General features: G+C 50.5%; 4 protein-coding genes across 19 annotated transcripts in view; 1 reads left to right on the top strand and 3 right to left on the bottom strand.

Moving 5' to 3' along the window:
• Nucleotides 1–420, bottom strand: part of ZNF407 (zinc finger protein 407) — a 427,984-nt gene extending 427,564 nt beyond the window's left edge. For 11 of the 14 annotated variants that reach the window (XM_047696583.1, XM_047696574.1, XM_047696573.1 and 8 more), the window contains exon 1: nucleotides 203–416. The gene's annotated coding sequence lies outside the window, so the exon portion shown is untranslated. Of the gene's footprint in view, nucleotides 1–202 lie in introns of all 14 variants that reach the window. The other 3 variants (XM_047696575.1, XM_047696576.1, XM_047696585.1) reach the window with 3 other exon arrangements.
• A 7,113-nt stretch (nucleotides 421–7,533) lies between these two features.
• CNDP1 (carnosine dipeptidase 1) lies at nucleotides 7,534–32,007 on the bottom strand. Its single transcript, XM_047697702.1, has 12 exons — nucleotides 31,791–32,007; nucleotides 28,244–28,369; nucleotides 25,224–25,373; nucleotides 24,215–24,377; nucleotides 23,435–23,523; nucleotides 21,012–21,212; nucleotides 20,010–20,094; nucleotides 14,691–14,851; nucleotides 13,318–13,482; nucleotides 11,874–12,015; nucleotides 8,946–9,093; nucleotides 7,534–8,753 (listed from the first exon to the last, which is right to left on the bottom strand). Exons 2-12 carry the CDS (start codon nucleotides 28,325–28,327, stop codon nucleotides 8,687–8,689), a joined length of 1,455 nt encoding a protein of 484 aa, XP_047553658.1. The 5' UTR covers nucleotides 28,328–28,369; nucleotides 31,791–32,007; the 3' UTR covers nucleotides 7,534–8,686.
• Nucleotides 32,008–43,316: 11,309 nt separating this feature from the next.
• Nucleotides 43,317–61,974, bottom strand: CNDP2 (carnosine dipeptidase 2). Of its 3 annotated transcripts, none has more exons than XM_047697515.1 (12): nucleotides 61,917–61,974; nucleotides 59,079–59,169; nucleotides 57,847–57,990; nucleotides 54,307–54,469; nucleotides 52,067–52,155; nucleotides 50,272–50,472; nucleotides 49,281–49,365; nucleotides 48,225–48,385; nucleotides 46,156–46,320; nucleotides 45,147–45,288; nucleotides 44,817–44,964; nucleotides 43,317–43,841 (listed from the first exon to the last, which is right to left on the bottom strand). In XM_047697515.1, exons 2-12 carry the CDS (start codon nucleotides 59,136–59,138, stop codon nucleotides 43,778–43,780), a joined length of 1,422 nt encoding a protein of 473 aa, XP_047553471.1. In that variant the 5' UTR covers nucleotides 59,139–59,169; nucleotides 61,917–61,974; the 3' UTR covers nucleotides 43,317–43,777. The 3 variants fall into 3 exon arrangements, with proteins under 3 accessions (XP_047553471.1, XP_047553472.1, XP_047553473.1); XM_047697516.1 differs by lacking the exon at nucleotides 61,917–61,974 and adding an exon at nucleotides 61,871–61,911; XM_047697517.1 differs by lacking the exon at nucleotides 61,917–61,974 and adding an exon at nucleotides 60,171–60,297.
• DIPK1C (divergent protein kinase domain 1C) lies at nucleotides 61,012–113,429 on the top strand. Its single transcript, XM_047698080.1, has 6 exons — nucleotides 61,012–61,032; nucleotides 61,702–62,417; nucleotides 95,298–95,685; nucleotides 104,820–105,503; nucleotides 109,740–109,904; nucleotides 112,609–113,429. Exons 1-6 carry the CDS (start codon nucleotides 61,012–61,014, stop codon nucleotides 112,825–112,827), a joined length of 2,193 nt encoding a protein of 730 aa, XP_047554036.1. The 3' UTR covers nucleotides 112,828–113,429.
• The last annotated feature ends 28,136 nt before the right edge of the window (nucleotides 113,430–141,565 follow it).

The following is a 141,565-nucleotide window of genomic DNA, read 5'->3' on the forward strand; positions in this document are numbered from 1 at the left end:
CTGGGCGGCGTCGGGAGAGACCGGCGAGCGGGGAGGGGCGGAGGCGGGGGGAGGGGGGAGGAGGAAGAGCGAAGGGCCCTGGCGGGGCTCCCGGCGCCCAGCCGCCCGGGCCCGGGCCCTCAAGCCACCGCCCCCAGGCCCTGCGCTGACGCTGGACGGTCCCCGCCTCCAAACCCCCCGCCCCGGCTAGAGAATAACTTACCTGTTTGCCGACGGAATCGCTCCTGCTCGCCTCTCTGACTGACTCCTCCGGCTCACCGTCTTCCCTCTGGGAGGAAGGGGAGGGACTTCCTGTCTCTCCTCGGAGCGACTTCCGGCGGCTCCCAGGTCGACTCCGTGGTGGACCGAGCGCCGGACACCATGACTAAAAAATAGGATCCCGGAACTGGTTTAGCGAAACCCACATCGGGTTCCGTGTCTTGCCCCGAGTGGCCGGCAGACCCGGGTGCTGCCTTGGTTTCAGTCCATCAGCTCTTGCAGGAAGTCACTCCGAGTTAAAAGCGGAAGTCCACCCCCTCCCCGGCAGAGGAAAGCGGAAGGCTGGGAGAGTCAATCTAAACAAGGGGAGATACGCGTCAGGCTTGCGGGCCCGGCGCGTCTGTCCTGGAGGCCCCCTGGGATTTTCAGAGGGTCCAGAGCGGGAAGCCCCCGGCCGGTCCTGCCTCCTCCCTACCCCAGCCGTCCCCACTCCGCCCCTTCGCTCGCTCGCCATAACAAGCCCCGAGGGCGGCGACGGGGAGACGGACGCAGCCCGGCTGGTGCGGGAGGGCCGGGGCCTGCGCGGGCCAACCGCCGGTCGTCCTCCGCTTTGGCCCGGTTCGAGGGCCTCCCGGCGCCTCCGCGGCCCTCCTCTCAAGGGGCGAGGGTTTTGGGCTGGGCTGGGCTGGGCGCGTGCGCAGCTCCAGCTTCGGAGGAAAATTCGGGTGACTCCAGGGAGGGATCCTCGAAGTCGCAGGCCCTGGGAAGCCACGAGCGGAGTTCCGACACTAACGGGGAGGCCAAGACCCCGAATGTGGTGGTTCGCCAGTTTGGCAAGAAAAGCTGAAAAGTGCTTGGTGCTTAAGACGTTCCCGCGCGGGCCGCGTTTAGAAACCTTAAGGGCACAGTATAAAGATGGTTCGAAAGCCAGCAGGACGCGGGGCAGTAGTCCCCGCCTCCTGCCGCCCCTGTGCGGGAACGGGCGCAGACCTCCGGGCTAGAACCTTAGCCTTGGAAACTCACAGTCTGGCAAGGGAGACCGCAGCTTGCGAAGTGCAGTGGCAGAGACGTTGTATAAAGCAATGGGCAGGGATCCACCTTGGGGTCAGAGTGCGAAGATGCCGGTTTGCAGTTTGCCACCTGTGAAATGATTTGTATTTAGCTAATTTTAAGCAAATGGGATTTTAAAATTATGGCCTTATGATTATGGTGATAGGCTTTCTAAACCAGATCATCTTTCAAGGTCAAGTCCAGCTCAGTTCTGTTTTTAAAATGCAAATATTGGGTTAATGATAACAAGTTTAATATTTTTAGAGGGGCGCCTGGATGGCTTGGTCGGTTAAGCATGCCTTGGGCTCAGATCATGGCCAACATTTACTGGGTGAAAACATTACTGGTAATAGATAACTAATAAACTAGATTCTTTCAACAAAGAGTCACTTGAAAATTACCTAGAATTTACTTGAAAATGTAGTACTTACCATCTTGTATTGTCTGTTTTGACAGTGTTAGTCTTGGATGACATGGTGATACCTCTCTGAACGCCAGCAGTAGCTAGTGCAGTTCTCCATATGGATTAGGCATCCTTGGTCTTTGGGTGATCGATCTACCTTTCTTACTTTGGGGGTTTAGTTAACATGTCCTCTTTCTTTCTTGAACACTGAAATAAAATTCAAGTTTATTTTTCATTTTTATCATCCATTATTTTGCTGAAACAGGTCTTTACATCATAATGTGACTTTAAGGAAGTCAGTTGGACCTCATTTTACTCGTGTAAATTTGTGATGGTGTCTGTTTTCCCTAATTTAAAAAAATGCAAGAATAATAGATTTCATTTCCTTCATACAAGGTGATCATTCACACTCAACTAGAATTTGGATAACATTTCATTTCTGACCCCTCTTTTTGCTTTGTAATGTTTTATTTTTACATTTAAAAGTACAAAATCTTCCGGTGTTTCCTTCAACCAAATTCTATAATTATGTGCTTCATTTTTTATGCATATTTTTCCAGAGCCATTTGAAAATAGATTGCAAGCATGATGGCCTTTTACCCCTACACATGTCAGTGTACATTTCCTAAGAACATGGATAGGCGCTGAGATAGCAATACAGTTATCAAAATCAAGAAATTAATGCTAATATGATGCTCTTATTTAATAAGCAGATCTTACTCATATTTTTGCACCCATTTTTTTATCTTGTTACCTGTATTATGTAATTTGGATTTCCAAAAGAGGTTACAAATGAAGCACAAAAGAAGTCACAGCAGGAGACCTTAATCTCTTTATATTAATAATTTCTTTAAGTGTTATTGATTAAAAAAGAGATTTCCAGAATGGATAAAAAAAGAATATCTTGGACCCATGTGCTGCTCACAGAGATGTTAAAAATTATCTCTTTCCATGTGTACTGGCTTCCATGTGCTTCTGGTGGAGCAGAGATCATTCACTTCTTTCCTCCCTTGCGTGTTTCCCTATGTATGATGTCATTTTTCTCTTTATTTTTGACATTCAGTGATTTCGTTATGATGAGCCTCACCATAATTTTCTTCATACTTAACCTGCTTGGTGGTTTTGTGAGCTTTTAACATCTGTAAGTTTACATATTTCACCAAGTTTGGGAAACTGGGGGTTATTATTTCTCCAAATACTTCTCTTCCCCATTCTTGTTCTCCTGAACTCCAATCAAATATATATACATCTCTTGCTACTATATACGACTCACTGAGGTTTTGGCTTTTTTCTTTTGTTTTCATTCTTTTTTTTTTCTCTCAGACTTTCAGATTGAATAATTTCTGTTGATCTATTTTCTATGTTCCCTGATTCCTGTATAAACTTGCAGTCTTAAAACATTTTTTTCATACTACCCTGACAAGTGCAGCTGTTGCCCCTGATGTGACAGAGTGCCTATTCCCAGTATAAACAGAGCAACACATGTGTCCCCTGATTCTTCTATGTTCCCTCCAGTTATCTGGTAAAAGCAGCTAGGGATTTTTTTTAATTTCACAGATTGCATCTATTAGGTCTAAAATTTATATACAGTTACGTCTTTCTGTTTCTCGGATGAGATTTCCTATTTGTTTATTTTTGTTTTATTTTTATTTTTTAAAGATTTTATTTATTTGACAGAGACAGATACAGGGAGAAAGAGAACACAAGCAGGGGGAAGGAGAGAGGGAGAAGCAGGCTTCCCGCTGAGCAGGGAGCCCAATGTGGGGCTCCATCCCTGGCTTCATGACCTGGGTAGAAGGCAGACACTTAACAACTGTGCCACCCAACGCTCCTACTTTTGGAAGGCATATTTTCTTTTTATGTACTTGAGCAAAGCTGTAATAGCTGCTTTGATATTTTGCCTGCGAATTCCAACATATAAATCATTTGGGGATTAATCATCATTAATTTTCTCTTTTTTCCTGATTGGGAGTTATGTTTTCCTCTTTTTTAACTGTCTAGTAATTTTGAGATGTATTACGGACGTTTAAGTAAATGTAGATATTATCAATTCAGTTATGTCCCTCTGAAGAGGTTGTTTGTGGTTGATAAGGATTTAATAGGCAGTTACTTTGGCTGTCCTCATACTCCACACTGTACCTCGATTGTTAACGATGGCAGCTGAAACCTTCAGTTCCCTCAGCCTTAGCTGGGATGCTTGCGTCTGCTTCACACATGCATAGTTCAGAGGTCATCTGGCAATTTAGGCAAAGTGTACAGAATTTGGTGTTCTCTCTTTGTGACTCCTCTTTCCAGAACCTCCCTCCCCTCACTTCGCACTAGGGTAGTAAACCTGAGCTCTGCCTTCTGGTTCTTTAAGTGGAGGTTTTGTTTTGTTTTGTTTTTAAAGATTTTATTTGAGAGAGAGAGAGAAAGAGAATAAGTGAGAGAGAGGCCACACACAGGGGGAGTGGCAGAGGGAAAGGGAGAAGCAGGCTCCGTGCTGAGCAGGGAGCCCAATGTGGGGCTCAGTTCCAGGACCCTGGGATCAAGATCTGAGCCAAAGGCAGATGTTTAACCAACGGAGCCACCCGGCACCCCTAAGTGGGGTTTTAAATAAAGTTTAGTTGGCCTCTTATTTGATTATGACTACTTAAAGTTTTTTTTATTTGTTTATTTGACAGACAGAGATCTCAAGCAGGCAGAGAGGCAGGCAGAGAGAGAGGGGGAAGCGGGCTCCCCGCTGAGCGGGGAGCCCGATGAGGGGCTCGATCCCAGGACCCTGGGATCATGACCTGAGCCGAAGGCAGAGGCTTTAACCCACTGAGCCACCCAGGCGCCCCTGATTATGACTATTTAAAATTTGAAAGAAAACATTGGTCATTTTTGGTGACTAATCCTTTTTGATGACTAATTTAACAGTGTCGTTTAAAGTTCTAATTTCCTTTAAATTAACATGTTCTGCCATTACATTCAAATGCCTACCTACAATAACAGTCAGAATGTGCTACGAACACTTAGCCACCCACACTAGAATTTTAAATCTACATTCTTTTTGAATGCTGTTTTGGTGAATTTCAATGTGGGAGGTGAGATGATTTCAAACTTCACATTTTCTTTCATAGTCAAAGGCATAATTTTTCTGACATCTTTTTTCATTCTGAATAAGAAATTATACTAGCATAATGTTTTAAGTAAAATTTTTCCATGTAACAAAAATGTTTTTCTGTTCAATCTATCTAAACTAAAAAAGCCCAGAAGCATTTATTTACTTAACGTAACTGTTAAGAAATTACAGTCATTATACCCACCAGCTGTTCTCTTCCACATCATGCTGGAACAGAACGAGTAGATCACTTTGCTTCAGAAAATCTCCTTTATTTCTCTTTGAACTTCATCAATTGTTTGAGCCTTTGGACAGCTGAGCAAAATATAGAATATACCCAGCCTAGCTTCTGCCTCCCAGAGCTTGCTTCCTAAAGAGGAAAGTTCTTTTCAATGTAGTAAAGAGGAAGATTATCTTTCTTAAGTGTCATGAGCTCTACAGAACAGAATGTGGATGTTAGAGTTGGCCAGGGAAGAACAGAAATAACGTACAAGGACTAGGACTTGGTTTAAGTTCGCTGCTTGCACGAAAGGCATTGGTATTAAAGGCAGGTGACATAACTGCATTAGATTTGACATTAAGTACATTATCACAGAAATAAATACTTCATCTTATATAATCAAGAACTCAAATCCTTATTCTTTAGCTATTACATGATCAATTAATATTAAAACAAATTGAAAAATAACATTAAAAAACAAAAGCTGGATGATGTTGAATACATTTTAAACCAGATACTTAAAATAGCATTTAGTATTTAAAAGTCATTTGGCCCTATCATAAAATGGTATTTGAGGACTTGTTTTTTAAGTGGAAGTAGCTATCAGTAGAAGTGAGAAGCCAAACTGAATAGCATTATCTTCTTTTGTGAGCTTCCTTCTTTTTCCACTTCTAAAAAATTTGTTGAGTGCATATCGTGGGCTAGGCACTGTGTTTAGTAGTCTTTCAACCCAGCGGGTTTGTCGGACCCATGGGAACAGCACATCAGCATGGCCCAGTCTTGTGGTTGCTCAAGAGAAATCTTTTGTGCAAATCAGTCTGCTGATTTTGAAATGCTGGCATCCAATTCATAACTACTTAGGACATTGTGAAGGCCACATGAAACATGGTGGATGGCGCCTTGAGCTCACGGGCTGCTCTCCTGTGGCCCCTGAAATAAGGCAGAACCCTTACGAAGACACGAGTGCTGCCCAGCAGGACACACACAAGCCATTCTCAATCAACGGCACTTCTACGTGATTTCTGTTTTCTTTTTTAAGATTTTATTTATTTATATGAGAGGGGAGAAGTAGACTCCCTGCGGAGCTGGGAGCCGGATGCGGGACTCGATCCCGGGAGTCCGGCATCATGACCTGAGCCGAAGGCAGTTGCTTACCTGAGCCACCCAGGCGCCCTACGTGACTTGTTTTAATGTGCTTTTCCCCAGCACTGGCTGCTCCCAAGACAGTTTCAGCTAGAAAGAACCAGAGGAAGAGCATAGAGACACAAGTGCATGCAGGGGGACAGCAGGCCTACCAGAGGATACTCAGAAAATGTGGCTGCAGACTCAAAAGGAAGATTTCAGCAAGCAATACTGAGCATCTGCTGGGACAGGCGTGCTTGGGGCCATACGCGTGTGGGAAAGGGCCGCCATTTATGTGGAGATTGGCAGGGGCTTTCACAGTAACCCTGCAGAAGTTGGGCAGGATTTGGCTTTCAGGCCATAGGAAGTGACAGTGCAAATGGAAGTGGTGGCTTCTGAAATGGAGTCAGCTGATTTTGATATTAAACTGGATTTGAAAGAGAAGTGTCAAAGAATAGTCAAGATTCCAGTGGTCCATGTACCAAATCAGGGACACTGCAGGTGAAACAGGTATGGGAGGATGGATAAAAGACTGGTTTCCATTCTAGGTGAATCAGGTTGCAGATAGGAAGTGTACAGGAGGACCAGGGGTCCAGTCCTTAGTAAAGGGGGCTGGGTGGGGTGGGCCGGGAGTCGCAGGCATCTGAGCTGAGAAAGGGATGTGCAGTGAGCATGGGGAGGAAGAAGAGGCCAACACCAAGTCCTCTGTGTGTCCTTGGCCCACTGTCGTCCTCCAGCTGCAAGTGCAGATAATGTCACCAGCGAGGCTCTCGCACTGTGCACACACACACACACGTTTCCGGGCCGACACACTGAGTGCAGTTACATTGCTCAGGAACTGCTTACAATATATTTTACAAACAGCTTTTGTTAACTCACTAATATGAACACCCTTTTAAGAATATAATCTGGCATCATAAACCTCTTGCAATTAGTTCTTGGGAACTTTGCCAAATACATCAGGCAGGTCCCACAAAATCCCAAATGTCACATGATGCGACCTACTCTGGTGAGCATGAACCAAGCTTAATAACAGAATATCCAATACCCGTCAATACTCAACAAACAGGAATCGATCTTCCCGTGCAGCAGAGGAAAAGTAGATCATTGACGGATACCCCCATAAGACTCATATCTCATTTGAGTCACATTTCTTTTTTAAGATTTTACTTATTTATTAGAGAGAGGATGAGAGCGGGGTGAGAAGCAGAGGGAGAAGCAGGCTTCCCACTGAGCAGGAAGCCCGATGCGGGGCTTGATCCTAGAACTCCAGGATCATGACCTGAGCTGATGGCAACTGCTTAACTGACTGAGCGACCTGGGCTCCCCTTGAGTCCCATTTCTGAGACAAGACTCAGGGTAAACTGAATCGCAGGCCCTATACTGCAGCCCTTTTGGATGTGGTGTTGCAAATGTTAAAGCTGACATTCCAAGAATCCACAAAGAGATTAAATATGTTAGGCTTTGATTTTATTTGTAATCATAAGAGAAACATTTTTAATAAACTCTTAAGTTCTCCATTAATGTGATTTAAATAATGAATTTATAAAGATTGAATTGATTTGTTTACATACACTCAACTGTAGAAAAATTACATTCTGTTTGTTTGTTTGTTTACACCATCAAATGCAATCAAGCCGAACAAGATGGTTAACTGAAATGATTACTGAATGCAGCATTAGCTGATGGCTTCAAATTTAGAACCTGTGACTGATGTCAGGGCTGATTAGATTTGTTCTCTATCTAAAACTGATGCTATTAAAAGCTTTAAGCAATTTAGATGTAGTCACTGAGTAAAATTCCAACAGGGTGAGAGAAATTCTATCAGAATTGATTCTGCTGTGGTGACTTTATATGTGCACAGATGTTGGCGGGGGGTTCAGTGATGGGGTAGAAAAAAAGAAAAGGGTGCAGGAGGGGTGGTCGGTTGGCATCAATCCAAGAAAGGTAAAGAGCCTTGGAATAGAAAAAGTACTCATTTTCACACAGGGAATCCCAAATGGCGTAAGGATATGAGTATTGCTCGTTTCTGTTTCAGAACTTCCAAGAAGCAGGCAAAATAAATGAAGGGAAAGCAAGAGGTTAATATGGCATCATGCTGTAGTTATTCCTCTACAAACGAACCCACAGGGAAATCATGGTAGCCAGTGGTGGGACCAAGAGTTTTACTAATAAAAGGAACGTGTGGTAAGAGCAAGGGTAATGTACACACTATGCGGAATGATTATGAGCACCTTGGAAGCTAAAAGCCCACCGCGGGGATCAGACCCATCAAACTGCCAGGGAGGGTCTAATGAGAGAATTGTCCTTGTGCTCCAGGGAAAGAGTGAGTCCAATCCCGGGGCTCCTGCAGCCGGACTTGGGAAGATGTTGCAGGTAGTGGTGACTTTGGAAAGGTGTCCCGTGTGGACACTATGCCATTTTCAATGGCTGTGCCTTTCAAATATTTTAGGACTGGTCCAAATGTCCTAAGACATTTTAAATGGGAAGGAAACATTATTTCCTGGACCTGAAGTTCTCTGGATATTTAGATTCTATTCCTCGCCAGGTGTGTGGAAGAGCGTATCTGTCAGTAGGTCAGATCTAAGCCGGAAGCTTCCCTTCATTATCAATGCAGCTTAGCCAGCTCTAGGAAAAAGGCAGCAAATAATTTGGATCCCTCTATGTAGTTCCACCTAGCAAAGAAGAAATAAAGAGAAACGCTGTTACTTCCATTCAGATGATGGGGGAAGGTAGTCTACAATGTAAATAGGAAGATTTGGTGATGTGAATTCAATCTAAAGTACGGAGCACATGGGGAGGTGACGATGTGGAGACCCAGGGTTTGTGCAGTGAAGGACAGGCCCCCCCCACAGGAATCCACTGACCTGTTGATCTTCTCGTTCTGAGCGTGCTCCCCATCATCAACAGCGCCCAGCGGGAGCATCATCACACTCTTTTGGATGGTGTCCTGGAATATTCTGGCAATTGGTATGGTTGACCCGTCCCGGATCATGTCTGGCTCTGTTCCAAACACTGAAGCACAGGGACAGAAGGCATTTGAATGAAATAATGACAAGACTACCCTAGTCATCTTCTCAACTGTAGTGTTTGTTTTATCTTTCCCCTTTTTCTTGTTTAACCATTAAATTTGGTGCCTGGGGTAAGTAAGCTTCTTGATACCACGCAGTTTCTCTTCTAAAATAGTCAATAGAGTCAAGAAGAAAGCCATGGATGCATTCTTTACAATTACCTACTTCAAAAAAAATTTTTTTAGTAAAATTTTTATTTTAAACTGTAGATTTTACAGGAAAGTTGCAAAAATAACACAGAGAGAGTTCCCATATGTTCCTTACTTTACTTTCTGTGATGTTAACCTCTTACGTAACAATCGTACAATTCTAGAGAACAGGAAATTAACATTGGAATAATATTATTAACTTGATTCAGACCTTATTTAATTTCACCAATCCTTCCCTTTATCCATTCCAGGATCCAATCCAGAATCCCACATTGCATCTTGTCACTGCTTCTTACTCTCCTCTGGTCTATGACAGGTTTTAATCTCTCCTTGTCTTCCATGACCTTGACCCGCTTGAAGAGTACTGATCAATTGTTTTGTAGTGTCCCTTCATTTGGGTTTGTTTGATATTTTCTCATGATTGGAAGAGGTCTGGCATTTCTGGCAAGAGCATTAGAATACAATGTGCCTACTTTTATGGTTGCTTCATGAATTAAATATTTGGAAAGTGGGACTTCTTTGGTTTTATAACCAGTAGACAAATAAACAGCTTTATTCAACTATCACCTGAGTGTTGCGGTGTTTGTGCTCCACTGTCAAGGTAGCCCATGAAACAGTGTTAATGGACACCTGAGGGGCTAAGGAGCAATGATTTCAAACTGTCCAGGCCAGAAGATGAGTTGTTAGTGACAGGAGTGGAGAAACAAAATGAAGTCACACAAGGTAACATGCCATGATGCCATGTCTTCTGTATCCACAGAGTAAAGTATGAGTGTGAGTAAAGACGATGTACTTTGTTAGGAGAACTGGTTTTGCACACAATAAACCAAAAGGTACCTTTCCTGCAAGAGTATTTCTGGTCTTCACTGTTGACCTTGACATTTCAATTACACCTCCCTCTTCAGCTGGGATTACCTTCACCTTCCTAATATCTTTTCTTCCTCTTTTCTTAACTCCCAAACTTTACTGGTAAAATACTGCTACAGCTGGGAGCAGTAGGAATGATTATGTAGAAAAGTGGGTCTCTAAGTCTTAGGCCTGTCCTCTAATTTTTAATGTCTCTGTCCTTTGTACAGATAACCCTGATAAAGTGTTAGTGCTCCCAGGTGGTCTGGACCTCCAATTCCAGCTCTGCTCTGTTAGGGATGTGCCTAAGGCCTCAGCTGCCATATAGTGCCAGTAGTCCCTAGAAACACGTGTCAGGGTTTCCCCACCCGGCCTTTTGGGGACACCCTGAAAGTCCCACTGCCTTTCAGAGGGTCCACTATGTTGCAGGCGTTGGCAGTGTCACCTTCCTGCTGCAGAAGCCAAAGAGCCTGGATATTCCTTCGCCCTGCCCAGGCAGCCAGGACCCAGATGTGTGTCCTGTGCTCACCAAGCACGTGATTCTGCCCAGGACGTGGAAGCATATGCAGTCAAAACAGACCCCATCTGAGAAATTCCAAATAAGGCTCTGCTCCCTTCCCTACTTCCAGGGAAGCAGAGCAACCCTGAAAAGACCACTGGTTCTAGAGTCAGATAGGTCTGAATTGAGTCCCTGTGCTTGGTAATTTTATAAAACGAGCATCCACAGGAAGCCTCTCTGTGGAAATCCCAGGTGGCCTGCTGTGGGGCTGTTCATATCAGAACTGGGCCCCATGGAGAGTGCATTAAAGACCCAAACCCTGTGAAGCTGGGTCTGTGGTTAGCCCCTTCCAGGGTAACCCTGATTCTTGGGGAATGGTCTGCCTTCATACAGTGGGTCTCACTTCCTGTTCCCGACCTCCTGGTGGCCCGCTGCCATAAGATCCCAACCTCTCTGTGACCAAGAAGAACAAATCCCCACAGGGCAGCCCAATGTCAGCTTTGTTATCCCATTAAATTTGAGCTCCTTTTCTTTTTTTTAAATAAGAGTTTTGTTTTGTTTTTGTTTTTATTTGGTTTCTTTCTGATTTGGTTTGGTTTTAGAGAGGGAGAGTCGGCGTGCACGTGCGTAAGTGCCAGAGGTGTGTGGCAGAGGCAGAAGAGGGAGAGAATCTTAAGCGACTCTGCAGTGAACCCAGCCCAGAGCCCGACGTGGGGCTTGATCCCACAACCCTGAGATCACGACCTGAGCTGAAACTGAGAGTCAGATGCTCAACTGACTGAACCACCCAGGCGCGCCTAGCTCCTTCATTTTTAACCCCAGATTTCCTATTCTTCCATGCAAACGCAGCTATGCCTTTTAAAGGACATTTTTATATGTTGGCCATCATTTCCATAAGTATCAGACTCTCACAAGTCTGTCATTTTGTCCCAAATTCAGGCTTCCAGATGTGAACCCAGCTTTACCACTTCCAGCTGGGTGCCCTTCATTCAGCAAATTCCTAAATCTCTTCCAGGCTTACTTAGTAAACTGGAGAAGGCTGTGGGGAGGGGTCGGGGGGACAGTGCGTAGGAAGAACCCTGGGCGGAGTTGCTGACACTCAGTACGGAGCCTGTCTGAAAAGGAGAGGCGAACGGAAATTCTGAATGAGCCTGCTTTGTCCATAGCCCCACCAGGCACCGCACCCTGGTCCCACTGAAAACTGGCAACTCGAGGTACCGCACGTCTAACCTGTTTTGATGGCTCTTTTTGCTGCAAGATACTGATTATCTTTAATATTTGCGATCCACGGCTGCAGTCCTAGCGTCATAGAAACAGCCATCTGGTTGGAACTGTTTCTTTTGGAGAATATATTTTCAAGATGCTGTTTTACCTGAAAAGGAACATTTTCAGTTGTAAGAGAAAATTTCAAGTTATTCTCCCGTGCAGTGAATAAACAGCGGTCTTTGATCAAGAAACTGAAATCCTAGCCCAACAAATTTGAGCATCGTGATTTTACTCTCATTCTCACGGAGGGCTGAGTAAGCGAGCAGGGCCCCAGGACTGAAAGCTTTAGCAGTGAGAGAAACTAGTCTCCCTCTCTTTCTATATCCAATCCCCTTCTATCCTCTAATTCCCAGCCCTGCGCCCTCCCCATCCTGACCACAGTGACAGATTGCTAATGTTTGGCGATTATGAAACACAATACAACTTCTCCATTTGAACATCCTTCTTCTCAGACTTGTCAGTACCTTAATGACAATTTTGGGAATATTAGGCATTTGTTAATTCTTGAAAAGGGGGGGGGGGGTGATTCCAAACCAAGCGATAAAGAAGCCTTTTGTCAGCCTCCTTCTCTGTCCCCTGGGCTCCATTCCAGTGGCCACTATGGAAAGCCTCCCAAGAAAAACTCCACACTCTGAAATATCCCTGCCATTCATCCCTTCGACAAACATTTGTTGAATGCCCGTCATGTTGCTAGGAGCGGTACTAGGTGCCGGGAACACAGCTGTGAGCAAAACCAGGGTGGCAGGGGGGTCCCTGGCAAAATCCATACATTGTAAGAAAGAGAAAGAACACATCCAAAACAGGAGGGAGGAAGGGCAGGAAACAGGGACGGACACAGGGAAGGAGGTTGTTTTAGGATGTAATTAATGCTAAGAAGACAATAAAAGAGGTCACAGGGATATAGAGATTTGGGATGATGTATTAGCGAAGCTCATTTATTCAGAGTGTACTTTCTGTTGAACTTGAGGTAAACTGGTGATAGTTTGATAATTTAGACAGAAAACTCCTTCCAGATAACATTTTCATTAAAACGGCTGCCTTCAGACTGTTGATTCCAGACACCAAGGGCAAACCAGCTACAGGTCTGAGCGCCTGCAGCCCCATCAGGCCACAGGCAGTGGGCTTCCCCATCTGCGTGTAAGCCAATCTTGCCTTGATGTCAACTGTTCAATGCAGAAATACTTCCCATCGCTCCAACCCCAAACGATTATTTATCTGACTACTGTAATTGCATATAATTACAGAGATTTTTACCAAACGAAAATTCTGTTGGCTTCTTGACATTTTTTCCAGTCCTTTTTCTATCGGGGAAAAAATGGAACTTCAGCGCTAACAGCTGAACAGCTCACTGCGCTGGGAGGCGACACTCAGGAGTGGGGCTGCGGGGAGAAACACGCACATCTGTTACCTGTTTTTCTACCACAGACGTATCCATGTGAGGGACCAGACGGATTGAAAATTTCCCTATAACTTGACCAGGGATGACTGTTTTAGCTCCAGGCTCATCAAACGCACCCTCAATCCCATGGATTGAAAGAGATGGGTACCTCCAGAGGTGCATTAGAATCTCCTCCTGAGGGAAAACAAGATTATTTTACTATATAAGAGAAGGATCCGTTAAAACTCTGTTGACTTGTACCACCTGTATCACCATCTCCGTACATCTCTGACACCGCTCATGACAAGTTAATTATCACCTTCCGTAGACATGCCTGGACTGTAGCACAAGTCCTTCCCCTCCGGCCCTGAGTCCCTCTGCCGCCCCCGCCTGACCGAGCTGCTCCACGGACGGACGCAGGCCCCTCACCGCCTCAGCTCTGAAGTTAATAGATGGCAAAGGGGCTTTCAGAATTCGGGACTTGATTAGAAACTTCTATCCCCAATCACCATGATGATCAGTTGCATAAGAAAGGCATTTTCTTTTCCAGAAGGCTTCAAAGAATTCTGCATATGTTTGAGCTACTTTTCTTGCCTGCTATGGCCAAGGCTGGTCCCAGGGAAGAGATCTATCACTTCTGTTGGGCATGATCCCCCCTCCTGGCGCGCCCCAGAACGAGCATTAGCCACCACACACCGTAGCAGGCACAGGATTTCAAAAGAAGAAGGGGAAAGAAAACATACAAATTTCCCAGAAATGAATGCTCTGGGCTCTGGTTTTTTTACTGCCCCAAGGCAGCCATGTAGCGACATACAGATGAGCCCCAAAGGCTCTTAATTCTGTCTGCTGAAATGAACACTGAGGGGGCTTGGAGCTAGAAAAATCTCAGAGCGTTCTCATTTTTTTTTTTTTTAATTTGTCAGAGAGAGCGAGCACAGGCAGACAGAGAGGCAGCAGAGGCAGAGGGAGAAGCAGGCTCCCCGCTGAGCAGGGAGCCCGATGTGGGACTCGATCCCAGGACGCTGGGATCATGACCTAAGCCGAAGGCAGCCGCTTAACCCACTGAGCCACCCAGGCGTCCCAGAGTGTTCTTATCTTTAAGCAGGTAGGAAGCATGGGCAGCCGAAGTCTGGCATGGGATCAAATCCAAGAAACTGACTTGGAAAATCACTTGGAACTGAGTGATGGCCGCCTGAGGCCAGGGCCAGTCGGACCCCAGAGTAAGTTCTGGCTGCTCTAAACTGAGGGAGGTAAGTGGCCATGAAAGTGAAATTCTGCCTCCAAATGACCACCCACACTCAGTTCTGAGATGCGCAGATTTGCAGCCCACGGTAAATGTGGAATGGGAAAAACAGGCTTTATTACTGGCATGCCTTCAGACTAGCCACCAGTTGTGACCATACCTTGGTGTCAAACAGAAATCTCTTAACCCGGCTGCTTCTCCGGTATTCTTCTAGGTCCAGATGGATGGCTTTGTACATTTTCCTCTCCTCTTCAGTAAGAGGTGCCACCTGGTCATAGATTCCGGGGATCAGAATGTGACCAGATGAGTCTACAAGACTGCCTGCAAGGTACACAAGGGAAACAAAGCCAGGAAGAAGTTACGGGGGCACTGATGTTCTGGGCCCTGGGCAGGGCCATGGGTGACTCTCCTGCAGTGGGTCTTGTGACGGGCCCTGGTCCCCTGGCAGAGCCACTGGCACCATCCCCACCTCCGAGGGGGTGGCTGGAGGAAGGAGCTGGTCTCCAGGCAGACTCAGGTTGAGTCAGACTCATTCCAATGTCCACCTCGTCAATGGCGAGATGGAAACACATGGTAATAGGCTGGGACTTACCTGCCTTACAGAAGTTCTCATTGATACCTCCTGTGTTATAAATAAGGTTCCTTTCGAAATTTCAGTTGATCCTGAGTTAAAAAGTACTGTATGTTCATTATAAAAAATCTTCAATGCGTATGTATGTGTCTACACAAACATTCCTGAGGAACTGACAATCCTCTTTGCTTCTTGGCTTCTCTCCCCCTGCACACACCATCATATAATAAACACTCATCTTTAATCAAAGCACAATACCCTTGAGGTCTAGCCTACGAGGCCTGCCTCAACCACAAACACCTCCAGAGTGAACAAGCAGACGCACTCGTCTGTTATTTACAAAAGAGCTTGGGGATTAATAGGGATGGGGGAGGGGATCATCAGTGACTACCCACAGAAGAAGTCGAAGTGGAAGTTCAGTAAACACTGCTCACGACCTCGAGAACATGCTTACCAAAGCAGCAAGCAGACTATCAGAAATGGTGACAAATATATCCTGGGCATCTAAATTCACCCTCAGGCCCCCTGGGGCCTTTCATTCAAGTAAAGACACTTCAGAAAAAAATGCGCTCCACATTCTTAATGTGACTATAACTTGACAATGTCAAACTACTCTGAAGCACTGTATTTTCAAATCTTCCTGTCAAGGCCGACAATTACAAAGCAGAGGCTGGAAGGCTCCGGTGGGATTCCCCTCGCGACTGGAGGCCTGCTATGTTCAAGGCACGGGATGAACGCCAGGGCCAAGAGGATGTGTGAAGACCCTACTTTCATCAGCAACAGCGTCACAACTCACCACATAGGCTAAATGACAAATGTGACCCTCCCTAAACCCAATGGCAGGTGATTTGGCTCTCTGTGTAGACACAACAGAATCCAGGGTAAACACCCTACCAGAATCCACAGTGATGGCCATAGTGTAGGACATATTGGGTGTCCCAGCACTTTGAGATGATCCTAGAAGGCAAATCCCAAGCTTGGAGATGTCAAGGCAGCAAAATAAGAAGGGAAGGCTTTGCTGTTTGGTTTTCAACCATGTCCTCCTTAGTGCCCGTCCCAGTCCCCCACACACTTCACCCAAAATTCTACAGCCACGCTTGGGGTACAGTCTGCAGCCGGCTGCACATGAAGCAGCCTCCCGACAGCACTGACTTACGGAATTCCCCGCATTTAGCCCAACAAAGCATATAACATAGTAAAAAATGGTACCAGCCCATTAGTAAAATTCAAGTCAAACAAACGTTGGGTGCCAGTGATTGGGACTGCCTGTCATTGACTTGCAGGCCACCCTCTGTACCCACACCAAAGTCAAAATCAGACATAAAAGCACCATCAATAATACAATCACTAAGTCTTCCTTTAGTGCATGTCCCTAAACTTCTGCTGACATTATCATAGGCAAGGACAGAGCTGCAAAGAGTAAGAAACAGACCTTGCTCTTAATCTGCCTGGAAAGAAACAGGGTGAAGAGACCCTGTGGGTCCACAAGCAGTTGCAAAGGGGCACAAACTGCAGGTGCGCAGAGCAGGCCGGGAGCCCACAAGGGGGAAAACACAAGACACACGGGGAAAGCCAAGGCGGCATCACCGTTGGGCCCCGGAGATGGTGTGGGACGCACCCGACAGCGCCTGGGTGGTGAGAAGCAAGGAGTGCTGGAAACGGCAAGGTTGGGAACACTTAAGACCCACGATGCTCTAGCAGCCAGGATGCTTGGCTTCTGTATCCTGACACTGAACTCTGACGTTCTTCTTATTTTTCCAGCTGGTCTTGCCAGATATTGTCATGGGCAGCATGGAAGGGGGTCAAACTAGGACAGGGTTTGAGCAGCATGGCCTTTCTACATGCTCAGTGCACTTCTCCAGCACACCTGGCCCGGCTCAGTCCTGGGTATGGTTTTGAATCACAGATCCTCAGGATGCAGGGGAGCCTTCCCAGCTATGGTCTTCTCAGCAGACACAGATTCCGAGAGCCAAGGAGTAGCATGTCCTCCTCTCCCTGCCCCTCCCACCCCCAGCAGAGTTTCGTTTAGGCGCCACTCAGCTCAGCACAAGGTGTCCTCCAGGCACTGCCACCGCAGGGCCAGGCAGTGGGAAAATGCCACACATGGCTGTCCCTGCTTCTGCGATCCACGATCCACGTCTCGCCCCAGTTCTACAGCACTGGCTGCATTCCCATGAAAACAGGATGTTGCTGAGAGAGTTCATCTCCCCACCCCACCCCCTTTCCTCCTTGAAATCATGATCCTCTGAATTTGAAGTAATTTCTGCAGCCACTAGGGCCTCCTCGGCCAGGAGCCCAGCCGGGAAATGCATGGGAGGCAGAGAGGGTTGTGCCTTTGAAAACTGCACCCGGAAAGCAAATGTAATCCTTGATTCCCAGGAGTCCTCTTGGATTTTAACATGTTAATACTATGGGGTAGTTGGCGCTTGTAAGAGGGCCCTGCCCCCACTCCCCAGATGTGACCTTCCCTGCGACTTTTAGGAGAGTGCAAGGAATGGGATTATCCACCACAGGAAAGTGTTGGAGCTGAGGGCTCTGTGCAAACTGGGCATCTGCACCCCTGCCATTCCCCGCCCCCCAAACACAACGCAGTCTAAGTCTCTTTGAAGATGGGGGTGGGCCAGTTTCCCTGTGTCCCCCAGTGGGGACTCCTGTGACTTTCACACAGCTAGCACTCAATAAAGCTTTATCATCTATTAGAAATCACAGTTATCAGGGTCATAGAGCTGAGGAACTCAGAAGACAGAGAGATTAGGAACTTGCACAAGGTCACACAGCAGCAGGGGGTTTCCTCACTAATGTGCAGGGCACCTGTCTGCTACGGGGGGAGGACCTGATGGAACCAGCTCTCCTGGGTCATCATCCCTAACCAGCAGTGACCCCACAGGAAAGCATGGGAGCCAAGACGCTATTGGGGTCAGCAAGCAAAAGTGCTTGTCATCAGTATGAAGTTCAATCCTAAGTCCTCCGGTCTTTGTACAATACATATGAAAGCCATACAGATGATCCAATCCAGAATCACTTCATTATGGACTGATTATTTGATTTGTCTCCAAAAATCAAAGCAAGTGAAACCATATGCTTTTCATTCTGTTCATGTTCCTCATCTGATTTTTCCTTGCAGAGCCATATACATTTGTAGGACTGAATGGAATTCTATGCCTGGGTGAAATCATATAGTCTAAGAGAATGTCATGCAATGATCATGATTGGGAGAGACTGAAATGCACTGTAAAGATCTGATGATGTCGGGGCACCTGGGTGGCTCAGTGGTTTAAGCCTCTGCCTTCGGCTCAGGTCATGATCTCAAGGTCCTGGGATCGAGCCCCACATCGAGCCCCACATCAGGCTCTCTGCCCAGCGGGAAGCCTGCTTCCCCCCCTCTCTCTGCCTGCCTCCCTGCCTACTTGTGATCTCTCTCTGTCAAATAAATAAATAAAATCTTTAAAAAAGAAATCCGATGAGTCATTCCTAGGGAAGAAAAAATTAGTTCTGGGAAAACAGAAAATTAATTCTTTCACCCCTCACTACCGAATATTGAGTTGCATGCTATCTGAATTCTTCTGGAAACATTTTAAACACTTTAAAGCAAAATGGATTATTGTTCCCAGCATGGGAAATATTGTCAAGATTTACATTTTAGGAAAACTAGATGGCCATAAAGAATAGATAGATGACAGGCAAATAGAGAAAAAGGACAGGTGGATGGTAGAGAGTTGACACCGGAGCCAAACAACACATGAGAGGTAGACATAAAGATTTCATTATTTTCTTCGGGGAATGAAGGGGCAAGAAGCTCAACAATCATAGAGAAGGTCCTGAAGGCCACCCAGCAGGTGGCCCAGGTGGGCTGCTGGTGCCCAGTCTGAGTCTGCCAAGGCCAAGGGGATGCAAGTGAGTGGGGCAGAGGGAAAGCTGTGTCAAATAAAGAAAAGAGACTTGTGCTGATCAATCCCCATAGAGGACATGATTTTGGCAGTTTGCCCAAAAGGGGCATGCTGTAATATTTGCATAAAGGTACCCCACAGGCCAAGGAGACATATCCAAGTATTGTGGAGTCTGAAGAACACCAAATTGTGAACATAAAAGGGCCACGTCCTTGCCAGGATTGCAGAAAGGGGCTCCTCTGAGTGAGGCTCCTGAGGATGAAGCTTCCTTCACCACCGGGATCCAGCCCACATGCAAGCAAGGGTGACAAGATGAATCAAGGCAGTCAGAGAGGGCACACTTGCCCTCTAGCAGAGCACACACGTACACACAGCTTCCGCCCATGAGCTCCAGGAGCTCTACGGGAGGGCAGGAGCAGGCAGCAATGAGCAAACGGATGGGGGTCTCTGGGCCACTGGAGGCCACAGAACTGGAAGCAAGGAACCAGGTGGTGCTGCTGTCTTTGGCATCATCTCTGGATGCTTCTCCAGAGGCCCTTGCAGCTACTGCCCCCGGGTGTGGCCAGATGTGTCACAATACCCAGTAAAAGAAAGGGGGGTGAGCTGAGGAAGAGCTTCCATCCATGAACAACAGTGATGTGGACTTAATAAGCCCAAGGAACATTTAGCCGAAGTGGGGGAAGCTAAGAAAATGGTTTTTCTTCTACTCCACCCTTGCTCAGAACTGGTTTGGAGGCCAAGGAAGGAGAGAGGCACTGAGTCAAACAGAACCATATTCTAGTAGATTCCTTGATGCTTATCCTTGATGAAATGAAGGGGCGCCTGGGTGGCTCAGTCAGTTGAGCGTCCGACTTGTCATTTCAGCTAAGGTCATGATCTCAGGGTCATGAGATTGAGACCTGTGTTGGGCTCCACACTTGGTGGGGGTCTGCTTCTCCCTCCCCCTCTGCCTCCACCCCACCCTCTCTCTCAAATAAATACATAAATCTTTAAAAAAAAATGAAATGAGATAAGACATTACCAAGAAGAGCAACCAAATCAGCCATTGGTTCGTTGAGGACACCCCCAAAAGTTCCTGAATGAAAATCTTGATCTCTGCACTTCACCTGGAAGACAGGTAAAAGAGAAGACAGGTGCTCACCTCTGTGGTTGCTCTGGGGATAGCTTTCATGTGGCGGAGAACACCCCCACACGATATCCCTCAGGACTCAGGTGGCTACCTCCCAGTCACATGACTTAGAGCATCTACCCCTCCCTTGTCTTCATTTCTCATTCTTTCCTGAATCCCCAAAACGGATTTCGGTCCTCAGTTGTTCGTCTCACACAGCTCTGTCTGGGGCCAGCAGCCCCTTCTCCGAGTGGCTGAAGTCTATGTATTCTGCCCATCTATCTCTCCCCCCTCCTTCCAGAAACCATCTTCTCTTTATTCTTTTCTTGCAGTTCTATTAATGTCTCCACTAGTGACTTTCTCCCTGCCTCCCATTCTGGAGCTCGGTCCGTGGCTCATAAAAAATGAATGGTTTACCATGGAAAGACTTTCTGGTTCTAAATTGCTGTCAGTATGAATAGAAAAGCTAAAGGGAGCTGAACTGGACATCATACTTGGGGATCACAACCACCCAGGACCCACTTTACAGGTAAAGAAACTGAGGTGGTGAGGTCAAGGTGTCCACACGAGGTTGTGCACCAAGGGAGCCAGATTCCCATGCAGCCCAGCCATGCCGGTGCCCCTCCTCCTCCCCTGACCACACATGCACATGGGGGTCCTGCAAGGACCTGCTCACGACAGACCCTGTTCAGGCAGTCAGAGTCACAAACCCTTGAATCCTCTCCCTCCAGAAAAATGCACACAGCATGGCCACTCCGGTTGGGAGGCTTCCTGAATCCCCCAGTCCCCAGACTGCTGGGACCCCCAGTCCCCAGACTGCCATGCCTCCAGCTCAGAACTCTGCTCTCCCAAGAGCTTTCTCTCTTCCCCCCAAGATCCCAGGACAGAATCCTCCCTCCACACCACTGCAGATACCTCCACCCTGAAGTAGCTGTTCCCGCGTGTGCCGTAAGTGAGGGCTGGCTTCCTCTGGCTGAGCCACAGGTTATCTGAAATGACGATGTAGTCGACACTGGAAAAGAACTGGTCCTTCTCCTCTCTGACCAGTTCCTCTAGGCCCACAGAGCCTGCTTCTTCCATCCCTTCAATGACGAATTTGATATTCACAGGGAGATCCTGAATCAAATAAACAACAGAATAAACCATTCAGGCAAAAAAATCGCAAGACTTGACCATTCATCTTTTCAGATCCAGAATTCGTTTGCGTGTGACATAAACTCATGAATTATTACATACATTCAGTGTACGGGTTGTTCACACTCCCATCAGCTCCGTTCACAACAAAGGAGTTGTAACCAAGACAGTGAAGGGGAATATAATGGAAGACCAATGTATATGGCCTCCAGCATGACCCCGATGGGTTCAGCACGAACCCTAAAGGATGATTTGGGGAAGGAATTCCTGCAGGAGAAGCAACACCCTCGCTGTGGAGCTCTGCTAGGCCCCCACAGAGACACGCTTTCTTCCTTCTACCCAAAAGGAACCTTTCAAGAAAGGTTACTAGATTACAAAGCTCTTTTCCATCCTCATAATTCTGAGCATGATAAATGAGAACTCTTTCCTTTGAAAGATTTTCTAATGTTTAAGCCTCAGGATAATTTTTATTTCAAGTATCTGTTATTTTTCAGTTCTGAGTTCAATCTGCCTTTTAACTTATTCAAAGGCTTTGATCTTGCAGCAAAATGGAACTTGGGTTTTTCTCTAGTTAATATTAGGGCACAGAATAGCTCCTTTAAAATTTTTACAATGTGCCTTTCCCCCATTTGGTTTTGATCTTTTTGTATCTTTATAATTTATAACTTCATATCTTTGAGAGCCACATGAAGAAGAGAGGTCAAAGTCTTTTCCTGGAGCATAAAACACACACAGGAGAACTCTAGAAGTAATTCTATACAGATAAATGATGGCACAAACATACTAATTAGTGAGTGGGATTGACTCACCAAAGATTAACAAAGACAGGATGAGTGGAGGATTATGTATTAGAAAGTAAGTGACCTTCGGTCATTCAGTTGGTTAAGGGCATTTTGGGATAATGATTTGTTCAAATGTATCCCTTGTGTAGATTTATTTCTATGTGTCTTAAGAAGTTAAACTAAAGTTCTGAAATATTAATATTTGAAAGCTCTTTATTAACATTTAACTAAAAAACAATTGCTGAGAAGTAGTTGGATAGCTTAAGAATTTTTTGGCAAAACATGATTAATAATATACAAGCCAGAAACCACAATGTGTTTTCTGAGAGAGGGACAGGCCAGCTGCCAGGCCTGGGTTTTGGTGTCTGCTCTGTCACTAACACACAAGGGCCCCGGGACAAGCCATCTCACCTCTTGGCCACTCAAATCCTTACCTATGCAATGTGGGTATTAATAGTTGTCTGACTTTAGTAAAACAATCCAGTGATGAGAGGGGCCTTCAAGTGTTCAGTAAGCAACACAGAAAGAGAGGATGGGAGGGTGGAGGTATGGCGGGGCATGAGAAAAGAAGAAACCCACCCTCATAAAGGACCTCACACTCACAGGCACTAGGATTCCTCTGTGTGTGATCTCATTCACTCCACTCCAGATTCCTGAAGCAGAAATAACTATTCCTACTTCACAGATTAGGTCAGTGAGGCTCAGAGAGATCAGCTGATTCATCCAAGGGCAGTGAACATTTCTTATGTTTTGTTTGTGATTATCTAAGTTTCAGAGGTGACAGTTAAAAGTAAAGTAGATTTTGGCCTTTATAGAGGAAGTTTCTTAGAAATATTGCTTTCTCCCTTGGGAGAAAGGGAGGGAGGGAAGGAGGAGGGGACGGCAGAAGGAGGGAAGGAGGAAGGAAGGAGAAAGGAAGGAAGGAACGGAGGAGGCAGGAAGTTGTCATCATCTTCGTGGTTGTCATCATCGTCATCGCCATCACCTTGTCATTATCATCATCATCATTGTCATTGTTGTCAATCTCATCATCCTAGTCATCATTGTTATCATTGTCCTCATCATCCCTGTCATCGTAATCATCATCATCATCACCACTGTTGTGATTCTACTCATTGTCATTGTCACCATGGTCATCATTGTCCTCATTGTTGTTATCATCACTGTCATTACTATCCCCTTCATTGTCATCATCGATATCATCCTCATCGTTCTAGTCATCATTGTCACTGTCTTCATTGTAGTCATCCTCGTCATCGTCATCACCTTCATTATCATCATTGTCATCATCATCATCCGTCACCTTTATTGTCACCATCATCATCACATTCACTAGCAACATCATCATCATCATCATCAACATCATTGTCCTCAATGTCACCATTGTCGACACCATCCCTTCCCAAACACCTGGTCACCTACTTCCTCCAGGGATCTGAAGGTGCTCACAGCATTAATCCACGCTAAGACAGGCCCTTTGTTGTCTGTTGCTCCTCGTCCATAAAGTTTTCCTTTAAAAATGAGGGACGAGTATTTAGAAAAGCATAGACACCTCTGCCAAGTTGAGTGAGTGAAAAACAAGGGTAGTTTCATGGGTAATCATTTCAACAGTGCTTTCCATTTTCCCAGGCACAGATCTTTCTCCGAGGGCACAAAGTCTGATTTCTGATGTACAAACAGTATGGTCATTAGCTCATCAGATGATATAAACTAATTTGAAATATACAGGTCCCTTTGGCCTCAGTAGGAATTAGCTATGTCATCCAAGTTCACTGAAAAGGACCTGAGGATTTGTTGCAGAATGTCATGTAACATAGTCTCTCATTTCAAGATTTTATAATTAGTAGAAGAATGAAAAAAGGGTATGTGTGTATCTCCATTAACCTTTCTTCTTCTTTTCTTTAAAGAACATAATTACACTTAGTATTTTAAAAAGGAAAATGTGTGACCTAGACAACTTTTTCCTCCCAAGAACTCCCATGTTGGGAGTCAATTTGCCCAGGGGCACACGTCATGGGTACATAACTCATAGTTTCTTTCACAAATGAGAAAAAAGCCAGCCTCATTGGACAGCTAGCAGACTATGAGACTGGTAGCATTTTGTCCATTCTTAACAAGAACAGGGAAGGCCTGGAGCTGGGGACAGGAACCACATCTATGATTCCTAAGCCACAAAGAACCCAGTACCGATGTGTCACTGACCATCCACTTCCGTCAGCGTGTAAGGGTCTGTGAGCCACCCGTCTTCCTTTCTAGCAGGCTGCACGTCCAAGTGGCCATAGAAGCACACAGTGGGTTTCTTTGGATCATTCCCCAGTTCGGCCAGGATGATGGGAGGTATCGGGAGAGTCTGACCATTAGGCAGCTGGAAACACACACACACACACACACACACACACACACACACACACACACGCACACACGCACACACAAACAAACAAAAAAAAAAAACAGATCACATTTAAAAAAAAATGTTTAGTTCACCCAGAAAATCCAGACGTGACATTAGGAGTCCTGTTTTTACCCCTGGGTTTTTTGTAGAGCCCACAGAGTTTCTCTACTCCTCACTTCATCTGCCTCTAAAATGGGTACCATGGGGCGCTTAGTTAAAACATACAAGATAATTAAAAGGTAAGTGCTTCCTTGGATGCACAGGGGCAAACAGTAAACTTAATCAAATAAGCTCTCCAATATGAACTCAGACTCAAATGGCTTAAATTAGGTGGACGTGGTCCCTGAAAACACACACCATTTGGAGACACACCGTGCTGAGGCAGGCAGCACTGGCGCCTAGATTAAGGATCGCCATTTGCCCCTGGCACATAGTCATAAGCAGTGACTCTGATGAAAGACTGCAGCCTTTGAGAAAGGTGCACCTGAAAGTCAGGGAAAGGACAGTTTGGGAGAAATGCGGCCACATGTGAAGGATATGAGGAATACAGGGAGGGGGTCCTTCCCAAAATAAGCTGGCCTTTGCTCACCCAGTCCACTCGCTCTCCCCCGCCCCCAGTCCTGACACGATGAGAAATCAGTAATACCAACTCATCTGGGACCAGATGTCATTTTTTATCCTTATTGGGGTTGGAGATTATGGGAGCATTTTTGAGGAGGATCAGATCAGAGTGAGTCGCAGTCTTCCAACACCCAAGGGAAGGCCTGGCCAATGCCCACGGGAGTGGCAGCTCGTAGAGAGGAGGGAGCCACCCAGCACCTGCTGATCACCCAAGTCCACGGAGTCCACGCTGGCCCCCAGGCGCCGGAGCTCGTCTGCCGCCAGTGCCATCATCCTGAAGAGCTCTTGCCTGAGGCGGGGCAGGGGCTGCACGGAGTCGCTCTCCACGGCCACCCACTCCTTAAGTGTCTGTAAGGGAAGGTGACAAGGTGATTCGTCTAAGGCGGGGTCAACCACATCAACTACGTCCACTCTAGGTGATGTGACTCAAGGGCTGGAGGCACCAAATCCCCAGTGCTCGCCACCTGCACCCAAGACGGAGCTGGCCAAGGCGATATTCAAGGGTGACCGCAGACGGGCAGAGATGTCTGCTGCATGAAGAATGGGGCAGGACTGGCCAGGGAGAAGGCTGCCTTCCTGGGCACTGGGCCTGTGCCTCCTGGGATCCACCATGTCTGGTTTCTCGGGAACCAGGAGCAGCTGGCTGGCACCCCTCCTCCGGGACCCTGGGCCTCCCACAAATGCCCCCGGAGGCCTCTGGAATGTGCAGCTCACTCTGATTAATCACACAGTAGCCTCGGCTGGGCCACAGAACACCGACCACGCCTTGCATGTTGGGTTTGTGGTCGTCCTCCTCCCCACACCTCCAGAATCCGGTGGGCGGTGTATCCCATGGCCATGCAGGCAGACAGCCTTGGCTCTTGGCCCGAGTTCCACCCGTTTGAGTTGAATGACTTGCGTATGTTCCTCAAGTTCGTAGCCTCGGCTCGCTCTTCACATGAAGGCAGTGCTCTCTACCAGCAGGCTACTGCGGGTGTGATGCTGTCACACACTAAGAAATACCTCTTGGTCTTTATCCTGGGCTCTTGACCAGAGCACCTACAATCTTTGTAACTTCCTGTGCCATAAAGGTGCTGGGAGCATCTTTTGTTCAGAGACTGGCTCTCTGTCTGGAGTTCCTAACACAGAGCTCCTAACTCCCTTGCGATTTCCTGGGAGACGGGAGCCTATTTTGTTCTAGTGGGCTCCTGGATGGGGGCTGGTCACTGGAAAGACCAAGCCATGATTAGAAACTTGGTGCTTCCCACCCCCTTCCCCGGGGAGGGAAGAGGGCTAGAGACGGGTTAATGATCATTCATGCCCACGTGATGAAGCCTCCATAAGCATCCCGGGAAGTCTGGGGTTCAGAGACCTTCCAGCCTGGGAGGGCGGCGAACCCCAACCCCAGCAGGACAGAAGATGCCTCCAGCCCCTGCCCTATGTGCCTCCTCATCTAGCCACTCATATCTACCCTTTATCGTGTCCTTTATTACGTAACAAAGGGCACACGTAATTAAGTGTCTTCCTGAGTTCTAGAACTGTTCTAGTAAGTGATGGGACCAGAGCAGGGTTCATCGGAGCCCCGATTTGCAGCTGCTTGGAACATGTAAGTCACTGGGGCCTCCCTACCCACGTGTGACTGGCACCCACTACTAGTGGGGGGGGGCAAGAGGGTGACGCTCACACCAGGCAAGCGGTGTCAGAAGGGAGTCGGACTGTGCGATGCCCCTTTGGTGTCCAGAAAACTAGCCAGTTGCCTGATGTGTGGAAAACGCACACGTCTGTCCACAGAGGTGAGGGGAGCCATCAAAGAAAACAAGCCTTCCTTTCCGTGAGGATTAGAAAAGATGACGCACATAAGACTCAGTTCAGTGCCTGGTCCCTAGCAGGCACTCCGTAAACATCAACTAATATTGAATCATCGGTAACAATCAAGCATTTCCCATTACTGGGGCTCGAGTTGCTTATACTGGGCTTGCCACCATTTTTATTAAAAACCAAGCGTACTTCGGGGGACTGATCTTGGATTCCCCAACTTATTCCAGTTAGATCTCTGTCCTGGTTGTAGCACTTTCATTTGTATTACGAAGGAATTAACCAAACCTAAGGAATGTTGTGTTTCACACCTTAACCTGGAATTTGTAGAGCAGATGCTGGCACATAGTCCATAAAGGTAATGGATGGGACCACGTGAGGGCGCTGCGGAAAGGAGAGTTTTGGCTCAAAGACCCAAATGACCATATCTCCACTGCATGCTGTCCCTCTCCCCCTGTCTGAGTCCCCACTCAGGCTTCAAAAACCCAGTGGGCACCATGTCAAGTCAATATGCCAATGAGCACGCGGAAGGGTGTCGTGAAGGTCAGGTCCAGGACCAGTGGCCCCTCAGCACTGTGACAGCAGGACACGAACTCTTGACTGTTGCTCACATCGGCAGGGAGCTCCAGTGCGCATGTACTGACCACAAATGGCAGGCCACACATGGCATGGGGGTTCAGGGGACAAGGTCCCGTGACCTGTCACAGAGGCCCCAGGCTGTGGTGCACTCACCCATGTGCCAGTGGACAAGTAGGTCAGCGGAGGAGAAGGGGACTTGCAGGCTGATGGTGGCTATGCCCCTTCCCTGCCCCCACCTTTCTGCTGCCCAGCCTCCCTCCCCCCTCGCCACCCCCTCCATCTCTTCTCCTCCGAGATGTATGCCCACACCATGGGCAGTTTGCCATGGCATGAGTTCGGAACGGAGCAGAGGATTATAAGGGAGGAGATAAAGTGCACGTTGCACAAGGACTACAAAAGAGCTTTGACATTGAACTCGGCAGAACTCTGGACCTGAAGCTTGCTATAGCCAGGTCGTAGTACTCTGGGCTGGTGTCAGCGGGGGGGGGGGGTGGAGTGAGGGATGAGTCTCAGGCAGGCTTTGCAGGAGGAGGGGACCTCAACAAGGGCCCCTCTAAAGCAGGGAGAAGGCGCTCTGATGAGCTCAGCGGGCATCATCGCTACACAGACAGCCCAGATCAACACGCTAGGAATGCCGTCTCTAGAAGGAAAGGCCGAGGAGGAATCTCTTCCCTAAATGTAACAGTATTTATTAGTTTAACTCAGTGAGGAGTCATAGGCATTTTACATGGAATTAAGTTTTCAGGAAAAAAAAAAAAAAGCCCCCCAAACACACCTCCCAGCAAATAAGCATTCACCCAGCTACCGAAAGGGTATGTCCCATAAGTACCTGATGTGTATCGTACCTCTACAAACTCATTCTGATGGAGATCAATGTACTGGAAGGCCTTCTCCAACAGCCCTGCGGGCAGTGAGGATGGAGAGAACATGCTTCTCTCTAGCAGCAGCAGGGAGGCAAGGAGAGAGGACGCCTGGAGTGGGCCATAGGAGAGGGACAGCAAAAATAAATACCAAATTTTGGACTTTCAATCTTCCAAATCATTCAAGGATGCTTATGTTATCCAATACAGCTGCTTCCAGTCATTGACTAAGGTAATAAAGGTGGTAGAACAAGAAATGCATTTATTGCTTTATCTTCCCCGAAACGCTTCATTTTCAACGTTTAAGCATTCAGGAAGACAGAAACCAAGAAAACAAACTTGTCTTTCAATGCCGCACTTAGGAATTTCCTGTCCTGCAATCCTTCCCATGGGCTCTCATCCTGAGAAGGTAAGCCAGCGCACTCCACCCCTGGTGACCAGGGCAATATTTGCGAGAGAGAAGAGTGGGAAGCACTTTTCTGTGCGATCAACCAGTTTATTGGAAAAAATACATATATTTTGTAAGGACTCTCTAAAATCTGGTGCGGTCTTGTGGGTTTCTCCTATCTGCTCCTGAAGGTACAGGACCTGCCAAAGAAACTCATGAGCCATGCTGTGACACAGAACACGGGAGGCCTGGGGACCACGTAGCCCCTGCAGTCACACTCTCCCTGGGAGGCCCAGCCCTATCTCTCCTCTTCCCTCTCTGCTTCCATCCCTGAAGGGCCCTCCCTTCCCTGCTGGAGCAGACCTCACCCCCTCCTCCCTCCCCTGCGCTGCTCCCCAGCCATCCCCCCATCCCCACAGTGGGCTCTGGGCTGGGCTCCTAGCAAAAAAACCAGGTCCAGAGGAGAGGAGGCCGACCAGGTTCAGAGCTAAACTAGTGCTCGTCTTCCCACCCAGCTCTTCCTTCTGGATTTTTGTACTTCTTACAATAGAACTATTTTAGATGTAGGCTGCTCCCTCCCTCCCTCGGCCTCCGGTTCCAGGCTCTGGCAGGACCGACCAAGCGAGGACTGCGACTCAGCAGTAAGATCCAAAGTGACCCAGTTTAAAAGTGGGCAAAGGATTTGAAGAGAGGTTTCTCCAAAGAAAATGCACCTGTGGCTTATAAGCACATGAAAAGGTGTTCAACCTCATTAGCCACCAGGGAGATGAAAATCACTTCATACCCTGAGAACAGGTAAAAGTCGGGATGCCGGACGGACGACAGGTGGGGATGTGAGGAGAAGGCCCCTTCCTGGCCAGGCCCGGGGATGGTGGCCCAGTCTTCGCCTTCCTCGTGGCAGCCGAGGGGTAGAGCTGATCCAAAGGACCGTCCACGGACGAGCGGATACACAAAGATGTGGCCATGGCCACACACAAGGGGATGTCACTCAGCCACGGAAACAGACGGATGGCTGACCCACGCCACGGCAGCCACGAGCCTTTAGCACACAGTGGGAAGGGACAGACACCGACACGAGATACTACAGAGGCTCCCGGCCCGTGTCTGTGAAATGTCCAGAGCAGTCAGATCCCGAGACAGGGGACCTTGCTGCGGAGGGCTGGGAGGATTGGGGGAAATGGGGAGCGAGCGCTGATGGGCAGGGGGTTCCTTCTGGGTGGCTGGAATGTTCTGGAATTGTGACGGCTGCACAGCCGGATAGACTCACAGCTGCCGGAGTTCGCACCTGGGTGATGTGTAGGGCCTGGGAATTAGGCTGCGATACAGTCGTTATAAAAACAGCAATCATCAGTAGAAGCACTCATTCAATAATGAGTCAGGGAAATGTTCATAAAGGACGCAAAGGAGTGGGTAAAAATAAGGTAAAAGGGGACGGCTGGGCCGCTCAGTCAGTTAAGCGTCTGCCTTCAGCTCAGGTCCTGTTCCCAGGATCCTGGGATCGAGCCCTGGAGGTGTTGCGCTCCCTACCGGGCAGGTAGTCTGCTTCTCCCTGCTCCTGCTCTCTGTCACTCTCTCAAACACATAAAATCTTAAAGAAAAAAAAAAAAAGGTGGCGGGGGGAGGGAGCCATGCTCATTCACAAACGGATTAAGAACTTGGTCCAGGGGCACCTGGGTGGCTCAGCGGGTTAAGCCGCTGCCTTCAGCTCAGGTCATGATCTCAGGGTTCTGGGATCGAGTCCCGCATCGGCCTCTCTGCTCAGCGGGGAGCCTGCTTCCTCCTCTCTCTCTCTCTCTCCCTGCCTCTCTGCCTACTTGTGTCTCTGCCTGTCAAATAAATAAATAAAATTAAAAAAAAAAAAAAAGAACTTGGTCCAGTAGATGGTGCCAGTGGGCCGCTGAAGAGCTCCCCTTGCCTTCTATTCTGAGAGGAAGCAGCCAAGCTTGGTGGCAGCAGAGCCAAAAAGCCAAAGGTTTCAAACAAATCCGGAGGAAATGAGCCCTCAGACGCACAGTGGCAGGGAGATGGAGCTGTGGGCACCCAGGAAAAGCCCTCTGAAATGGAGTAGGCTGATTTTTTTGCAGCTGCACCTAAATCAATATTTGAACTCTTATTATTCCTTCGTTCAATTTCCATTAAAAATTATTCGATGCTCCTCTCTGATAAAAAATAAAAAGGGGAATTTGAGGAAGAAAATGGAGCCACAGGCAAAGAAGGAAGACGGTGACGGCAAGGACCGAGAATATTTCCAGTTTCAGTGGGAACCGCCTCCCTTCCCAGCGGGAGCTGCAGGCCAAGGACTGCTCTTCCCAGAAAGACTGGTCCTGCACACTTCCCTCTGTACTCCCTCCCTCCCTGCAGAGCAGACAGAGCTCTGCCGTCCTTTCACGCAACAGAATTCTGGAGCTGTGGAAAGTTGCCTGAGAACGGGAAGGTGAAGCACAGGTCGGAGCGGAACCAGGAAGGCCCGGGCTTTCCTGTGTTCTGGGGAAGAGCAGGGGCCATCCCAGAGGAAACCTCGCTTGCTCCCCAGGCTTCTGCTAATTCCAGCTGGTTGTTCTTTGACTTGGAACAAATGTCCAAGCACCCTGTGCTAAATCTCAGTTTTAAACACTTTTGCCTTTTCAGACCTCTTCAAGTCATGCCCAGGTCTGTGGTGTAACCAGCCCCAGGCCCCAGGCTGGCTCCTCCTCCTTGGAGGCTGGCTCTCCCTCCCCCAGGCTGCTGCCCTCGTCCTGGGCCTGTTTTCCCTGTGCTCTCCCCCAGCTCTGATCACGACTGGACAAAGTCAGGTGCACCATGTGCTTAGAGGATGGCAGCCTTGAAACCACCATGGGCTGCCTTCAGCAAGGTCACTTCCACCCGCCCCCCCCACCCCAAGAATGGCAGGTGCCCTAAAAGGAGCTAGGAATGGGATAAGCTGTTGATGAAACCCACTCCCTCCCCATTTGCTATTGCTGGTGGATTTTTTATGTCGACTAGAATAAACAATAGAAAATGAAAACGCTGTTGCCTCCCACCCCAGACAGCCCCAGCCAAGCTGGCTTCCTCCCCCATGCACACAATGGCCAGCAGCCAAACCCTTTTCCGCCTGTAAGAAACCTCAGTGCCAGCGCCGACTTGCCCACCAAGAATTCCACTCACCGAGTCTTCCGGAGTCCGCGTGACTGTCTTACAGAGGCTGTTCTGTCCTGTGCCTGCTTTGATAAATATGTTATCACCCAGAAAAAATGCCTTATGCGCCTACTTTATCTCACCACGACAGGATTGAAAATAAAATCCCCAACCCCAAACCAGGCTTTCCTGACCTAACCAGGTAAACTGCACTGAACCCAGTGATCCTGCGGAGATTAACTAACTCTGTCCCCAGAAGCCTGAGCAAGCTCTGGGGCGTGGCTTTCAGAGGGAGCCTGAAGGCCGTGTGGGATGGAGAGGGTTTCCAGGAGCAGAACTCGCCCAAAAGTCCCCCAAACAGTCAGTTTCTCCACCAAAGACAGCCAGAAGCCAGGGGGTAGAGGAGGACCCGGGTGCGGGGCACAGGTGGCATGGGCAGGAAGCCCCGGGGTCCTGGATAAGGCACCCCACCCTCCTGGGGCCCCAGGCTCCCGGCACAGTGCTCCATCCTTGGTGGCACGATGAGCTGCTCCCGACTGCAGAGGTGCATGTTCTCTCCCTCCCTCCGGGCTTTGCCCCACGCAGGCCACAGGGAAGGGGAAAGCAGGCATTGTCTGCCGCGATGTCACCTCAGGGAGGCCTCTTGCAAACTTTTCAGTCCCTCCAGTTCGGCCAGGGATCTGTGCCTCTCCAGACATCAGCCAGAGAGGCCGTCCTGCCGTGCACCACTTCTGAAGCCTGCTGTCCTCGGGAACCATCCCGTTCATAGCACCACAGCAAAGGGCCGGAGAAAGGGCTAGAGAGAGCCAGAGGCATTGCAGGTGCACCACGTTGTGGAAGTCACACCCTGAAAGGTGTTGCACCCCAATGGCAGTGTCCCTGAGTGGAGCTGAGAGTCTCCTCAGAGGCAAGAACCCAGACCCGGGCACAGCCCTCAACACTGGGGTGAAGGGCATGAACCCCTAGTCATCCGTGGTGCTGTGCCCGGCCAGGCCAGCAACCTGTCTTAAGATCTCCCGGCTGTGCTGAGACAGGAGCCACTGTCCTCTCCTTCTTCCCTTCAATCTCATTTGATGGACTTTTCATCTGAGTGTTAAGATCTAATCCACCTGTGGGAGGGACTGTCCGATCTCGGGGCACAGCAGGCGAAATCAGGGTTCTGGAAGCATTGGAAGAGAGAAGCATCTGGAAGCTCCAGCAGGAGGAGGAGGGAGAGGGGGGATGAGGGCAGTGGGCACAGGGGAGCCCAGGAGACCCAGGTGGCCCAGGAGCCACACAGACACAGACAGGGGAGCACGGAGCACGGAGGTGCTCAGGGAGTCCGGAAGTTTGGGAGGGACTTTCTTTCTTCATCTAGAAACCTGTAATTGCCTCCACACTCTTAAGCATCATAAAGCCCTAAACTCACAAAAAACTCGGTTTGACTTTGGAGCATGGGTTTTCCTTGTCCTTCAGGACTGGGCATCAAGTCCAGGTGTAAAGGGAAGGCTAGGCCCGGCCGCCTCCTGGAAGGGTAGTCCCACAGGCGGCTTTTTGGTTGTGAACAAATAGTTCCACAGGTGAAAATTCGGGAACAAGGGCAGGCTGAGGAAAGGGCAGGAATTTCTCCATCCCACTCTATTAGTTCCCTAGGACTGTTGGAACGTCCCACAGACCGGTGGCTTAGAACCCCAGGAACGGATCCTCTCACGGTTCTGCAGGTCAGAAGTTGGAAGTCGCTCTGGAGGCTCCAGGGGAGTCCTTCCTTGCCTCTTCTCAACTGTGCAGGGGTGGCCGGCCATCCTGGGGGCCCACTCGCAGGTGCACAGCTCTGATCTGTGCCTCAGGCTTCACCCGACCCTGCCTGGGTGTCTCTGTGTCCTCTCTCTTCTCAGAGGGACTTTGGCAGTGGCGTTAGGGTCCATCCCACTCCAGTATGACCTCATTTTAACTGCTTATATCTGCAAAGACCCTACTTGCAAATAAGTTCACATCCTGAGGGTCCAGGTGGACATGAATTTCGACTCAGCCCGCCCCGCGCTTTATTTTCTCTACCTCACACCCTGTTGCGTGGTCACTTAGTACCCGACCTGCTTGAGGGCTGGGGCTTTCGCCTCCCTTTTCTCCGTACCCCGAAGTGCCTGTTGCAGAGCCAGACCCCTGCCAGCTCTCAGCGAACAATTATAACCACAGTCCTCCTGATCTGCACTGACGTCACAACTTCTATGTCAACGCTGTGTAGAAAAAGCAAGATTGGTTGCTCATAAATCTGTTTCAGCTGTAACATGGAGAAGGGAAATGCAAATGTAAATTTGGGCTGATCCTGTTCCCTCCCAGGAAGCTGCAGAGTCTGCAGGGTCTCCCACAAACCCATGCCTGGATTTATTCCTCGTTCTGCGGGAGGCTTTCCTGGAGTCTGCCCACGATCGCAGCCTTGCCCCCATGCCAAGTTGTGCAGTGGCACAGCACACACCAGCTGCTGTGGCCCTGCTGGGCCCCCATGCACGCAGGGCACCTGCCACCAGCCCCTCTCCACAGAGCATCGTCACCGACCACCTACCTGCACCCTCCTCCCCTAAGGGACCTCGGATTTTTTCTTACTCCTCAGCTTTGCTGGGATGCATTTGACATCCTGGTGCGTCTTGCTCTATCCTCAGCAGCCCTTAGCACACTGGGTCTTCTTTTATTCTGTAAAATTCTCCTCTGTCCCAGCCCTGTTTCTCCGCCACTCCCTTGACTCTCTTTCTTCAGCTATGACTGTGGTCTACGTTCAGTCTGTCTGTATCCTCCAGCCCTCGAGGCTTCCCTTATTTCCTTCTTTGCTCTCCGCTCTGCTCCTGGACTCTGTGTTTTGCAGGTGATTAGGTCTCTCTTGGGGACCAGTTATACATTTACCTGAGCTCCCGAGTTTTTCCAATGAGTAATTTCCATTGTCAGGACTTCTAACTTGTGTTTTGTATCTGTCTGTTTTTGACTCATAAATACCTTCCGCACACGATCACTGATCTCTTGAAGAATTCAAACACACAGCGTTTGCAACCATTTTTAACATGTTCTACTGTTTGTGCTTCAGAGGACATAAACTCATTTCTCAGTCGATGTGGACTTTCTTGCTGTGAGTCTTCCATATTCAGGATTTTCACTAGCAGGCCCACTTGAATGACCGCTCTTTTATTCTCCTTCTCCGGAATCATTCCTGCCTAGGACTGTCATGGTTGCCTCTAGTAGCTGCTTCAGGATGCCTGGTCCAGGATCTGGTCTTAAGCTGGTGGCTCGGCGTTCCCAAATATCAGGCAGTGGGGCTGGGACGCATCCCCAGCAGGGGCCTCTGAAGTGGCACTGGCTCCAGCTGCCCTCCCAGCCTGGGCGCTTTGGGTCCTATCACCCCGCGGGAGTCTCACTCAGCAGCTTCAGCCCCTGCTCTCCACTGTAAGTTCTGTTTTGTTCTGCTCAGTAGGGATATTCATTATGTTTCTGAGTCTCTGTCTTCTCAATTAAAAACTTAAAGCACATGTAGTCGGGGTATCTGAGGTGGATGGGAATGCTGCTCAGAAGTCCCGGCAGTGATTTCCCTTCCTCGACGGCAAGGGCCCCCCAGCCTCAGTGCGCAGGGTCTGCACGCAGGCTCATGTGGAACACACCTCACCACAGGCTTCCCCAGATCCAGGGGGAACAGGATTCTCAGGAAGACAATCCCTGAAAAGCTGCGTGCTCCAATTATGGTGCCGTAAAAGGCATAAACATCCATGTCCTGGATACCTTCCGCTTCCAAGATGAGGACATGGGATCTATCAATGACTGTGGGCCCAGCACCATGAGTTCAGGATCTAAACCAAGGTGTGCATCAGTAAGGGCTTGGGGCTTGGTGTCGTTGCCCCAGACCAGTGCTCCTGCAGAGACACTGGGCTATGAGCAGTACAAGGTGTGTAGTTAGGTAACAAGGTGTCCAAGCAAACTGGAAAGCTGAGATCTCTTAGTACAGCAGGCTTGGGGAGCCCAGGGCACTGGCGGTGTTCCTCATCCTACACTCTGTGGGAGGTCCCACCTGTGCACACTCCCCCTCGCTTCTCTCCCTTCACAAGTTCCCCACGCCCTCAGGATGCGCTGCACCTCATTCCTTCAGGGGAAGACAGGGATCAATGCCCCCAATTTTATGTGCCAGTGGCTGCTGAAATTGACTGCGGTCCTTTTCAGTGCCATGCATAGTCCGAAAAGGCACCTCTGTTCCAGCCAGGGAGCTTCTGAATGGGGAGGAGAGTAATCACTTGAAAGGGCAATTGAGATGCAGGACACTTGAGGAATTATGGGGGCAGCGGGGAGAGGTGCTTTGGGGACAAGAGTCGTTACACCTGGGTGTGCTGGAATGACCTACTATCCGGTGCACAGGGCCGGGAGGGGTTGGGGTGGAGCTATCCTTCTGGTTCACTTCCTCCCGCTGCACTTTCTGTCCCAAATTAGTGAGACTAAACTTAAAACAGCTTGTCCAGGCGCTATCTCATAAGCAACCCCTGAGACGGGAGCTCCGTGGGATGCCCCGACAGCGGACAGTGTCAGGACCAGCACCCCCTACCTCCACTCTGCTCCCAGATGCAACCCCAACAGTGCTCAGATTTATAAAATATGTCTGCTGACAAAGTTTGCAGAATCTTTTTGGTAACTTGAAACCTTAAAATTATACTAAGCTAAATGACACTCATTAAATATCCAGACTATTTCTAGGTAAAATACTGAAACGATTTATAAACATAAGTTTTAAACATAAGTTTATCTATTTTTGGCTTCTTATCAGAGAGAGACAGAAGATAGAGGAGTCTGTTGGTAAATATATTCTTTTGCTGCACTGAAAGTCAGCTGCACTACGAGGAAGCACAGGCCGGTAAGACTTGTGAAATGACGGATTCACAAAGCTGCTGAGCTACAGAATCCGTGTGCAACAGCCGCCCCCGCTCTTGCTGGTGTTCGCTACATATCAAAGCTACAAGCGCTAAGAATCCTAATCTGCGTATAGAGAGTGAAACTGCTGAGAGCAATTGGGGTTAAGAAAGAAACCCTATACACAAAGAACACAAGGAAAGTAAGATATGTTCGTGGTTTAAAAAAAAAGAATATAAGGTGTGAAGATGTATTCTTACTAAAAGAAAAGAAATTCTGTCCCAGTTTAGGGTTATCTAAAGTTTTTTGTTTCAAAATTTAAAAAACAGGAAAATAAAAAATAAAAAAAAAACAAGTATCAAAAGTTGGGAAAAAAGAAAGAAAACCCTATGTTGTGTGGTGAAACCGGAGAAAAGTAAATGAATTTATTATAAGTTTTTTTTAAGTTTTATTATCAACAGTGTGACTATGTAAAACTACAACTGAATATTCTTTCTTGATTCAAAGAAAAAGATTTTCTTGGATTATTATGAAAGATTGCTCTTCACATGTTGAGCAATCTGCCCAGAAAATAAAGATTATGTGTCTTATCAGAATAACCTCCTGTACTGCACGTTGCCCTCATCAGGTCTTTGATCACTTAAGAAAGCTGAGTCTTTTCAATATTGAAAGAACTAAAGTGGTTTTTCCTTCTTTCCTGCTCCTCCATCCCCCCAAACTATGTGACTTCCTGATTTGCCGTTGAGATGTTTAAACTGTCACTCTGGTTGAATAGAAAACCAAATATTATTTCACATGAACGATGATCATATTTAATCAGGTTTTAAACTTCTGGATATTTTTGACAACCTCCAAAAGTCAAATTCTAAATGAAAAATTTGACTTAGACCCAATTTGGGGATTTTTCCAGAGGGTCCCTGGACAATCTCAAAGATTGGGAGTGATATTAACTATAATTAACTAAATTATAATTAGGTCTATGATAAGTTAAATTACATGAGAAGCACTGTCAAACAAAAGTGATGTTTAACTTTCTTCAGGTTGTATTTGTATGGTTACTAATATAAGTATTTCAAATATTGCATAAATGTTCTAGAAATCTGTCCATGTTTTTACTGTACATAGAATCCATCACAATCCCAACGTTTAATTTGAAATGCCATGTGCCTCAGAAACAGCCACATTTCCTTTTCGCTTCAGTCAGTTTGAAACGAGCTTTCGAACATGGTTAGCCATGACCTTTTTTCAGTCTTTGTCACTGGCAGGCACTGCCTCACTCTGGTTCTTCTCCCAGAGTATCTGTCAGCAGCAGCAGCAAGGACGCTCCTCCGGGACTTCACCAGAGGAGCTCCGAGACCCTGCCACGCAGCTGGGCGCGGATTTCCAGGGTAAGGAAGGGCTGATGCAATCACAAAACTTCTAACCCAGAATCAAGCAAGGCAAAACTTGACTACAGGAAACTGGAGGAACTGATGAGCATGACTGCCATTTTTTCAACTTTTTGGCTGAAATAATGCTGATTCCTTTAAGATTTAAGGAAACCCTTTTTTCTTCTTTTCTTAAGCTATCTTTAACTTACAATAATCTGATAAATTACCTCTGTAAACAAAATTGAAACATTTATGCTTTTATCCCTGCCTGATCCCTCCAGAATTTGTAAACTCTTACTGAGCGCTCTTATTTTCACCACACTATAATTCACGTATCTGTGCCTATATATTTTACGTATAGGCAAATGTGTACATTAAATAGGAATCTGTCCTCCTCGTAAGAGAATATAGTTTAAAACACTGATTACCAAGGCCTTGACTGGAATGCCGTATTTGAGAACACTGCACATAGAATCAGATATGCCCAGGTTCAAAGAACTAAAATTGACTTTCCCAAACCAGTAAAGCACCCCCAAGCCAGCCTGGTCCCTTACTTACAGGGTTTCTAGCCTGACAGGTGAGTAAGGATGGACACTTTCTGGCAGACCCAGGAGACTTCAAATATGAATACCGTATGGTTTCATTTATACGTGGAATCTGAAAACCAAAACAAAGGCACAAACAAACAAAAAAACCAGACTTTAGACCAGAGAACCAACTGGTGGTTGCCAGAGGGGAGGTGGGGGATGGGTGAAATTTATAAAAGGGATTAAGAGGTACAAACTTCCAGTTACAAAATAAATAATTGACAGATGAAAAGTACAGCATAAACTATGGAATAGTCAATACCACGGTAATAACCCTGGTAATTATGCTTATCACAGGGAGCACTGAGCAGTACCTAGGGCTGCTGAATCATTACATTGTATACTTGAAAATAACACTGAATGTTATATCCAACAAAAGAATTATTATTTTAAAATAGATATTGGGAAGCCTCAAGAAGGGCGGGATTCGCCCAGATCTATAGGTACTTGGAGATGAAGAATGATGGCAAGTCCTTGACTTGACTTTCTGGTCTAGAGAGATTTTAAAAGTCTATTCTGAGATTCTTTACTTAAAGTTCTAGTGAAGCAGACTTAAAAAGAGCCTATGACCAGTCCCAGTTCTTGCTGCACTTCCGTAAATAAGCAGGCCAAGTGTGATGCAACTAGACTTACTTTACGAACGAATTAATCCTACCGTGACGTCTGCTAGAAATGCAGGTGATGGCGGAGAGAACACCGTGTTTCCGCAAAGAACAGTGGAAGACCCACCATCAGGCCCTTGCCCTATCCACAGTTACCCACTATAAACCAGGCTGGGTCCCCAATTCTTGTTCCCTCCAATAACTAGCTACAACTCTCCAAACTAATGTTTCCAATTTTCACCCACCCTCTGACTTGGAATCACTAAGAACTCAAACTTCCCTTTCTCCCAAAGCCCTGCAAACTGAAGACAGACAACCTGATATAGACTTCGAGAATCCACGGCAGTGGTGCGTGCACAGACACCTTTTCCCGCCTGCGGCTATGCGGGGCCACAAAGGAAGTTGACCAGAACACCCAGGGCCGTCACCAGAGTCACCCCAACTGCAAAGCAGGAATTCATCAGAATCACACCCACCGCTCCACCAGCTAACGATGCTCCAAAGCCAGCATCCCGGAAAATCTCACCTGATTGCCCTCTACACTCAAAAGCGGAATTTGGAGTTTGTTGGAATCATACATTTTTATTTTTGTTTCCTTAGAAGTGCTTCCTGTTAAACAGCTGCCCGCCTGCCCTATAAGGAGCCCTAAAAGAGATCCAAGCAGATGTGGGGCTGCCTGGGGCTGGAGGCAGGGACCAGGGAATGGGGAAGTCATTGTTCAGGGTACAGGACTTCTTTAACAAGCTTGTGAAAACATCCTGAAATCAACTGTGGTGATGGTTGCACGTATCCGTGGATACACGAAAAATCACTGAATGACACCCATAAAATGCAGAGTCCTGGGCCCCCACCCCAAACTAGGCCCGCAAACGGTGAGGGCGGCGGGGAGAGTTCGGGGCTTAGTGAGAAAGGCACATGCAGGGCTCTCCACATCCGCCGTCTTCCCCTACAGGTGGCACCTTGCCTTCTGCCTTCAATGGCTAAGAACACTCAGTAGGAACATGCTTTCAGTGGAAGGAAAAGAGCAGAGAAAAGCGCCCGCCACGAGTCCCAGCTCACCTCGCCTGGAGCAGCTGCTGGGCCTCATCCACGCCCACGGCGGGGCTCCACGCTTCCTGCACAACCGCATGCCAGGCGCTGCGGAAGCCCTGGAGAACCTTCCACACACCCTCTCCCCGCAGGGAGACCGGGAGCACCTAGGAAAATTTCTGGGGCCTCATCGCAAGGACCCCATGGGCATCCATCCGACCCGCCTGCTGCACTGGCCGCGTGCACGCTCCTTAGGCAAACAAGGTCTAGCGCTCTGGACCTAGGACTCTGGTCATCAGAGGGTCTACTCACCACTCTTCCGAGTTTGGGATCCATTGGGCTGGCGTCTGTAGCCTCTAGCAATTTCCCTGGACCTCAAAGGAAAGGGGAAGAGATGGTCTTATCCAGGTCCTCAGCAGCTGTATTTACTACTTCTGGGCACACTGCTTGTCTGCGCCCCCGCCCCTGCCCCGGGACAGACAGGCAGACAAGGCTGCTACAGTGGACCATTCACATTCGCAAAACAAAGATGCTTCAGAGACACTCATTCAGTGTGCAGGCCCAGGAAGAGACAATGCATCTCATACGCACAGATAATGGGATGAGGCAGTGGCCTGGAAGTCATCTGATGTCACTGAAGGCCAGCAGGGCAGCTCAGGCTGCATCAACAGGTGCTTCTTGGAGTGCATGCGGAGGGGTGGCCCTTGAGGGGAAGCAAGTGTGTGTGCCCAAGGCCAGCAGAGATGAGACAGAAGCAACAGGAACACAGCCTGTGACCTGGGGCAGGTGTAGAGCCTCTGCTCTGTCTTCCGGGGGCCCTTGTGACAAAAGCTACATGTGAGCTCGATCAGCATTATAGGCCGCGTGTTAGCCTGCCTGGGGTGTGGCAGACATGCCGCAGACTGGGGGAGGCTTAAACCACAGAAATCTATTGTCCCCCAGTTCCGAAGCCTGGAAGCCCAAAATCAGGGTGTTGGGAGGATTGGTGCCTTCTACGGGCTGAGGGAGAACCTCTTCCTGGTCTCTTCCAGCTGCCGGGCGGTTGGTATTCCTCATCCTGAGAAAACACCACCCGATCTCCACCTTCATTCTCACATGCCCTTCCCCGTGTGTGTGTGTCTGTGTCCAAATGTCCCCCTTCCGCGAGGACATCAGTCATGTTGGATTAGGGCCGGCCCTACTCCAGTGTGGCCTTGTCATAATTAATTGCATCTGCAAGGGCCCTATATCCTAGTAAGATCACATTCTGAGATACTGGGGGTTAGGACTTCAAGTTATACACTTGGGGGCTGGTGGGAGACACAGTTCCACCGCTAATGGGCTGTTTCCAAATCACCTAGAGAGATCTTTCCAAACACACCAGACTGTGAATCCAGATCTCCAAGGGTTATCGAGGGCAGGGTTGATCCCTGATCTCTCCCACAAGCACAGGTGGGGCCACAGGACCGTGTCCACTAACACCTGGGTCAAAGTCCACATTGTTCCCTCTCGAGTAGGCTTTGGCCATGACCCCGCTCTCCAAGGAACTTTTCTTCTTCCTAAATGACTGTTCAAGGTGTGCACTGAAGCCGCCTCTCCACAAAGGCTATTTCAAAGAACAGAGGCCAGCAGAATTCTGCAAACCATCTTTTTATGCAGCATTCCTATAGGGGCCATTGTCATAGGCCACAGAGTAACAGATTCTCCTAAACACAGGTGATTTATGAACCTGGCCGTGAACTTGGAAGGAACGGACTGTACTGGGCTCTCTTGAGAGCCCAAATTGGCCCACTGTCACATGTTGATGGGAAACGGTGCAAAGGCAAAGAAAGGAAGGTGTGAACAGCATTCGATCAGACTCGTTTCCTGATCCCCATGCAGCCCGCTCCCTGAAGCTGCAGAGGATGACACCATTAGAGTTTTCTCCGAGAGTGAGTTAACCAAGCGTTCTCCATGAGTCCTTCCCTATCTGAGGCTATGCAGTCTCTCTGATGGCCTTGGGATGAACGTCGTGGCAGAATCACGGTGCAATTCTCAGTATGTATTCCCTGACCCACGGAGCGATGGCAACGGAAGCCAGACCCATTTCCTGCGCGCACCCCCCGCCCACCGTGCGGTTAGGAGTGGCCACGTGACCTCCTGAGAGTAAGAGGCCGCAGAGGGAACTGGGCCTGGCCTGCATCACGCCTGAAACCACAGGCTGAGATGCGGCTCGGGCCGCTGGAACTGGAATGGCCACCGTGGAGCAAGAGACGACAAAGTGCAGAGGAGACCAGGACCCAGGGACAGAGGAGCCACCGCGCCAGCCTGGCCTACCTGCGCAGGCTTGACAAGGAGAAACATGTTAATAGCCACAGCTGCAAAGGCTCCGGTCACAGTGGCCTATGTCCTCACTAATGCACATAATTAAGGATTCTGACATGTCTGTCATCTTTTCCTGGTGCCATTCCTGAAAGTGACAAGGGCGGAACGAACTTGCATTTCCCTCCGGCACGTGGAGACACTCAAGTCCCTTCAGGCTGGAAAGGCTCCTCTGAGCTCGTCGTCTTCTGGGTCGAGGACGTGGCCCGCTGAGTTCTGCCTTCCTCTATAGGAGACCGGGCGGCTGTATTTCGGTGGGGGGCCAGCTGCCCGCAGGGGAGTGGCGGCCCAGGGCGAGCTTTGGATTCTGCACGTCCGAGGCCCCCGACCCCGGCACAAAGCAGCTTTGGCAATGCTTCGTGACAGCGCAGTCTCGTCCGCGCCGCACGACTCTACGCCACAAGGAACCAGAGCGGAGGTGCAAAGACCCCAAGCACGGTGCTCAGAGGACTGAGCCACATGAGTGTGCCGGTGAGCGAGTGGTGTTGGATGGGGGAGGGATGGGGAGGCTGGGAGGAAGCTGGAGGCTGCAGGGGACAGGGGCTTCCAAACACACTGCAGAGAACCCAGGGCTCTTAGAACCGCTTCCCGTGTCACCATCCTGCCTCATTCAGTGTTGTGTGGGAGGACCCAGGGACGAGCACCCCACTCTGCCTTTCCTTGTGTGCGCTGGGGAGAGAAGGCAGGTGCCGGGCCCTCCCCGCCCCCCCCAGAGCCCCCCCGCACAGGACAGGGTACCCCACAGTGAGGCCAACGGGCAGGAACTCTCCCAGAGGCTTCATTGCTACTTTTTATTTGGCAGCACAAACTGAGAACAAATAATCCTTCCAGTTAAGTTTAGATTTTGAGGAATCATAACAAAGAGAAGACAGGAGACACCGGTACTAGCTTCAGGTTGTGCGAGCAGGACAGAACCCACACGAGGCCAAGGGATCAGAAGGGGCGGCCCCGGGAGGCACCGGGTGCCCCCGATTAAATCTCCCCAGCGCACGCATCCGAGTGGGGAGGCAGGGCCGGGCCGGCCCGCACCGAGGGCTCCGTGCAGCCCAGCTGGCCGGCAACCACACCCCGCAGTTGTGTGCTGGATCCTGGCTGTTCGCTGTAGACCTCATGCTGCCCACCTCCGGGAACGTGGCATGGTCACTCCACATGTGCCGGACAAGAGGGCGAGGAGAGCGCTGAGCTGCACGGTCCTGAGTGGCGGGGACGGCGGGGGACAGGGGCAGCGCTCCTCACTCCTACAGCTGGGACACCTCATACAGGTAGGCAGCCAGCATTTTGGTTCCTTCTATGTAGTTCAGCCTGATGGAGAAGAACAGGCCGTTGTGTCGGCTGCTGTCCAGCGGTCCAGGCGTGCGCCCGGCGTCCTTTCCAGGAGTCCCACTGTCCTGGCTTGCTGGCCTTTAGTTTGCTGGCCTTGAGAATTTGGCCACCTGGTTCTCAAGTGTGAGTTCAGTCTACCTGCCCCACTAGGGACCCATCCTGGTCGTGGTCTAACAGAAGACACGGGTCCCACCCAATACCCAGTACTTAAGAAGAAAAGCCTCACTTTGCTCACAGTCCCTCCCTTTGGATAAAAGGCCTCCCCTGTGCCTGGATATCCAGGTCTCTGTCCCTTCCCTTGGCCTCTGTCTTAGCTGGTGACTAGCCTACCCCCGTGACCCCTGGACGGCTCCTGTTCTCTGTCCTCCTTGGCTCTTCGTATCACCCACGGGTCCTCCCTGCCTGCCTGCACCCTCCTCCTTACAGTGCTAACTCAGGGACACCTTCCACCCTGTTGGCTGAAGAGCCCGCCTCATGTCTGCATTAGCCAGAAACATAGAGAGGGGGCTTGGGACCAGCGAAGACACTGACTTTCCAAACAGGCGAAGCACGGAGTTTCTTTAGGAGTCCTAGATGATGTCCCGAGACAAACATGGGCACTGGCTGAACCCTGCTGTGAAGAACCCCCCCTGCCCAGGGCCTGTCGCCGCCTCCAACTGGAGGTGCTCGCTACCCTGAAGACAAGACGGCAGCAAGCAGAGCACTGCCCTTGGGGGGGCCTCCCTGCCCCCTCCTGCTCTCCTCTCAAAGCAGCCAGACAGGTGGGGAAGAAGGAGGCGGGGAGGGAGGAAGAAGGAAAGGAAAAGAAGGGGAGAAGGGGGGGGAGGGAGAAGGAGGAGAGGGAGGAGGCGGGCAGGGAGGAGGAGGGAGGGCACACCCAGGCTCTCATGGGTCTCTCAGGGGCAGCCATGAGGAAACGAACGCAGGGGCAGGACACAGGACCCAGAGCCTCACCTGTTGAGCTTCTCATTCTGGGAGTGGGCGCCGTCGTCCGCGGAGCCCACAGGCAGCAACATGACGTTCTTCCCCGTAGCCTCCTGAAACGTCAAAGTCACAGGAATACTGCCACCTTCCCTGGTCAGGTCGGGCTCGACACCAAACACTGGGGGAGAAGAGTAAAAGACACGGTGAGCTTTCAGGCGGCGAGGCTGGGGACCTACAGCACCTACTACCCAGCGACAGGAGTCCAAACCCCAGGTGTGCCTTGGGGACGGCAGCCACACTCTCCCAAGTGGGCGGCTGGCATGGCCCCACCCTGGGGGCATCCCCAGGGAGAAGTCTCACCTGTTTTCAAGGCTCTTCTCCCAGCCATGTAATGAGGGTGGTTGAAGTCAGACACCCAGGGCTTCCCACCATGGCCCATGTACACCTTGAACTTGTTGGGGCTATGCAGGTCGGCAAACTTCTTCGTCAGGTAGCTCGTGACCTGCGTCACAAACGAGACACAACGCACTGTAGTCTGGCCTCTGCGCCGGTGCTGAGGTCCCTCTGCAGGGGGGTCTAGAGGGGGGTTGAGCGGGGCCCACAACGAGTCTACACTAAGTCTACACCGGTCTACACCAGTTTACAGAGTCTACAACGGATCTCGTTTCTCGCTTCCTGCTGCGCAACACTGAGCACGACTGTGGTAACAAAATAAGGGATTTTATCAAGAAACAAAATCCAACATTTTGAAGCTAAAAGGTACACTTTCATTCAAGCAACCTACCCTTTACAGATGTTCCCACTGGATGATGTTTAAATCAAGTCTTTAAAAAACATCCCTTGATGTGCTTTACATTAATCATCATATGCAGACCAAGAGTGGAGCCTGGCGCCAACTGGGGCACATCTGATGACAGAAGCTCAGGCCTCAGTTTTCTTGCAATAAGGAAGTCTCTGATGCCATCTCTCCAGGAAATCTCAGATGAGGGCAGGGTGACTGCCCCCTCTGGGATTTTCCCCTTCTGGAATCACGCCCGTCCACTCCTCACACTGGCCCAGACGCAGCTCCTGTGGGTTCTCCCAGTAACATACTTGGCCCGAAGCTGGCATCTGCCCAGAAGCCTTACGATGAGGTCAAGGGTCAGGTTTTAGCATGTCTCAGCAGTGACAAAGGTCACACGTGATGCTTTTTATATGGCCTTTATCTCTGATCAGTTTCTGAACTGCTTATTCAGGCAATTATGGGGTTACCAGGAGTCAAGAAGTAGGGAAGTGTGGGTCTGGGGTTCAGTGCCCTCCTGAAAGTCTTCATGCTCTGAGTCCTCTGTGGAGAAGCCGCCCCCGCCCACGTCCCAGCTCCCTCACATGCCTGCTCGCTGACGACTTCTGGAGTCATGTTGGGCACGAGCCTGATGGAGAACTTGCCAACCACTTTCCTAGGAATCACGGTCTTAGCCCCTGACCCAGAAAAGGCGCCTTCGATCCCATGAAGGGAGAGGGACGGGTACCGCCATCGGTGCATCAGGATGTCTTTCTGCAGAAAACAAGAAAAGGAGTCAGGGGACACCACTGTCTGCTTATGAAGGAGACGGCAATGGCATCTGAGAAGTTCCACCAGGCGGCCCACGGCCTAGGGTCCACACCATCACGGGCATCAAGTACCAACCCAGGAGAGCTGAGACACGAGCCTGCCCCGAATGTGCTCTGGAACCTGCTTTGACACAGCACAGTGTGAGGGCTCTGTCACACTCCCACAGCCTCAAGCGTGGCATCTCCCGGCCTCACTGCTGGTGGCCAGGAGAGCCATGGGGTTCCCACCAGCCCCGCAGAATTGAAGGCAAGTCATGAGCCTGCCTAGATCAGAGCTCCTGCGGGGCCAGAGGCACCAGGAACCAGGAGAGAAGAGGGCAGCACGGCGCAGGCCATCTGTGAGCTTCCTGCCCCCCAGGGGAACGGAAAGCAGGAGGAGTTCCTGCGGGAGCAGAGCCAGGACCATCCACGGAGCCCTGGGCCCAGGGACCACGACAAGCAACGTCACCCTCTGCCAAGGGGACTGGCCCAGAGCAGGCCCTCATCTCCTACACATGTGCCTGAGACCAGTGCCTCTCACGCCCACTGTGCCCCAGCAGCGGCACAAGACAAGTCTGAAGAGGCCACATGGCCACCTGAACGACAGGCTGGCAAGGAGAAAGGTGACATGGCTCCGGGCTCCTCAGAGACTCAGCCACCTCATGTGTGGACTTCCCGTCTGTGAACCAGGTAGGGTCAGTGAGACGGGAAAGAGACACGTGGTCCGAAAGGAAAACACGTCACACACAGACGCTAAACTGCTAGGCAACAATGCAGGAACGACAACAGGAGTCTGTTTGGAACCAGCTTTCCCAGACACAGCCTTGCCCTGGACTACTCTTTCCCGGCCTCAGGCCCTCCCTGCCAGCGGCCCCCCCGAGCCACCTGCAAACTCCCGCTGCAGTTGGGCCACCAGCCCTCCCCCGTGAGGCCTGCTTCCAGATGCCCCCAGGCCCACCCCATGCCACACCCCCAGCTCCAGACTCTCCCCTGCAGCGGCCCAGCTGCTCTCCCGCCTCACTGTCCCCACTCTGACCCGCATCGCCTCTGCCACCACTTGCCCGCCAGGGAGGGCTCATCAGCTCCTCCCTCGGCTCAAACCCATCACGTCCGCCATCTTCCAGGACAGCACACGTGCTCCTCGGGACACCACGGGCCTGCACACCGGGCCTTTCCAGTCCAAGTCCCAGGCTGCCCAGGGCTAGTCCACCCCACGACCAGCTGGGCTCCCTGCGCCCTGCCCTGGCGTTCACCCCTGCTGACCCCTACCAGCCTCCCCTGGCCCTGGAGTGGACTCCACACTCTGTCACGCTTCTCTGCCCATCTGTCTCCTGGCGAGATGAAACTCATGGGCTGGGCCTGGCCATATCCCTCTTGTACCCCAGGGTCTGTAGCTGCAATTCTACTAACAGCTACATCAGATGTAAACGCACACTCGTGCCACACAAGCCAAGAACTAGATTAATTAAGAGAAAAATCCCAACACAATTTTTTCTTCATAGTTAAGTAACTACTTTGAGCCAATGCTTTTCACCGTGGTCCTCAGCTGTTGGGGACACCTTCAATCATCTCTGTGCCCAGCGGTAAAACATCACTTTGCAGACGCAAATCAGGCAGAAGCTGCTGCTACTGTGTGTTCTCTGTGTACGTTCTCCAGCTCCTGAGTTGTCAAAAGTCAACATGTGACATTTTTAAAAACCTCCTCCTTCCAATTCCAAGCCTGGTAACGTGCTGCATTCCCGAGTCAGGACCACCTGAGGACTCGGGGACACATGCAGATGCCTGATCTCTGCCGGCAGCCCTGGCTCCTGCCCATGGGAGTCCCCAGCACAGGGCCTGGTGGGAGGCTGTGGGTGGGGGGGCGCCCACCTTGCAGCTGTGCAGCAGAGTCTCCGTCCCCACGTCCCTGGCATACTCCTCCAGGTCAAAGTCGATCTGGTCGTAGAGCTCCAGCTCCTCCTCCGTCACGGGGGCCACTGCCTCGTTGATGCCAGGGATAAGGATCTTTCCTTTCTTGTCCACCAGACAGCCTGGGAGGGCACAGAGGAGGGGTGCTCACAGGGCGGGTGGCAGAAACGCAGCAGCACTCCCACGGGGGGCAGGGGGCCCCCACCCCAGAGCACTCAAGCCCTGCCTAGGAACAATCAGTTAAATGTCTAAACGACCCAGTGAGGGGAGCAGTAGCGTCTCCCCACTGTAACACAGAGATACAGAAGCTGGGGGTGACCTGTCCCATGTCACGGACCAGGAGACAGACCAAGCAGACTGCCTCTGGCAGGCTTCCTGTAAAAGCCACTACACTGATCAAGAGTTCTTTTTTAATCCAGGTTGCAGAAGAAACTAGCAGCTCCCAAACGAAGGAGTCTGAGATGAACAGAGCAGAATAGGCTCCCATGCTAGGAACAACAGGCTGCACGTATGGTGGCCGTTATCCAAGAGGGAAGGGGACAGAGCTTAGGCTAATCCTGGGGTGAGGCAAAGTTTCATCAGCCTTGACAGCAGGATGCAGGGAGGACGGGGCTGGGCCTCCCTCCCATAGGGCGGAGCAGAGGGGGCCCTCGCTGGGGCGCTGGGGTGCCGAACAGACCGGGGCAGGTGCCCTCCCAGGGACAAAAAATACAACCATGTCCTGTGACCCTAGGGGCCCACTCAGACAGGGATGACGGAGCCAGGAACTGCCCGGGTTGGGTCCCTGAGGTAAGGCAAGGTTTAGTGACACACAGAGGGGTCCAGGGAGACAGAGGCAGAAATGAAGCTTCTTCTCCTTTCAAAGGGAATGGTGAACGGAAGGAAGTAGCAACAGGGAAAGAGACAAAAGCAGTCCACAGAGAATGGTGACAGTGCCAAATGCTGAGGACAGCCTGAAATAAGGCCACTCTAGCTTCTCTCCCAAGTCACCAGGCAGTGAGTGGAACCCGTGCTTACCCATCAACGTGATGAGATCTGTCATGGCCTCGTGCACCGAGCCCCCGTACACGCCTGAATGCAGGTCTTTGTCACTGCACTCCACCTGGACGGACACAGAGAGCCCTCCGTCAGCCGCTCGGCGGGAACTCAGCCTGGCCACGTGACAGCACGGAGAACAAAGAACATTCACGAGATCTGACAATCCTCAAAATCAAAATCTGTTCCCTTGAGGAACAAAGCAAGACATTTCCGAAATTACAAAACTTCGGCAGCAACAAAAGAAATACTCTTTCAGGAACGCTGACCGGGGGAAAGCGGGGGTGCTGACCACGGGCGCACACACACGGCTTCAGAGACCTTACGCTCTTCTGCTGAAAGAGGACGCGCACCATGAAAGGCGGCCTGTAAGGACCTTGAGCCTGAGGACCTGGGGCCAGCACCCGCTGCCTACTTCCCCTCACTAGCCTGTGACCAGCATCGGGTTTGCGGCCTCGCCAGGCCTGAGTCTCCACACCTGTGAAATGGCAAAGTGAGAGTGACAGACCACAGCCCCTGGGCTCTTGTGTTACACTGTTTGTAGAGAGACGAAGGGCTCAGGGCAACAGTGACGATGACGCTGGCATTTTCAGCCTCTAAATACTCCCTCACAGGAACCAATCCACCCAGTGTGCTGGACCTGGCCTCGTCTGTGGAAGGGACGCAGGCTCAGCTGAGCCCAGCCCTCCTGTGTTGCCCCTGCGCCCGGCTTCTGCGTCAAGCACAGCCACCCGGTCCCCTCGAGATCTCTGGTCTAGGCTCCAAGACAATTCTCCAAACACCCAGCAGCTCGAGGTGGCACGGAACGGACTCTGGCTGGACAATCCGGAAGGGGAGTCACACAGAGACCCGGCCCACAGAGAAGGCTCCGGGATTCTCCATCGCACACGGGGCCCCCTCCTGCTACGGAAGGACAAGGGAGACTGCGGGCGGGGAAGAGACACCACAGAACATGGAGAACTCGACACGCTACCTCGATGAAAAAGTAGCAAATGCCCCTGAGCCCGTAGGTGATGCAGGGCTTCTTCTTCCCCAGCCAGTAGTTGTCGGAAATGCAGACGTAGTCCACGTCTTTGAAGAACGTGTCTTTCCGGGAAAAAATCAGGTCGTCCAAGCCTTCGGAGCCTGACTCCTCCATGCCTTCCAGACAGAACCGGACGTTGACTGGGATTTCCTGCGGGAGGGAAATGAGTATCGGGAGGCCTTCAGTTCTCACACGCTTTTCTTTCTTAGGCACCACACACAGGAAGTCACCAGATGCTTTGCAATCACAAATCTCACTCAACTTCCTCCAGACCCATCGGGTGGGCTGTGTGCGCCCTGTGGTGACCCTCAGTGCTCATGTGCTGGGCGGTCCAGGCACATGCGTAGAGCCGGCCACAGCCACCCCCACACTGCAGATTCCTGCCAAGGATGTCACGGTGTGACCACACTTCTACCCGCAGGGACTGCTGCGTGCCCCAGCACCAATCAGGAGTCTCCAGGGAAGCCCGAGTGACTCTCTCCACACCACAGGCCACAACACAGTGTGGCAGGGACTGGCCACCACCCCCGCATGCCAGAGCGAGAGGGCACCTGCTCCCATGCCTGGGCGCTCCACACCACGACCCCCCACCTTCCACGCGCCAAAGGCCCTTCTCCCACAGAGCCCATGGAAAGCGCGAGGCGCCACCCCGCTTGGCTCCTGCTGTCTCCCAGGCTCCCCGGTGCCATGCAGGGAGGTGGCCCCTCCACAGAGGAGCACACGGAGGGGCACCCAAGCGAGGTGACTTGCCGAAGGTCACATAGGCTACAAAATGGCAGAGCCCCCACGTGGACACAAATCCCTGGGGTCCTTGTTCAGAACTGCCCCCAGACAGCCCTCTGCTCCACCTAGGTCGCCCCCTGCTTCTGCCTCCCGAGCACAATCTTTCCTGGGACCTGGCACGTGGAGGGGCATAAGTGAAGGGCTCTGGCAGCTCTGCGCTGCACACAGCCACCCTCCTCTCGGTCACCCCCAGATCCCAGGGGGTCCTGGAGAAGGGGGAGCCTTCACGGTCTCTGAGCCCAGTCAGCTGGAGGCTCGAGCCTATGCTCCCTCCTGTGCAAAATGACAGCGTGGACCAGAGAGTCCCAGGCCCTCTGCAGCCCCACCACTCGCCCTCTGGCAAGAATATGCTCGTCTTGTTATTCTCATTTTATCACAGTCCAAGATAAAGCACGATGCAAAGCCGGTCTACACGACAGTGAGGAGCCGGTTAAAGACAGTTGAAAAGATCAGTAAGTAACAAAATACAAAGTCTCTGACAGCTAGAAGTCTGGGCGTCCTGTTCCTCCCTACTCCCTACTTTTCTATTTTACAAACTTTAGACAGGGGCAGGTATTTCAGTTAAGAAAATGTATCTTAAAAAATAAAAATTTTTCAGGAGGATAAAAACCACCCTGAGAGAGCTAGGTCGCCCACTTCCACACAACCCACGACTTAGACTCTGGGTGAGGCATCTCAGCGGCAGAGCATGCGGCTGAAAACTCGAATTTCAGGTGCTTGCTGGGGTCCCGCTGAGTCATCAGTACTATGACCTATGGGCAACTATAAAATAATTACAATTCCTAAAGCTGGAGAACAAACCTACAATCTTACCTCTGATCCCACTGTGCTGATACAGTTTTGGGGGACCTTGCCTTCTCATATCCTGGGGATCTTTGATCTTTACTGGCTGTTCTGGGAACACACAGCCCTGCTTTGTACCACTCTGCTGGAGCAAGGCAGTTAGATGTGATTTGAGTACCTGATTTGTCTTCTGGAAGGCTTCCAGGGCGTTCAGCCAGCCGGCCACTGGCCCCTTATCATCAGTTGCGCCTCTCCCATACAATCTGCCTGGAACAGCAATCAGCAAGCCCAGTTACAATCCCAAGGAAACAGACAAGAAAGCGTGTTGCTGGTGCATAGCTGACAGCGTGTCAGCGCCCCCACGGGCAGCTGGCCCGAGACCCCCTCTTCCAAGCGGAAGCCCCGTTTTCATTCTGTCAGAGTCCCGAGTCCCGCTCCTCCAGTACTGTGAGACTCTGCCAGAGAACTCCCCATAATCACTAAGAGCAAGCCCGTGGCTGCTCCCAGCTCCCCTCCCCTCCTGCCAACAGACACCGCAGTCAGCCAGCGCTCCTGTCCCTGCCGACCCAGGCCGGAGACTGCTCCAAGGGGCAGTGCCAGCCGACTCATTCCTTCCAATCTACCTCCTCCACTAGCTGGTAGCAGATAAAGGTAGGCAACCTAGTCATATGTAGGACCCACAGTGCACCATCATCAAGAGAGAACTAGAAATCTCACATATCCCCAGTTGTGACACCTAATTCGGTAAGGAGAAGAATAGATTCATTATTTACTTCTCCATGTTATCCCGTTGAAAACCAAAGGACACGTTCGCTACTGCTTTTCCTCCATGTCGTTAGTCTCAGGATCCCCCCTCTGCACACCCACTCCTGGGACCCCTAACAAAGGCTGGTGGGCACTGGCCGCCACAAAGGTCATTGGGCCGTTGAGTCCAGACCCTGCTCCCCACCCTGTCCTATGATGCATAAGCTCATCAGAGGGGGACCAGGCCGGAGGAAGGACAGCACTCGGGCCAAGGCGTGCTCAGGGCTCAGTCCCTCTCTGGCTAGGTCTGTAGTGGCCAGGCCTCGGACTTGCTCATGTCCAACATGTTTTTAGTGTTCGGCAGTTGCAGCAAGACCACCCTGAAGCAGCAGGACGCTTCCAGCCATCGCCACTTTGGGAAGTTCTTTCTATAAACTAAACCCACTTCTCACAAAAGCTACAGAATTCTCCTAAAAAGCGTCCTTGCTCCTGTGATAAGCACTGACTGAATCACTCGCTCCGACATTCCGAAACTGTGCGGGACAGAGGTGCCCAAGGTGTTGTGCTCCCTCCCTCCCAGGCCCCCCTGACAAGAAGGACGGTGTGCCACCAGCTGACCACAAGGAAACTTATCTGGGGGACGAGGTGTAACCCCAGCTTCATTCACGCCTGAGACCCTACCGCGGGTGCCTGTCTGTCAGATTTGGGAAGGAGGGAGTGGGAGGCCTCCCAGGACAATGGGTGAGCAGTGCTGGTGCCGAAGCCGGGATCAGCTGGCACAGTTGCCAGAGCAGTGCTGAGGAGAGATGCGTGGGAGGGACAGAGGAACCCCGCTGAGTCTCCCGAGAGGTGTCAGGGAGAGACACATGGCACTGAGGTCCTCACGTAGCAGGGAAAAGAGGGGAGGAGGACTCGCAACTTCAACAAGCAACAGGCGAGCTCTCCGTAAGCAGCGTGTGTTGAGTGGGGAGGAGCCCCGTGGGGACTGCAGGCCCACAGGAGCACGGTGGGGGCAAGGGTGACCTCCAGGTTTGTGGATGGGCAAGGGAGGTGGGGGGACCGTGTGGAGGCGGGGGACGGGGAACAAGGACGAAGGGCAGGCCGGAGAGGAGAGACAAAGAATCCCATTCTAGACAGTGGCAAGGGGAACAGCCGTGGATGTGCGGGACTAACGCTCAGCAGGGGCCTACTGGGAAGTCAGCGACCACGCTGTGATCCGACCATGGCACGGAACCGAATTCCCTCAGTGACGTTGCTGCAAGTGACAAGTTTCCTAGACTGTGCACAGTAACGGACACAGCTGACCCTGAGCCAGGGAAAGGTTTGGACAGAAACCCAGCGCATCCGGTTATAAGGGCTTAGATTACAGACAGTCTAGACTTAGCCCAAGGGGGCGACACACAAGTGAAGGGGCTTCCTCATCTGGCCAAAGACAGTCAGGTACAGAGACGTGGAGATTCAGGAATGAAGGCAGGAAGAGGCTCCATACCAAAGGGGTCAGGAAGAAGGGAGGGCAGCCTGGAGTGGGTCCTAGACAGACAGTCTCAAGTGCCCGTGGGTGTGTGGCCCACGTAGGGCTCGAGGACCATTCCCGAGTGATCATTATGTCCCCAGCCAGTGCACCCCCTCAGGTAGAAGAGCAGGAAGGCTTCTCCAGAGGAAAGTATCCCTTACCGTCGCGTTCCACCAAGGTGAAGGGATCGCTGTCCCAGCCATCCTCCAGGGCTGCCGGCTGCACGTCCAGGTGTCCGTAAACACACACGGTTTTCTTCTGTGGGTTGGAGCCCAGCTTGCCGAGTAAAATGGGAGGGAGCGGAATCTCAGAGCCGTCAGGGAGCTAAGAGTCGAGAAGGAAGCAATTGAGGACAGCCTTTGTTTAAAAAAACTGGGTGTTTATAGTAGATATTATTAAAGTATCTGGACCAATTTATGTGTTCTTATCAATCAGCCTATATCGTAGAGTTCAAGAACACAGTGTTCCGCTGCATCAGTAATGGACAAGACCTTCCTTCCCCATAATCCAGAGCACTTAGACTGTATAATGTTCACCAACTGTAGGCAGTTTGGTAAATTTTTAAAAGCTGATTTTTTTTTAACGTTTACATTAAGAAAGCATATTATGAAGACTAAGTTTGGGGTACAACTTTGCTCATTATTTTTTAAATAATGGATGAAAACTACTACCATCTTCTTAAAGCAGGAGCTACACATTTGAAATTCTGCATGTGGATCACAACTGTGCACAGAAAAGGATGCAGACCGGGACAGAAAAGAACAGAATTTGTAGCAAGCCACAGTAAAACTAGCAGTGAGAGCCAGGAGCTCCCTCCTCACGCTGAACCAGTCTCCCATAAGCCCCTAAGATCAGGGGTGCTGGGGGGGCGGGGTATCAGGGTATCAGTCAGAGCACTAAGTGGACAGGTGCTCTAGGTAGCGTGCAGGCCGCCAGGATTCTTGCAGGATCTGTCTTTCCAGTGAACTGCACTTGGAAACACTCACCTCAGTAACTCTTGGTAAGCCACAGCACTGGTGCAGCCCTGGGACTGACTCAAGGTCGCCCCCCGCCACCCACGTGAAGCACTCCCAGAGCTGGGTTCACACACTGCTTCCCAGAGGACAGCCCCAGCCTTGAGGGGCAAAGAATAGTTCCTTAGACTCACGACCCTGGTCACACGTGACATGTGGCACTATGGCTGCCACTGGCCCGCCACTGGCCTCAGGAGAATCATGATTTTTAAATGACTGATTTTCTCTAAATAAATTTCTACTCGATATAGCTAAAATACTGAAATACTTTACCATTTTTCTGAGATGCGAATTGGGCCCACAGATAAATTTGTGCTGAAATTCACACTGCAAATTGCAAATCTCTGCCCGGACATCCCTAACTACTTGCAACAGGGAAGAAGGAAGTCTGGCTAGAAACACAGTCACATGCTTACGGGCTACCACATAAGGGTACCACTCTCCTGGAGGACCTGTCTGGGCAAATGTCTTCGACAAGGATTCCACATGTCTCCCCGCTTCTGCCCCATCCCTGCGGCCACCTCCCTGCTCCAGTTCTCAGCCCTACACTCACGGCCCTGGCGCCCAACGGGCCTGAGTCCATCCTCTACACTTGGTTCACTTCTTCCCTCACCTCACTGCTTGCTCACAAGCCACGACTGTCCCATTTCCTCAGCACTTCTGTCTGGAGGTCAGGCCCCCAGTGACCAGGTCCCCCCACATGTCCTGGGCACGCGCCCTTTCCACCCTCCTGCCTGGGCAGCAGACAGGCCCGACTTGATGTTACTTGCAGCAGCCTAGGCAGTGGGCCCGATACCAAAGAGCCCGCCAGCAGCCTTCCCCACCGTCCATGCCCGCCTTCAAGCCTTGCCCACCAGGGGCCCAGGCTCTGAGGTCCATCACTAAGAACTGAGCTCCAAATGTCACTGTTCTCCCAGAAGCCTGAGGATGCCTTGGCTTCTGCATGTACCCGTGATGACACCCAACTCCACCTCCACACCTGCCCCAAGTCATCACGGCTTCCTAAAACATGGGTCACTGCTGTGAAATAAAGTGACGACAAGAGAAGTTCCAAAGGCTGTCACCTTACACTACAAGGATCTCTGCAGAACTTTTCTAACCGAGACGAAATCAGTCAATTCCTTGATAAGAATAGGTCTTACGGTAATTTGGGAGGGCTGCGGTCATTTACCTTTTGTGGAAGGCTCTTTCTGAAGAAATGCACTGCAGTGTCAGTGTTAAATAGAATAAATCTATTGTAATGAAACAACTCTTGTAAATTGTTTGCCACCTAGATTTTTGTTTTGTTGTTTTTTTACCATATTAGGAAAAAAGGCAAGGGGAGCAAATCAGTTATGCTTCTCAAGAAAATATCAAGTGGGGAAAAGTGCCAGGAAGATACAGTGTATCTTAGGTCAATTATTACATTTCTGGCCAAATGAAATCTCATACATACAATACTGAGTGGGAATCAGGAGACCCATGTTTGAATCTCCTTCACCATCAACTGATTGTGGGTGCCCAGTGGAGACACAGCCCACCTGGGCCTCTGGGTTCTTCTCTTTATGAAAAGACCAGATGCCACTGAATGTCCACACATAAAACCCCAAGACTATAATACCAGCGGACACGTCTGTCACCAGGCAAGAGAATCGAAATAAGCCAAACCCTGTTACCCCCTGTAATATAAAAGAATATTACAAACTTGGAAAATACATGACATGACACATGCCATTAGTGTGGGACTTAAAATCATCTGAAACTAAAAAAACTGAAATAATATACCATTAGTGAGATGGTTCATTCATGTCAGGAAGAAAATGAACCAATGTCACCAGTCAGAATCCTACAGTAAAATGCAGCTGGGCCCCCGGGCCCAGTAGCTCTTTTTCAGGAATGAACTCATATAAAAGTGCTGCTTCTACCAGCTGGGATACAGAGGGCACAGCACAGTGAGTGGGGGTCTTTATCCCTTTTACACCTACACAGACAGTGTACAACTTCCTAGTTTGAATGCACACGGCTTTCTAGGGGGCAGTCTCAGTGATTTTCAAAGAGTGACCATGACATTACTTCTTTTTTTTTTTTTTTTAAAGTAGGCTCCACACCCAGCATGGAACCCAACTCGGGGCTTGAACTCACAACCCGGAGATCAAGACCTGAGCTGAGATCAAAAGTCAGACGCTTAACCCACTGAGCCACCCAGGTGCCCCGACATTAACTTACTTCTGAGTAACCTCAACACTTGAAGAAAAACACTGAGTATTACAAAAGCTTTGCCCCCATCCAGCTGAGAAAATTATACAGTTCAGTATTCCAATCAGGACTTTTTTATTTGTTTTAAAGACAAGCAGATTATCTGAAGCAAAAGATGGTTTAAGAACATGCTGAGTCCTACATGCCTGGGTGGCCCAGCTGACTGAGCGTCCGACTCTTAATTTCAGCTCCGGTCATGATCTCAGGGTTGTGAGATCGAGCCCCATGTTGGGCTCCGCATTCAAAATGGAGTCTGCTTGAGATTGTCTCTCCCTCTCCCTCCGCCCCTTCCCCAGCTCACATGTGCCCTCTCTCTCTCAAATAAATAAAAAAGAAAAAAATAAAATAAAAAGGAAAAAAATAAAACAAAAAGGAAAAAAAAAAGAATGTGCTGGGTCCTTAGGTAGGTCTGATAATTGTGGTTCTGTACTTCCCAGAGCACCAGTGCCATACCTTCTGCTTTCCAATATCTACCAATTCCACTGAGCCACCCAACTGCTTGATCTCTGCAGCAACAACTTCCAGCATCTTCCTGATTTCGCCTCTCTTCTCGGGCCACGCAGATACACTCTGGATGGCTACCCATTCTGCGAGTTTCTGTTTGTGGAAAATAAGCAAAAAGGGATTCTGGAAAGGTGTTCCATTAAGGAAGAAAGGTATTCACAAATTTGTTGCCTGCAACCAGTCCATTTTTAACGTGATGGCTAGATGTCGAAGAAAAGAGCGATCACATTTGTTTTTTGTTTAACATTTAAAAAAACCTGGCTATATCAAGAACTACAGCATAACAGAAAAATGTCACATTGTGTGTTTTTAACCATTAAGCATGAGATGAATGTGAAATGTACAAAGTTCCATAAATAAGTTTATAACTGAATCTAACAAAATTACAACAACATAGAGAAAATACCCAACATTTTCACAGTCTAAGTTAGTTTGTTATTCATGCTCACTATGGCCAAGTTCTTTGCAGTATAATTGTAGACTGAGTCAAGATTTCATCTGAAATGTCTTCCAAGAATAACTTTAAAGCACAGTTCTTTAATGTCAAGAAACAGATTTAATTTACAACATTACCAAATAATTTAAAACAGATGAAATGCAAAAAGAAAGTTAAATTTCTTTAGTCTCTATGTACCACAAGAAATTGTACATGCAGATTAAATAAAAATCTCTCATTAGCTCTACTATTTCTGGAAAAATAGATTTTTTGTCAAAAGCTAAAAGTATAACTTGCATACTATTACGATGAGGCCGAGGAGAAGACCTCTAGCTAATACACATACACTTTCCGGTTACCATTTCTTTTGTGTGGTGAGAGAGCCGTAAGAGCCACTCTCTCAGCGAACTCTAAGTGTGTAACACAGTACTATGAACTACAGTCCCCAGGCTGTTACAGTCAATCCCTAGAACTTACCCATAACTGAAGCCCGCACCCTTTGACTGACCTCTCCCCCTTTCCGCCAGGCCCCAGTAGCCACTATTCCACTTCCTGCTTCTGAACCTTCAACTTTTCGAGATTCCACATATAAGTGAGATCATGCAGTATTTGTCTCACTCTGTCTAGACAGTATTTTTAATATTTAATTTAAATGGCACAGCTCCGACTAGTTTCTTGAAAGTTCCTCAGAGCCCTGCTGGATTAAACCTAATTTTAACGCTTACTATAATAAACATTCCCTTACCTTAATGTAGCGATCCTGATTTTGATCGACATATTTAAACAGGGTAGTGAGGGCAGACATCTTTCAACCAGATCGCACTCCTTGAAGGCTCCTGGAAGGAAAAACCATCCGTCAGTACCGCCAGTGGATGGCCTGACTGAGCGGCAGTCCGGAGGCCTCGTATTTAAACTGATAGAGAGCTGCCCCGCCCTCGAGGCCATCACGAGGACTCCAGGAAGTGAGCAGAGAAGCTTGGGGAAGCAGTTAGGGTCTCACAGTGACCTCCTTCTCTTTTCTCAGAAGGAAAATGTGCACAAAATTACGTGTCAAAATGGCACAAAGCCAAAGAAAGGGTCTGAGCTGAAGACCATCTGATGAAAATTAGAAGCAGATAGTTCCTGGTAACACTGACTTACCAGCACTCAAATTTTTTGGAAAGCACACAGAAAACTTCCCATTTACTATTACCACGGAGGAAATAAATACCCCAAGGATGCCAGCAAAAATGTCACATCCTGCTACTGTCACAAATCTACAACACAGCAAACAAGACCCAAGGAGAGGTAGATAAATTGTTTTAAAAGTTGATAATCTGAGCCCAATGGTCAAAGGCAACATGTGACACCCCCACAAAGGCCTGATTAAGATAAAGGAACATCTGTGGAAACCACAGCCCCCCTCAGGGTGCATTTGCTATCCTGTGTGGGACCCAATACATTCTGCTCCACTTTGCAAATACAGGGGAAAGGAAATCATCGCACTAGTCATCTTTAAAATGGGAATGTATAGGAAACAAAAAGGATCCTGGTTTGGGGACTTCCAAAATTGTCTCCACCCTCCGACTGACATTTCAAATTCCATCAAGTGGCAAGACTGGCCCGAAGCAGCCATGGGAAGAGCTCGGCCAAACCACAGTGATACCAAGGATGTCAGAAATGCAGCTGTAGTCCCAAGATCCTACAATATCTAGGTAGTTCTAAGGCCTGGGGATGGACACACTGTAGACACAGAGTACTTTTTTCCGGGTATGGGTTCCAAAGTGATTGCTCAGCAGAGGCGTGACTGTGTAGTGACATCAGGCCTGCTAGCTGTTGAGTGGATTAAGGAAGTTACCCTCCATCTGTGCGATCCCTGTGCAGCAGGACTTGGTAAGGGCAGGGCAAACCACCCAGTTCTCAGAGCCTCCTTCCTCCTCTCCAAACAATCACCACTGGGCATAAAATATTTACAAACCTCCTAGCCAGCCTAGCCTGCTTCAGCTGAGGCTTTTATCTGAAAGACAAGACAGTCCACAATGCTGGAGAGGCATTTCATGAGCACTAGTAAGTCAAATTCTCATCTGTCACCGATAATGCAAACAAAGAAGCTATCTATGACAACTCGCCACGCTGGGCACTTTTCCTTCAGGTCCCTGGTCATGATATAGCCCAAATCCCAAGCTCACTGAGCACACTCTCATTAGTGCAGCCAAATTAACCAAGGGCATCTGCCTTCGGCTCAGGTCAGGATCCCAGGATGCTGCGATCGAGTCCCACACTGGGCTCCTTGCTCAGTGGAGAGCCTGCTTCTCCCTCTGCCTGCCACCTCCCCTGCTTGTGCTCTCTGACAAACACAATCTTTAAAAAGAAAAGAAAAGAAAAGAAAAATTAACCAATGGCCTTCCATTGGTTCACCCCAATACATAACTACCCAAGCTGCACTTTACCCAAAGACTAAACAGAGACCGGCCTGCTCAGCTCTCCATGCCAAGTCCCCAGGGCTGGCTAAAAAGTAACTCCTTCTCGGAAATAGTAACCTAGTCAAAGGAGGTCAAGCCAGGGCCAGTGTCGCCCTCCCACTCAAGTCTGGGTTATTCCTGTCCCAACCTGCCACTCCTCCCCATCCAGTCCCCAGCCCACGACATGGGGCCACTTTCATTGCCCTCCCCCCGGTCCCTCCCCCGTGAATCGCACCGATGAAGGTAAAAGCGATGAAGGTAAAAGCGATGCGCGGGAGTGAACAAGAGCACACATTATGCTTCCAAAATAAATGCCAGGAGCTCTGAAATGTCCTGGGGGCGGGGGTGACATTACGTAAATGATGAGGCCAGGGAGAGGCAAGGCCAAATGAGACTGGCAGCACCTGGGCCCCTCTAGCGATGCCTACGACTGACTTCGCTCTGAGCGTCCCCGTCCTTGTCCCTCGGGAATTCAGGGCACATTGTGGAGTAAAGAGACGCACGAATCCTGGCTTTGAACCCACAGAAGCCAGTGAAACCGGGGCAGGAACCTCCAACGCGCCCACTCCGGGGCTTAATCCCAAACAAGTGTACAAACCCTCCTTCGCCACTCGTCCCTGCTCACGGGAGGGGCAGCTGGCGACACCGCGTCGGCGCGAGGAGGACCGTCCCCACCCAGGGGGTGGCTGGCAGGGGCCCCGCCCGGGGGCAGGACCAGCTCCATCTTCCAGAAGAGGAAGCCGCTGAGGACACGACCGAGCGAGGCGCCCCCGGCCCGAACGCTGCAACCTCCCCGCCTGCCTCAAACGCCGGCGGGCCCCAGCGACCCCTGACCCCGGGCCTCCGCCGAGCGCGGAAGGGCTCTGGTACCCTACGGGGCTCGTCAGGGGCCAGCAGCTGAGCCTCTGCGCGCCCTTCCCGCGCTAGCAGCCCGCAGCGCCCCGGACCCCCGGGAAGGCCTTCTTCCAACGGGGACGCCCGCCCTTCCCGTCCCTGCTGGCCACGCGGAACGGGCGGCGGGCCAGGCCGCGGCCCCGCTCCCACAAGCCGAGGCGCGACTCCCGCCGTCGCCTGCGACCCCCTGCCCCAGCCCCACCCGCGCTCGCCCAGTGCCGCCCGACCCTGCCCGCGGAAGCCCTCACCACAGCGGCTGCCGCGCCGGTTCCGCACCACGTGCCCGGTCACGCCCCTGGCGCGGGCCCGCCTCCGCCGCCCCGCCCACCAATCCCCGGCCTCGCTCGGAGGGCTGGCTGGGCGTCGGGCCTCGCCCCGCCCCACGTCGCCCCGCCCCGCCCCTTTCACCAATCACCGGGCTTCTTGGAGAGCCGGCGACTCCCCGCCCCGCCCTGTCCCGCAGAGTCCGGCGGAGGGCAGGTTTCCCAGGCCGGAACCCCAGGCCGGAACCCCAGCCTGCCCCACCCCACCACCCCAGCCCGCTTCTTCCTTCTCAACCGGTTCCGCCGGGCGGGGTTCCGGTCCGTGGACCGTGAGGTCCTGAGGTCCCAGGAGAGGGTCCACGCCCCACCCTCGGGCCTCTCCGGCTGGTCCGGGGCGGTGCTACCTGCCGCGGCCCGACCTGGGTCGCTGGGCCGCCCCAACCCCCTTTCCGAGGGAGCAGGATTTAAACCCTGCGGTCCCGGGAGGTGATGACGGAAGAAGACCCACTGCTTATTTTTGCTTGTGTTTTCTCCGCGGGACCCGGGGGTGGTGGACATCTCGTTAGAGGAGGCCCCGAAGAGTTCGCAAAACCTGCACCTCTCCCACATGCCGTCCTTTTTTCTTAATGGCAAGTTTAATAGTTGCTGTAAATACTTTAAAATAAAATGACCCTCCCGTAAGTTTTCCATCTGTATCCCTCTCAGGTTGTCAAATTGTAACTCTTTTTTTTTGATTAAGTTCGAGAAATGAGGGACTATTATGATCATATATATCACAATGTTATCATATACTATGACGTTCCAATTCTACCCCCCACCCCACCCCCCGTCAAGTCGAACTGTACGAAGAGCTTTTAAGGCGGGAAATTTATCTATATTAAATAATCTATGATTCATTTTTAACTTTTGTCTTGTCTTTGTGTGTGTGTTTTTTTTATTTTAATTGAAGTGGAGTTGACATATAATGTATTAGTTTCAGGGACACCACCGTGATTTAACAATCATAGCCATTAGGAAGTGCCCACCACAGTGAGTGTAATTACCATCTGTCACCAAAGTTGCTACAGTATTCCTGGAAGTTTGTAGCTCTTAATCCCCATCACCTAATTTGCTCTGCTCCCACAACTTCCCTCTGGTAACTGCTATTTTGTTGTCTACGTTTGCGAAACTGTTTCTCTTTTGTTGTTTTTTGGATTCCATGGAAAGTTGAAATTATAAGGTTTTTGCCTTAGCGTAAGACCCTCTAGATCCATGCAGTTTATTGTGAGTGGAGAGATGTTATTCTTTTTTTTTTTTTTTTTTTAACAGCTGGGTAATAGCCCCTGTGTATATATCTCACAACTTCTTTATCCATTCATCTATCAATGGACACGGGTTACTCCCGTATCTTAGTTATTGTAAATAATGCTGCAGTAAATAAAGGGGTGCACAGATATCTTCGAATTAGTGTTTTCATTTTCTTCGGGTAAATACCGAGAAGGCAATTCCTGGATTGTATGGCATTTCTATTTTTCATATTTTGAGGAACCTCTATACTCTTTTCAAAGTTGCACCAATTTACCAATGTCACCAATTTTTTAACCACTTTTTTTTTTTTACCAATGTTGCACCCATTTGCACTCCCACCAATAGTGCACACAGTTTTCTTTTTCTCCACATTCTCACCAGTGCCTGTTATTTCTTGGGTTTTTCAAATTAACCATCAAATTGTAACATGTTAATACTTGATAGTCTTTTATTGATGATTCTGTCATACTTCTCTGCAAGAGACTATGTATGGAAATTTAAATTAATATTTACTTTTCTATAGCTAAAATCTCTAAGTGCTAAAGATTTTTTCTGGATTAAATTCTCATTATAATCATTATTCTATGTGATTGATAAAAACCACCTAAAACAGGGTGCCTGGGTGGCCCAGTGGGTTAAGCCTCTGCCTTTGGCTCAGGTCATGATCTCAGGGTTCTGGGATCGAGCCCTGCATTGGGCTCTCTGCTCAGCAGGGAGCCTGCTTCCTCCCCTCTCTCTGCCTGCCTCTCTGCCTACTTGTGACCTCTCTTTCTCTGTCAAATAAATAAATATTTTTAAAAAAACACCTAAAGATATTACAGTTAACCCTTGAACAACACAGGCATTAGGGGTACCAATCCCCCTGGCAGTCAAAAACCCATTCATAAGTTTTGACTCCCCAGATCCTCAATGACTACAGTCTTCTACTGACCAGAAGCCTTACTGATAACTTAAACAGTTGACTACCACATATTTTATGTATGTATTATATTCTATATTCTGTAAAGCATATATAAAGTACATATATTCTATAAAGTAAGCTAGAGAAAAAATGTTAAAATTATAAGGACGAGAAAATATATTTGCAGAACTGTACTGTATTCATTTGAAAAAATCCACGTGTGAGTGGACCCATGTAATTCAAAGCCATGTTGTTTAAAGGTCAACCGTATACATTTGATAAAGAATTTTTAGATATTGAAAGTAATTTATTGGAAATGTACCCTTTAATCATATCTATTGGGCTTTTAAAAAATTGGTTTAGATGTCTATAAGTGAGATTATTGCTGGCATGATACAAGGTTCAGTGAAAAATACAGCAAAAAGAAGATATTTAGGGGCGCCTGGGTGGCTCAGTGGGTTAAGCCGCTGCCTTCGGCTCAGGTCATGATCTCAGGGTCCTGGGATCGAGCCCCGCATCGGGCTCTCTGCTCGGCAGGGAGCCTGCTTCCTCCTCTCTCTCTGCCTGCCTCTCTGCCTGCTTGTGATCTCTCTCTGTCAAATAAATAAATAAAATCTTTAAAAAAAAAAAAGAAGATATTTAGAGTAGAATCCATAACACATTACCATTAAACTTACCAAAATTTTATAGCTATGCAGCAGTAATGAGAGCAAAGAAGCTGTTGGTAAATTAGAGCAAGGGAGAGCCTTCAGTCCAAGTAAAAGTGAATATTATCTGTGTACCTAATAATCATCTGGCAAAAGTTGATGGAAACATTTCTCTTACAGATCTGAATTAAGATATATTAAGAAAATAAAGAATTTACTCTTGAGATGGAACTCTTTTACTTGGAAAGATAATGTTAATTGTCAGAAGCTGGTCTCCTTCCTCTTGCAATAATGCATAATATGCAGCTAACAGGCATCCTTGATTAAGGAGGCATTCTCTAATAATAATATACTGTGGTATTTCGAGTTGCTCCTTTGTTTGGAACATGTGAGGCTTTTTTAAAGGTTTTTATTTCTAAGTAATTTCTACATCCAACAAGGGCTCACCCCAAGATCAAGCACGGCACACTCTTCCTACGGAGCCAGCCAGGTGCCTCCTATTTGAGGCTTTTTGAGCTAAATGTACAGCATTTAGAATGATGCCCGGCACTGGCTTGGTCTGTTCGGGCTTATACATGACAGGAATTTACTTCTCACAGCTGTGGAGGCTGGACGTCCCAAGACCACGGTGCTGTCCAAGTTGGTGTCTGGTGAGAGCCTGGCTTCCTGGTTGTCTATAGACAGCCGTCTTCTCTCTGTGTCCTCACATGGCAGCAGGGGTGAGAGAGCCCTGTGGGGCCATCTTTACAATGACACAAATCCCATTCCATGACCTAGTCACCTCCCAAAGTCCCCACCTCCAAATCGCCTTGGGGATTAGGTGTCAACACATGAACTTGGGGTGGGGGGGTACGTTCAGTCTATACCATCATTTTGAAAGGAGAGCCGGAAGGCAGGAAGCAGGACAGCAGTTATCAGTCCAGTCCGCTCTAGGAGAGAGGACATGTGGACTTTGAGCAGCTGGAAATTGGTGCCCTTAAAACCCTGAGACCTCCCTTAAAAGTCCTCGTGTGACCCCCAAGTATCCCAGTCTGAAGATCACAGCATTCCATGGCTATTCAGTACAGGAGCTGACACTTGAACCTAAGTGTGCACAGCTCGGAATCCCCAGCAGGTGGCTCCGCAATCCAGTTGTTTTTGGGTAAAGGCTACTTTTCCCACCCTGTTACAGCAAGTAGTCTGATCTGAGCTTAAGGAGCTAAGTAAATAGTTTTCTCTTTTCTGTGGGACTTTTAGGAGCAGGGACACCATAAAAGAACCCAAGGAAAGAGGTATGTGGACGGTTGACCAGTGGTTGGCTACATCAGAAAAACTGATGTGATTTACTCTGAGAATTTAAGGAATATAGCATTATGCAAGTTAGTGCTGATTTCGGACCCACTCATAAAAGCAGTAGCTCTTACTTCCAGTTACCGTAATTACCCAGCACGAGTCAAATTGTATTATCCGGAATCTCAGTTAGTTCTGTGTAACCAAGCTTAACTAAACACACAGCCATGGGAGCCCCCATCACCTTGAAAAACAGAATTTTCCTGGGCACAGAGGCCACTTTGGGGAACGTAATGATTCTCTGGGGCCACAAAAGCAGAGACGTGTGAGGTAACTACATTAAGAAGGCACTTGCCAGGGAGGGCAGCGGACAAGAAGCAGAATCCTAGGAGGCAGGAGGGAGCAGCTACAAAGGACCCGCATGGCTCCCCATATCGTTAGCCTAAAGCAGCTGGTAAAGTTAGTCTCCCCCAGAACTGGCCTCCTCTCCCACCCTGCTTTCACTCCCTTGGCATCAGCCAATCCATTTCTCCAGCCCCAAATGTTTGCATTTCCTTTGACCGACCTGGCATTCAGGATTAGTATACCTGTCACCTGCTGTACCCCATCGTTTGGGACAGGACCCAGGGAGCCTGGGAGATGCAAAGGCTGAGAGGGAAGTTTTCAGTTTCTGTCAGACTTTAATTTCTGTCTCTCGCTGTCTCTGATCCCAGGGGAACGTAAGGTCTGTAGAGACTGGGGCTCTAAGTAACCTCGGCCTAGCATTAAAGGGTTAGATTCTGTAGTTCTGGCTTGTTGGCTCATGTTGTCATGTCTGGGCAATATGGACAGTATGTTCTCTGTTTTCCCGCAGGCATTCTTAGCCTTGTGTTTTTTATTAAAGATGGGGTTACGCAGCCATGTGTCTGAACAGAAGCCTTGCTATCAGTTCAATGGTAGATATTCTTTTTTAACATTTGGTGTCTCAGAGGTAAATTTTTGTTAATGTGTTAGAGCCACACATAGATCTTTGCAACCTAACGCTTTTAGAAAGAATGTTCTGGAAGTCACGGCAGTGTCATACCAGCGCAAAGCTATAACTAAACACGTTGAACCTGAATCTCCAGCACTGACAAGTCCAGCACCGGGCATACAGTAGGCACTCATTAAGAACTTGAAGAGTGAACGGACAAATGAACGGGTGGATAAAGCTATTTTTCTCCTATTTGTTCCTCTCCTGCCTTGGACTGCTCTCAGATGGTTGCACTTTGTAGCTGTGGTGATTTGGAAGGAAAGCTAGAACGCTGTCGCTTCCCCCTAGGTGTCCTGCATTGTCAAGCAAAATTATATATTGATTGGAAAGGCTTGAGACTCAATCTCACAGTTGCTTACTCATCATCTGAGGTTGGACCTCAGAGTGAATGCATAAAATTCTACGTGTGCAAGTTTTAAATGGTTGTAGCACTCTAATGCATGGCAATTCCATCCAAGACCAAAAATAAATAAATAAATAAATAAAGTCGGGGATCCTTCCAACTCATGCGAGATTTCAACACAAACCAATATTTCTGCCATACCCACAGTCATTGGACAGAAGGGGGAAGCCCCCTCTTCAATTCCTTTTTTTAAACTATTTTTTTTTAATTTTACTTATTTATTTGATAAAGAGAGAGAGAGAGACAACAAGAGAAGGAACACAAGCAGGGGCAGAGGGAGAGGGAGAAGCAGGCCTCCCACTGAGCAGGAGCCCTGATGTAGGACCCTGGGATCACTACCAGAGCCGAAGGCAGACGCCTAATGACTGAGCCACCCAGGCGTCCCTTCAATTTCTAAACAGCTTTTGAAATCCTATGGCCAGTCACCAGCTGGGTACGTGACAGAGTTTAAATGGCTTCCAGATGGTTTTGTGTTTCCAGGTATCCCTGAATTAGATCTTTAGGTTTAGTCTGAAACTAAATTGTAGTAACGTCCCCTTGGATTTCTCACATTAATTAAATATAAGGAAGATGCAGAGACCTCCTTAGAAAGTACTGTTTCCAAAACTTGCGACATTTGCTAATTCACAGAGCACGTTTCCATTCCTCGCCCCCTCCATCCTCAGAGCAAACCGTGAGACGGTATTTTCTCCCTCTGTGTCCTGCTGCCCTCGTATTCACTTTTCTCAACGTGTATCGTATGCCTTGAGGGTGGAGTGCGGATGACAAAGAAGCCAAATGTCTTCTAACGGTCGTGACAGCATCACCCTGTTTCTTACCGAAAACCCCTGAAAGACAATGGAATCCATGAATTTTTGCCTTCAAAAAAGCCACGATATGTCTCAGTATACAAAAAAGTTACCTTTGACAGAATCTCCATTTTCTTTTTTATTGTGGATCTTAATGCAAGATCCACTCTCTGAACAGGTTCTTACGTGTTCTCTGCAGCGTCGTCAACTAGGGGCGCACAGAGATCTAGAGCCGATTCCCCTGGCCTGACTGAAACTTTCTACCCACCCAACTGCAACCTCCATTTCCTCTTCCCCGGCCCCTGGCATCCACCAACCTACCCTCTGTTTCTGTTCATCTGACGACTTTACACTCCTCACGGGAGTGGAATTGTGCAGCATCGACCTCTGTGTCTGGTGTATTTCAGTCAACATCATGCCCTCCAGGTTCAGCTTTGTGGTCGCAAATGGCAGGATTTTCTTTTCTTTTTAGGATTTATTTATTTATTTATTTATTTGAGAGAGAGAGCACACACGAGTAGGAGAGGCAGATTCCACGCTGAGCCCCGAGATCATGACCTGAGCCAAAATCAAGAGTTGGCTGGACTCTTGGGCCAACTGAGCCACGCAGGCGCCGCAGGATTCCCTTTTCTGAGGCTGAGTAATACCCCATTGCTTGTATATGTCACGTTCCCTTTATTCATTCGTCCACCAGTGGGCATTCAGGTTGCTTCAAAAAATTTAAACTGGAATTACTGTGGGTAATTTATGCAATCCCAATTCTAGGTATTTATCCAAAAGAATTGAAATCAGGATCTTGAAATGATATCTGTGCCCTTCGGTCCAATAGAGCATTATTCACAATAGTGAAGATGTGGAAACAATCCAAAACGGATTTCAATTACCTTTGGCATTTTTAACTAAGGCTTCACAAAGTCCTTTACTCCCTGTACTTCGGAGAAAAACAGTAACTTGTCCAAGGAACAGACGCTGCGGCATTGCCTTTGTGAGTGTGTCTGGACAAGTGGAGAGAGGGCCAAGGTCACATGATGACCCACCGAATGAAGGGAAATCACAGAAGGTTTAGAGTCTTGCAAGATGCACTGTAGGCCTGGCCAGCCCATGCCCACAGCAGCACAGGAGAGAGGTTTGGGAACCTGTGACTCTCGGTCACATGATGCCACGGTGGAAAGTTCTGGAATAAGGGACGAGGAGGACTGGTTATCAAGCACACTCCCTGGGTTTCTGCTCACATGTATATCTTTATTACAACACTGACAAGGATAAAAACGACTGATTTTTTCATTTTAATCTTGCTATCTGTGTGAATTTCCAAGTGCTGTAAGAATTTCAAGCTGATTTTGTAACTTTGCAACCAACAGTACTAACTGGCATTTGTCATCCTTTTTCAGGTGACTGTGTATCAGGACTCCCCTCTGAGTTGGCGATGAGTCTTCTGGGATTATGTCCTCTCTCGGCTGTGAGAATACCATTGTCCTTTTCTCACTGATACTTAAAAATACCCAAATATTTAAGGATTATATTCACTAATTAATGAAGAAAGGATTTTTAATGTTTCAGCCTGTGCTCCCACTTCTCATCTTGTACTGCTTATTTGGAAAGGATCATTTAATTAAAAGCACAAGACACCGCAGCTTACCTCAGATTTAAAATAAAGGGTATAGGGGGGAGGAGTCAAGATGGCGGAGAAGTAGCAGCTGAGACTACTTTGGGTAGCGGGAGATCAGCTAAAGAGCTTATCTAAAGATTGCAAACACCTACAAATCCAACGGGAGATTGAAGAGAAGAAGAACAGCAATTCCAGAAACAGAAAATCAACCACTTTCTGCAAGGTAGGACTGGCGGAGAAGTGAATCCAAAGCGACGGGAAGATAGACCGCGGGGGGAGGGGCCGGCTCCCGGCGAGCGGCGGAGCAACGGAGCAAAATCAGGACTTTTAAAAGTCTGTTCTGCTGCGGGACATCGCTCCAGAGGCTTAACCGGGGTGAAGCCCAGGCGGGGTCAGCGCGGCCTCAGGTCCCGCAGGGTCGCAGAAGGATCGGGGGCGTCTCAGTGTCGCAGAGCTTACCGGTATTAGAACGGGGAAGCCGGCTGCAGAGACAGAGCCGAGGAGTGACTCTCAGCTCGGGGTCGCCTTGAACCGGTCGCAGGCTCGGTCAGCTCGGAGCGCGGCCGGAGGCCAGGGTGACGAGAGTCATTTGGCGCTGTTCTCTGAGGGCGCACTGAGGAGTGGGGCCCCGGGCTCTCGGCTCCTCCGGGCCGGAGACCGGGAGGCCGCCATCTTTATTCCCGCCCTCCGGACTCTACGGAAAGCGCTCAGGGAACAAAAGCTCCCGAAAGCGAACCCGAGCGGATGACTCAGCGCGGCCCCGGGTAAGGGCGGTGCAACTCCGCCTGGGGCAAAGACGCTTGAGAATCACTACAACGGGCCCCTCCCCCAGAAGATCTACGGGAAACCCAGCCAGGACCAAGTTCACCTACCAAGGAGAGCGGCGGAATTCCAGAGGAGAAGAAAGCAAAGCACGGAACTCATGGCTTTCTCCCCATGATTTTTTAACCTTGCAGTTAATTTAATTTTTTCTTCTTTTTCAATTTTTTTTTCTTTTTCTCTTCTTCTGCTAAATTTTTTTTAACTTTTACCATTTTCTTTTTTTTAACGTTTTTTAAATAGTTTATCTAATATATATATATTTTTTCCTCTTTTTATATTTATTTCTTTATCGGCTTTCTTTTTTTTAATAGTTTTTTTTTTTCTTTCTTTCTGAGCCCCTTTTTATCCCCATTCTCCCCCCTCACAATTCAGGATCTCTTCTGATTTGGCTAAAGCATATTTTCCTGGGGTTGTTGCCACCCTTTTAGTATTTTACTTGCTCCTTCATAAACTCTTATCTGGACAAAATGACAAGGCGGAAAAATTCACAACAAAAAAAATGAACAAGAGGGAGTACCAAAGGCTAGGGACCTAATCAATACAGACATTGGTAATATGTCAGATATAGAGTTCAGAATGATGATTCTCAAGGTTCTAGCCGGGATTGAAAAAGGCATGGAAGATATTAAAGCAACCCTCTCGGGAGATATAAAAGCCCTTTCTGGAGAAATAAAAGAACTAAAATCTAACCAAGTTGAAATCAAAAAAGCTATTAATGAGGTGCAATCAAAAATGGAGGCTCTCACTGCTAGGATAAATGAGGCAGAAGAAAGAATTAGCGATATAGAAGACCAAATGACAGAGAATAAAGAAGCTGAGCAAAAGAGGGACAAACAGCTACTGGACCACGAGTGGAGAATTCGAGAGATAAGTGACACCATAAGACGAAACAACATTAGAATAATTGGGATTCCAGAAGAAGAGGAAACAGAGAGGGGAGCAGAAGGTATATTGGAGAGAATTATTGGAGAGAATTTCCCCAATATGGCAAAGGGAACAAGCATCAAAATCCAGGAGGTTCAGAGAACCCCCCTCAAAATCAATAAGAATAGGTCTACACCCCGTCACCTAATAGTAAAATTGACAAGTCTTAGTGACAAAGAAAAGATCCTGAAAGCAGCCCAGGAAAAGAAGTCTGTAACTTACAATGGTAAAAATATTAGATTGGCAGCAGACTTATCCACAGAGACCTGGCAGGCCAGAAAGAGCTGGCATGATATATTCAGAGTACTAAATGAGAAAAACATGCAGCCAAGAATACTATATCCAGCTAGGCTATCATTGAAAATAGACGGAGAGATTAAAGCTTCCAGGACAAACAAAAACTGAAAGAATTTGCAAATACCAAACCAGCTCTACAGGAAATATTGAAAGGGGTCCTCTAAGCAAAGAGAGACCCTCAAAGTAGTAGATCAGAAAGAAACAGAGACAATATACAATAACAGTCACCTTACAGGCAATACAATGGCACTAAATTCATATCTCTCAATACTTACCCTGAATGTTAATGGGCTAAATGCCCCAATCAAAAGACACAGGGTATCAGAATGGATAAAAAAACAAAAACCATCTATATGTTGCCTACAAGAAACTCATCTTACACCCGAAGACACCTCCAGGTTTAAAGTGAGGGGGTGGAAAAGAATTTACCATGCTAATGGACATCAGAAGAAAGCAGGAGTGGCAATCCTTATATCAGATCAATTAGATTTTAAGCCAAAGATTATAATAAGAGATGAGGAAGGACACTATATCATACTCAAAGGAACTGTCCAACAAGAAGATCTAACAATTTTAAATATCTATGCCCCTAACGTGGGAGCAGCCAACTATATAAACCAATTAATAACAAAATCAAAGAAACACATCGACAAGAATACAATAATAGTAGGGGATTTTAACACTCCCCTCACTGAAATGGACAGATCATCCAAGCAAAAGATCAACAAGGAAATCAAGGCCTTAAATGACACACTGGACCAGATGGACATCACAGATATATTCAGAACATTTCATCCCAAAGCAACAGAATACACATTCTTCTCTAGTGCACATGGAACGTTCTCCAGAATAGATCACATTCTTGGTCCTAAATCAAGTCTCAACCGGTATCAAAGATTGGGATCATTCCCTGCATATTTTCAGACCACAATGCTCTAAAGCTAGAACTCAATAACAAGAGGAAATTTGGAAAGAACCCAAATACATGGAGACTAAACAGCATCCTTCTAAAGAATGAATGGGTCAACCAGGAAATCAAAGAAGAATTGAAAAAAATTATGGAAACAAATGATAATGAAAACACAACAGTTCAGAATCTGTGGGACACAACAAAGGCAGTCCTGAGAGGAAAATATATAGCGGTACAAGCCTTTCTCAAGAAACAAGAAAGGTCTCAGGTACACAACCTAACCCTACACCTAAAGGAGCTGGAGAAAGAACAAGAAAGAAACCCTAAACCCAGCAGGAGAAGAGAAATCATAAAGATCAGAGCAGAAATCAATGAAATAGAAACCAAAAAAACAATAGAACAAATCAACGAAACTAGGAGCTGGTTCTTTGAAAGAATTAATAAGATTGATAAACCCCTGGCCAGACTTATCAAAAAGAAAAGAGAAAGGACCCAAATAAATAAAATCATGAATGAAAGAGGAGAGATCACAACGAACACCAAAGAAATACAGACAATTATAAGAACATACTATGAGCAACTCTACGCCAACAAATTTGACAATCTGGAAGAAATGGATGCATTCCTAGAGACATATAAACTACCACAACTGAACCAGGAAGAAATAGAAAGCCTGAACAGACCCATAACCAGTAAGGAGATTGAAACAGTCATCAAAAATCTCCAAACAAACAAAAGCCCAGGGCCAGACGGCTTCCCGGGGGAATTCTACCAAACATTTAAAGAAGAACTAATTCCTATTCTCCTGAAACTGTTCCAAAAAATAGCAATAGAAGGAAAACTTCCAAACTCATTTTATGAGGCCAGCATCACCTTGATCCCAAAACCAGACAAGGATCCCAACAAAAAAGAGAACTACAGACCAATATCCTTGATGAACACAGATGCAAAAATTCTCGCCAAAATACTAGCCAATAGGATTCAACAGTACGTTAAAAGGATTATTCACCACGACCAAGTGGGATTTATTCCAGGGCTGCAAGGCTGGTTCAACATCCGCAAATCAATCAATGTGATACAACACATTAATAAAAGAAAGAACAAGAACCATATGATACTCTCCATAGATGCTGAAAAAGCATTTGACAAAGTACAGCATCCCTTCCTGATCAAAACTCTTCAAAGTGTAGGGATAGACGGCACATACCTCAATATTATCAAAGCCATCTATGAAAAACCCACCGCAAATATCATTCTCAATGGAGAAAAACTGAAAGCTTTTCCGCTAAGGTCAGGAACACGGCAGGGATGTCCGTTATCACCACTGCTATTCAACATAGTACTAGAAGTCCTAGCGTCAGCAATCAGACAACAAAAGGAAATTAAAGGCATCCAAATCGGCAAAGAAGAAGTCAAACTATCACTCTTCGCAGATGATATGATACTCTATGTGGAAAACCCAAAAGACTCCACTCCAAAACTGCTAGAACTTGTACAGGAATTCAGTAAAGTGTCAGGATATAAAATCAATGCACAGAAATCAGTTGCATTTCTCTACACCAACAACAAGACAGAAGAAAGAGAAATTAAGGAGTCCATCCCACTTTCAATTGCACCCAAAACTATAAGATACCTAGGAATAAACCTAAACAAAGAGACTAAAAATCTATACTCAGAAAACTATAAAGTACTCATGAAAGAAATTGAGGAAGACACAAAGAAATGGAAAAATGTTCCATGCTCCTGGATTGGAAGAATAAATATTGTGAAAATGTCTATGCTACCTAAAGCAATCTACACATTTAATGCAATTCCTATCAAAATACCATCCATTTTTTTCAAAGAAATGGAACAAATAATCCTAAAATTTATATGGAACCAGAAAAGACCTCGAATAGCCAAAGGAATATTGAAAAAGAAAGCCAAAGTTGGTGGCATCACAATTCCGGACTTCAAGCTCTATTACAAAGCTGTCCTCATCAAGACAGCATGGTACTGGCACAAAAACAGACACATAGATCAATGGAACAGAATAGAGAGCCCAGAAATGGACCCTCAACTCTATGGTCAACTCATCTTCGACAAAGCAGGAAAGAATGTCCAATGGAACAAAGACAGCCTCTTCAATAAATGGTGTTGGGAAAATTGGACAGCCACATGCAGAAAAATGAAATTGGATCATTTCCTTACACCACACACGAAAATAGACTCAAAATGGATGAAGGATCTCAATGTGAGAAAGGAATCCATCAAAATCCTCGAGGAGAACACAGGCAGCAACCTCTTCGACGTCAGCCGCAGCAACATCTTCCTAGGAACATCACCAAAGGCAAGGGAAGCAAGGGCAAAAATGAACTTTTGGGATTTTATCAAGATCAAAAGCTTTTGCACAGCAAAGGAAACAGTGAACAAAACCAAAAGACAACTGACAGAATGGGAGAAGATATTTGCAAATGACATATCAGATAAAGGGCTAGTGTCCAAAATCTATAAAGAACTTAGCAAACTCAACACCCAAAGAACAAATAATCCAATCAAGAAATGGGCAGAGGACATGAACAGACATTTCTGCAAAGAAGACATCCAGATGGCCAACAGACACATGAAAAAGTGCTCCATATCACTCGGCATCAGGGAAATACAAATCAAAACCACCATGAGATATCACCTCACACCAGTCAGAATGGCTAAAATTAACAAGTCAGGAAATGACAGATGCTGGCGAGGATGCGGAGAAAGGGGAACCCTCCTACACTGTTGGTGGGAATGCAAGCTGGTGCAACCACTCTGGAAAACAGCATGGAGGTTCCTCAAAAGGTTGAAAATAGAACTACCCTATGACCCAGCAATTGCACTGCTGGGTATTTACCCTAAAGATACAAACATAGTGATCCGAAGGGGCACGTGCACCCGAATGTTTATAGCAGCAATGTCTACAATAGCCAAACTATGGAAAGAACCTAGATGTCCATCTACAGACGAATGGATAAAGAAGATGTGGTATATATACACAATGGAATACTATGCAGCCATCAAAAGAAATGAAATCTTGCCATTTGCGACGACGTGGATGGAACTAGAGGGTATCATGCTTAGCGAAATAAGTCAATCGGAGAAAGACAACTATCATATGATCTCCCTGATATGAGGGAGAGGAGATGCAACATGGGGGGTCGAGGGGGTAGGAGAAGAGTAAATGAAACAAGATGGGATTGGGAGGGAGACAAACCATAAGTGACTCTTAATCTCACAAAACAAACTGAGGGTTGATGGGGGGAGGGGGTTGAAAGAGAGGGTGGGGTTATGGATATCGGGGAGGGTATGTGCTATGGTGAGTGTTGTGAAGTGTGTAAACCTGGCGATTCGCAGACCTGTACCCCTGGGGATAAAAATATATGTTTATAAAGCTGTAAAAAAAAAAAAAAAAGAAAGAAAGGATGAATCCCCAAGTTTTGTAGCAACATGGACGGGACTGGAAGAGATTATGCTGAGTGAAATAAGTCAAGCAGAGAGAGTCAATTATCATATGGTTTCACTTATTTGTGGAGCATAACAAATAGCATGGAGGACAAGGGGAGATGGAGAGGAGAAGGGAGTTGAGGGAAATTGGAAGGGGAGGTGAACCATGAGAGACTATGGACTCTGAAAAACGATCTGAGAATTTTGAAGGGGTGGGGGGTGGGAGGTTGGGGGCACCAGGTGGTGGGTATTGTAGAGGGCACGGATTGCATGGAGCACTGGGTGTGGTGCAAAAATAATGAATACTGTTATGCTGAAAAAAATAAAAAAAAAATAAATAAAATAAAGGGTATAAAACATAACAGAAACATGTGTGCTCACCAAAAATTATACCCACTTACTGATAACTCCCAGTGTGTTTCTGCCAGCACAGCTCTCACAGGTTGCATTCAGTGGTCCATGATCTTTCCATTTCCGCCTGTTTTTATGCCAGGACAGTTTATTCTGATGATGTAAGGATGGCTAGGACTAAGAGTTTCAGTTTTCCTTTTTGTGATCAACAGACTCGCCTATTACCTTTCCTTGTCTTATTGGAGAAGCAATGCATATATTGGGGGGACTTTAAAAATTCATCATTTGTTGACATTTCACTGGCAGTTTGAAACTATTTTCCCCCGGTTTGTTTTTCATGTGAGGGGTTGGGGTGGGAGGGAACCGATCCTGTTTCAGAATATAAACAGCATTAAAACCCTTGGCAAAGCAAAGGAAAGTTGAAACCGCTGAACGTTCCAGCACATATCAAGAGTTCTGTGTGTTTTAGGTGATAGCAATCTGTCCATGGACTGGAGGAGGATGGGAGCCGCGTAGTTACTGGACAAAAGCTGTACATGCGCTGGGAAAATCTATTTCTCCTCTTGACATAGCAAAATAACCAAAGGCACAGAGAAATGCACAGCTGGGTGGTGGCCCTTTCTGCTGTCCTCAGATATCTGTCACCTCCCAGGTAAGATTCCAAAGTGGTGGCTGGCCCATAGCATCCTCTGGAGGCAGGCTAAGGGACATTGACGTATTACTGCCCCTGACGTTTGCTTTTGGGTCTTGTCTCTGGCTGTGAGACAAACGCCATGTTGAAAAGTGCGGGACTATCAGTGCTCAAGTGCGGGGTTTGTCCTCTCTTGCTCTCGTATGCACATGTAGGCTCGCCACCCTTGCGACCTGTTTTCTAATAATTTAATAACATGTGTATTCGTTTCCTGGGACTTCCAGAACAAAGCCCCACATTCCGCGTGGCTCCTGAGCACGGAGAGTGTGCTCCTCCCCGCCGGTCTGGAGCCCAGAAGGCTGAGGTCAAGGCATCAGCAGCGGGATGACCCCTCTGAAATCTCTAGGGCAGGAGCCTTCCTGCCTCCTCCAGTGTCCGGTGGCTCCGAGGTTCCTCGGCATTCCTTGGCTTGCAGCTGCCCGGCTCAAATTCATGCCTGAGTCTCCAGGTGCACGCCCTAGTGTCCTTTCCTCTCTCATGAGGACACTCCCCATCCATTTAGCAAGAACTCCTCCTAGTGAATTGGCTGCAAAATTCCAATCTCCAAATAAGTCCCCACCCCAAGATTCCAGGTGGATGTGAATTTGGGGGACACTAGGCCACCCGGTAAACATGCGTTTTGCAGTTACCTTCTGTGTGCACAGTACCAAAGCCATTCTCCAGGTCCCCTCCTTAAGAAAGCTGCCACGGACTTCATGCCCAGTGGGTCCCATCACTCTGGCAGATCGGTACATGGACTCAGCCAAACAGACACCCTGGTAATCAGCGTCCAGAGCAGTTTCTGGGGGTCTACTAGTACTTCCGGAAGGAAGAAGAAAAAGAGGAAGAGGGGTGCCTGAGTGGCTCAGTGGGTTAAAGCCTCTGCCTTCAGCTCAGGTCATGATTCCAGGGTCCTGGGATTGAGCCCCGCATGGATTTCTCTGCTTGGCAGGGAGCCTGCTTCCCTTTCTCTCTCTCTGCCTGCCTCTCCGCCTGCTTGTGATCTCTGTCTGTCAAATAAAAAAATTTTAAAAATCTTAAAAAAAAAAAAAAGAAAAAGAGGAAGAAAAAGGAGGAAAAAATAGAAGAAAAAAGTGTGGAAAGGGAAAATGAACAGAGATGAGACACTGAGGAAGGAGAGGAGAAAGCAGACCCTGGCTGTCACGCTGGCTCACGGCGGCAAAGCACCTGCTGGCCTGAGAGTGAGAAATGGCACAACTTGCCCATCCACATGCCGTCTCCGTGCTTGTCTCCGAAGCATGAAAGTGCAGGTGGAACGGTGCCAGAAATCGGGCTTCCCAGTGGCTTCACTCAGATGGGATCATAGGGTGCTTGTGCAGTGGGCCACATAGCCCACGGTTCCTGACCCCACTGGGGGTGGACAGCAAGCTCAGGGCCCCTGGGAAGAGCTGTGAGTGCAGGGGAAGCGTACTAGAACCCAGCGACCTTGGGGCACTCTAGTCCCTCTTTGAGGGTTTAAGGCCACCATACCTGCTATGCACAAACGAGGACACCAGGATGGCCAGATACTCAGCCGGTGCCTGGTTGAGCCATGGCCTGCAGAGCCTGCGTGTGATGGAAACTTTGGGCCCAATCAGAGAAGTTCTTTACCATGAAATTAATGAACTGTATGGTTCAGGGCTCCTCTGCCACATTTGTAAGCCAGTATCCACTTTTGCACCTTTTTTATTCATCATTTTATTTCTGTTTTCTTCAAGAGAACTTTTAAATTCCAGATCCTTCAGACCCCATAAACTGGGGGCCAGCCTGGACTAGTGAAGGATGGTTAGAGCTGCCCAGAACCACCAGGCAAAATGTCCAAGGCCCACCCAGCCCTGGGTCCCAGCTGCTGCCTCGGATCATTTCAGAAGACATGCGGGTTTCACTCCGGAGGCTTCTGCTGTCCCCCTGTGATCTACTGTGTGCAGCCTAATTTTGAAAATCCACTTTGCTTTTCACCGTATTAATTTTACAGGAAATAGAATGGAAGAAGTGGTCTGTATGAGCGATCTCATAATTACTTTTGGCTCGGGTTCGATTATCTTCAAGAAGTACCTCCACTCATGGAGAAATCCCCTGGGCAGCTTTAAAAACCCCATCATCGCCCCGTAGTCTTCTAGCGGTTCTGATGTAACTGGTCCGGGATGCAGCCTGAGCCTCGGGGTTCCTGGAGCTCCCAGCACCCCTGTGTGGAGGGCCACGGGCAGGATCCAAGTTTGCCTATCTAGTGTACCTGTGTCATTGGGAAGAGCATCGGGGGAAGGTGTGAGGGGACTTCTGTGTACTTTCAGGAGGGTAACAGGCCAGGAAGGAGCCAGAGGCACAGCGTGAAGATGGGCAGCAGGGGTCCTTGTCCCTGCTGCATTTCCTTCAGGATCCAGCAAGCCCTGGAGCAGGCGGGCCGAGGGTGTGATCTGAGCACCTGCAGGGAGTGGAACAAGGGCCAGCCCGGTGGGCGGCTTAGACCCGAGGCAGGGGGAGACATTCATGTGACTTCTTTCAGTCTGGTGGAAACAAGAATTCCCTCAATACAACTCAAGACAACAAGTTTCCCATTAAGGCTTTTATTGAACAGATGGGGTTCAGTTGTTAAATGCTACCGGGAACACTGAACCAAGTTTCGTTCCCCTTTAAAACACTGGTCTGTTGGGCGCACACAGGCAAAATAAAGAAGCATCGAGTTCAAAGATGTGGTCTGTTCCTGGGTTAGGTAGCGGGTCTTCAAACTGTCAGCAGTGGTTGTCGCTCGCCATTCCAGGGTCAGTACTCACTGTGCTCTCAGAAGAGACAAAAAGAACTTGGAGCCTGGTTTGGGGCCGAGAGGAGCTCATCCAAGGAGCCCGAGGTGGCGGCCGTGCTCAGCACTCAAACGCTCGCCTCTCCCCAGCCCACTCGAGATCTCTGGGGCGCGGCTGAGCACCCACTCGCGTTCGGCACCCACGGTGAGGAGCGTCACAGCCGCACGGTCCGTTCTCGAGTTGCCTGGGATGTCCGCAGAGTGTCCTGTCTTTGGGCGTCCCGGCTCCCCACGGCGGCAGAACTGGCTAACCAAAGCACAGTGACTCCCCACAGCCATTCGCGGTCCCGCAGGCTTCGGGCTGGAGGTCGTCAGTAACGGTGTCCGCAGGACGGGATCTTCTGTGAGCCTCTGGGGAACATCCACACCTTCGCCTCGCCTAGCTTTTGGAGGCTCCCTGGGCTCCTTGGCTCACGGCCCCTTCTTCCTTCTCCAAGATCCTTCCCTTAATCACACCGGCAGCGTCCCCTTGGCTGGGTAGAGAGACATGCCATGGGTCTCAGAGACAAGGGTGTGGACGCCTCTTCTGTTGTCATCACTCAGCTTCCCACATGTGCGAGGTACCAGTGGAGGAGTCTCCTGGGAAATGAACAAACCTGGATCCAAGAACCATCTGGAAAGTCCAACTCTGCAGTATCTCAGATGCACACCTGGGGGGCTGTGCTCCTGCACCATGAGTTTCGGCTTAGCCACAGGCTTCCTCTTCAGTTTGCTCACATCAGTAGAAACCCTCAGCCTTTCTTGTCTGCCCTCCTTTTGTTGATAACTATCTTGTTTATGTGCGTAACGACCATTAAGTGGGACTCTTCCGATAGTCTCTGTCGTTGCAGCAGAAACCGCTAAGACGAGCACGACGTAACACGTGCACATATTGTGACGGCCCTGGTGCGGGGACCACACCAGCCAAGCAGGACTGGCTCAGGGGGTGTCCCAAGGGGTCCTGTCAAGATTAGCTCCACTCCTCTCTCCCCTCCACAGGCAAAGCCAAGACTGTTCAGAGAGACTGAAAAGGGAGTCAAGGAGGAATTCTCTGGAGTAATTGTTTCGGGGGCTGGGTATCTGCTCTCTGTTCCCCGCTGGGGAGACGAGAAGGTACTTGACACACCACAAACCACTTGAAAAGCTTGTCATGAGTCTTCTGACATGAGTGTCTGGTTTATGTTGGAAAAACTTCCGGTGACTCACTAGACACTGACTGTCCTTCTGACTAGAGGAAGTGCCTGGGAGGGGAAGGGTCTCCCTCCAGAGCTTCCTGCGGGCCAGATGTGGATCCTGCAGAAATGGACTAGACTGGATCATGTTGAGTGAGAATCTACTCAGGAGAACCACCTAGAGAAGGGGAGCCCAGAACAAGGGCAGAGGATAAAGTGCCAACAGCCAGAAGAAGCATCAGACAATGGAGTCAATTGTAGGTAAAAGACATCAGGCTCTGGGAATATGATCTCTGAAAAGCTCATAAAAGCCTCTCCTGATGAAAGAAATCAGCATTTGAAATATGCCAAATCTTCAGGACCCCAAATTCAAATCACAAACATCTTCAAGGAAGACCTTTCCCTCCTGTGGCTGCCATATGCATGTGCAAGTCACCCGTGGAGTCTTGTAGGGCACAGCCTGCAGCACTGAGTCTCACATCTGCTGCACAACTGTAAGGTCTTGAAACACCAGCTGGCATGTGGAGGAGGGGTTCCCAGTTCCTGCTAATATGGGGAATGAGCATGGACTTCTGCCTCTCTTTCCATAAACAAACCTTAGGTTATAGAGAGAAACATGGAAACAAAACAACAATGAATAAGCAAATGCAAGTCCCCTGGGAGACTGATGGCTAGTGTGGGAGCAGAGCAGGGTGAACGTGGCTTCAGCTGAAACAGAGGGTGGCTGGTCTTAGCTGTGAGTGGTGGGGGAATGAGTGAAGGGAAAAGTGATGTAAGCGCTCTGCTCTTGCCCCAGTCATTGCCCTGGGATTACCAGTTTCTACGACCAACGACGTAGGTGTCTGTAGGAATAAAAATCAGGGCGGGACCAAGCCCACGCTTAGCAAGGAGTCAATGCATCCATTCATTCACTCAACAAATATTAACCAAGTGTTCCCCATGCTCCAAGTACTCATCTGGAAAAACCTCACACACTCAGGAGTGGGAGCAGCAGGTGCAAAGGTCCTGAGACAGAAGTTTGCCCCATATATCCAAAGAACAGTGAGAGTCAGAGGGGCTACATGAAGAAAATAAGGGAAAGAGAATCAAGAGATGAGGTCAGAGAAATAATTAAGAGCAGATCATGTAGACTAGGGTGAGGCTTTAGTTTTTAATGTAAGCAAGATGGAAAGCCACTGAGGGCCTGAGCAGAGAAATAGCTGTCTTTTCTTGAGAATGACCTGCAGGAGGGCAAGGTAGAGCCTGGATGAACACTGAGGTTGTCGCAGGTAGAGACATGGATGCAGCTCTGGAAGCAGTAAGGCAATGCTCATAGGAAAATCAAATGAAAAAATGGCAAAAGATTTGAACAGACACGAAGATATATGATGACAAATAAGCACACGAAAATATGTCCAACATCATTAGACGTTAGGAAAATGCAAATTAAAGCCACAGTGTGTTCACCATAAGCCTTATGTGCCTCTTCGTACCAGTGTTGTCTTAGATCGGAAATTCTAAGAAGGCAGGGAACTTACTCTTAGTTGGAATGGCTAGAATAAACGAATCCTTGCAACACCAGTGCCTCACGAGGATACAGAGCCCCTGGGACTCTCAGCACTGCTGGTGGGGTTGTAAAATGGTGCAGCTGCTTTGGCAGTTCCTGATAAATTTTAGCGATCCCACTGCTAGGTGTGAAATTTCTGGAGAAATAAAAATGTACCTTCACACAAAAAACTGGACACGAATATTCACAACAGCTCAGTTTCCAGTCACCCCAAAGTGGAAACAACTCAAATGTTTGCCAACAGGTGAACAGATAAAGAAACCGTGGCACAGGGGTGCCTGGATGGTGCCTGGGTTAAAGCCTCTGCCTTTGGCTCAGGTCATGCTCTCAGGGTCCTGGGATCGAGCCCTGCATCGGGCTTTCTGCTCACGGGGAACCTGCTTCCCCCTCTCTCCCTCTGCCTACTTGTGATCTCCGCCTGTCAAATAAATAAATAAAATCTTTAAAAAAAAAAAAAGAAAGAAAAGAAACCGTGGCACATTTATGCAACGGAATGTGACTCAGGGATGATAAAAAAGAATAAATTGTTAACACCTGCAAAGACTTGCATGAATCTCAAAAAATGTTGTGCGAAGGAGGCCAGTCTCAAAAAATGTATGGTTCCATTTCTTTTTTTTTTTTTTTTTTTAAAGATTTATTTATTTATTTGACAGAGAGAGATCACAAGTAGATGGAGAGGCAGGGAGAGAGAGAGAGAGGGAAGCAGGCTTCCTGCTGAGCAGAGAGCCCGATGTGGGACTCGATCCCAGGACCCCGAGATCATGACCTGAGCCGAAGGCAGTGGCTTAACCCACTGAGCCACCCAGGCGCCCTATGGATCCATTTCTATAACAGTGTCAGAAAGTCAGATCTCTGGTGATGAATCTGTATTGTGAGATTCAGTGATTCTCGAAAGAACATCACCTCATGACCACCAGGGGTGGGGTGGAGGGGGAGGTGAACGTAGCGGGGAGGTGTGAGGAGGATTTGGATGATACAGACTGTTCTGTACATATGGCGGCATGAATCTGTACATGTGCTAAAATTCAGAGCATGGAACGCACGCACGAGAGACGACTCTACTGTCTGTTCACTTAACAGTAACATGGTGGAAGCTAGTATCAGTTAGGACCTATACAGATGATTATTACCACACGCTGTCTTAATTTATTCTTTTGATTGAAGAACAACAGACATGAATATTGTATTAGCTTCAGGTGTGTCAATAATGATTCAATATTTATATACATTAGAAAATGGTGGCCACAGTAAGTCTCGTTACCATCTGTCACCATGCTAAGTCGTTACAATACCATTGTATTGTTTAAACCTGTGTTGTTTAAACCTCAAGTACCCACAAGTCCCTCATTAGAGCAGAATTTCTTACAGCTCCCAGGAATAGTTGTACAGTTTCTTCAGTTACACAAATACAACGTTGGATTAGGTCACAGGAAATAAAGTAATGCGGGAACGAGACACAGATGCCTGTTGCGACCTCTCCTAAACAAGAGTGACGGGAGTTTCAGAGAAAAATAAAGAAAGATGTAAGGATTGCAAAAGGAGGAAATCAAACCACCCTGATCTGCAAGCGGGAGAGGAGGGATTCTAAGAAATTCAGAGACGAGAGCTCACAGCCTCTCCTCAGTGCAGATGTTCTGGCCGGAGACCACCCTGAGCCAAGAAAGGGGAGGCTTCTTGAATGAACTCTGCAGCTCTAATGTTAAGCCGGATGAAACTCTTTACCACCTAGAAAGGACGCTATTGTTTAGCACTGAAAGTGACTAAGCTGTGAGAGTTGCCAAAAACGTCAGGAGCAGGGACTGAGAATGCTACATGCTGTGAAAAAACACCGAAAAGATAGCACCTGGAAATCTGTGATGTGACCACCTGGTGAGAGGACAGGGACACTGGCTCATGGGGGTCCGGGACCCCCCTCAGAGATGTCCCCCTCCATCCCTGCTTGCAGAGGAGCAGGACATGGGGGGCAGTTCCCCAGCTCAGAGCAGGTAAAACCAGCTTCCCCGCCCTCTTGGAGTTTCCGATCTACAACAGCATTGTCAAAGGGCATGGAAGGCTTATAGACTGCTCAGCAAACCTTTCCCGTTAGGACTGCAATCTGCAAAGGAAGAGGATAAGTGCGTTTGGCAGGAGGAGTGAGTGAATAAGGGAAAACTTACATGATGGAAGGAGAAGAGCCTGGCAGCGAGGTCAGAAAGGGAGACTGGGGAGCGTGGGAGGAAGGCTGGCCATGGGGGAGTTAGGTGAGGGCCATGTGGAGGTAACTGGCCCGCGGGGATGAGAGGCAACTTTTATTTGGGCTAGAATTACTTGATTGCTTGCATTGACTGGCATTCGTCATAGGAGATTTTCATCCTGAGTAATCCTGTACCTTGGCAAGTGTAAAATACAGTTTTTGTAACTTTTTAAGAAAACACCACTGGTTGATGTTAGTTGCACTCAGAACAGCCATGCTCCATGCTTTACGGAGTCCATTTTCTGACTTCACAGAGGCAATCATGCTTTACCAGAAGGCTGTCTTTCATGATTGCTGAGGATTTCTCTTTATTAGCAATCCTGTATTCTAGCCGAGACTCAAGCAGTTCTACCTACACACTTGTTCACAGCAGCATCATTCCTGAGACCCGAAAGGTAGACTCCACCCAGGTGTCGACAGACAGATGAATGGGTAAGTCAGGTGTGGTCTATTCCGCACCGCAAAAGCTTATAGAGCCTTAATAAGGAAGGAAATTCTGACATGTGCTACCAGATGGCTAAATCTTGAGGACAGAAGTGAAATAAGACAGACACAAAAGGACAAAAATTGAATGATTCTATTTATGGGGTACCTCAATTAGTCAACCTTAACAGCGACAGAATGCGGGCTAGTGGTTGCCAGGGGCTGGGGGGCGGGGAGATGTTAGTGTCTAACAGGGACAGAGTTTTAGTTTGGGAAGACGGGAAGTTCTGGAGACTTGGCGTTGGGGAAGGTTGCAGAACAGCGTGAATGCACCTAGTGCCACTGAACTGCGTGCCCAAACATGGTTAAGATGGCAAATTTTATGTTCTATATTTAACCACAATAAAAAAAATCCTATTTTCTAAAGGGGAATTCTATATCTTTCAGACACTTGTCTTATTATTAAAAATTAGTATCACCAAAGAAAAATGCATGATGCTATCCGTGTATGTATGAGCCATTTTCAGAGTTTATTCTGAAGTATCTCGTCCGTTTGTCATTGATTCGGTGCCAGAAATATCCTGAGGGCTTATTGAAGTGCCTGCAGGTTTAATGAGGCATCTCGTGGATCCTTTTACTGGCCCTTTAGAAGCTCTTTTTAGTTCTGTAAAAATTGTAGCTGGTAGTGGGATATGAAGAGGAGACCTTAAACAATGAGGAAGTTTCTTGTTTCTGTGTTGTGTCTGTGCCAAAAGTACCAGCAGCAACGGTGTAGAAACAATGCTCTAATTCTTTAGCCAACTTCTGAAACTGCTTCATTTCCCTTTAGCATCTTTGGGAGCTTGTCTTCCACAAGTTTATAAAAATTCATCTGATTCTGAATCTCAAGGTTGGGGTCATCGAGAGGAGCTGCTGGGACCTCTCCCCTCTGACATCTGAGGACCTGCTCGGAGCCGTGGGCTGGAAGCCGAGGAATGCAGGACACACAACACTGCTTCTCCCTCAAGAAATCCCTATGTTTGTGGAAGACCCAGATTTGTAAATTACACATGCAACCACACAGGTGCCACAGAAAGGTGTGTAGCCAGTGGCAGGGTGGGGACAGGGAGGAGGACCCATAGGCAAATGAATAAAGAAACTGGGGTCCGTCCAGACAATGGGATATTTTTTTAAAGATTTTATTTATTTATTTGACAGAGATCACAAGTAGGCAGAGAGGCAGGCAGAGAGAGAGAGAGGGAAGCAGGCTTCCTGCTGAGCAGAGAGCCCGATGCGGGGCTTGATCCCAGGACTCTGGGATCATGACCCGAGCTGAAGGCAGAGGCTTTAACCCACTGAGCCACCCAGGTGCCCCAAGACAATGGAATATTAATCAGCGTTAAGAAAAAAAACAAAAAAGAGCAACCTAGCCATGGATAGACAGGGCGGAATTTTAAATGTGGAGTACGGAAAGAAATCACTAAGAAAAGGCTACGAACAGTATGCTTCCCACTCTACGGCGTTCTGGAAAAGGCAACACGACGGAGACAGTGAAACGATCGGGGGCTGCCAAGGTTGGGGAGAGGGAGGGATGAAGAGATGTGGCACGCAGGATTTTTAGGGCAGTGTAAATACTCTGTTTGATGCCGTAGCGTTGGATACATGTCATCATTTGTCCATTCGTCCAGACCTGCGGAACGCACAGCACTGAGAGGGAGCCCTCACGTAGACACGGGCTCTGGGTGGCCCTGAAGTGCCCATGGAGGTCCATCCAGTGGAACCAACGTGCTGCTTGGCGCAGGGGCAAAGAGTGAGGTTGTGCAGGGGCGGGAAACCCTTGCTGGGAACCTAAAGCTCTTCCACAGAACAGTCTGGTTTAAAAAAAAAAAAAAATCCAGTGTTGGGTGTGAGAGACGGGCAGGACCACAGGTCACCCTGGGTTCCTGGCGTAGGAGGTTACGGGATGGGCGGTGACATCATCGGCTTTGAGGCACCCAGAAGAGCGTCCGGAACAGAGAAGGTGGAAGTTACAGGAGACGAGCAGAGGCTGGCCTATGCTCTTTGGGGAGCGGGGCTCGGACGGCACCACCCTGTCTATGCAATAATGCAAAGCCCCTGCTAGCCGTCAGCAGTGCCTGGAGAGCCGGGATTCATGGGGGTGATGGGACACCCGGGCTTCTCTGCTGACACGGAGTGACCCTCAGCAGCAGAGCCTAACGCCACGATTACCAGTACATTCAGGACGTTTCTTTGGCAAAGCAGCCACAGCCACGGCATTTCAGCTTCTCTGGTTTTAACAGCTTAGACCCATCAGGGAGCTCCGGGAGCCTTCTGCTTTCATCTGGGGTGACAGACACCCACTTACTTGGGCCGCGCTCAGAGCTGGGACCCTCCACGCTGGCTTCGCGGTGGAGCACCGCTCTCTGCAAAGACGCGCGGGGAAATAACAAATTCTGGAACGTCCCCCTTTGCTAAGGACCCTCATGTGAGCATCTCCGTGCCAAATAGCATGAGACATTTTTTCCCTGGAAGGCGCTTCCACGTGAATGCAGTGGGCTCGACAGGGATCTCTCACACGTGCTCTCTTGAAGACAGTGCTGTGTGTCGGGGTCGCTGGGGCAAGCGTGCGGGGCGGGAGCAGGAAGAACCAGTGACTCCCTTCCCCCCCTCCCCTGGGGGGAGATCCCAAACAAGCAGCTGTGTCTTGAGTCAAAGTGAAAACGTGAGAGGAGAGGCCAGAAAAGGCTCAACATTTCCTAAAGTTTGTCCCAAAAAATGTGGCGCAACTGTAGGTCATTAGGGAACCCCAGAGGCTTGTGAACCAAAGCGAGCCCTGCGAGGAGCTCAGTGACTCATCTCACGTGGAGCTTTCCGGCCAGCCTTAGCAAACAACAAAGGCGTCGGCAGAAGAGCTCAGCGAAGACTGCGGTGAGTGCTTCCGGATATGCTACATTCAAGACAGCACAGGGAATAACAGAGTTGTCTGTCCGTTTTCAGTTCACTGACCTTGACCAACATCGCTGGTGTTCTAAGGCCAAAGAACACACTGCGTGCCTGTGTTCCCCAGAGCTGAATTTGTGCAGCACCTGCAAAGAAACAGTGCTCCATTTTCTCTTCGAAGCCACTCACAAATCCAGGACAAGCTCTGGTTTCCCTTCTCAGGTGGGCTCTTTCCACAACCACAAGCCAGGCAGTGCCTCCCAGAAAAGAGGACCTGGACTCCGGTTCCAAAATGTGATTCTATCATCAAAGGACTACTTGCAGGACAATGAAGGTGCAGTCACCTCCACTGTAGGCCACTTCTGGTCCTTGAAAAGGAAAATGAAGAGTCTAGATTAAAGGAATTCACTTTAAAGTCACAATGAAATGCCCTGTTACAACCACAGAGACGGCTAGCACCAGTGCAAGGACAGTTGGCCAGGACGGGAGAAACTGGAACCCTTGCACATCGCTGATGGGAATATAACAAGGCACCTGTTCTAAACAACAATTTGGTAGTTTCTTAAGCTAAGCGTAAATTTACCATAAGACCCACCGAAGCCATGCTTAGGTGTTCAAGTAAAATGAAAACATAGGTCCACAAGAGGACATACACATAAATGTTCACAACCACATCGTTCATAGTAGCCAAAAAGCAGAAACAATGCAGATGTCCATCGACTGATGAAGAGCTATAGAACGGGAAACTGTCCACAAATACAAAGGGAATGAAGTACCGATACGTTCACAACATAGAGGAACCTCAGAAACACTGAATTACGTGAAAAGAAGCTAGGTGGGAAAGACCCTTGCGATGCAGTTCTATTTATATGAAATGTTTGGAAAGAAACACATCAGCGGAGGCAGATTTATGGAGATTTGTGGTCGCCTGGGGCTGAGGATGGGAACAGGCAGCGAACGTAGATGGGCAAGAGAGATCTTTCCTGGGTGATAGACATGTTCCGAACTCGACGTGGTGACGCATGCATGACTGTAAATTTGCTAGAAGTCATTGAATTATCTACCTAAAACTCGGGAAATTTTATGGCATGTCAATTATGCCTCCATAGATCTGTTAAAAACGAATGGTGCGGACTGGAACCCAGCAATCTGAGAGCACGTGAGGTGGAGGAGGTCTGGTCTAGGAGCTGCCTGTCCTGAGAATGGAGAGTGTGTGCCCTCTTCCTACGGGCAGGAGCCATCATCCCGAGTTTCTGGGAAGATGATGAGAGATTTTCTCTGGCCCCTGGAAGATGACAAAAATGACAGGCGGGGATACTCACCACTATACTAACGAGGAAAACCACAAGATGACAAAAATGAAAGAGAGAAAACGTTATATAATCCCATGGCTTGGCCAGCTGCCCCTCTGTCACTGTGGTGCACAATCAAGTCCTTTCAGGGTCCCTGGGTACGCTTGGAGTTCAACACCTAGCAAGTGCTCCTGGAATCAGCATAGGTTTGGCACCAAGAGCTGCAGACCCGTCTTCTGGCAGGGGGTCCCTAGGGGACCTGAGTGGTCTGAGGGGCACAGGGATGGGCGGAGACGCAGCATATCGCCATGCAGAGAATTTTGTGTTGTAACGTAATTGTTCCCCCAAAGGATGAATGAAAGTGCTCCTACCACATTAAGCGTTATCACAGAAATATGAGCAAGGCTGTAAGATCTCAGAAGAAGAACTAGCGCTCAGAGAGTGACTCAGGGTAGCCCAGGGCTGCACCTCTCAGATGTCTAGCATCATAGCTGCTGATGAGACCAGAAGCTACAGACACCAGAGCTCTGGGGCTTGCCTCTCCTCCAGTAATTCATCTCTTTAAATAACAATGCTTTTTTACTGTCTCTTCAAATAATGTGTGTTGCCTAAAATCAAATTAGAAATTTGATGTAAAAAATAAAAGGCAATCCCCTGCCCTTCCTCCATCCTGGAGATAACACTGTTAATGATTTGATGTCTCTTTCCATAAGTTTTGGTGGACATGAAAAATATATGATATGCATTTAAAAAAAGAAAGCCTTGGATGGGATGTAATGTTCTGAAACTTGCTTCTTCACTCAGATGTATTGTGAGCGTCTGTACTGGTTCAGGCTCTTTCCATTGCAAATGACAGAAAACCAACCCGCCCTGCAGATCTTATGGACTGGGAAATTTATGGACTGGGAAACTGAAAGGCAGGTGCTCAAAGGCAGCCCTCCACCATCCTTCCTGGATGCTGGCCTTATTCTCCCACAGATTCTTTCTGCCGTGGTCCCTGGTGCCTGCATCTCCAGGGAAAGGAGCCCCCTCTCTCCCACCAGTTCCAACAAGGACTGCATCCCCTTGGCTCTCAGTGGCCTGTTGGGGCTCCTGCCGGCTGGCTGGGGAATGTGCTGCCCTCATCAGCAGGCTCTGTCTCAAGCCCACCCCCCCTCCCCCCACTGTCAGTGGAGATCAAGCCCAGGGACTGAGTGGGAGAGGGCGTGATTCCCCGAGGAGACATGGAGTGAGTGATGACAGGGGAGGGAAAATGACAAATTCTCCTGTGACCGCTCTCCGATCAAACAGACTTCACATCCCAGTTTCCGATGGCGGCACACATCGTCCACTTAGGGGAGATGGAGGTGTACGTAAACAATCCCTACTATACACAGCGGGTTACATCCAACTTGTTGCTGTTCTCACGTGTGTTGTAAGGGACATCCTGAAGCCTCCACTTTGCCCAGCTCCTTCCAGAATGTTGGATTCTCTCAAGTCAGGGTAAATGAGTGCTGAGCTTCGTAAACCAGATGATCTGAGGACGCGAGGCAAGACTGCACACGAAGCCGTGCCTTCCTTTTTACCGTCCTAACTTCCGTCCCCCACGTCCTGGGGCGCTGACCTCTGGTTGCAGAGGATTCCCAGAGAGACTTAAACCCTGATCCCCAACCCAGGCTGGCCCAGACACGGGATCACTTCTCCTTCCTCCCCAAACCCAGCTCACATTTGTAAAGTAGGGCCGATCGCTTCAGACAAGAGCAGGATAAGAACACGGATATGGTCAAGTCCAAATGATGGTGTAGTTAACCCGTCTGAAGTGCCAATGTGTTGGAAGAGAGATTCTCCTTGAGTGGGGTGGGAAGTTTGACGATCCACTCTTTTCTTCAGGCTGACCTTCTCTCACCTGACAACAGGTTCACAAGTGACTGGAACACGCCACCTTCTGCAAGGTGGCGTCGCCTTTTCTGTAGTTCGCCATGGGGCCAACACGGCAACCACTGCTGGGATGGGAAACAGATCATAGGAAATCTTGTTCCAGGGATAACTTTTGCTAATGACTGTTGAAGATGACAAACATTTGAAACTTTCTTGGCCGGCGGCATGACATGTCAACAAGTAATGGTGATACACAGAGAAATTTTACACTCTCACTTGTAGAGTGGCTATTCCGATATCGAAACAGGAATCAGAAGATCAAGTCTAGAAGCCTCTAACATGCGCCCAGCACTAAGAGAGCCCGTGAAAGAGCTCATGCCCTTTCCTGTGAAGTATTAGATAGTGACCTTCACTCCATTCACCTGCCAGGCTGCTTGGAGCATCGTACAAGCGAATGCATGTGAATATGTCAAGCAGTGTATTAAAAACAGGCATATTTGTCATTATCCAAGTCCTTTGAGAAAGAAAAATATTTTTACAAGCTCAATGTATGTGCAAATGTAGCAGAATCCTACGCTAAGAAACCTATTTATCTTGTATAATCAAAGTCAGGAAACACAGCATTTTACCTTTCTCTTCCCCGTCATGGCCTATAAGTGAAGTGTTCATGCTCTTTTCTTAGTGACAAGTTCAACTGCCAGTAGACGAGTTCAGAACCCAGAAGATATGTTCAAACATATTCCTAGCCCTGTGATGTGTCTGGGTTGCTCAATTTAGCCTCGGGGAAATCAGAAAGAAATATTTATGTGTTAAAAGCTCTTTCTCCAGAAAAATTCCAAAGGGGGCTCAACGTTTTCTGACCTTTCACTCACTTCTTCAGCAGATAACCCTTTGTATCAGGTACCCGATCAGGGGCTGGGATTACCACATAAAATAAGACCGTGCTTCTCCTCAAGTGGCCTGTAGTCTAACAGAAGAAATAACTGAATGGCCCGGTCTAGTCTAAGTGCTTAATTAAAACAAACAAACCCTGATCACATAGTGTATTTCCTCAGCTCTGTGTGCCTGATGCTGGGGCCCGGAGCATGGGTCCTGGACTCTAGAACACAGGGGCCTCCCCTCTGCTTGAGGACTTTTGCTTTGGCGGAGGCGGGGGTGGGGTGCAGAGCAAAATTTTCATCTCCTTCAAGACAGAGGAATTTCTGTGAATTTCTGCATGAACACAGCTTGGCTGAAGGGATCTCTGGGCCCAGCCACTTCTAATATTATGACTCGTTTCCAAAGTTTGGGTAAGGGAGTAGGAGGAAGTAGTTCTTGGGTCTCATATAATTTTTTTTTTTTTTTTAGGGAGTCAAAGCCTATTGAAATCAACCTGATGTGAAGCAGGCACTGGGCCAAGCCACTCCCCAGCTCCGCCCACCCCCTTCCTCCTGGCCCACGAAGGCTGCCAGTCATTGTGAATCATGCAGCACAATTGCAGAGCCCTGCTGAGCCACCAACATGCAGCCGGCAGGTCTCTGGGAGATGAGACCTAACTTGTTTTTCTTTGTTTGTGAAGCCAAAGCTTCATGTTCTGCTGCTCATGCAATTACACATTTGTTTGTTTGTTTGTGTGTTTGTAGCTCCGGGGGACGATCTTTAGTATCCAGGTCATAGCTGGCCTGTAAGTCACCTTTGTGTGAATACCCAAAAATGCCCCCTTGGGACAGGGAATTCAAAAAGGCACCCCTCCATGGGGCCCCCTGGGAAAAAGGGTTTGGTGAGTGGAGCTCTGGTGGGCCTCAGCCCCATCCGCCTCGTCACTTGGCTTTGCACAGTGCGCAAACCGCGCAGCAGGACAGCAGCCTGCAAGGTTCTGCCTTCTGAGGACTTTATTTTGGTCTAGAGAGCACTGTAACATCTGTGTCCAAACAATGCTGAATATTTAAAGGATCTCTTTATTGGGGGGTTATAATTTTGTTCTTCTGTTTTTTTCTTTATAAAATGCCAAAAGAAGTGTGATTGGCATTTTTTTTAAAGATTTTATTTATTTATTTGACAGAGAGAGATCACAAGTAGACGGAGAGGCAGGCAGAGAGAGAGAGAGGGAAGCAGGCACCCCGCTGAGCAGAGAGCCCGATGCGGGACTCGATCCCAGGACCCTCAGATCATGACCTGAGCCGAAAGCAGCGGCTTAATCCACTGAGCCACCCAGGTGCCCCGATTGGCATTTTTTTAAAAACTTAGGAAAGTAAACGCTGACTTGCAAATCCTAATGTTGTTAACTCTGACTTCAAGGTCTGTGATTTTTATTCCTAGGTTGTACAGGGTAAGTGTTCACACGTCTTTACCTCATTCTTCTTCCTATTCCTGTCCCAGACCCCCCAAATCAGGGGAATAGGGATCAACTTTACACCATCAAGATTTTCAAGCAAAACCCGTGGATGCTCTCTGGGCTCCACAACCATTTTGAAATGAGACAACCAAGTTCCGACAGGGCCAGCTTACCAAAATGCTCCCCGTAGTGCTTCTGCTCGGGGGTGCCCTGGGAAGTGGAAGAACTGGTCATTCAGAAGGCGCCGCAGCAGCCATCACTGCTGTGGACCCGGTCTGAGTGTCTGCTGCATCAGGGAATATAGGCCCTGTCCCCACAGGCTCCTTCAGTGTTTGTTAATTTGATGTTTCCCAATTCCTAGAGGCTTCTCCCACCCAGCCATGAAGGTTCAACGGTGAGCTGCAGAATAGGCAAGGTTAAGAAGCCAGTTTGCTAAGGATTATCAGAATGCTTGATCGGGCCGGAGTAGTTCCTGTGATTCCTACACTCAGGAATGGAAATTCAGACAGAGAGCAGGCAGGAGGGCCATGGCTTTGGGCTGGCACGGAATAGGCTTGGAACAAGCTTTTTAAAGGGAATGCGTGAGCCACGGGGTGGGGTAGGGGGCAGCTTTCAGAGGCCTGCCGCTGTGACAGTTCACCTCCTAGGACACCACCCACCCCGGACTCTCTCCCTGGGGGAGAAAGGCTTTCAGGCAATGGAGGAGCAGCTCCGGGTGGGGTGGAGAGGGCTGGCAAGAACCAGAGACCGCTCTTTGGTGGAGGCGCCCCCCTATTTTATGTAAGGACTGGGATTGGAACAAGGAAGCATGCCCTCCAGATGATGTTACAAATATACAGAAATACAATTTAGACACATTGAGTGAACGCTTGCTTTCTCCTAACCAGGGCTAAGTGGAAACGTTTAAAGAGTGTGGCACTCTGTTCCCGTAAAGGACGCCCCAGGGTTTTTTGGCACCCTGGACCACAGCGGTGGGATGCGGACGCTGCCTGGGAAAGGAGGGCAGGGATCGCTAAGATGTCCCGACCGTCCCAGCCCTTGGCTCTAGGCCCGCTCCTGTGTGCTCACCCCCGGGAAGAACCCGAAGGAAACCCAACTTGCAGGGGAGAGAGGGAGGACTCCAGCAGAGGGGTAAATGCGGAGTGCGGGGTGCAGCTGCAGAGGAGAGCAACCAGGGCTCTGGCCCGGGGTGGGGGTGGGGGCTGCTCTGTAAAAAGAGTGTGGGCACTGAGCGGCCGCCAGAGCAGGGGGTAGATCTTGTCTGCATTAAAGATGTGTCCGCAGAGGAACCAGGGGTCGGAACCGGGGGAGTTTGAATCTACGCGGGTTCTGCGGATTCTGTTTAAAAGGGGAACTGGTCTTCTTGCAAAAAAGGTGCAAAAAAAAAAGAAGTGGAAAGGTGTCGGGGTGCGGTGGGCAGAGCAGGGCGAGCAGCGCGCGGACCCCCGGAGCCGCAAGCGGACCCCCCTTCCCCCGGCGCCCCAGAGGGCGCGCAGGCTGTGGCCCGCGGACACTCCACCCCACCCCACCCCACCCCACCCGCAAGACGGGCCGGGCGCTGGCAGCCTGGCGGCCGGGCCTCCCCCACCCCTCGCGCGGCCTCTCCCCCGCGCCCCCTCCCCCGCCGGGCCCGGCCGAGCCGCAGAGCCGCCCCGGGAGCGCCGGGAGCGGGCGGCGGGTCATGGCGCGGAGCCCGCCCGGGCGGTGCGGGCGGTGCGGGCGGCGCGGGCGGTGCGGGCGGGGCGCGCTGCTGGTCTGCGCGGCGTGGACCGCGGGCTGGGTGCTGGCGGCCGCACTGCTGCTCCGCGCGCACCCGGGCGTCCTCTCCGAGCGCTGCACGGATGAGAAGAGCCGGCGCATCCTGGCCGCGCTGGTAGGTCCCGCGGCCGCACTCCCCGGGGGCCTGGGGCGGGACACCCTCTTCGGGACCCGGGAGCGGGGCAGTCGGGCTCGGTCGTGGTCCCCGGGGGTTGGGGGGGGGGAGCTGTCCCGACACGGTGCGTGGAAGGCCCGGTGCGTACGACCCGTCTCTGCCCGAGAGTCTGCGGGCGCGCGGAGGCGTCTCTCCCGGTTCGCCAAAATTGGTCCTTTGTCCCAAGATAGTGCTCCTGCCCAACTGCTCTCCTGCCGCCCCTGAGCCCGCGCTCGGAAAGTTTGCAGATCCGCTCCGGGTCTCCCGACAGCCCCTCGGTGCCGGCGTCCGGTGTGCTGCGGTCGGGCTGCAGGCGCTGGCGAGGGCGCGGACGGGTGGCGAGGCTCGGGGCCAGCGGGGACCACGCCTCTGCTTCTCGGGTTCTCTCGCTCGGCGGCTGCTGTGTGATTCCAACCTGGGTGCCTCTCGCGGAGCCCAACGCAGAGGGCTGGTAGGGCCCCTGTCTCCCTGCGCCCCAAAGCCGTGGCTCTCCTGGGCGCGGTTTGTGAGACCCGGGCCCCCTGCGCTCAGGAGAGCAGACCCCGGCAGACCCCCTCGTGGGGTCCAGACAGCGGTGTCCTAACAAGCGTGGGGCTGAGCTGTCCTAGCTGGCTGGGCAGGCCGCTGTGGTGTGCACCGGGCCCCAGATGCTTATCCATCCCTTCCAAACGTTGGCTGCTCCTCAGTCTCTCCGTTTGGTCCGGAAGATTATGGGCGTTAGGAAGACTTGGAAAAAGGGAGAGGTCCCGGAAGGAAAGCTGAAAAGGTGAGGACAGCAGGCAAAGGCTGCCCCTTTGGTTTTTTAAGCTATTGTTCACTTCCTAAAACAGTGACCATCTATCTAAGCATTTCTCATGAAAGATGATCTATTTTCTAAGAAATCTTCCAAAAACGCATGGGAAGTTTACAGTCCAATTGCTTACATATGGGTGGGGGATTTGAGACTGAAAGTTTTCAAAATTTCGTAGCCTAAGAAATTGGAAAAACTAAAGAAGTGAGTGAAATATACAAACTCAAAGAAATCATATTCTCTAACTGAGTCTGATCGTTTATTGCTCATGGTGCAGGTGGAACCCTCATCACTGATTCCCTCCATCGTGTCTGTCAGTCACCATTATCCACCATAATGGACCGTTACACTGACCTTCTAGCAAGTTTTCTTTAACTTGCAACAACTCATCAGCTTTCTCAGTAACCCGTATAAAAATTTCTTTCACAAGGCTTTTTTCACAGACTCTTCTTTTTTCACAGACTCTGTTTTTGGGGGACTGATTGACTACTTAAATGAACATAAAGAATTCCCCCATTCCAGAGTGGAAGACCTGTTTACAAAAATAATACAATAATCTTTTACATTAAAACGAAAATGCTGTTTTCAATTATTTATCTTTGGTTAAGTGGGAAAAAAACTAATGGAAATTATATGGCCCAATATAATTTAGGTAATTGCTAATCATAACTTCCCCAGCATTCCAGCTCATAAATTAAAACCAATTCTGGTTAGAGGCTCTACCGATATATCCTTAATGGCAGCCAGTTGGGGTTGGTTTAATCTGACATGAAGCTGGAGATACGGGCTCTGTTTCTGAAGGCTGCTGGTCTCACCTCCTGCCCAAGGAACAATCAGAAATACTTTCTCTGTCTGTCTTCCTGAAGTTCATCTAACGTTGTCCCAGCAAAATGATTTTTCAGGGAACGTCACCTGGGCATCCTGTTCGAGGCCATTTTTTTCTCACCCATGCTCAGGGCTTGGCTCGCTCTCCCTCTCTCCTTGCTTCGTCCCTGTCTACCTTCTCCATTCGGGATTTGTGGGTGTTAGCCCCGCCCAGCACCCTGGCTCCCTGGGCCCCAGGGCACTCTGAACTAGAACAGGGTTTGAACGGCGCCACCGTCTCAGCCACCCAGACTCTGCTGGGCCCTGGCTGCCTGCAGAGGCTGGCATTGTGGCCGCCCAGGACTCACGCTGAATCGGCCCTCTGTCTCCAGGCGCCTAGGCACTTTCAATTCATTCTGCCTGGCTTTTGTCCTTAACAAGAAAACTGGCCGTTATTCTTCTGACTGCTCTCCAGACCCTCATTAGCTTTCCGTCTGAATACCAAGCACAGAAGGGGTGCACTGCTGCTGAGCCAGAGGGAGCCCTCTCCCTTCCTGCCAGAGCCAGGGGAGTCCTGCCCTCTTGCTGGTGTCCCAGGCCCGCAGTGTGGCAGGTGCCCTGGCTGGCCGGTGGGCGATTCTGGAGACGAAGGTGCAGAGTTCCAGAAGCTGGGAGTCGGCCTGCTGGCACCCCCAGGCGGCCCCCCTCCTGCCCAGGGAGCTCAGCGCACTTCTTGGCGCTGGGAGAGGGGAGAGTTGGAAGAGCCAACTGGAGTTGTTCCAAGGAGTTGAGCCCTGGGTCCTCTAGCTTTGGAGTTTTTGAGTCAGACTGCTGTGCTCCTCTGCTGTGGTTTTTCAGCACATCTCATAATCAAGACATCTGTAAGCCCTCTTCAGCTCCCCTGTGAGGTTTCTAGAGCCCTCCTTTCCTCGTGAGCTGTGTCGGAGGCTGTCCCAGGCTGGGGAGCATCACTGAGCCTGGCTCCTGCTCTGTGGGTAGAGCACTGCACACAGCAGCAGAGAGGTGTTGCTGTGGGTCCCCACTGGGCTTGCTCTGGGCAGGCCCCGGGGCTTTCTTTGTATTAGTTCATTTCATCCTCTGTGCGAGGGATCTGCTTGGACTCGCCTCACTTCACAGATGGCAAAACTGAGCCCCAGAGACGTAGAGTAACTTTTCCCGATTCACGCACTTAGTGCGTCCTGCAGAGTAGGACCCTCTCTGGGACCTCTCTGGGACCCTGAGCAGTGGGACAGCAGAGACTCTGTGACAACAGGTGGCTTCCTCAATACTAAAAACCCCAAGTACCTACTGGGTATTCTTCATCCTCCCATAGTGTATCCTTTTCAAAGCATCCCCGGAATATTCCCACGTGCTCCATTGTTCAGAAGGGTGAACTCCCTTTTGGCTATGTAGGTCTTGACATAATTTAATTTAGCTGCCTCCAGTACAGATTGCTTTTTCACAGGACAGGCTTAGCTTTCTTTGCTGTGGTAGAAACCCGTGGCCCCAGTGGGACTGCTGCATCCAGAAAGAATTTACAGCGGGGAATGTCTCTGTTCCTCTGGTGCTCCCGCCGTGTTTGCAGTGTGTATCTTCTGAGCCATCCAGAGGTCAAGAGGTTTGCGCAGCGACAGGCGGACTGCCCCGAGGCGTGGCAGCGCCCAGCTCACCGCCCAGGAGCGCAATTCTAGCTCGGGCTGTCTTGCTAACGGGGCAGAGACTTCGAGCTCCTTAAAAACAAGAACGAATGTGCAGGAGAAAACCCAGCCCTCGGGCATGACCTCTGAGACCCCTGCAACAGTTTCTCTGACTGGAGTGGACGGGTTTTATTTTTGCCTGAGAGCCACGATACAAGCTGGAGGGATTCTAAGCACCGGCCTCTCGGACGTTCCTCACGGGACTGGGAGCTCTGGGCGCAGGCGTAGGGACGCACAGGGTCTGCAGACGCGGATCCAGAGTCCTCGCAACCGGGAAGGGCCCGTCAACGATAAGGAGACTTCGTTAACTTGCTTTTGTATTTTTCAGTTTATTTTAAAATGCGATACCTGTGGGGTTTGTATGCTGCGCATTCGGGGGCAGAGACGTGCCTGTCCTCATGCTGGCAGCGCCCGTCGTGTTCAGAGAAAAGGGACTTTGAACACCGACTTCATGCGGACAAACCACTTCCACGGGTTCAAGTGCAGCCACCTCAGTCGTTGCACGATTTCACCGTTGCTCTCACAACAGCAGTTTTTAATTAGCTTGTAGACCTGTAGTTTGTCCTTTAAGTTCACTGGTGTTTGAAGGCTGTTAATTCTTCTCGGGCTTTAGGAGGTACAGACATGCCAAAGGAACTCGCAGATTCCCCGCGGCGCTGGGAGCCGGTGGAGCCCCGGCTCTGAATTCTGCGGTTTCTGTAAGAGAGCAGGACCCGCAGGGCTAACGCACATCACCAGAAAGGACGACGAGCAGCTGCTCTGGAACAACCACACAGTGCACACCCTGCCTTAGTGTCAACTACCTCCTATGACGAGCGGGGTGACTCGGGCACCACAAGTTACATCATAAACCCAAGACCTCCCCTAAGGTAGCGGAGGCCCTCCGGGGTCCTGGGCACCTCACTCTGCTTCCTGGCCTTCCGGACGCTTGACACTGCAGCCCAGAAGTTGTCAGCTCTGCGGGAGGCCACTCCTACCCCAAGCTTCAGGAAAACAGCCCCAAATAACGTGCCCCTCCAAAACTGATAGGCTCTACGCCCAATTCGATGATTATGCCATTGTTCAAAATGTCTTGCAACTCCTGATTGGAACAGCTGTCAGAACATGCAGGGGCAAAATTGTATAGATTTTAATTCGATTTGAACTCGATTTCATCAATGCAGAAGAGTTTTGTAGAAAACACTGTGGTGGGGAGCCAGTGGGAGAGAGGATGGGGCACGTGATCTGGTGGACTGGGAGCTGCGGGCAGAGCTTGGAGATGAGGATTCCCAGGGGACACCGGGCTGCCTCCCCCCTCCCTCTCCCACCTGGGGAAGGTTGATCTGGCCCTTGCAGGGTAGAAGCATTTTTATCTGGCAGAGACATGGCATTTTTTCATAGGACAGCCTGATAGGTCACGCACAGGTGCTTCCGCTCACTTTCCACGACCCTGAACCTATATCCCGTTCTCTGAACACACCACGCTGCTTTGTAACTCTGGCCCTTCGCAAGGCTTATTCCCTGCAATGGAACTGCCCCCTCTCTCCTTATCTGCTAAGCACACTGCAATTAGGCTTTCAGAATTGAGTTTGGGTGCATCTGTCCCAGAAGAAGTCTCCCTCCCACCCTCTCTCATGACCAGGGCTGGAGAGGTGGGAGACAAGTAGGTTCTCTGGTGGAGACCACCAGGTCCTCTGCACCTGTGGCTTCGGTTGACCTTCACAGGTCTCCTGTGACACCATGTGCATCCCATGTTACAGACCTGGAAACAAGCCACTAGCTTGTATGGGGCAGAGCCAGGAGGAAAACCCAGTCTGCCCCAGAGCCAAGCCTGCTGTTTACAGATCCTGTACAGATCATACTCTGCTCTCATGATTTTGGAAGGCAGCTGGCTCTGTGTTGTGAATTCCTGAGCCTGGTGCCTGTAGTTGGATAGGGGCTGAGCTCACACAAGGCTGGGTGAAGTCGGGAGAGTGGCATTCTTGATTTGAAGGTGGCCATGGGTGGCTGAAGCAACAAGGCCTTGCCCATGGCCGTTTCCGGTCCCAGAGGAGTGGAGCTGTCTCCTCGGCCCGCAGGTGTCTCTCCTGGCCGGTGGCAGTTTTGGCCACAGCTCGGGATGAAAGTAAAGGCTCTGGGACATCGTAGCTGACACCCTCCACACTCACCGCTCACAGTACAGTGGACTCTGTCCGTCTCCTCCCTTCTCTCCGGGTTCTCCCGGGATTCTGAAGCTCCCAGCTCAGGACTCACCTTCTTACCAGAAGGTTCTGTACTTCATTCAGAAGCACATTGGATTCAATTCTAAATGTGACAACACTCCAGAGATGTTTATGAAATTGAATCAAATAATTTGGGGTACCATACTTAGAGGAATTTTGGGGCTCTATAAGGAAATTTTTTTAAAAATTATTTTTAAAAATTATTTTTAATTTGGGACACCTGGGTGGCTCAGTTGGTTAAGCAGCTGCCTTCGGCTCAGGTCATGATCCCAGCGTCCTGGGATTGAGTCCCACATTGGGCTCCTTGCTTGGCGGGGAGCCTGCTTCTCCCTCTGCCTCTGCCTGCCATTCTGTCTGCCTGTGCTCACCCTCTCCCCTCTCTCTCTGACAAATAAATAAAATCTTTTAAAAAATTATTTTTAATTTTTAATAATTTAAATAATTTTCAAAGTAATTTTTAAATAAATTAAAAATAAAAATTAGGGGCACCTGGGTGGCTCAGTGGGTTAAACCTCTGCCTTCAGCTCAGGTCATGATCTCAGGATCCTGGGATTGAGCCCTGCATCGGGCTCTCTGCTCAGTGGGGAGCCTGCTTCCCCCTCTCTCTCTGCCTGCCTCTCTGCCTACTTGTGATCTCTCTCTCTCTCTGTCAAATAAATAAATAAAATCTTTAAAAAAATTATTTTTAGGTTTACTAAAGAAATGTGGAACTCTGCAAACACCAGATAGTGAGAACACTTCAACTTTCATTCCCGCCTCCCCTCTGAGAATATCCAGAGCGGTCTGGGGCAGCCCGAGTCAGCGGCCATGTCTTACTAGGGGTAATAAGGAGGTGATTCTAAGCAGAGAGTGAGTGACTCAAAGGGTCCTGATCCTTTCAACACTCATTTCCTGACTCCAAGCCGTGGAATTCAGAGGATGGCATTTTACCAGCATGTGTTTGGTTAAATGGCAAGACGAACACAGCATCACGTGTATTTAACACAGGTGTCTAGGTGTTTGTTAACACAGAGCCATCAGGGGCGTGTGTTTTCCAAAGACAAAAACGGCAGCCCAGCTTGGCCCTCCCAAGTGCCGGGGTGCGTTTATGACTGTGCACAGGTCTCCGTCACTTGTGTCCTTGTGCTTGGCCAGTGCGACACACCCACCACCCAAGGTGTGATACACGAAGGTGGAAGCCCACAGAGGAGGGATGGCTCCCAGGAGCGTCCTTCAGCAGAAAGCCCCAGGATCGGGTCAGATGGTGTGGACTGCTGTTCCCCAGGATCGGGTCAGGTGGCGTGGACTGCTATTGCCTAAAATGGTCCCCAAAATCCAGATACTTGTTTTAAGAACCAGGAATATTTCTTTTTAATAAGCATTCTGGTGATGTGTGCTTTGAACAATTGACCTAGAGTCTTTATAAAGGTCCCCAGTGCTTTAGCTAACACTCTGGAGCAGGGCATGGTTTTGAAGTCCCCCTTTTTGGGCATTAGAAAAATAATGTGGATCATAGACCTCACATGTTGCATACGGAACAGAACCAGTAATCAAAGCGACGGACAGTTCCGTGGCATGTGTACACAAGTTCACACGGAGCTGAGTAACTCACCTCAGGACTCTCCAGTGGGGCTTGGTACCACGTGAGGCCCCACGGGTCACAAAAACGTTGTAGATTTCAGATCTTCGGGGCCTTTGGGATTGTTCCTCCATCCGGGCCCTGGAAGCATGTTGTCTGAGTTTGAGCAGCTCACAAAGCAAAGCTGACCGGCGTGGCACAACCAGAGTCCCTGCGGAGCATGTCACTGGCCCATTTCTGGGGCAGCATCTCGGGACGCCTCGCACTTGAATAAATAACTGGTTTCCACACGCTTCTCCCACTCGGCCGGTCTGAAAACCGAGCCAGGGAGGCAGACTGGTGACGCAGGGACAGAATCCAAGCCTCAGAGCCGGGGCGGGAGGGCGTAGTCTGCTCAGGATGTCACCGTCCAGCCATGCCACAATCCCAGCCTGTGACTCTGGGCCCCACCCCTGCTATCTGCGCGGTGCCGCTCTCTAGCTGTGGCTGTTCACTCAGGGCACTTTGTTGTGCATGTGACAGTGAGGGAAACAACATGGAGGCCCTTGTCTGTCACCTGATGGGAGCGAGGGGGACACCCTGCCCCATCTCCTGGGCAGCAGAACTTCTAGGAAGGGAGGTCAGCATCTGCTCATGTGGAAGGAAGACACACCTGTCAGGGGACAGATGGAGGTAGCTCCTAGTAAGGATGGGTCTAGGGGGTTAGCTTTCCTGACAGATTAAAACCAAAAACAGAGGAACAGTCTTCCACCTTGCTGTATACTGTCCTCCATCTTCGACTGCAACCCAGCAGGACCACCAGCCAGGGCCTGGTTGGTCGGTCTTTCTAGGATGGCTGTGGTGTGCTGGGGAGGCCGCTGGTCGCCTCGTGTGGAACCCATTTTGAGAACCGCTGAAGTTTAGGAGAAAGCCATCTGAGGGCTCCTGACCCATCCTCACCGCCCCCAGGGACCAAAGGCGCCCTGTGCTTCCAGAATAGCTCCCGTGTTCTGAAAGGCGTCCCTGGTGCCTCTCTCCAGTCCTGCTGACACGACCGACCACGCAGCCTCTTCTATTTCCTGCACAGGGTGCTCCTCCGAACCCCTGCCATCCTTCCAGACCTGCTGGCCTTACAGGCCGCACCCCTGGGTGTCAAAGACACCCAGCTGTGGGAACAGGCTTGCAGGAAGGGCTGTTACTGGGCTCTTCTGACCCCAGGTAAGGCTCAAAGGGGACCCCCCAGATCTGACTTAGCCATTCTTAGATGAGGGGGTTCAAAGCTCCCCAGGGCGACCTGCCCATGTGGCCGGCGTCGATGACTACTGACCTGGCCAGCCCTGTCTCTGACAGCTGAGGGAACTGTCACCAGCTGGTGGAAGGCTTTTTCCAGCATCTTGTGGCTGGACAGGGGCACAGTGGGGGGACCCACGTCTCGCCTCCAGTGTCCCGATTCTGAAGACCTGGGTCTCGTTGAATAATGTAATAAATATGAGACACTCTTTTAGCACTTCCACTTATTTTTTAAAAAGATTTTATTTATTTATTTGACAGGCAGAGATCACAAGTAGGCAGAGAGAGAGGAGGAAGCAGGCTCCCCACTGAGCAGAGAGCGTGATGGGGGCTCGATCCCAGCTCCCTGGGATCATGACCTGAGCCGAAGGCAGAGGCTTTAACCCACTGAGCTACCCAGGCTCCCCTCCACTTAATTTTTTAAAAAAGACTTTATTTATTTATTTGTCAGAGAGAGAGAGCACAAGCAGGGGGAACAGGAAAGGCAGAGGGAGAAGCAGGCTCCCTGCTGAGCAAGGAGCCTGATGCGGGACTCGATTCCAGGATCCCAGGTCATGACCTGAGCCGAAGCCAGACACTTCACCGACTGAGCCGCGAGGAGTCCTAACTTCCAGTGAATCACCCACTGACGCAAACAGCCCGTGTGGGTCACATCCATGAGGTTTCTCTCAACTGCTGATTACAGATTACAGGGACCGACCCTGCCTCCTCCCTTCCCCTGCCTGGCATGAGCCCGGCCGCTCCTGCCTTGTGACCCGCTGTCCCCTTCCTTCCAGTGCCGGGACTACGAGGGCGGGGCTCTGGTGGGAGACCTCTGTGAGGACCTGTGCGTGGCGGGGAAGCTGCTGTACCGGCGCTGCCTGTACTACGAGAGCGGCAAGAAGGTGCTGCAGGCCGACTGGCGCGGCCGGCCCGTCATCCTCAAGTCCAAGGAGGAGGCCTTCTCCAGCTTCCCGCCTCTCGGCCTGCTGGAGGACACGGCCGATGAGGGCGCCCAGGACTTCCCGGAGGCTGAGCTGCTGCTGCTGGTGGCCGGCGAGGTCAAGAACGCCCTAGGCCTGGAGCTGCCCGGCGGCAGCCTGGGGCCCCTGTGGCCAGGCGGGCGCGGTCCGCGGTGGCGGGGCCAGCTGGCCAGCCTGTGGTCCCTGCTGCAGCAGGAGGAGTTCGTCCTCTTCAGCCTGCTGCAGGACCTGAGCCGGCACGCCCTGCCCGTGCTGGGCTCCTGCGGCCACTTCTACGCCGTGGAGTACCTGGCCGCCGGCAGCCCCCGCCACCGGGCCCTCTTCCCCCTTGATGGCGCGGCGGGGGGTGCCCGGGGCGGCCGGGGCCAGGCCAAGGCCGTCAGCGACATGGCCCTCAGCTTCCTGGACATGGTGAGCCATTTTGAGGACGACTTCTCTCACCGTCTCCACCTGTGCGACGTCAAGCCTGAAAACTTTGCCATCAGGAGCGACTACACGGTGAGTGGCACGGGGAGGGCGTGGGTGTCGTGTGGGGGCCGGAGCATCTAGGAGCAGGTTTCTGAAACCTGGGGTGGGGGGCACTGCAACCTTAGGCAAGCTTCTGGCCTGGACAAGCCAGACCTGCCAGGGCACCTCCTTTGGGGTGTGAACGAGAGACTTTGGGGAACACAGGCACCTTGCCCCGCCCAGGACTGGGAATGATAACGAAGGCACCCATAGCAGCTTCGTCCTCCCTCGTGCCTCTTCTGGTTTCTCCAAAGATCTAATTTGAAAGCAAGCTCTTGCTGAGGGCAGAAAGCAGTCTTCAGGAGATGCGGAGCTCCAGAGGATGATAGAGAAAGCTGGCCTCTGGGGGCTTTGATGGACGATGCTCTAGGACTGTGGCAGGCTTTTCCTGATACACTCCTCCTGGACAGGTTCTAGTTTCCCTTCCCTGGGTGAGACTTCTAGAGGGACAGCTGGAGTTCTGGTGCTTTCTGCACGGGGAAGGACCTGCCTGCGTGGAAGTGGCTGGCTCTGGCTGTTCTGTGGAGGGTCGGTGAAGTCCGTCTCCCACTCTGGGCAACGCAGGTGTGCAAGGAATTAAACGTGCTGGGAAAGCAGCCGGAGGGAATTCCATGTTTCATTGCTCGATAACCTCCTCCCGCTTCACCCCGGCTAGGCTAAACCCGAGCATCGCATTATTGTTGGGGTGACCCAGGTGCCCGAATGCAGGTGTCCTTCCCCTGTGCTGGGACAAATGCCAGGACTGCTCAAGAAGAAGTAGATGTGGGTGCGCAGTTGGCAGTGGGAGTGGGCTGTGTCCTGGTCCTCCTGTCCCAGGCTGAGACAAGGTGGCTCATAACGGCGATGCTGGCAAGTGAGGCCAAGCTGACCTCAGCCGCAGCAGAGGGCTGGCCGCTGAGCGTGCAGGGTCCTGGAAGAATGGTGCTCTTCATCCTGGTTAAAAACAGAAAGGGACAAAAAAGAGGGCTCTCTTATTTCCAGCCAAGGGTTTTGTGGCAGGTGGCATAGGAATGCCTTCTTAAAACAGCCTGAAATCTAGAAAACTAAATTTGCCTCCTGGGTCACCCCTTCCCCAGTCAAGCCTTTGTCGCCGTAAAAAGCATTGCGGCGACTGGCCCAAACTGCTTTGTCCTAATGCCTTCCTGGTCCCTGACAGCCCCAGAGGGATTGATAAGCCAGGTGTCGCTCCAAGTGTGGATGGGGAAGACCTGAGAGGTTCCAGAAGGTTCTGCACTCTGGAGCCATTCAGCTCCGTCCGCAGTATCCCTAGCTTCACGAGACCTCTAAACATGGTCCAAGCTGTAAAGGGGAGGGACACCCCAGGACTCCACCAGCATATTTTTTGGAGGTGAAATCCTGGCCAAGCTTCCCTCATTCATGAGCAGTAAGCTTATGTAAAGGACATGAAGGACCACCGTTCTCTTTCTCAGAGAAGTCCTGGGAACCTGGGCACACCAAGGCCCTGGGAAAGGGGGTGTGGCGTGTCTGCTCACACCACCGGCTTTGGCAGTTCCGGGGCCCGTGCTCATCTGACACCGGTTTCTTCATCCAGTGAGTATTACGGAGTGTCAGTGAGTGGAAATCCACAGGGGCAGTAACATTTGAGGGAATTGTGAAGCTGACTGGGCTGGGTTCCCAGGAAAAGCTGTAGGAGCTGGGGGAAAGGGAAACATGGCACGTTGATGGCTTGTGCACTGCACTAGAGTTGTGCCTTCCAGCATCTTGTGTAGATAGGCACGACGTATTTGTTCAATGAAATAATGGCTGCGATTTTTTACCTAGCCCCAGACTGGACCCTGTGGACTGTGCTGGGGCACCCAGGCCCTCGCCTCTGCCTGAGCCCATCTCCTCTTCTCAGGGGCAAATGGGGAGGGAGGACAGAGGGTCCCCCTTGGCCAACCCCGGCATTATTGACCTCCTTACAGATACTGAGTTTCAAGAAGTTAACTTGCCCTATGATTTCATAACTTTAAATGAAACCCAGCAGTGTCAGCATCACCAGAGAGCTTGTTAGAAATGCAGATTTTCTACCTCCCCACCAAGACCTGCTGGGTCCGACACTCTGCGGGTGGGACATGGTGACTTGCAGTCACTCCCTATCTCTGGGCCCCACTTACAGGTCCTGAGAATTTATCTGCGGTTGCAAAGGAAAAACTGGGAAACACCACTGCTTTGTGTCCCCAAAACATGGCTAGCACGTGCTCCTTTCAATCCCACACGTGTCCTACGTGAGAGTTACACCTCTCAGTGGGGAGTGAAACAATTCTCATCGACCCCTTCTAGTTTGAAGCGGGATGAGTTTGATGAAGGTGCGAGTTATGTCCTCCGTGCAGGGGGAACATTAGGTCCTCCGGATAGGGTTAAGGAAGCCGTAGGCAGGTCTTTCTGTCGGCCGCTGCTCTCACTTTAGGTGTGCGGAGTTATGCTTACAATAGCCGTGATCCGTTCTGCACTGTACGCTAAAAATCAAAAAATAAATCTGGCTCTCCCTGGGAGACGAGAAGGGAACAATCAGGAATGGGAGCGAGAAGTCACAAGGAGCAGAAAGTGTGTGTAGGGACCCAGGGGAGGCTGGGGAGGTTGCCAGAAAGTATAGAAAGGAGGGAGGCCCTGTGGTCCTGTTAATAAATTATAAGGACAACAGATTCATGAGCACAGCCCAATATATTTTTAGTGTATTAGCTAAGGTAAATAGTGAAATTAGCTATTTCTTTTGGCTAAATAACGAGATAGGGAAAATTGATTAAAAGTGTAATTTCTGTTTGCTGTGCCTGAATTAGTCATTAGGCAAAGCTCTTAAGTAGGGAAAAGTTTCCTGTTTTTTATGTTCATTATCTTCTATATATTTTGAAAGAAACTATTTTCCCTCTTCTGTTTTACTGACCCATCCCCCAAGGAAGGGGGATGCCTCTGGCATCACTCCTGAGTGAACCACAAAAACCCAAACTGGGGAATGTAGCTTCTAACGCAGCTGAGTTGCAGAGGAAATGGACCCCAGCCAACGAGGCCTTGCTGAGATGCTTCCAAAGGCAGAAGGAAGGGCTGGTGCTCGGAGGACAGCCTGTGAAGGCTTGTGAGACCCCACAGATGCCATCAAATTCATCAAGTCTTCTGAAAGCTTTTTTAATACCTAGAAGCTATGAACTGCTTGATTTGGGCAGAATCCAGATTTTATCAAGATCTTTTTTTGTTGTTGTTGTTTTATTCTTTAAATTCAGGCGGTGGAGGGAAATCCGCATAATGTAGACATTCTTCTTTGTTTCTGGCTTGGAAGCCTATTTGGTTTGAAGCCAAGAAGAGAAATCTGGAATTCCAGGGGGTCGATCGTGGGCTCCTGATGACAGTGGCATTTTGGCATTTTGGCATTTCGTATTTGATGCTGTTGGACCCAGGTCCATGTGCATCAGCCCTAATGCGAGAAGGTTGATGCTGCCGTTTGCACCCAAGTTTCCATCCCTGCAGTCAGTGGGAAGCCGGTCGATTCAGGTCAGATAGGCCACAAGTAGACGGCGTAGGTCCTGCCCACCTGCTGTCGCCATCACACCCAGAGATCTGCCCCAGGAGGGCGGTTTCTTCGTTGTTGATACTCATGGAAGTAAATTCTCTGGGTCTCACTGCTTTTATGAGGCTGAACCTTGAAAGTCAGAGACCAAAGTGATGCAGCAATGGGGAGGGGATTAATTTATTTTTAAGACATATTGGAGATTCTATTTTTTTTTAAGTTTTTTTTATTCATTTGAGAGAGAGAGAGCTAGCACGGGGGGAAGGGCAGAGGGAGAGAGAGTCCTCAAGCAGGCTCTGCGGTGAGTGCTGAGCCGGACCCGGGGCTCGATCCCAGGACCCCTAGATCACGGCCTGACCGAGCATCAGACCCTCAACTGACTGAGCCATCCAGGCGCCCCTCAGAGATCCTACTTTTAAAGCTGAGAAAGTGTTTGAGGTTGAAAAATGATACTTCCAGTTATAGTTCCAAATCCTAGGGTTTCACCAGTGACCGCAAATGTCCTTTTTTGCAGCCAAAGCTTTGCAATATGGTCAATGCCAGGTGGTTGTGTGACAAAAGCTGGTGCCCCCAGCACAGCCCGGGCTCTCCTTTCCGGCAGGCAGTGTTCTGCCCTCCCACAGCCCACAGGCACCTGCACTGCCAGCGGGGAGCGGGGGGTGCCCCAGCCCCCGCGGTGCTGAGCTTCGGTGTCCCTTGATGGCCGTGTGCTGTGTTGGTTGCAGGTGGTGGCCATCGACGTGGACATGGCCTTTTTTGAACCTAAAATGCGGGAAATTCTCGAGCAGAACTGCACAGGAGACGAAGACTGCAATTTCTTCGACTGTTTTTCCAAGTGTGATTTGCGCGTCAGCAAGTGTGGAGCAGAAAGAGTGAATAGCAACCTGCAGGTAGGCGGCTGCCCCCGCGGGGGCTGGGGGACACCGTTCTTGGGGGCGGCCGCTGCCCTCTGTGTGGGCCACCCCGCTCACATGGTCCAGGTCACCCCTTCCATGCCACCTGTGCTCGATATGCTCAGTGGGGACAGGGACGGCAGGAAGCAGTGTCGTCTGCCCCATGGGTTGTCAGTCAAATGACCCCATCGGGGTCTCCTGGATGGAGCAGCCAGCCGACCCCTTTGCTGGGCTCCCCATGTCCTCCTAATGTAGTCCTTTTCTAACTTAAAACTTTACTAAAAAAAAATCCCTGCCCCAACTGACAGAGCAAAGGAATAGAATTTTCTAAAATTTCCGAGCTCGACATAATGACAGGTAGCTCTCAGGCCAGCAGAAGGTGGCTGGGTTATGGAGGAATGACGTGGGTCCTCTGGGTAGCTCCTAGTTCACCCCTGACTAAACTGAATTCCAGAGGGTTCAATTATCAACTCACAAAAACTAGGATCCTAAAGGTACCAGAGAAAAATGGGGAGAATTTAAAATACCATCCGAGAGTAAGGAAGGCCTTTCTGAGTATGGAATACAACTCAGAGGTTGTAGGAAGAACTCCCGACAGATTTCACTCTCTTGAAAAAATCCATATAGCGGAAACAAAACAAAAAAATACAAGCAAAATTTAAAAGTTAAATGAGAAAATGGGTAAAACATTTGCAATTGCTGGTACAGATCAGGAGAGCAGAGGACGGGGGGGGGTCCTCACGTGCCAGCTGCTGTCGGGGCTCAGAGACTGTCCCCCAGGATTTCCTTCCCCAGTGGACCTTCTTTGCTGTGGCTACTCCACGTGCCAGTGGCAGCGTTCAGGGACTGGTCGGTGGGAGCAGGGGTCTACGCAAAGCCCAGTGTCCGGCCTCAGTAAGGAACACCGGAAGATTTCCTTCTCCCTCAAGTCCATGGAGGCATGGTTCCCAGGAACACACCTCAATAAATCCCTGCCTGCAAACTTCTCTCTTAGAGTCCATGCTCCAGAAAGCCAGCCAAAGCCAGCCAGAGGGTATGTCCTTACAATATAAAGAGTGTCTGCGAATTAATATGACGAAGGCCAACAGTCTGATGCAAATGTGAGCGAAGGACATCAACTGGACCATTCACTGGAAAGGAAACACAAATAGCTTTCACCCGACGGCTAAGAACGATGCAAATTAAACCATTTTCATCCATCAGTTGGCAAAAATGAAAGATAACACACGTATTGGCTGGGCCGTGGGGAAGACAACTGTTCTCATCGTACGTTGCTGTGAGAGCGTATCTCAGTACAACTTTCACGGGGTTGATTGGCCATATCTACTAAAACAAAAAATGCACATACCCCTAGGCCCAGAAATTCCATTTCTAGAAATTTATTCTCATGGGCAAAGTGAAAATCACATACAAGAAAGATATTTCTTGTAACATTGTTCATAACAGCAAAAGTTAGTAAACAGCCTCAATTTCCACCAGTAGGGAACTAGTTAAATAATTTATGATCTTCCCACACGTTTGAGGTGCAGCCATCAAAGCGAACAGGAAATCCCGTAAGACCTGACATTTCCATGTCTCTCCCTGGGGTTTGGTTAAATGGAAACGGAAGCCGAGGAAGTGTGTAGTGGACCGCCTTTGTGCAAAGTGGAAGGGAAGGGAGAAGTGTGCATAGGCTTCTGTGCACGAACTCTGTCTAGAAGGATATTCAAGGAAGGGATCGGCTCCCAGAGTCGGGAGCAGCATGGAGACCTAGGACCGACATATGGTCTGTCCTCGGGGACATTGAACATTTTCGCGTATGGATTAGCAAATAAAACAGAACTAAGGTTATTTGTTTTTATTATTTATTTATGTATTTTTTCCTTTTTAAAAAAAATTGTATTATGTTAGTCACCCTACCACGAATCATGGAACAGTAAATCAAAACTAATGATATATTGTACAGTAATTTGTTTTTAAAAAGAATCTTTGCCCTTGCAGGGAGTGGGAAGCAGAAGTTCGTTGCTTGTCTTCTGTGAAAAGTAGCTTTACAACACAGAGGCCTCTGTTCAGTGAGTCCAAGACAGTGTGACACAGAAAAATAAAGCCCATTAATTATGCGCCCCTGGGAGGAGCCCGCCCAGCATGGGGGACCTGGGAAAGCCGTGGGAACAGGCCGAGTGTTGATGGGAAGGATTTCAGGAGATCTGCAGATTCAGGGGCAGTTCGTGTCCTGTTAGAACTCTCGGCTGTGAGATGCTGGCTGAATTTTTCACTTCTGCTCCTGAAATAAAAGGGTTCATTTCCAGGACAGTCCCTTCCTGGACAGTCTTTTCTCCACGTGTCTCAGCGTGTGATCCTGGTTGCCAACGACACATCCCCGGACCCTTGGGACAGCCATGTCCGGTGGGCATTGCCCGTTGCGTGGCCCACGTATGGCCGAGCCAGTCCTCAGGGTCGTGGTGACTCAGCCGAGGGGCCGCTCCTCACGCGGTAGCGGGTCATCAGCACTTTCTGCTCCCTCTCAGGAGGTGTATTCAGTGAACTGGGCCCTCCCTGTGTGCTCAGGGCTGGACGTGGGACTCCTGTCCTGCTGCTGGAAGGGACGGCAGCTTTGGGACCAGACACCCCCTGCCCCCACGGGAAGAGGCCTCCCTGCAGGCACAGTGGGGGGCGGAGGCCTCGCAGCCCTGCACTGACCGCCCTGTCTGCTGTCCCTCAGGTCATCTGTGACAAGATCTTCCGCCACTGGTTCTCCTCGAGTCTCAGCAGCTCGGCCCTGTCCTTCCCGCTGCAGCGGCAGCTGCGGGAGGCGGTGCAGGAATGCGCGGACCCCCGGAGCACCACGCGCAGCCCCTCGAGAGCAGCCCCCGACGTGTTCCGGAAGCTTCGGCACCTCCTCCGAGCCACGCAGAGGGAACTGCAGGTCGCAGGGGAGTAGCGGCGGCGGTAGCCTTGGGCGGGTTCCCTCCAGCAGGTTGTTGGAAAGAGGAAACTTCCTCTAGGCCAGCGCCGGGCCCGGCAGGTGCGCCCCTGCTGGTCTGCGGACTCCCTGCCGGCCGCCGCGAGGGCGCCTCTTCCCTCCCAGCCTGGCCTTGTTCTGTCTTGCGGGGCTACTACCTGCCTCGGGCTGTCACCCCTTTAAAGATGACACAAGGGAGGCGGGCACAGAGCGGTTCCCGTTTGGAGCCTCTCCGTCAGGGAGCAGCGCGGACCAGAGGGGCCATTACTGTGCAGAAGGTGCTGGTGCTCGCCGTGAGACCGGGAGCTCCAGCTCGCCTCCCTGCCCACATCACCGCCTTCCAAAACGTGCACGTGTGTGTGCCCACGAGCCAGTGTAGGTGTTGGCACAGGTGCACTCGCATGAGTGTGTGTGCGTGAGCGTGCACGTGAGTGTGAGTTGTCCCGGCGTGTGCTTGCCGTGTGAGTGTGAGCAGGGGAGTGTGCAAGGCTCTGGGGTAGGGGAAGGGGGTTTCCCAGCGTGCCTTCTGGGACAACCGGCCGAGCTGGAATTTGGAATCTGGAATTACATACAATAAAAACCAAAAGTTGCATCTTTAGGAAACGTCATTTGTCATGAGAGGATGGGTAAGGACAACAGATAGCAGTTTTCGTTTTGAGAGGCTCATTGATTTTATAGATTGTGTTTTAGGGAGCACTTTAATGCTCACCTCAGCGCACCGGCCTTCTGTCTCAGAGAAGCTGAAGCAGCGTGGGTGCCAAGGTCAGGAAGGTCAGGCGTTGGCTTCGGGCGGAGTCAGAGGCTAGCTCCTTCCTGTCCCTGAAATGCCGACAGTGGAGGCCCCATGAAGGTCCTTGCGGTCCCTGCCCGGGCAGGCGGGTGAAGCCAGGGGAGCCAGCCAGGCTCTGCCAGGAGGGAGCTCAGTTCTATTCCACTCCTGGGCGGGGTGGTAACAGGTGCACCACAGGTCACCAGCTGGTCCCCCCAAAGGTAAGTCAAGAAAGATGCGAGGAGATGAGAAGGAAATTGTTGATGGCTTACAAATCAGAGAAGACAAAGTGATGTGAAGTTGAAAAAAATCACAGATTGACAAATTCCAAGCGGTTTCTCTTTTCCTCGCCCAGTCCCTTCCCCGGGGCGGACAAAGGGGAATGGCGTGCCTGTGTTCATTTGGATGCATTTCTTCTTAACCCACCCCGAGCCCTCCCTGGGCTCACTGGGAACGTCTCCAGGGAGAGAAAGTTGACAGCCCGGAAAGCTCTGGGTTCTGTGAGTCCCTAGCACTCCTGTTTGAGTGCCCACATCACCTGCCGTCCTGCCCTCACTGTCACCATGGGAAGAGTTTCCCAAGGGCCCTCTAGTCATGTGTGTGAATGACTCACTCTGCATCTGGAGTCATTGGTTGGAAGAAAAAGCCAGGGCAGTCCCTATTGTGGCAGAAGGTACATTAGAACTCGTCTGATGCTCTGCCCTTGGACTAGTAGATTCTACAGGAAGAGAATTGGATTCTGTCCACTGAGCGGGGACTCCTGTGTCTCCAGGGCTCTTTCTGCAGGGGGAGAGTGTCTTGGAACCCTGCGAACCCATTGGTCAGCTTCTGTCTGGAGCGAGGTTGCCATGAAATCGGGTGTGACATGAAGGGCAAGCGATGGAGGGAGGGGCAGGGGCTCTGCAGTCTGTGTCCCAAAACAGTTGGCTTTTGCAACGTGACAGCAAAGGAGTCTCCGGCGCGCTGACCCTGGGATTGCAGCCCTCAGTAGCCTCGGCTCTGAGCCCTCTGACCCGCGGCAAAGCTGGCTCAGGAAAGGGAAAATGTTCCTTTTCATTCAGACCAAAATGGAAACAAATGTTTTTGTTTATCATAGAGATGATGCAACATGTAATTACCCACTCAATGGTGTGCTTATTGCTGAAAAGGAGCAGTTTTATCCATTTTCCCTGTGTTTGACCACCCTTCTCTCTCTCTCTCTCTCTCTCTCTCTCACACACACACACACACACACACACACACTCTTACACATGTGCACATGCGCACACACACGAGTGCCCCTTTCCCAGCCCACCTGGAGAATTCCATGAAACGGCAGACTCCGAAAATATCTCTGGTGGTTTGGTTTCTGTGTTTTAAACACTTTCACACCCTTGCAAAATCACGCTTTTCTATAATATAATCAACAAACACTGCTATGTCGGTATTTAGTACGTTCACCATGGCACGTGGGATCATCTCCTGCGACCTGGCTGAGCAAGTGCAGAAGACTGTCTCGAGCTGTGTCCTCAGAGGAGGATGCCCAGCAGGTGCGGGCTCCCCCTCTTCAGTTTTACCCACATTAGTGCACAGGGTGCTTCACTGACCTCCAGTCGTGCATCGCAAGTCCATTTTCAGCACGTGTCTTGGTAATCATGCTTCAAATTTCTTGTGATGAAATGATTCCAGACTTTATGCCTGCTGGGTTACCATTGAGACCCACTATAACTGCCCAGAAGTTGTAGGGGTTCCTGACTACATGATAGAAACTGGTCAGGAAGGCTTTGGATGGTCCCTTAATGTCACATGGCCACACACATTTTTTTTTTTTAAGATTTTATTTATTTATTTGACAGACAGAGATCACAAGCAGGCAGAGAGAGAAGAAAGCAGGCTCCCCGCCGAGCAGAGCCTGATGCGGGACTCGATCCCAGGACCCTGGGATCATGACCTGAGCCGAAGGCAGAGGCTTAACCCACTGAGCCACCCAGGCGCCCTGGCCACACACATTTCTAAATCATTCCAGTTCTCATCTCCTCACAGGGAGGGAGTAGCCAGCAGTTCACAGCCAGCTACCTCCGAGAAGTCCTCCAGGCCTGCCTTGGCACCATGCTCAACTCCAGCCGGCCCAGCTGCCCCGGATGAATGCTGGATGTTAAATTATCAGAAGAGCAGCTATTTTTTTTTTTTTAACTTTGATTTGTAAGCTGCTCTTGGTGCAGCTGGTGGGGGGAGTTTGACTGGAATTTTCGGAGAACAAGGACCATATAAAGGAGCCGTTCCTCTTACCGCATGGGCACCACGCCGTGGGCAGACAAAGGCCACGCTGGGTGGTAACAGGGATAAGTTGTCCCGGCGTTTGGACTCTGGAACGTGTGCAGAAGTCTTTGATCCTGACGTGGGCCCCGACCCTCCGCGTGTGTTTTGCCAGCGGGATGTACTTTGTTCTGTGGCAAAGCTTCAGGAGAAATCCCTGGGAAAATGTGAACCCTGAGCAGAGGCCGTTGCCTGGGGTCCCCACTTTGAGTTTCCTGATGGAGCCCCTGACATGATCGGGAGGTCCAGGAGCTTTGCTTCCTGCTTCAGGAGACGTCCCCGAGCTGCGGAATATGCCCACCCTTCCGTCTGCTTCCTCTCCAAGTGCTCTGGGCCAGTTTCTGTCCCTTTCCACTCCTGCAGGTGCCAGCGCAGGGTAGTTCACCTTTCTCTGCCTCAATTTCCCCATCTGTGAATGCGTTAAAGTTGGAGTCCCTTGTCTGGGATGTGTGTGGGCACGCCTCCAGAGCTCTGTAACCTCTAGTTATTTTCAGCCACGTGAGGGCCCAAGGCTGGCATCAGGGGTGAGGGGGGTGGGCGGAGGGATATAACGTCTCCTGCTTCTCCCACCCAACTTCTCCCTGTCTTCTTCCTCGGGCAAAAGGTCCTCCCCCTTTTTGTCTAATGATCTGGGACGACAGTCCCTAGGCTGGTCACACAGGGTTGATCCTAACCCAGGGCTCAAAGGGACCTCGGCCCCGCCTCACATCCAGGGGACCCAGACCCTTGGTGGGCCCAGGGCAGCGAGCTGTCTTTTTCTCAAGCCCTCGCACATGCTGACACACATCACCTGTGCGGATGCTGGTCGAAAGCTTCCCTGGGGACTGTTGGAGACCATCCAGAGTGCTGATGCTGAAACTGAATTCCCGGGGTGCTGGTGCTGGGAGGCGGGGCCTGTGGGAGATGATTAGGTCCTGAGGGTGGAGCTCCAGTCCTGGGACTAGTGGCCTTCTAAGAAGAGATAGCAGAGGGCCAGGCTCCTGGCCCTCCCCTCCCCTCCTCCTGTCTGCCCTGTGCACCTCTCTCTGCGCACAGTGACAACACAGTGAGAAGGCAGCCATCTGCGAACTGTGACCAGAGCTCCCGTCAGGAACTGGACTGGCTGTCCCCTTGATTTTGGACGGTGAGCCCCCAGAAGCATGAGCACCAGACTCGTGTGGTTCATAAGACACCCAGTCTGGGGTGTTTTGTTGTCGAAGCCTGAGCGGACCCAGGGCGCTTCCCAGCTCTTGCTTCTGCTGAAAGCTGTTCTGGGCAGTGCAGGTGTGCCTGCCGGCGGGCCTGCCAGGCCAGGAGCTGGGCAGAGCCACGGACGCTGGGGGTGGGGTGTCGCTGCCTCCCACTGAACCCTGGGCTCCCAGGGTGCCTCCTGAGCAGGGGGGTGGCAACTCACTTGTGGACCCCGTCACTGGCCTGGAAGAAAAGAGCTAGCCACTTGCAGCAGCCTGAGCCCGACGGGAGGGCTTGCATGAGGGAACGGCTCCCCCCCACCTGCTTGGCCCCCAAGAAGACAGCACATGCCAGCCAGCCAGCCCCCTGGCCCCTGCCTGGTGGGAGGCTCCCATCTGGCCTCACGCTCCTCCTCCCCGCAGGTCTCCTTGCTCTCAGCTCCCTGAGCGGCTTAGTCCTTCCTAAAGTGCATTTCAGCCAGGGCTGCACACAGGGACCCAGGAGATGGCAGCCCTCAGCTGTGGTTAACAAGCCTACTGGGGAATTTGGGGCTCAGGCTCACCCTGATTTCTTGGTCCCCTCTTTTCCTGTAATAGAAACAGGAGAGGCCAACATGAGGCTGTCGCTATCCAGCAAGACTCGGGACAAATGAGCAGTTCTGATGTTTAAAATTGATCACCACGAGAAGTACACAATTGTAGCATTTACGGAGTCGTTTTGTGGAAAGAAATACACTAACTGGCAATTACAACCGTCTTGGCAAGGGCAAGGTGTTTGGTCAGCACAGTTCTGGGTAACAATGAAGCAAAACACATTTAGAGAATTTTCTGGAGAAAAGCACCGTGAGAAACTGAACTCCAGTGTTCCCCTTTACGTTGTTCCAAAGCAGCTTGTTATCTGCGTAGGTTTTCAGCGAGCAGTGAATTTTCTCACAGTTTCCCCCTTAAACTATCTTCTCTCTCTAGCCCAGCCTCCTTTTACTGCTGGTGTGGGGACAAGCAGACTGACAGGGCTTTTGAATTGAAGTCAGCTGTGCCTAAGGAAGGCTCCTGAGCCTGGAGCCAGAGCCCGGGGTAAGGGCTCTGCTTCTCATGCTAGCTAGTTTTGTGACTTCAGGAGGTAATTACTGTCTGCCTTCGTCTCCTGTCTCGAGAAACGGAACATAAATGTTCTCGAGGGAACTGGATGAGATAAATAGGCTAGGAGAGTCTGGAACTTGGTGGGTTTCATGCACAGATCAAAAGTTTCCCTCTGAAATGTATGATTTTAAATCCACATTAGCCATTTGAATCAGCCCTGCAGTGGCCCATGCTGCCCAAGGGAGCCCCCTAAGACTGCGGGCAGAGCAGAAGGGGGGCTGGCGGGGTCTGCGGACCCGGCCCTGTGTGGGGTGGACCAGTCCAGAGCGCAAGGAGGCCTTCCCTGACAGGCATCAAAGGCACCGCGACTTATTGTAACTCCCCAAAGACAGATTTTCTCTCGTCTTTTCCATCGGTTGAAGGAACCTTGTCTCTTGTGTGAAGAGCCGTGTGCCGGGCCCATGGGACGTGCACTGAAATCGTGAACCTTAAGCTGTTCATGATTAAGATTATGATTATGATTATGACTTCTACACAAGCAGCCTGGGCTGTAACTACTGTGGGGAGTTGGCCCTAGACCCAGTCCTAAGGGAAGAACGCTCAGGTCCCCATAAAGCAGGGTCTTGGAAACAAAGGCTGGGGGGGGTGTGACTTTCCAAACTTGGCGTCCAGGTAACTCTGAACAAGATTGCTTGACCCTGAGAACCTTGCAACGGTGTTTTCCCCTGAGCTGTCCATGACACCTGCTTCAGAATCCTCTGGAGCCTCCTTCAAAATGCACATTCTGAGGTCTACAATCAGGGTATCTGGGTCTAAGGCTGCCCCCGCCCCCAAGATTTCTGGCTCACCCCAAAAGTTTGAGGAGAGCTGCTCCCCAGATCTGGTGACGCCCTTCATTCTCTGACTATAATTGTGGAGGCCGTTATCAGGTGGCGCAGGGGACTTGGGCGGGAGTTTGAAAGGGACCACCGGTCATTCCTCAAGGACAATCCCCTGACCTGCAGGGCGTTTGGTTAGTTCTTATACAGAAGCTCAGCTTTAAATAAAATAATGACTTGCCGACCAATCACATTTGCATGATAGACATGGAGGCCTCACTTGAGGTCTGACAGCTTCTATGCCTGCTATGACTTAATGTCAACTGTCCCCAGCCCCTGGTTACCAAATTCCCGACAGGTGGCCCCACGGCATTTCTGCCCCGAGCCTCCAGCTGCCTGGCTTCGCAGTGAGGGCCCCGCACTGTCCCCATGGGTTTGGGCAGTGGCCCTCGGATGGCTCTTGCTCCCTCAGTCTGAGTCCAAGGAGAATGGCCGAAGCTGGTGACAAGGACAGTAGGGGTGTGATTTGGGGAACACCTGGTTGACTCTCTCGCACTCCACCTTCGGTGCCAGAGCTGGAGGGACCCTGAAAGAAATCTCCTGTCTGGGGCAAGCAGCTCCCTGGGACACTCCCAGTGGTCACAGTTGAGAATACAGTGATACTGGGGGACCGTTCTCAGTGCTGGAGAGGGGTTGCCCGCACGTCCTCTGCTCCTCCTCTTACTCACCTGAGCCCACCTCAGCCCTCATGCTTCTCAGGATGTCGGTGTTTCATTCTGGCTTTTCAGTGGCGATGAGGAGAGGCTCAGAGGCTCCCATGGCCTCGGGTCTGTGCCTCTGATGGGACAGCCCGGGGCGCTCTGGAAGCGTTGTCTGGCTGGTGAGGACAAAAGGCTCCAGGTTAGTGCTGTGGCCGATGCTTCTCACCACACAAACCCTTGCTTAACTTCTTCTCTGGCCACGTTTTAAATGTTGCTGTTTTCTCTGAAAGCATCGGGCTGAAACACCGGGACACCTGGGACGCTGCCTGCTCCAAGCTGCATGTGATGGGGACGCCCCCTCCGGCCGCAGCCTCTGCCGGGCCCGGGTCAAGCCGGGACCCTCTCCGTGCAGGGGCTGGGGCGTGTGCGGGTGCCAGGAATCCCTCAAGCCCAGGTGTCTCTCACGGAAGGCCAAGGCCAAGGCCAGCAGCAGCTGAAGGTTCTGAGACTCGGATGGTTCCAGGGTCTCCTTTCCTGGGAGCCTCTTTTTCTCACTGCACTAATGCGTAGGCTTTCATTTGACGAAGGCAAACTATGAGGCTTTTGAAAGCAATTCTGACTTGCTGTGCTGCTTTAGCCCTGGTTTGCAGACCTCTGTGCCGTGGGACCATGCCTCACACCCACATGGTTCCTACAATGGGGCTGATCTCTCCGGGGAGGGCTGAGAAAAAAGAGGCGGTGAAGAGCGGAGGAAACGGAACTTGTACTTGAAGAGTAAAGTCACTGCGATCCACGTTTCTCCCCTCATGGTACAATGTGCCCAAGATGGACCGCTGTAAGTGGACAGTTCCGTGGCCTGGTGCCCACTCACTGTGTTGTACGGCCATCACCATGCTCCACCTCCAGGCCTATGGTATCATCCCAGATGGACTCTCTGCACCCACCGACAGCCCCCCGCCAGCCTATGCGACCAGCGCGGCTTCAGGTCTCCGTGGATCTGCTCACGCCGCAGACCTCACCCAAGCGGACTCCCACACTCCTGTCTGTGTGTGTCTAGCGCATTTCACTCAGCGTCTTGGCCTCGAGGTTCATCCGTGTTGGAGAGTGTCAGGATTCTCTGAATTTTTATGGCACCAGGGTTTTCCCCTGTGTGGACGCGCCCCTGTTTGTCTCCAGCGTGACTGCGAGTCACTGCACTGCGTTTGGGATCACAGGTCTGAGCTGAAGTCTGATTCCCGCGTGGGCCCAGGGCATGTGAGCTCGGCCAGCGCGGGGGGCAGTCAGTGTTTGGGGAGGGTCCTGGGGTTCATGACGAGGCGGGCAGGAGAGGAGCAGCTGGTGGCAGTGCTGGAGGGTCTGGAAGGCTGAGCTCGGCGTGAGCTTTCTATCGTCTTGGAATGGACAGCTCAAGGAGTTAAGGAGGACAGAGCGTGTGCCCCGAGGTGGGTAAGGCAGTTCTCTTTCGGGAGAGAAGCTTCTGCTGTATGAGAACGTAGCACCATCATGAGCAAATGGACAGCCATCAGTTATCTCAGAAAGTTCCAGAAGGACTTCTGACATCCCAGTCATGAGTGCCTGTCAAAAACAGAGGGCAGAGGGGAGTTCAGGGACCTGCTCTGTGCACCTGTGTGCAGGCGTGCACACACACACACACACACACAGGCACATGCGCACTCACATGCACACACATGTGCACAGCACCAAGATGTCTCCCTGAGAACAGAAAGAGAAAGAGGAAGGAAGGAATTTGCCTTTTTTGTCTGCCGTGAATCGGACTGGGTGTTGATGCCACAAAAGTGTCCTGAGAATTAAGATTGGGAGTGAAGTGTTTTACTGTGTCCCCCTCCCAGGCGGAAGGCAAGGGGCCTGCAAAAGGAAGGACCTGCCCCAAGTCAAGCTAGGACCGCCTGCAGCGAGAACAGGACCGGGGCTGGACCCGGAGGCCCGCGGCTCTGCTCCATCTGTGGCCTGGCTGCTCGGCCACGTGGGTCAAATTACAAAGTACGGTACTTAATTAGCACCTACATATTTATTTTATTTCAAACACATGTAATTAGTAACTCGGTAAAAGAGGAAACAGAAGACAGAAAGTCAGATTCTTTCCAGAGGTCAAGTTGCCTTTGTTTGGAAGCCGCGGGAGGATCACACCAAACGGGAGTGGGGGCCGTGGTGGGTGGCAATTTGGTGAGAAAGGGAAGGGCCATCCCCACGTGTCGCAGCTGTCGCCTCTGGCCCCTGGGGTCGTGCGCACGAATTAGAGGGAGGAGCCCCCGTCTGCCCGTCTGCCCTCTCTCAGGTTATGGGGCTGAGTGTGTGGGGTGTCCATGATCGCTAGGGACAGTGGCCACCGTGTCCTGATTCTTACTGTCATGCAGGAGCACGTGCTCTGGTTTGCTTTGCAAACAGTGGCTTATTTAGCTCCTTCCACGACCCTGTGGCACCAGCCCGTAGCAGAGATGAGAAAAGACATTAGGTCCCAATCGTCTGTCCGAGCCTGGCTCCCAAGCTGGCTTCGACCCCGAGATGGATGCTTCATCCAAACCCACCTACACGGCATGTGCGGGGCCGACCGTGGCCACGATTCCAGGCCTTCACGGAGCTGCCTGCCCACGAAGCCCCCTCCAGGCCACTGCCCGCCGGCGAGCAGGTGGCCCCCGAGGCTGCAGGGCTCATAGGGCCAACGGCGGTGGGAGCGCTGCCCACCAACCCGATCGCCCGGGGGGTCCTGCTGCTCCAGGAGCGAGGGCTGGCCAACGGCATAGACCTCGGAGAGCAGATGACCCAGGTGACAGACGTGGCATGCCTGGCAGGGGCATGAGGGGCTTGCAGAATCGTGGCCTTTCTACCCGGCCTGGCGGCATCTCAGGGGCAGCATCACAGTTCCTGGACGGGAGGAGAGCGGAGCGGAGCAGCGTGGACACGGCTGGAGCACAGGAGGGTCGCGCGTGCAGTAGACACGGCGTGGATTGCACCGTTGAGCCACCGGACTCGATAGGGACAGATTGCTGGTGTGCACGTGACCGGAGCGCGGACTGCGGTGGAGAGAGGCTGGCAGCTCGCCCCGTCTCCCCCTGCTCCCGCCCAAGGGGCCGTCTGGCTGCCGGCGCTGGGAGCCCACGTGGCCATGTTCAGCAGCGGCTGCACCTGAGCCGGGGGGGGGGGGGGCAACTTCTCACAAGCTGGCAAGGGGAGGATGGGCTCCGGCTGGGCCTTGAGCACGAGGGCAGGGAGGCGCAGCCGAGCGTCCCTCAGAGACAGAGGATACTGTCGTGCAAGGCGGACTCTCCCACCTCTTGTCGGCGGGAAGAAACTAGGCAGCGCAGCGACTGTAGAGACCGTGTCAAGTGACGTCGTTCCATGTCCCCTCCTGCAGCGGCGGGGGTCCTGGATGCCTCCCCCTTCTCTGAAAGCCACCAGCTCTCCTGCTGCAGTGGTACCCCGCCCCCCATGGCCCATCTCACCGCCTGAGTCCTCAGCTGTCCCCCCACCCTGCCACCACCCTGGCTAGGATGGGAGCACCGGGGACAGGACGCCGCCACTTCACATCAGGATCTGGGCATCGAGCCAGTATGATGCAGCTGTGGCCCCAAAGCTCACAGCGTGGGACAAAGCACAGGGCCGGGGCTCCAAGAGTCAGGGTCTGGGAGGAAGCTTGGACCTGCCCCGAGTGCTGTGAGCGCACAAAGAGAAGGGGGTGACATTATTTGGGGTGCTAGTTTGTCCCGCTGAGACCTTCCAAGCTGGTTTTTGGAGATGTTCCTAGACCAGTGATGGGAACAGGAGAGCTTGGCCAGGAATTAGTTGTGGGGGGAACAGGGGGTACATGCTGGAGGCCCCCTTCCTGCAGTGATGCCTCCCCCCAGGCTCTGTTTGGAAGAGTGTCACAGAAATGGTGAGGTTCTGTCTAATTCTGGAGAAGAGGCCTTCTTGGCAAGAAAAAAATCGATACCCTCCGACTCATTAGCGAGGGGCATCACAATCCTTTAGAACACGAGGCTTCAGTTACTACAGGTAGCAGTGAAAGGGCAAAGAGGCAAAGCTATTTATAGAAACCCGAGGCATGGTTTATCTGAGTTGTAAGAGCTGCCACACCCCAGGAGCAGGAGCGGGTCACAAATGCCACCTCTACACTAAGAACATTTTGTAGCTGGGAAAACCAACGATTACAACATTCTGCTTTCCGTAATAAAGTAATTCATGCAGATTCGTGGATGGAAAATGGCCACATCATCTTCTTTAATTTTTTCTAAAGATTTTATTTATTTATTTGACAGACTGAGATCACAAGTAGGCAGGGAGGCAGAGAGAGAAGGGGAAGCAGGCTCCCTGCTGAGCAGAGAGCCTGATTCGAGGCTCGATCCCAGGACCCTGAGATCATGACCTGAGCCAAAGGCAGAGGCTTTAACCCACTGAGCCACCCAGGCACCCCCCACACACACACACCGCAAATTATCTTTTTTGATGGTGTAACGACACACAGCTTACAAAGCAGAGTAATCTGGTCATTTCAGAGTATTTACAGCCCAGTCTGCTAAGGCCAAGAGTGTGCACCTTGCTCGGTTGGTTCTGCTGGGATCAGGATCAGCCTGCTATCCTGGGCTCTGACCCGGGGTTGGGGGTTTTCTCCGTCGTTCAAGGCACAGTCACTTCCAGAAGCATCTCTGCTAAGGGCGTACTCAGATCTGCATCTGCAGTGATGACTCTGGTCTCCCCACCCCCACTGCTCGGTTCCCTCTGCGGCCAGAGTCCCAGGGGCTCACCCTGCCCTTGTGCTCCACCTCCCCTGAGAGAGGTCCTTGATAGTCCTTCAGTGAAAACAGCAAGTTGCTGAACACATGGTCTACTACAATTCAATTTGTTTTCATTTCTAAAATTTAAAGCATAATGGGCATGTAACACTGTGCGGTTTAAGATAACCATATGTCCATAATCTCCATGCATCTACTGCAATATAGCTACTATCCCAAACTTGCTGACGCCCCTGTTGTATTACATAATTACCATTTGTTTTTCCTGGTGGAAACAGTTAAGTTCTAGTCTCCTAGCATACAATTCAATTTTTGTTAAAGGGGGAAAAAATCCCTCATCTGTTGGTGTGTGTGTGTGTGTGTGTGTGTGTGTGTGTGTTACGTACGCAAAGATATGTATCTAAAACTGGAAGCACGTACACAAAGCTCCTGATGGTGACTAGCTCTGCAAGAGGGTGGGGAGGATGGATATCTACTTCATGGATCATCTTTTTCTTTCATTTTATTTTATTTCTTTTCAGTGTTCCAGAATTCATTGTTTATGCATCATACCCAGTGCTCCAAACAATCGGTGCCCTCCTCAATACCCACCACCAGGCTCACGAATTATCTTCTGCTACATTGTACAATTCTGATTTTTCCTAATGATCATTTTGGCCACTGAAAACGAATGACTGATGATGTATTTTAAAAGTAGAGCTTTTCAAAGTTTTCCAAGAGTCAGTTTCCAGTTTCCCAGGGAAGCTTATTTTGAACTGTTAAATTTAATAAGATTATGGGCCAAGGCCTTGGGAAAAAATACAAGTCTATAAAAATCAAGGTTATTTTTGCTCAGGTCCTTGGTACAGTTCAGTGAGTTGGGAAGCAAAGCAATTTTGCTCTCACGTTCAAAATGTGTACTACCTATCTTCAGATGACGCCAGTGGTGCCTTGCTATTTGTTTTCATGTAAGGGGCTTCATTTCATGTTTTCTGAAACTTAGGTTGTACTTATAATCATGACCCCGCATGGACACAGCTTCTGTGACAGACTGGCCATCTGGAGAGAAAATTGTAGTAGAGTGGACCCTTGAGCAATGTAGGTTTGGATGGCATGGGTCTCCTTATATGTGGATGTTTTCTATAAATACAGACAGTACTGTAAATGTATTATCTTTTCCTTGTGATATTTTAATAACACTTTCTTTAGTGTATTGTAAGAATACAGATGTGAGGGGCGCCTGGGTGGCTCAGTGGGTTAAAGCCTCTGCCTTTGGCTCAGGTCATGATCCCAGGGTCCTGGGATCGAGCCCTGCATCGGGCTCTCTGCTCAGCAGGGAGCCTGCTTCCCCCTCTCTCTCTGCCTGCCTCTCTGCCTATTTGTGATCTCTGTCTGTCAAATAAATAAATAAAGTCTTTAAAAAAAAGTATACAGATGTGACACAGATGATGTACAAAATATGTGTCCATCAACTGGATGTCCTTGGGGAGGCTTCTGGTCAACAGCAGGCTCTTAGTAGCGAAGTTTCAGAGGGGACAAAAGTAAAACACAGATTTTCAGCTGTATGGGATGTTGGCACCCCTAACCCCTGCACTGTTCCAGAGTCAACTGGGTGAACGCACTGCTCATTCTTGAAATGCTTTAAAATTCAAGGCACTCTTTATTCCAGTATGTTGACTAAGTGAAATTTGACTTCACTCTTAATAATGCTTCTTTTTTATGTTTTCTAGCTTTCCGAAGTATTTAATCTCCTATTTTATTTTTTTAGATAAGTAAGTTATATATCTAAATGTAAATAGAAGTAAATCCCTTTCTCTCTCCACAAAGATGGGGCAAGTTTCTGGCTGTCATTATAATGTCATGATCTAGGGCATTGGAGTCGTGAAGTCTTTTCTCAAGACTTTCAAAAAGATACAATTAGAGAAAAACAACAACAACAACACAGCAAAAAGCAGTAAAGAAAGCAGGTTTAGAAAATTCGTGATGGTAATTCACCGCAAGTATCTTTGGGGTCTTTGATACTTTGCTTTGGTTTGGTGTTTAATTTTTCTGCTTGAGGATACGTGAGAAATATATTAACTCAACCCCTGAGCAAAGGCTGTGGTGATAGATCTTCAGTCTTCTTTGGCCGGAGGAGAGGTTATGACTAAGCATACATGTTCTGGTCCAACATTAGCGGGTGTGCAGGAGTTTGCTGGAAATGTATATACGCACATCTGCGTCTTGGCCATAACTTTGTTCTTGGATCCATCTTCAATGCTCTGTTCTCCAGCTTCATGGGACTGAAACCTCCCCACAGCGGGGACCATAACGGGAGGGGCTCATGGGAGGACAGGAAGCACCATATGGTCACTTGGAAAGTTCATGGTAGGGTGGGTGAAGAATTTTCTACTTGAGGTCAACGGTGCAACTAATTTTCAGGTCCGTCGGCAAGGGCGTCCGAAGACAGCTGTTCCTGCTGCGGGCTCCCAGGGTCCATGTGGGCTCATAATAAATTCTAATGCGGGTTTTCCTTGGAACATCTAGGCTTGAGATCCCTGACCGAGTTGTCAATGCAGCTTGATTGAACAGGTGGGTCTGGAGATTAAAACAGGAGGCTCATTTCTAACTAACAAACTCACAAACCAAAAGGTTTAGGTGCTTGATGTATGGAAACAGCTGGAATATGTTTGGTTTGGAGAAGGAAGCTGTGATCTTTGCTATTCATTTATCCATCCATGGAGGCAGCCATCACCTACCCCAATCTATCTACGAATGATAGTATTTCCCTAAAAAGAAATGGCTTGCGCAGAGTTTGAGAAGACAATATTGAGATGGTACTATTTTTGGAAAACGACATCTGTGGAGGTATTGTGAGTATCAGTGACACAGTCTAGCCCGGGAAGTGGGGGGCGGGGCATTGACAGTGGGGTGCCGGGTCTGCATAGCCTCACCCTGCACAGGTGGAGCCCATCAGCCAAAACTTGCGGAACATCCGCTGCGGCGAGTGAGATGGTCAAGAATCAGGGGAACCGGCGTGGAGCCCGCCCTGACCCCTCTGCCTATCAGGGGAGTTTCCTTTGAAAATGCAGACTTTTTGCGTGGAATTGAAAGGGCAAATCACATTCTCCCACTTCCCCCCATCGCTCCCCCATCGCTTCCCCCACCCCACCCCACCCCCCAGCTGAATAGGATGTCCCAGCCTCCTAGACCTTTGTAAGCAAGGTCGTGAAGTTTTCCCTGGGTCTTTGTGAGGTCAAGGCGGTCGTGCTCAGGAGGGAGATGTCTCGGCAGACGGTCCCGTTCTTGTTCTCGGCAGCCCGGAGGAGGAGAATGTGGAAACTTTTGGGGGCCGTTGGGGCCGAGAGCAGGTCCTCTGTGCCGCGGGGCCGTGAGGTGCTCACAGCTTCTAGGCATCGTGACTTTGGAAACGGTTCTCGGGAAACTGTTAGGGCCCCTCCATGGGCTCTGACCGCGGCTCCTCGTCGTGGCTGGCGTGGGAGTGTGTGCGCGCGTGTGGATGCCGGTACCGGCCCGACGTCTGGGGGAAGAGGACGAGCAGGCACCGAGGGGGCTGCTGGGGGGGCACCTCCACCTGGTCTGCTCTCGAGCATCCTCAGGGCGTATTTGGGAGGCAAACTCCCGCAGGGGGACGGGCACCAACCACGGGGGTGGGAAGCCCTCCTGCTGCCCTGCAGCTCTGTGATGGGAGCAGGGACGGTCTCGTGGTTGCGGGGCGTCTCTTCCCCTCGGGCTCACTGCGCTCTGCGGTCTCGCGCTGTCGACAAACCTCACTCACTGCCTGGCAGCTCCCCTTCGCGGTTGTTCTAGAACCTTGGGGGACGCTGCTCCACTCTCACGAGGTGGCAGTGTGGAAAGTGCAGGGCTGGGGCAGAAAGGTGGGGGACAGGCCCGGGAGAGGACTGCCTGCTGTCCCCTCGGCTGGGACTGGAGTTCTAGTGGGGATCCTGACGGGGGTGGGGGCCCAACAGAGGAGCAGCTGGTGGGGGCGCTGGGCAGCCCCTGGCAGATTAACTGAATTTCACACTAAGAGGGGAACCACCCTGGGGGCCTGGGTGGCTCAGGCGGTTGAGCATCTGACTCTTGATTTTGGCTCAGGTCTTGATCTCGGGGTCACGAGATGGAGCCCCGCGTTGGGCTCCGCACCGGCACAGGGTCGGCTTGAGACTCTCTCCCTCTCCCTCTGCCCCTCCCCACCTCAAATACATAAATAAAATCTTAAAAGAAAGAGGGGAACCATTCTTTTGTCGACTAGGAGGGGCCCCGACAGTCAATTAGTGGTCACAAGTAACATAATGCTGGGTCGGTTGTTGAAGGCCAGAAAACCGCCACGTGAAACCACAGAGAGGAAAGCAAGTATTCATGCGTCGCTGGCAGAACGAGCCAGGGAAGGATCCTCGGAGAACGGACCTGACTTCTCGGACGCGATAAGCTCGGGGGCGACGGGCACGTGGCGAGCTGGAGTCTCTCTGTTTTTGGAGCATCGGTGGTTTCTCTCTCAGAGAAAACCAGCTCATAGTTCCATTGGCTTCTGTTTTTTCGCTCACTGAAATCATACACCAAGTAATGATTAACAGCTCAAAGTCAAGACGGGAGGAAGTATTGATCTGAAGAAAGCACTTTTCTCAATTGCTACCAGCTTTGGAAACCGAAATTGACAGCAAGCCTTCTGGGTCCTTGCAAGAAATCCGCGGGATTGATAAAGAAGGCTCATCGGGGCTGGGCTAAGAAGCCGGTTGGGAAAGAAAAGCTGAACCAGTAAATGACAAGCGTGCGGATGGATGTCTGCGGACAAGCCCATGTCACGGAGAGGCTCCCGGTGGTGGGAGGCCCCGTGGAGACGCCTGCTGGAACGCTGCTGCGGCGTGTCACCAGTCATAAGTGATGGCAAAGTGGCCTGCACGAGTGGATGCCATGGGCTCCACCCCGAAGACTTCTCCGTAAATTCCCGCCCCATGGGAGGGGCTGGTGGGCTGGTGAGCTGCTTCCCCCACTCCCAGGAGGAGCCTGGAATCTGTGACGCAAAACTTACTGATAAGAGAGGGGGTGGGCTGTGCTTCCCGCAGGTCTGGGGAGGATCTGCCGGTCCCGCCTGTGGGCTCCAGTAGACGACGAGGGAGCAGTGAGGCAGGGGGGGCTGCTTCCACACAGACCCATGCTGCCTCCATGAAGCCCCTTGCAGCCGCCTTCCTAACAGCCACCAATGATCTCACCATCTTCCTGCTTTAGAATCCCCGTTGTCGTAGAAGTTAGTGCGAGCTTCTACAGCTCATCTGGGTTGAACGGAATCATCCCAGCTCCACACCAAGCCATGCCACTAAAGAAACCAAAGAGGAAAGCAAAAACTATTCTTTGGAGCGGTTTTAGGTTCACAGCAAAACTGTGAACAAAGTCCAGAGTTTCTGTAGACTCCCGGCCCCACACGAGCACAGCCTGCCCCACTACCCACCCCCACCCCCGCCGGTGCGTCTGTTACAACGGAGGGACTGTGGCCATCGTCAAAGTCTGTAGCTTGCGTTAGGGTCCCCTCTGCGGGTTTGCACAGGTGTGTAATGAGTACCCACAGACCAGTTTCTCTGCCCCAGAAACCGTCCGAGCCCCTGTTCGTGTCGGAAGAGGGCAGCTTGCAGGGAACGAAAAGAAGAGGGTCAGGGTCAGGATGTGCTGGAAATGACCAGAGGAGAGGGTGGATTCAAGTTCCCCACCCCGAGGGAGCCTTTCAGATTGGTGGGTGATAGGATGGCACGGCCAAGTGTAGATTCGACAATCAGGGCTTTGTGTCTGTGTACTTCTTTCCTGTATTCCCAGTGCCTGGCACATCCCAGGTGCTCAGTAAACACCTGCCAGGTGAACGAGCCAGACTCCACCTAGGGAGGACGGAATTTGAGTTGAGTCGGCTTCCCCGGCCGTGATCGTCTTCAGCCTCGGGAGCTGATCGCGCGATCCTCTATCCGGAGGAAATCAGCTCGCCTAGCTGAGCCCGACTCAGCACAGATGCCTCAAGACTTAGAAATGGGGGCGTTTGGGAGTAAACAACCAGTTTACTTATGTTATCTTATATTATCTGGTCTCGGAAAGCAGCAGACACACAGTTCGCCTTAAAAGCACAGGCGGGCCACGCGACTGCAGCGGGGAGCAGAGGGGTGCACAGACCTGGGCTGGCTGAGCACAAGGCCTCCCCGGACGGCATGTGGGCAGGCCCCGCCCCACACCTTCTGGGGCAGATCTTGGGGTCCCTCCGCAACCCGTTTTTTAAAAAAACAAGTCTTCCCCGTGTGATTCTGACGATCCATGGGTCGGCTTGCCAAGGCCGGTATAGCAAATAACCGAGTAGGACACCTTAGACTCGGACGAACGCCGTCAGTTTAAAGGGACGTTGATGTTCTTTGGAGGCTGGGGCCGACTTCATGGAGGTAAACTGAGGCGCGTCTGTTTGTGTGGGTGAGGGGGCTTTCTCGGCGCCCGCCACCTGCAGATTCCCGGTCCTGAGCACCACCCTGCCGAGAGGTGTACCCACATTTCAGGGAGCTGACGCTATCCCCTGACCCACCTGCTTGGTCCCCTGCATCCTTGGCCCCAAGTACCACCAGCTGAGGGTTACAACAACACGCCTTGATTTCCTTCCTTTTCTGGAGGCCAGACGCCCGGCAAGAGCCTCACTGGGCTGGCGTCCAGGTGTTGGCAGGGCTGGGTCCTCCTGAGGCTCCTGGGGAGAACCCCTTCCTCACCTCCTCCAGCTTCTGGTGGCCGCGCACCTCAGTTGTGGCCTCCCCACATGCACCTCTGCCCACCTTGCCATGCTTCCTCCTCCTCGTCCCCAGGCCCATCGCCCTCTGCCTCCCTCCTAAGGAAGGACACTTGCTGCCCGCCAGGGTCCTCTCTCCACCACAGGGTCCTCCATCTCTCCCACCTGCAAAGTCCCTTCCGTCACATCGGGAAGTGTTCACGGGTTCCACGAGTCAGGACGTGGACATCACCAGCCGTCACCAGCCGGCCCCCCACCACCGCAGTCTAAACGGACAAACAAATGCAGGCATCTAACAAGTTCACTCACCTGCTAAGCATAACTGAAGTCAGCTGCCCTGAGCAGTGAGCGTTTTGTGTGATGGGAGGTGAGCTGCAGAGCCCGGGACAGGACTGGGAATGCACGCAGAGGCCACCGGGTCTGAGGATGCAAAGCCCAGCGTGGGCAGGGCAGAAGGGAAGGGGCACACGAGTGCGGGGGCCGGGAGGTGTCTGAGGGAAGGGCGAGTGTGCTGAACTTCTCTGCCCCCTCCCGTGTGGCCACGAGGCTGGTGTGCATGGGACACGCAGCCAACGTCTGCTAGGAACGTCACTTGCAGCCTGTCCCCGAAAGCCGGCTCTCTGCTCAGCCCCCAAGCTCCCGGAAGGAAAGGCTGGATTTTCGCTTTGTGTTTTGTCCTTTTCAGCTGAAGCCACAGGGCTCTAAGCCGCATTCTGCAAAGCAAGATCACACGAAGGAGAACGGGGAACGGGGAAGCTCGAAGGGAGACCAGCAGGTTACAAATCACCGCGAGCCTTTCGACAAGGCCCTGTTGGTGAGGTTGAAAGGAAGGCAATGTTTTTTAAAAATACCTCTAGATTATGAACAGAAAGTCTTCGACCTTAAATAACTATTAAAAAAAAGACATTTTTTCCCCTTAAAGCAATAAGTGAATAATATTTTTGTTTTGGACACCAAATAAAGTCACTTTAGATGAAAAACTCCTCTGAGCTGCTAATGCTTGGAACTGACTTAAAAATAGGGTGTCCGCAGCCCCTCTGTGGGTGTGTGGGAATGTGTTCTTCCTCTGCGAGCTTCCAAAGGGAAGATAGGCTGTGGAACCGGCATGAGGCCAAGGGGAGAGCCCTAGTGAGGTCGGGCCAGGGGCCTCTGGGGAGCGGACAGGATCACAAGGGGCCACTGGAGTCTGTGTTGGGAAGGAAAGCGTGTCGCTGGGCCCTGGACAGCCCCTGGCCCTTGCAGGCCCAATCCTGGCTGCTCCGGCCGCTCTCAGAGAGATTCGCCCCCCATTCCATGGAGAACGTCACGCATGTGCCGGCCTGGGGTCTGGGCTACGCACGGGGGTCCACGTGAGAGGCGCATGGCGCAGACGAGGTCACTCACAGCACAGACAAGGCTGCTCACAGCATCGTGGCCAACCCTGAGCTACCCACGGACAGAGCCTCGTGCTCCCGGACGACGCAGGGGCCTGAAGGCACCCAGCCAGGTGGCTTCGGATCCCGTCACCCCTGCCGCCCAGCCTCAGCCTCTCCATGTGGGATTAGATGCTGTCTCCACCCCAGAGGCGCTCAGCACAGAGCCGGCCCCGCAACCCGGGCCCCCAGGACTCTCAGCCGTCCACATCGCAGGCCTGCACAGAGCCCGGCATGGACGTGATGGCTCCAGTGATGCTGGGGGGTCTCCCTGGAACCGTGTTTTCCAGACCAGAGCCTCGGCACAGAGATGGCGCCGATGGGAGGCCCAAGCTGCTGGAAGCCGCCAGCGTCCCAACGACCTGACTTGGCTGGTTAGCAGCGGCCCCTCCTGCTTGTGTCCTGGTGACACAGATGGCACAGATGGCGGTGGTCTCCACACAACATGATCACACCAGGACCATTGGGTCCACCCTATCACCATGCCAGATATGCCAACAGCGGCCGGCTCTGAAACTGGGGAGCTGGGCCTGGGGCTGCCTCCTCTTGCTGCCGGGCTGCTCCCGGGGGTGGGGGTTCGGGGCTGGCCCATGGAGCTGTTGCTCGGGGGCAGGAGGAGAAGCCAGGACGAGCCGGTGCAGCCTGGATTCTCCCCTGTCCGGACATTTCATCCAGAGAGTGGCCCTGTGGCTGGAAACAATGACAACAATGCAGAGACGCTCTGGGGTCTGGTCATTGTCCAAGTCAAATGGCCGAAATCAGGGGAAAGTAGAGGCAAGGCCACAGGGTCAAAGAGAAGCTGAGCTGCAGGACCAGTGACCGGACTGAGAAAACACGCGAGGACAGCTGAGCCCATCTGCGTCACCTCCCTCGGTTCCAGCTGTCAGGTGGCCCGCGCGGGGCTTGGGCTGACAAACGTGTCACGCCGTACACACACGGCTTGGTCTGGAGCACGTCGTGAGCCGTTCCCGTTACTGTGTCTGTCTGAGGGGCATGGAGGGAACAAACCTGTGACGTCCTGACCTTCCGCATAGCCAGGTCCCCTGAGAAGGTGGGGGGCGCCCCACGCCGTCCAGGACACTCTGAGCGGACACAGAGCTCTCACCAGGAGCCCCAACACCTAATGCCATCGCTTTGGGGATTAAGCTTCAGGTTATGAATTTGGAGGGGACATGAACATTCAGGCAGCAGTGACAGCCTCTTGGAAACGCTCATCCTCGCAGCTGCACTCCTGTGCGGGTCTCCTTCCCGAGACAGAAACCGCCGCTACCACGCAGCAGGTATCCCTTCCGGATCCAACACTGGTCTGCACTGGGAGGCTGGGCGGCCTCTAGGATCTCCAGCAGCTTCCCCGAAAGCTTGTAGGCTGAACGCAGGCAGGTGCTTTCCAGCTGCGCACGGCGGGGTGGGGGTGTGGAGGGATGACAGACAACAACAGCAGCAACGGCTCTTTATTAGTCAGTCCACCTTTTTTCTCTCCTTTTACAGGTAACCCGCAAAAGAGGCCTTTCTGGCTCTTTGTGACCTGTAGTGGCCGCTACAGCCTTTTACTTGTCCTTCACCTCCTGCCCCCCGGGGGGTGGGGCAGGGGCCCATGCCTTGGGCTACAAAGCTGGGGGCCCTAGAGAGGGCAGTGTCGGGGCCCCTGAGTGGGTGGGGTGGGGACAGACACTGGGCTCCCTGGAAAGGCAGGGCTGTCTGGGTGAAGGCGCCACAGGGGGAGCTGTGGAGGCATCGGCCAGCGCAGGGTGACGGACGTAGTGGGGGGCTGTCCCCTGGGGCTCAGCCGTAGGCTCCCGTGTGACACAGAGAGCTGCGGACGGCTGAAACTGAGAGGGGCTGCCGGATCCCTACGCACTAAGGAGCCCCACGGACATTCGTGGCTTTGCCCCCACTCACGCTGGGGACTCGCAGCCTGCCTTGTGGACCCCGATCAGGGAGCTCATCAGTCTCCTTGGATTGGGGAGGGGGTGGGCATCCATCCCGTGGCCTGAGCCGCTGAGTCAGCGTGTGCGTACGGAGCTCCCCTCTGCAGTGGGGAAGGCGAAGACAACAAAAGTCAATTGCTGGGAAACGTTTCCTAAGACTTTGTCTCTCCCTCCTTCTGCCCGCAACCCCGCACCATCTACCCAACCCCTCTCTCCCTTCTTCTTCCTCCTCTTCTCTGTTCTGCTCCCCTCTGCTCCCTAGTGAGGCCATGAGACCGTCACGGGGGACAGGCTGGGGACCGCCACCCTCCCCCTGCCAGAGAGCTCTTTTGTTCTTGCTTGGGGGGTCTGCAGCGCCCCCGGGGTCGGGGTCCGGGAGAGAAGACACACCCAGGGTAGCAGCTCTGGGAACGGGATACCCAGCACAGGGACGGGCCACCCGCGGAGAGCCGCGGCAAGCTATTTGGGTCATCAATGAGATCAAACAAGCCATGATAGTCCAGTGAATGGCCGGCTCTGAAAAGACGGAGAAGGAGCTTTTGCCGGAGCCCGAGCGTCCCAGAATCCACCGGTCGGAAAGGACCTAAAGCCTTCAGTCTAATCGCTCAGATCAGCGAACTGCTGGAGTTTCCTCTGGCGGGTTCCCTGCCCTCCAGCTCTCTCAATACATGGGCTTTTCAAGTGCCTGGGAACCCCGTCCTGGCAAGGGGGCCTGGCAGTGTGTTCCAAGTTGTACAGAAATTTCTCAGATGACTCCAAATCAGTTTCTCTTTAGCTTCTATCTGAGAATCTTATTTTACCCCTGAGGCCATGCAGAATAATTCTCCTTCCACTTCCACTCCGTTGTTCAGCTACCATTCTAGAGGGGCCAGAATGTCCTGGTGGCCCGGAACAGGGACGTTGATCCCGGGTGGACCCCAGGCAGAATTCCCAGCTTTGCCATTTTTCCAGTGAGTGACCCTGGGCAAGTGACCTAATGTCACTGGGTACAAGACTCTGCATTTTTAAGTGAGCCTTAGAGATACCCCTCCTTCCAGAAGCCATGAGAATTGTGGAGACGTCTGTGTGGCAAGGCAAGGAGCAGCTGCCTGGTGCTGGAGTGCAGGGGCGCTGGCACAGAGTTGGACCTGAGATCCAAGGGAGGCACGGAGGCTGCCCCCTCCCCAGCCAGCAGAGCTCTGCAGCTTCCGGGCTTGAAGAGCAGACTGCTGGCCCTTGGACAGCTGGACTTGGTTGTTTTGTCAACTGAAAATTCCAGCTCTGCCCCGGGACCTCAGACTCCTGGTCAGCGTGACATGGCAGGGGAGCTGATATGGGAGGACCACCTCCTGCCCCCCAGTCACAGGATGGCCCTGCTCCAAACACAGAAAAATGCTTGACACAATAATGACACATCTGGAAATGCAGATCTAGGCTGACAATTCTCCAGGGCCAAAGAGAAGGGAACTCAAAGCTGTAGCTGAGAACCAGAGTGGAAACTCGGTGGCCTGACAGGCTCTCAGAACTCTGCCTCGCAGGCAGGAAGGAAGGAAGATGAGGCAAGGCGCCCTCTCTCCACTGCCCTGCACCCCCCCACCCCACTCAGCACAGAGTTGGAATTTGACATTCATGGGGAGCCAGGAAAGGCCGTCTCACCTGTGAGCGGGGGTAAGAAAATTCTGCCTGTCTGCCTGGGGATATGGGTCCCAAGCACGCCTCTCCCTCTGGGTCATAGGTGGAAACAGAGTCAGCAGAGGTCTGGGGCACTTGCGGGGGCAGGATCTGAACCACACCACCTGCAAGCTGTGGCAACCCTGAGCTGAGACATTCACCTATGAACCTGGTCCAGCAATGGTGAAGTCCAGGGAGCCCTGCAGGGTGTCCCCACAGCCCAGGGCAGGTAAAGGGACTGCGTGTGGAAATAGTTCATGCTGACGTTGACTTCACTGCCAAGCAGCACGCATCATGCAAAGAAACACGGTGCTGCATGAGAGCAAACGGCTGCAGCGGGGAGGACAAAGCACCTCCCCGGAAGCACCAGGAAAGAACGGTCTGGAAGAGATGTCCGGGCACATATGCTCGAAATCTTAAAACCGAGGAGGCAACGAATGAGCACAGGAAGACCCAGGAAGGAATGAGTAAAACTTCTGGGATAGGAAGTAAGGTTATTCTAAAGAGAGCTCAGTAGACGGCAGCACAGTAAGTTAGATGCCACTGAAGAGAGCGCTGCTGAATGGGAGAACGTGATTTCCAGCACACACAGCCAGAGAGGGAAGACAGGACAGAGACTCGGAGCAACGTGACAGACCTAATGAAGACCTGCAGCGCACGCCTACAGGCCACATGGAGGGGCTCCTTCAGGAGGAGGGAGTGCACAGAACGGGGAAGGTGAATTTGAAGAAACAAAGGCTGGGAGTTTTTAGAGTTTAGGGAAGACAAGTCTTCAGGATGAAGAAGCACACAACGTCCCAGCAGGAAAAATAAAAACAACTCCAGTTTTAGACTCACCGTGATGAAACAATGGAATATTAAAAATAAAGACCAGTTTCAGAGAGAAGTAACATCCCTTACAAAGGGGTGACAATTTGACTAAAAACACGTTTCTTGTCAGTAATAATAAATGCCAGTAAGTAATATTGAGAGAAAATAATTGTCAGCTTGGAGTTCTGTCCTCAGCTGCTTTATCGGTCAGGAACAACAGTGAAATAACACGTTCAGTCTGAGACATTTGCCAGGCTAAGCCCTTTCTGAAATAATTACTACAGGGTGTATCCAGCAAGAAGGGAATGGGACTCCTGCAAGACAATGGGACAATTTGTTAAAAAGCACAAATTCGGGGAAACTTAAAATCAAGGTGGGACTAAAATAAATTAAAATAATGTGGAAAATGGGAGGCAGTGAGGAATGAACACATTTTGAGGGAGTGGTTTTGTTCCTGAAAATAATGGGAGTTTTAATTAGATTTAATTTTGAATGAAGAATGAATTGCAGAAGATTTCATGGAGAAGCTTACTGTGCAAGGAGAGAGAGAGGGAGAGAGAGAGAGAGTTGCTACTGCTGTGTAAAAAAGTTCCTTGAACGCAGTGGCATGAAAACCAGACATTTTTCTATGCTCACAGACTCTGGGCATTATGGTCTGGAAAGGCCACAGCAGGCACTGCCCTCCTGTGAGGCAGGAAGACCCACTTCCAAGCTGGTTCCTTCCCTTGCAGTCTGGCGTCCAGTCTGAGCATGGTCTGAGCCGCTGCACATGTTCTGCTCGGGGCCTGGCCTTCTCGGGGCCGTATTGGGTTCTGAGCAGAAGCATGCAGATGGTATTTGATCCCAACGTAGAAAGTTCTCGGTCTTCATGGTGCAAGAACATTCTTGTTACTGGTATCCTTTCCATACTGTTCGAAGGAACACAAAGCAGTCCTAGATAGCAAAAGAAAATGTCCTGTTTATAACACTCACGTACGAGTGAGGAGGGGTCGGTACCCTGGAGCTCAGTGCTGTCTCTGCCCTCTCTCCACTGCCTGGTCTCAGTTTTCACTCTTGGTCTTCACCACGAGTAGATGTCTGTGCGTTTTAAACCCAAGCGGTCTATTTATCTTCTTGATTTGCTCAGTTATTATTTAAGATAAAGCCGTGGATTTATTGCCTGCCTTGGAAAACAGACAACACGCATGGATGGCATGAAGCCACCACAGGGAAAATGATGGTGGCATTTCTAGAATGAGACTGTGACAACGTCCATGCATGCTAACTACAGGTTTATGGGTCTTCTGATTGCTCTCTTGGAGGGAAAGGTCCTACATAGAAACATGCAGATAGAAGCAAGCCTTTCCACTCATTTTCTGGAAATTGAGAAAATGTGTAGTCAATTGTCTGTGTAATAAAGTGTCCAAGGTTGTTGCAAAATTGACTATTTCACGGTGGAGATCATTCTCTGACCATTCCTTCATGGTTATGATACATATTTGATGCGAGAAAAAGTCCTCAACGTGAGTGGACTTCACTTCCTACCTTTTAGGAAAAAAATAGAGAAAAGAAAAAGAGGCACAAATTAAATACTTCTCCAGGTGACTTTTGAATGTGATGACACAGCAACGTTTAAAAATTGCTGATACAAATGGCCAACAAGCTCAGGTGCAGCTGAACATCCCTGACCGCAAGGACGCCCGTGTCAAAACCACAGTGAGGGGTGCCCGGCCGGTTCAGCCAGTGGAGCATGCGACTCAGTCTCAGGGGCGTGAGTTTGAGCCCCGCGTCGGGCATGGAGCCTCCTTAAAATACAAATCCACGCGGTGAGAATCCACTCTACAGCCACTTGGATGGCCGTCATGGAACACAGTGGAAACCAGCAAGTGTTGGCAGGGGTCTGGAGACCCCGGTCGGGCTCACATGCTGCTGGTGGGCATGCAGACGTGCAGCCGCTGTGGAAGATGGTTAGACAGAGTGACCAGATACCCCGACAATTCCACGGGGTACACACTGAAAAGAACTTATACACGTGTTCAAATACTTGCCCACAGATACTCATAGCAGCGAGATTCACAATTGCCATGAGGTGGAAACAATGAAAAGGTCCATCAGCAGGGGAACAGATAGAACAGGATGGCTCCCCACACCACGCTGTGTCACTCGGCCATCAAAGGGAACGAGGCACTGGCACACGCAACCATTAGAATGATCTTTGGAACGTGCTACGACAGAGAAGCCAGATACCAAAGGCTGCGTGTCATAAAGATGCCTCTTATGGGACGTGTCCAGAGCTGGCAATCCAGGGGGACAGCAAGCACATCAGTGGGGGGCGGGGGGCAGAGGGAGATGGAGAGTGACTGCTGAACAGGCAGGGCGTTTATCTGGGGGTGATGAAAACGTTTTGAAACTAGGCAGCGGTGATGTACAATGATCTGAGTATACTGAATGCCAACTAATTGTACACTCTAGTTCAAAAGGTAAATTTTATGTCATGTGTGTTTTACTATAATAAAAGAATTGCAGACCAGAAAGCAGAGATGCACTATTTTTCCATCACGCCATTCAGAGTAGACAGGCTTCTCAGTTCCCTAGAGGGACTTCTCCGGGGACCATTGCCTTCCGGCTGGGCTTGGGACACTGCACTACATCGGAATCAGAGACAGAGATAGTGCTGCTGTGCCTTGGGCCAAACAAAACAGAAAATACAGCCCCAAGTCTCAAAAACAAAAATAAAACAAAGATTTATTTCCTACACATAGAGCCTAATTTTTGGAAGTGAGAGTCCTTTGGTAGCCAGGGTCTGCCACCTCCACTGAGAAGGCTGGTTCCACTTGAGGGCAGAATTTCCAGATGCGGCTGGGAGTGAAAAATGGAAGTTATCCCCTTTTCAGAAGAGCGGCAGCAGTGATGGAGGTGGGGAGAGGATGGGGGGCAGGCAGCGAGGGCTCCAGACCCTGTAGAGCTGAGCAGAGAAGGCTGCTGGTCACTTCTGACAACCCTGCTGTGGGGCTGGTGTGCTGTGGCATGGGTCTCCCCTTCTAGGAATGTGCCCGGGAGGAATCACCCTGGGGGGTGCGAGTCTGAACAGTGTAGTTGTCCTGTTTTCTCTGCTGCAATGCTCCCCCTTTCACCTGCAGACTTTTGTTTCTGCCTTAAGACTCAATTCCCATGGGACACCCTGAGAAGCCTTCAGCACTTGCCCAGCCAGAATCCGACCCACCTGCCCTTACGGCTCATAGACCTTTCTATCTCCTGCCCGCGGCTTTGTGAGGTTGTGGTGACTCACAGGGATTCTTGCTTTCGCTCCGCTCCTCCCCTCCGGTCTGAATAAGTGCGTCAGAGACCACTCCACTGGTCTACAGCGACCATTCTCTTCTTCCTTACTAACAAAATTCTAGTTTTATTAAAAGAGTTGGTGCACGTTTTTGGCCCTTCCCACCATCCTGCTTCCAGCTGCCTGCAAAGCTGATGTGACAACTGGAGCTCCAGCAGCCATCTTGGGTAATAAGGTGTTCTTGAGTATGGAAGCCACCGCTTGGATAGTGAAGCAGAGAACTTCATCTTGTCATCAGGGACCTGTCATGGACCATCACGGGCCAGCCTGGGGCTGCTTGTGGACTTCCTTCGCATGAGAGGGAAATACATATACATGTCATTTAAGCCACTGTTATTTTGAATATTTCCATTATATGCAGCCCAAATTGAATGTTAAGTGGTACACTTGCATATCCTTGCATCCAAATTCTCCCACAAGTTCCAGAAGCATAGATAAACAATGTTCATTTTACTGACCACTGGAGAAGGATGTTATATTGCAAATCACATGAATTCCCAAAATCCCCACTAAAACACTTCCATTCTTTCTCCAAGATTATTTTCCCTACAGCAGCAGTTTCATCCCTCTTCTTCCCCACTCCCTCCAAACTCTTAATCGTACCCAACCGTTCTCTTCCCCAACCCACCCTCAAAGTTTTGTCAATCTGCACCCTCTAGCCTAGGCATCTGCTGGGTAAGACAAGACACCACTTGCTCACCAAGAACATCTCCTGGGGCCTCGAGTCATTCTCCCATATTTGAGATGACAGTTACTTACTTCTACCTTTGTAGCATGTCACTTCCTACCCCCCTCCCCGCTCACAGGGTGGGGTCCATCAGTGTGCAGAACCCCACAGACATCTGTATATCCACACTGCCTGGCAAAGCCCTCGGATGGCAGACTTCTACTCAGTCCACCTGCTCCCCCTTTCTTGGGGCCACACTCGCGACTGTAGCCTTCACAGTCAGTAAGTCTGCTGTGTCTTCGTCACGGAAAGAATGGGCTGTACCAAGTTACACCCTGAGCCACCGCAAGTTCTTCACTCCTCTTGACCCGCACTCTGGGGGCTGTATATCATCTCCTTTTTGGTGTCTTTCTAAATGGGGTGCAGGACAGAAGGACCAACTTCAATTGGCCTATAAGCTACAAATTTTGAAGCTAATGTATGTCTAGGCTTCATGTGTTTTTGTGGGCTTTGCTCTTGTGCTTTCATTGGCTTTATCCCAAGCCTCTTGGGCAATTATTTTTGGCTCATTCAGTGAGTGGCTTTAAATCAACTTTTTCTGTTCCAAATGCTTAATATAGGGCTTGTCCA

The sequence above is a fragment of the Lutra lutra genome, chromosome 12 (genome assembly GCF_902655055.1).
Source record: "Lutra lutra chromosome 12, mLutLut1.2, whole genome shotgun sequence".
Lineage (NCBI taxonomy): Eukaryota > Metazoa > Chordata > Mammalia > Carnivora > Mustelidae > Lutra > Lutra lutra.

What these genes read in the sequence shown, in the direction of transcription:
- CNDP1 (XM_047697702.1), bottom strand. Translation starts at nt 28,327, where the DNA reads ATGTTCTCTCCATCCTCACTGCCCGCAGGGCTGTTGGAGAAGGCCTTC. An exon ending in TGATTTGGTTGCTCTTCTTG is followed by an intron (nt 14,852 to 20,009) that starts GTAATGTCTTAT and finishes TGTACCTTGCAG; the next exon opens with GCAGTCTTGTAGACTCATCT. An exon ending in AAAAAGAGCCATCAAAACAG is followed by an intron (nt 9,094 to 11,873) that starts GTTAGACGTGCG and finishes CCTGTGCTTCAG; the next exon opens with TGTTTGGAACAGAGCCAGAC.
- CNDP2 (XM_047697515.1), bottom strand. Translation starts at nt 59,138, where the DNA reads ATGTCTGCCCTCACTACCCTGTTTAAATATGTCGATCAAAATCAGGAT. An exon ending in CACCTTGGTGGAACGCGACG is followed by an intron (nt 52,156 to 54,306) that starts GTAAGGGATACT and finishes TTGCTGTTCCAG; the next exon opens with GCAGATTGTATGGGAGAGGC. An exon ending in CCTTCCAGAAGACAAATCAG is followed by an intron (nt 50,473 to 52,066) that starts GTACTCAAATCA and finishes TCCCTCCCGCAG; the next exon opens with GAAATCCCAGTCAACGTCCG.
- DIPK1C (XM_047698080.1), top strand. Translation starts at nt 61,012, where the DNA reads ATGAAGGTAAAAGCGATGAAG. An exon ending in CCATCAGGAGCGACTACACG is followed by an intron (nt 105,504 to 109,739) that starts GTGAGTGGCACG and finishes TGTTGGTTGCAG; the next exon opens with GTGGTGGCCATCGACGTGGA. An exon ending in GAGTGAATAGCAACCTGCAG is followed by an intron (nt 109,905 to 112,608) that starts GTAGGCGGCTGC and finishes GCTGTCCCTCAG; the next exon opens with GTCATCTGTGACAAGATCTT.